The following is a 125,757-nucleotide window of genomic DNA, read 5'->3' on the forward strand; positions in this document are numbered from 1 at the left end:
CAAGAAAATATTTCAAAGACTTGGTCTTCACTTGTTTGAATAAGTTTTTTTTACTTTGCTTCTTATAACTTTCCGAAAGACAATTTTAGAGATAAAATACAACCTTAAAAAGGATTTTAGTATTTTTAAACACATATACCTTTTTACCTTTTAAATTCCTTCCTCTTCTTTCCTGACAATTTAAATCAATGTTCAAGTATTTTTTTTATAGTAAAGGATAATAAATACATTTTAATTTAATTCTTCAATTCAGCTTCTGTTTTTTCGAAGAATAATATTTGTGAAATATTTCTTCAAACTTATTATGATTAAAATAAAAAAAAAATTCTGGCAAATCTCAAAAATCTGTAGAATCAAATTTAAATCTTATTTCAAAGTCTTTTTAATTTATTTTTAAATTTTTGTTCTGGAAAATCTAGAAGAAATAATGATTCGTCTTTGTTACAAATATAGCTTGGTCCAATTTGTTATATATTCTAACAAAGTGCAGATTGGATTTTAACCTATTCAAAACACATCATCAAAATTATAAAATACATTTTAATCAGGAAAAATTACGAATGATGTTCCATAAATTCTTTTTTTTAATTTTTCAAAAAGATTCGAAATAGCTAGTTTTTCCTCTTCATTTTTTTCGGTAGAATTTTGAATTTTAAAAGGTTGAAATTGAAGATAAACTATGTTTCAAAATTTTATTTTTTTCCCCTGTTTTCTCCTCTTTTAAACAGTTCAACTAAGTGTTTTTTTCATCATTTATTCCCTACAAAAAATCTTATGTAAAGGAAAAAAATGTACGACGGAATGACAGACAGAAATACCATTTAAAAAAAAATAAAAAATAAAAACTAAAATAATATATATATATGTATATATATGTATATATATATATATATATATATATATATATATATATATATATATATATATATATATATATATATATATATATATATAGAGAGAGAGAGAGAGAGAGAGAGATTTATTTATTAAAGGTAAATTGGTCAAATTGGCTATTCCTGGCAATTTATTTAAGTGTATATCAAACTGGTTGGCTTCACGGTGGAAGAGGGGTTAGTGCGTCTGCCTCACAATACGAAGTTCCTGCAGTCCTGGGTTCAAATCCAGGCTCGGGAACTTTCTGTGTGGAGTTTGCATGTTCTCCCCGTGAATGCGTGGGTTCCCTCCGGGTACTCCAGCTTCCTCCCACCTCCAAAGACATGCACCTGGGGATAGGTTGATTGGCAACACTAAATTGGCCCTAGTGTGTGAATGTGAGTGTGAATGTTGTCTGTCTATCTGTGTTGGCCCTGCGATGAGGTGGCGACTTGTCCAGGGTGTACCCCGCCTTCCGCCCGATTGTAGCTGAGATAGGCGCCAGCGCCCCCCGCAACCCCAAAAAGGGAATAAGCGGTAGAAAATGGACGGATGGATATCAAACTGGTAGCCCTTCGCATTAATCAGTACCCAAGAAGTAGATCTTGGTTTCAAAAAGGTTGGTGACCCCTGCATTATACAGTGTAGCTCTTTTGCCATCTAGTGGTCAAAAAGAGAACGACATAACATCAGGCAGTCATTTTCTACCATCTAGTGGTCAAGCCAAAAATGACACACAATTGCCTTGACGACAAATCCAAACAACTCATTCACTAACACACACAAACACGTTTGTATTATGTGTATCTATATATGTACTGTATATATTTTGCATATTTAAATGAGGGCGTATTTAATTTCTGTGCAACAGAAAGAAAGACTACAGGATATAATGAGTTGATTTTTACCAAGGGCGTGGCCCCTGTGGGTTTTAGAGGCACCATTACACGCTGCCTTGTTTAAGACACAACATTACACACTGCATTGTGTCCTGGCAACCTGTTTTGCTTTGCAAGCACGTTGTGCCAATTCCCCCCGAGTTCAGACTTCTAGGCAGGGAAGTTTACTTAAAGCAGTGAAAAAAAGACTGGATTTTTCCACTCTCCTCCCCCACCCCGCCATGATGCACACAGAAAAGTATTTTAGTGGAGCAACACAGCTTGAAATATTTCCTCATGAATCCACAGCTCATTTGGCGTGGAAAGGTGTGGAAATGCGCGGAACATTCCGGCATACCCCGGGACAGCGATAGGTTATCAAACAAAGAGGGAGTGTCCGCTGTGTACTTTGCCTCCTTGCCACGGCTGAATGGACCTTTCAGGTGGGAATGCTCCTGGTTGCCATGGGAACGTGTGCAGTAGCAATAAAAACAAAGTCATGAGGAAGTTGGAAACCCAGTTAGGACATTTAATGGACTACACACATACGACATGATTCACTTCCTGGCCTTCTGCTTCATTTGCAACTTGTAGCACTGCTCGCAAGCTATGGAGAGTCCCACCACTAATGACACAAACTCCTCAAAGTCCACCTGGCCGTCCCCGTTTGTGTCCAAATCCTTCATGATCTTGTCCACGGCAGCGGGGTCCTTCTGGGACTGGAGCGAGGAAAGGAATTGGTGAAGATCTGGTGCGGCATTCCCTTCAAGATCCTAATTTACTTACTCGGAGGAAGTTGGACAGCTCGTTCTCCATCAGTTCCCGCAGCTCCCGCCGGTTGAGGGTCCCCTTGCCGTCCCTGGAGGCGTAACGGTGGAAGACGGTGATGAGGGACTCCATGGCGATCTCGAGTTCCGAAGGCATGGTCGCTTCAAGTGGGTTCGCACTGAGGGGGAAACTGTGGAAACAGTAAAAATGTCCACTATATTTTGATCACTATAATCGTTAATTAAATCAGGTCATTTATTCCCACTTTTCCTTACAGAGGTGCTCTAAATATAACTCATTTAGACCCTTTAGGTCACCCCAAATATTTTCACTAAATACCGAGTTTCTTCTTAAGTTAAAATGCAAAACTGTTCCAAAATTTGAGAAAAAGACAAGCTAATAAATTAATCGATGAATGATGTTATGCATTCATTTTACAAATCAATTTATCTGTTACTGTAATTATTACTATATAAAACTGAATTAATCACTAATTTTAATATAACTTTGATTAGTATTATTAAGTGATATATTACCATCACAATACATATATTTTTATAACACTATTAGTAGAAATCAATTACAATTCTATTCAACAATTATTAATTTAATTTGATTGCATTTAGTGCATTTGACTCAGTTTAAAGGTATTTTCACCATTAATATTAATTATCCTCTGTTTATTTGTTATATTATTAACAAAGCAGTAGTAATACAAATGTATTTATTTCCTATATCAAAAATATATATATATTTGCCAGAGAGGAAATTTAACTAATAATAATTTTAAGAAAATTGTTTTTTATTTTTAAAAATACTGTATTATTTTCTAAAAAGGAATTTTAACTATTAATAATTTTACTTATTTAAACAAAAATATACTTTTAGATTAAAAAAAATTGCTGAAATATTCGTAATTTTGTATAAAAAATATTATATATGATAGAAAGGTTTTTAGATTTAAAAAAAAATGCAAGAAAGGAAATTCAACTGAAAATAATTGTTATTTTTAATAAAAAATATTATATATGATAGAAAGGATAATTAACCATCTATAATTTTAGGTAAATCCTTTTTTATCTCTATATTTAAAAAAAAAAATCATATTTGCCAGAAATAATTTTTAGGTAAATTATATATATATATATATATATATTTAGATTAAAAAAAATTGCAAGAAAGGAAATTAAACTGAAAATAATTGTTATTTTTAATAAAAAATATTATATATGATAGAAAGGATAATTAACTATCAATAATTTTAGGTAAATCCTTTTTTATCTCTATATTTAAAAAAATATATCATGTTTGCCAGAAATAATTTTTAGGTAAATTATAACTAACTTAAAGGTAATTTTTAATTTATTTTAACTTTTAATAATTAAAATAATATTGCATGATGTTTGCTAAAAAGAAATTCCACTAATAATACATTCAGGTAAATTATTGTTATTATCATTATTTTTTTTATATATATATTTTTTAAGGCCGGGTTTGGCTTCGGAATGGGAATTGTTTTATTATGGTATTATTGTAAATTATTTTGTTTGGACTGATTAATTAAAAAATTTAAATATAAATACAATAGAATATTATGGCAGATTTATTATAAAGGAAATTCAATATTTGTATAATATTTTAAGTCATTACTTAGTTGTTTTGGATTTTTAAAGTTTTTTTTTTAATAAAGAGCTTCAGTCTTGCCATTCCTCATAGTCATGAGACAAGTATTGTATAACTGCCACGCGTGCTTGCCATACATTCCCGGAGCTCCTCTTATTTTTCTATCAAGTCTTTCTACTCATTTATAGTATTTTAATACTATTTTGGATGTTGTGGTTATCATTATTAAAGTTTTCCACGACAAGTAGGTGACACAGTTCAAGAAGGTGCTCGTAAAGGGTTAAGCAATGCTTTTGGGTTGTGGTTTGCTGCAAACACCCTGCCCCCAGATGACTCAGGAATGGCAAGGCAGTCTGCTGTGAGTGGCAAATAAAGCGCAAAAGAAAACACAAATTGCACTCTTTAAGTGTTTTCCACCAAGGCATACTTGACAACATGCTGCAGTATAGAACCACGCCTATTAGATTTGCAGAAGAGCTGCAGTACTCTATGTAAGAGATGTAGAAAGCTGACATCAAAATGTGTTTAAAGTAACAATAAAGTACATTCAGATAGTTCTCATCTAGGCTGCAGCAATCCAAACACAGCAGAACAAGCTACGCATTGAAAGGGAAATGATCAACTTTCTTACCGTCAGCACAGGAGGGAAATGATGATCAGGAGTTGACCCAAAGTGCAGCAGAGGTTTTATAGACCGGCACCGCCCTGCCCGAGCGGTGCAGTGTGGGTGTGTGTGGGGGTGTGTGTGTGTGTGAGTCAACAGCAGTGAACCATGACACAGACCATTAGAGCTGGCTGTTAACATGATGAAATAAACTTTACTGGACTACGGCTGGCTTCCATGGCGAAACACAACCGTGGAAGAACCAAAAGTGACTCAACATACCAGATAAAGCCACTCAGCAGAGACAATACATACTGCTGATTACATTTGATTAGTCAACTAACCTCACGTTACGCCTACTATGAATCGAAACGTGGAATTAGTAGAGCGTTGGCTTTGTTTAAAGCAATCTTGAATAGCACAGACGTTTGCATGCTGTATGTCAAAGTCATGTAAAATGTTTTTGTTGATTTGAAAAAAATGACCAGCTATTTTCTGTTGGGGTCTTGGTCAAGTGGGTGGAATTACAAAAATGAAAACATTTAATTAGACAAAAAGAGATAACTAAGGGTGATGGGGCAGAAACGCACACCATGAAATATGGACAAAATAGGTTCCTTAGAGGTCGGCAGGAGAAAGGGCCAGGGCACACTGAGCAGAGCAAGAGTCCAACAAAAGTAATCCTTTTACCTCAGGGGGAGGAGGAGATAAACACGAAATGAGGTTAGGGAATTCAGGACAAAGTAGCGAAAACATACCAGGTTTGGTGAAACAGGTGCATGCACGACATGAGTTCTGGAGACAATAACCGGCGAGGCCAAGCTGACAGTGACGAGCCTAAATACCGGTGTGCTAATTGTGAGCAGGTGTGCCTCAAGGTCCGCCCCTCGCCGAGGACGAATCACTAAAAGCACAGGTGCAGACGAAGGCCTGCCCAGTGGGCTTGTGGTTAGAGTGTCTGCCCTGAGATCGGTAGGTCGTGAGTTCAAACCCGGCCGAGTCATACCAAAGACTATAACAATGGGACCCTTAACCTCCCTGCTTGGCAGGGTTGTAATTGGGGCTTAAATCACCAAAATGATTCCCGGGCGCAGCCACCCACGGCTGCTCACTGCTCCCCTCACCTCCCCAGGTTGCTGAACAAATAGATGGGTCAAATGCAGAGGATAAATTTCGCCACACCTAATGTGTGTGTGTGTGACAATCATTGGTATTTTAGTGAATTATATTTATATAGCACTTTTCTCTAGTAACTCAAAGCGCTTATATATTGTGAAACCCAATATCTAAACTACATTTTTAAACCAGTGTGGGTGGCACTGGGAGAAGGTGGGTAAAGTGTCTTGCCCAAGGACACAACGGCAGTGACGAGGATGGCAGAAGCGGGGATCGAACCTGGAACCCTTAAGGTGCTGGCACGGCCACTGTGCCAACCGAGCTATACCGCCCCAACTTTAACTTTAAGCTTTTTGGCAAATATTTTTTGCACAATTTGTACCATTTAATGAAATAAATTATCATTTGCTTTTTGGTGTGGTTTATTACATAAAACACATAAATTAGCATCAGTATTTCTATTATATTTAAACATGCATCCATCCATTTTCTACTGATTGTCCCTTTCGGGGTCAATTTTACACATTTTAATTTGTCGATTTCACAAACGTGATTAAAAAAATTATACTGTATACTCTTCACCACATGGAAGATTTTTTTTATTAGGCATATTGCACAACATTTCTACCCTAAAGTAAGCATGTTGAAGCATAAAAATGGCTAAATTAACTAAAAATGTCAATACTGCAATAGTATTGGCCACCATTTTCTGTATTGTGGCCAGTGATTGGCTCAGCGACAGGATGCATTACTATATTGGATCAAAAGGGTGACTAAAGGGGTTTATTTCATGTCATTTCTTGTTGTTAAAAAATAATGAGAAAAGTCATAAAAATGTTTTTTATGCTCTCTCTCTCTCTAACTATACATACATACGTATACATATATACAATTATATATATACATATATAATACATATAATATCCATCCTTTTTGAGGTCGCAGGGGGTCGCTGGAGCCTATCTCAGCTGCATTCAGGTAGAAGGCAGGGTATACCCTGGACCAGGGGCGTCAATAGACCTAATACTGTACTGGGGCACACCTGGGGCACAAATAATTCATGTGAGCGTGCAAAGCGCGCAAGCAAAAACATTTTTTAAGCCCTTATTTATCATAAAAAATACATAAATAGTGCTTTAAACTATGAAATCATATCAGATTATGTTGTATGGATCTTTGATTAACCACCTGAAATTAACTAATGCATTTGACCTACTTGTACACTTTTTTACTCCAGACTAAACTGCTACTGGTAAAAGCAAAAAGGAAATATTTATTGCAGTAAGACTTCTATGGAATTACAACAAAATGAACTCAGATTTCCTTCGCCCGGACGCGGGTCACCGGGGCCCCGCTCTGGAGCCAGGCCCGGAGTTGGGGCACGATGGCGAGCGCCTGTCCCCATGGGGCCCGGCCGGGCACAGCCCGAAGAGGCAACGTGGGTCATCCCTCCAATGGGCTCACCACTCATAGGAGGGGCCATAGAGGTCGGGTGCATTGTGAGCTGGGCGGCAGCCGAAGGCAGGGCACTTGGCGGTCCGATCCTCGGCTACAGAAGCTAGCTCTTGGGACGTGGAACGTCACCTCATTGGGGGGGAAGGAGCCTGAGCTAGTCCGCGAGGTAGAGAAGTTTCGGCTGGATATAGTCGGACTCACCTCGACGCACAGCAAGGGCTCTGGAACCAATTCTCTCGAGAGGGACTGGACCCTCTTCCAGTCTGGCGTTGCCGGCAGTGAGAGGCGACGGGCTGGGGTGGCAATTCTCGTTTCCCCCCGGCTCAAAGCCTGCACGTTTGAGTTCAACCCAGTGGACGAGAGGGTAGCTTCCCTTCGCCTTCGGGTGGAGGGACGGGTCCTGACTGTTGTTTGTGCTTACGCACCAAACAGTAGTTCAGAGTACCCACCCTTTTTGGGTACACTCGAGGGAGTACTGGAAAGTGCTCCCCTGGGTGATTCCCTTGTCCTACTGGGGGACTTCAACGCTCATGTTGGCAACGACAGTGAAACCTGGAGAGGCGTGATTGGGAAGAATGGTCGCCCGGATCTAAACCCGAGTGGTGTTTTGTTATTAGACTTTTGTGTTCGTCACGGATTGTCCATAACAAACACCATGTTCAAACATAAGGGTGTCCATATGTGCACTTGGCACCAGGACACCCTAGGCCGCAATTCCATGATCGACTTTGTAGTTGTGTCATCGGATTTGCGGCCTTATGTTTTGGACACTCGGGTGAAGAGAGGGGCGGAGCTTTCTACCGATCACCACCTGGTGGTGAGTTGGCTGCGATGGTGGGGGAGGATGCCGGACAGACCTGGCAGGCCCAAACGCATTGTGAGGGTCTGCTGGGAACGTCTGGCAGAGTCTCCTGTCAGAGAGAGTTTCAATTCACACCTCCGGGAGAACTTTGAACATGTCACAAGGGAGGTGCGGGACATTGAGTCCGAGTGGACCATGTTCCGAACCTCTATTGTCGAGGCGGCTGATTGGAGCTGTGGCCGCAAGGTTGTTGGTGCCTGTCGTGGCAGTAATCCCAGAACCCGTTGGTGGACACCTGCAGTGAGGGATGCCGTCAAGCTGAAGAAGGAGTCCTATCGGGTTCTTTTGGCTCATAGGACTCCGGAGGCAGTGGACGGGTACCGACGGGCCAAGCGGTGTGCAGCTTTAGCGGTCGCGGAGGCAAAAACTCGGACATGGGAAGAGTTCGGGGAAGCCATGGAAAACGACTTCCGGACGGCTTCGAAGCGATTCTGGACCACCACACGCCGCCTCAGGAAGGGGAAGCAGTGCACTATCAACACCGTGTATGGTGCAGATGGTGTTCTGCTGACTTCGACTGCGGATGTTGTGGATCGGTGGAGGGAATACTTCGAAGACCTCCTCAATCCCACCAACACGTCTTCCTTTGAGAAAGCGGTGCCTGGGGAATCTGTGGTGGACTCTCCTATTTCTGGGGCTGAGGTCGCTGAGGTAGTTAAAAAGCTCCTCGGCGGCAAGGCCCCGGGGGTGGATGAGATCCGCCCGGAGTTCCTTAAGGCTCTGGATGCTGTGGGGCTGTCTTGGACAAGACTCTGCAGCATCGCGTGGACATCGGGGGCGGTACCTCTGGATTGGCAGACCGGGGTGGTGGTCCCTCTCTTTAAGAAGGGGGACCGGAGGGTGTGTTCCAACTATCGTGGGATCACACTCCTCAGCCTTCCCGGTAAGGTTTATTCAGGTGTACTGGAGAGGAGGCTTCGCCGGATAGTCGAACCTCGGATTCAGGAGGAACAGTGTGGTTTTCGTCCTGGTCGTGGAACTGTGGACCAGCTCTATACTCTCGGCAGGGTTTTTGAGGGTGCATGGGAGTTTGCCCAACCAGTCTACATGTGCTTTGTGGACTTGGAGAAGGCATTCAACCATGTCCCTCGGGAGGTCCTGTGGGGAGTGCTCAGAGAGTATGGGTACCGGACTGTCTTATTGTGGCAGTCCGCTCCCTGTATGATCAGTGTCAGAGCTTGGTCCGCAGTGCTGGCAGTAAGTCGGACACGTTTCCAGTGAGGGTTGGACTCCGCCAAGGCTGTCCTTTGTCACCGATTCTGTTCATAACTTTTATGGACAGAATTTCTAGGCGCAGCCAAGGTGTTGAGGGGTTCCGGTTTGGTGGCCACGGGATTAGGTCTCTGCTTTTTGCAGATGATGTAGTCCTGATGGCTTCATCTGGCCGGGATCTCCAGCTCTCACTGGATCGGTTCGCAGCCGAGTGTGAAGCGACCGGAATGAGAATCAGCACCTCCAAGTCCGAGTCCATGGTTCTCGCCCGGAAAAGGGTGGAGTGCCATGTCCGGGTTGGGGAGGAGACCCTGCCCCAAGTGGAGGAGTTCAAGTACCTAGGAGTCTTGTTCACGACTGGGGGAAGAATGGATCGTGAGATCGACTGGCGGATCGGTGCGGCGTCTTCAGTAATGCGGACGTTGTACCGATCCGTTGTGGTGAATAAGGAGCTGAGCCGAAAGGCAAAGCTCTCAATTTACCGGTCGATCTACGTTCCCATCCTCACCTATGGTCATGAGCTTTGGGTCATGACCGAAAGGATAAGATCACGGGTACAAGCGGCCGAAATGAGTTTCCTCCGCCGGGTGGCGGGGCTCTCCCTTAGAGATAGGGTGAGAAGCTCTGTCATGAGGGAGGAACTCAACGTAAAGCCGCTGCTCCTCCACATCGAGAGGAGCCAGATGATGTGGTTCGGGCATCTGGTCAGGATGCCACCCGAACGCCTCCCTAGGGATGTGTTTAGGGCACGTCCAGCTGGTAGGAGGCCACGGGGAAGATCCAGGACACGTTGGGAAGACTATGTCTCCTGGCTGGCCTGGGAACGCCTCGGGATCCCCCGGGAAGAGCTAGATGAAGTGGCTGGAGATAGGGAAGTCTGGGCTTCCCTGATTAGGCTGCTGCCCCCGCGACCCGACCTTGGATAAGCGGAAGATGATGGATGGATGGATGGATGGATTGCAGTAATCATCTGCAAATTTAACATCTACAAAAGTAAAACAAAAAATAAAGCACCCCTACATCTCTGGGTTCTTTTATATTATTTAATTTCCATTTATGGCAATGTGGCGAATCCTATTTCAGATACACAAAACTATAAAATATACACAAAACAATAAAGCCACAGTAGTAGAATAAATGAACAACTGTTGTGTGTCTGTTCAGGGAATCATTTTCTGAGAAGTAAACTGTAACGTCTCGTTTTCATTTTTGCAAAGTGGTCAATCACTCTGGACAGGCATAGAAATATTACAGTAACTGTTATACTGCTGGGTCGTGACATAAAAGTGGATTGTGTGTCATTTTCAGTGAGTCGCAGTCAGATGTGTGCATGAAAAAAAAAAAGTTTAGGGAGAAAAAAATCAAATTGTGGCAACAAAACCAGATTATTTTAGCCTTTTTTCTAGTGACTATTAGTGAGTATTTTAGCAAAAGGCAAACCGACTAACAAGTTGAAGGAGGACTCAGGACAGACATGGAAATATATTTTTTAAAAATCTAAATGGGGCAACAAAACCCGATATTTTCAGCCATCTTTCTGAAAAGAAATACAGAAATGTTACTATTTTTCTGGTAACAAAACCAGATGCTTTAGCTGTAGCCATTTTTCTGGTGACAAAACAAGATTATTTTAGTCAAAGTCACACCGATTAACAAGACAAGTCTACTGTGCTATTTTTCCGTGAAATAAACTTGAATGATTTAAAAATTTGGCTCACGACTTGATGAAATGGAAAAATGTTTTTCTTCCTGAAGATAAACCATTTGAGAAGCACTCAACTCACACATGCTTACTCCAAATCATCATTGATGCAGAACCAGCAGACAATAACCAACATTATGTTTCATGTTGATTGGAAATTCCCCCGACAGCTCGTACAGCAAATTAATATGTTTGTCTTGATACAAGGAATAACGTTAGCTAACTTAGCATCAACTTAAGACAATGATGTTGCCTAGCTAGCTAGGACTTCACTTACATCTCTCATTCCTCGCTGCTTTTTCAAGGCTGCGGGCGAATAACTTTTATAATATCCATCTAGGAGTAACAGTTTGAGTCAAATCAAAATAATGTAATCAACAAATTGTTGTTGGCTAACGTTACCTACCTCACGCAGTGATTCTCATCCTCTCTCTCTCTCTCTCAACTGAAGTCTCGATCCACACGTGAATAAATTACCATATTAAGTAGCCATGTGCTCACTGTTACGTGGAGTGAATACAGTAGCAATCAATTACCATACTAAGTAGTATGTGCGCTGTTGTCTATGTTATGTAGACTTAAAACTCTGAAGCGTTTTTTTGAAATTTTTCGTGGAATTTTTCGTGAAATTTTTACTGGGGCACTGCAGATCAACAGTGGGGCACGTGCCCCAGTGAAATATGTCTGGCGACGCCCCTGCCCTGGACAAGTCGCCACCTCATCACAGGGCCAACACAGATAGACAGACAACATTCATACTCACATTTCACACTAGGGCCATTTTTAGTGTTGTCAATCAACCTATCCCCAGGTGCATGTCTTTGGAAGTGGGAGGAAGCCGGAGTACCCGGAGGGAACCCATGCAGTCACGGGGAGAACATGCAAACTCCACACAGAAACATCCCGAGGCCGGGATCGAACACTGACTACTCAGGACCTTCGTATTGTGAGGCAGACACACTAACCCCTCACCACTAAATATATACATTATATATACATATATATTGTATATAACATATATTATATATATATATACTTTTTTCTAGATTGGGAAAGTTTTGTTATAAAAACTGAAATAACATTTTTAAATATATAATTTTTTACAAAATGTGTTATGCCTGCCCTGTAATTTTCGCACAAAACATGCCATGGCTCGATTTATTTTTGATTCCTAATATGGTTGTTAATTGTATATTTTTAATTGGAAAATTACATTTAATTGTTTTTTTAGTTGTATGTATATATATATATATATATATATATTAGGGCTGCGAATCTTTGGGTGTCTCACGATTCGATTCAGTATCGATTCTTGGGGTCGCGATTCGATTATACATCGATTTTTTTCGATTCAACCCGATTCTCGATTCAAAAACGATATTTTTCCGATTCAAAACCATTCTGTATTCATTTAATACATAGGATTTCAGCAGGATCTACCCCAGTCTGCTGACATGCTAGCAGATGAGTAGATTTAAAAAAAAAAAAAGCTTTTATAATTGTAAAGGACAATGTTTTATCAACTGATTGCAATAATGTAAATTTGTTTTAACTATTAAACGAACCAAAAATATGACTTATTTTATCTTTGTGAAAACATTGGACACAGCATCTCAAGCTTATGAGATGCGATGCAAGTGTAAGCCACTGTGACATTATTGTTCTTTTTTTAAATTTTTTATAAATGTCTGATGATAATGTAAATGGGGGATTTTTAATCACTGCTATGCTGAAATTATAACTAATAATGATACTGTTGTTGATAATATTCATTTTTGTTTCACTACTTTTGGTTTGTTCTGTGTCGTGTTTGTGTCTCCACTATTGCTCTGTTTATTGCAGTTCTGAGTGTTCCTGGGTCAGGTTTGGTTTTGGAATTGGATTGCATTGTTATGGTTTTGCTGTGTAGTGGTTTTTTTGGGTTGATTTAAAAAAAAAAAAAAAAATAGATAAAAAAAAAAAAAAGAGAATCGATTCTGAATCGCACAAAGTGAGAATTGCGATTCGTATTCGAATCAATTTTTTAAAACACCCCTTATATATATATATATATATATATATATATATATATATATATATACAAACCCCATTTCCATATGATTTGGGAAATTGTGTTAGATGTAAATATAAACAGAATACAATGATTTGCAAATCATTTTCAACCCATATTCAATTGAATATGCTACAAAGACAACATATTTGAAGTTAAAACTGACAAACATTTTTTTTTTGCAAATAATCATTAACTTTAGAATTTGATGCCAGCAACACATGACAAAGAAGTTGAGAAAGTTGGCAATAAATACTGATAAAGTTGAGGAATGCTCATCAAACACTTATTTGGAACATCCCACAGGTGTGCAGGCTAATTGGGAACAGGTGGGTGCCATGATTGGGTATAAAAGCAGCTTCCATGAAATGCTAAGTAATTCACAAACAAGGATTTGTAAGCAAATTGTCGAACAGTTTTAGAACAACATTTCTTAACGAGCTGTTGCAAGGAATTTAGGGATTTTACCATCTACGGTCTGTAAAATCATCAAAAGGTCCAGAGAATCTGGAGAAATCACTTGACGTAAGCGATGGTATTAGGAAACTTTGATCCCTCAGGCGGTACTGCATCAAAGACCGACATCAGTGTGTAAAGGATATCACCACATGGGCTCAGGAACACTTCATAAAACCACTGTCACTAAATACAGTTGGTCGCTACATCTGTAAGTGCAAGTTAAAACTCTACTATGCAAAGCGAAAGCCATTTTTTAACAACACCCAGGAACGCCGCCGGCTTCGCTGGGCCCGAACTCATCTAAGATGGACTGATGCAAAGTGGTAAAGTGTTCTGTGGTCTGACGAGTCCACATTTCAAATTATATTTGGAAACTGTGGACGTGGTGTCCTCCGGGACAAAGAGGAAAATAACCATCCGGATTGTTATAGGCGCAAAGATCAAAAGCCAGCATCTGTGATGGTATGGGGGTGTATTAGTGCCCAAGGTATGGGTAATTACACATCTGTGAAGGGACCATTAATGCTGAATGGTCCATACAGGTTTTGGAGCAACATATGTTGTCATCCAAGCAACGTTATCATGGACGCCCCTGCTTATTTCAGCAAAACAATGCCAAGCCACGTGTTACAACAGCGTGGCTTCGTAGTAAAAGAGTGTGGGTACTTTCCTGGCCCGCTGCAGTCAGACCTGTCTCCCATCGAAAATGTGTGGCGCATTATGAAGAGTAAAATACGACAGCGGAGATCCCGGACTGTTGAACGACTAAAGCTTTACATAAAACAAGAATGGGAAAGAATTCCACTTTCAAAGCTTCAATAATTAGTTTCCTCAGTTCCCAAACGTTTATTGAGTGTTGTAAAAAGAAAAGGTGATGTAACACAGTGGTGAACATGCCCTTTCCCAACTACTTTGGCACGTGTTGCAGCCATGAAATTCTAAGTTAATTATTATTTGCAAAAAAAGATCAAGTTTATGAGGTTGAACATCAAATATCTTGTCTTTGTGGTGCATTCAATTGAATGCACTATGGAAAAGGGGTTTGTATATAAATATATATATATATATATATATATATATATATATATATATATATATATATATATATATATATATATATATATATATATATATATATATATATAAAAAAGGCTTCACGGTGGAAGAGGGGCTAGTACGTCTTCATCCCAATACAAAGGTCCTGCAGTCCAGGGTTCAATACCAGGCTCGGGATCTTTCAGTGTGGACTTTGCATGTTCTCCCCGTGACTGCGTGGGTTCCCTCCGGGTACTCCGGATTCCTCCCACTTCCAAAGACATGCACCTGGGGATAGGTTGATTGGCAACACTAAATTGGCCCTAGTGTGTGAATGTGAGTGTGAATGTTGTCTGTCTATCTGTGTTGGCCCTTGTCCAGGGTGTACACCGCCTTACGCCCGATTGTAGCTGAGATAGGCACCAGCGCCCCCCCTGAAAATGGATAAATGGATATATATATATATATATATATATATATATATATATATACATATATATATATATATAAATATATAGATATATATATATCTATATACAGATATATATATATATAAATATATATATATATATATATATATATATATATATATAATATGCTACAACGCTAAAGGTATGTAATTTCCTGCAGTTGAAGGCTTGAGTTTGGCGCTTCCCAGTGGACAATATGCGGAACCACATTACAAAAATAAAATGACATATATATATATATATATATATATTTGACTCCTTACGCCGGTAGCCCAAAAAATAGATATATCCCCCCCCCCCCCCAAAAAAAACCCACAAAAAACTAAAAATAAATAAATGATAAAAATGATAAATCTCTAGTTTGTATATTTAATACAAGAGCTGCTTTACGTGATTGGTCGCCGATGAGTGAGAGTGGGGGTGCGCTGTAGGTCTGCAACTGTCGTGTGGATCATTCGCGCATTTCTATTTTAGGAGATACACGCGAATAATCCTTTATAAAAACCAAACTGGAATAATCCGAAAAAAAATGTTAAATTTTGTCGTCACCGGGGCGAGGAGGGTTTTGTGGCTCCGATAAATAATCGGCACCCCCCGATGTCAACAAGAGGTCGGCACTAAAATGGATGGCATGGATTTGAAAGCAGCCACGTCGACGATGGACGCTTTGGTTCGCATCAGCGTGAGTAAATACATCTTTTTTCCTTTTTTTTTTGTTGATATCATGTGACAAGCGGTAGTAAATGGATGGATTGGGCATTGATTAGGGTATTTGCAGGACGCCATCTTGCACTTCACCTGTTTTATTCAGCATAACAACAATTGAATGAATAGAAACGTATTTAATTACACTCGGTTGGAAGTCAACAGTCGTTTTCAGCTGCTGTAACACACACACACACACACGCACACACGCGCACACACACACACACACGGATGCCCTTATCTACAGCATGTCTTTACACAACCCCCCCAATACAAAAGTCCCATTGTAATTCGGCTGATTTAAAACCGCCCCGCTCCAAATGATTTGTACGCGTTTCGAACTGCGATGTCTGATGGCGGTGAGGGTTTTTGGAAGGAAACCTCTCCATTCTGGGCTCAAGGGATGCTCGTCGCCATGGAGACGGCAGAGCTGGATGCACGGATGCTGCGTACACGGCTGACTGCAGGGGGGCTTTAAATCCACCCCTGTGCCAAAGTGAGATTTGTATATATATTCCAATGTATTAGTTTATGTAATGGATTAATATCAATAAAATAATGAAAAAAAGCCTCACCGGCGAGCTCCTCCCCCCCGCATCCCTGCTTTTACTTCCCCGCCCCTTACTGAAGCTATTGCGTCGCCCCGCCGCTGTCATGGCGCCGAGGTTCCAGGTGAAGGTAAGGATGCGCACCGGTCGCGTTTAGCACCCGCTTTTTGTTTTATTTTATTTTCACGGCCGCGTCGCCATTAAGTGGGGATATTAAATCAAGAGAATGAACGGAGAGAAGGAGGGGATGACATTGGGAGAATGACACGGGAAAGGAAAGGAAACGAGGAACATGTCGCGGGTCATCATGTTTTTTGTGTCTACGTGTGCATGTCCAGTTTTTTTTTAAAGTCCTTGTTGATTTATGCCGTCACTGCTGATGGGCAGCCGTGGTTTCATCAGCATTTTGGCTGTAAGGTCAGGTGAGGGGCATATTTAAAAGCCCCCCCACCCCCCTCCCACAGGACAGGAAGTGCTGCCATTTTTTGAGTCCTTGCAGGGCGGCACGTCCGCAGCGAGCTGTCGGCGTGCCATTTTATGTCGCATGCTATACCAGGAGTATCCGACTCACTTTCATCGAGGGCCACATCCCTGAGAGGGCTGTTTGCAACCAGCGTAGATATATATGAATAAAAGCATAATTTCAGAAATGCTGAAAATTGGAAAATAAATGATATCAGCAAGCACGTTAGCCAGGTAGCGGCAAGCAACAAAATATGACTCCACCTATCAAATAAGCATAAAAACCTGTTAGCATACTAGTAGTTAGCATGCGTGCAATGACAGAATATTTGACTCTGAGGTGAATACGTGCAAAATTAGCATGCTAACAGTTAGCCTCCATCAAATTCATCCAAAATTTTGTAACAAGGGCCGCATAAAACAAGTCAAAATACACGGAGCCATTTTGATATTTTTTTAATAAAAAAAAAAAATGCTGAAAACTGACAAATATATTTTGTTATTTCCTTGTCCTTTAGCACGTATTAGCACTGACATGCTATACCAGGAGTATCAAACTCACTTTCATTAAAGTGCCACATCCCTAAAAGGGCCGTTTGTAACTGTGAATATATTTGAATAAAAGCATAATTTCAGTAGAAATTGCACGGGGATGCTAAAAATCTGAAAATAAATTATATGAGCTAGCCCATTATCCAGGTAGCGGCAAGCAACAAAATATGACTCCACCTATCAAATAAGCATAAAATCCTGTTAGCATGCTAGTAGTTAGCATGCGTGCAATGACAGAATATTTGACTCTGAGGTGAATACCTGCAAAATTAGCATGCTAACAGTTAACCTACATCAAATTCATCCAAAATTTTGTACCAAGGGCTGCATAAAACAAGTCAAAATAAACGGAGCCATTTTGATATTTTTTAAATAAAAAAAAAAAAATGCTGAAAACTGACATATATATTTTGTTATTTCCTCGTCCTTTAGCACGTATTAGCACTGACATGCTACACCAGTAGTATCAAACTCACTTTCATTAAAGGGCCATATCCCTGAAAGGGCCGTTTGTAACTGTGAATATATTTGAATAAAAGCATAATTTCAGTAGAAATTGCGCGGGAATGCTAAAAATCTGAAAATAAATTATATGAGCTAGCCCATTATCCAGGTAGCGGCAAGCAACAAAATATGACTCCACCTATCAAATAAGCATAAAAACCTGTTTGAATGCTAGTAGTTAGCATGCGTGCAATGACCGAATATTTGACTCTGCGGTGAATACGTGCAAAATTAGCATGCTAAAAGTTAGCAAATTTATTTCTATTTTTTTAATTTGGAAAAAAAAATGCTGAAAACTAACATATGTTTATGTAATTTCCTCATCCTTTAGCACGTATTAGCACTGACATGCTATACCAGGAGTATCAAACTCACCAACGTTGAGGGCCACATCTCTGAAAGGGCCGTTTGTAATAGTGAATATATTTGAATAAAAGTATAATTTCAGTAGAAATTGCGATGGAATGCTGAAAATCAAAAAAAAAAAAATGCTATCAGCTAGCACGTTAGCCAGGTAGCGGCAAGCAACAAAATATGACTCCATCCATCAAATGAGCATAAAAACCTGTTAGCATGCTAGTAGTTAGCATGCATGCAATGACAGAATATTTGACGCTGAGGTGAATACGTGCAAAATTAGCATGCTAACAGTTAGCCTACATCAAGCGTGTCCAAACTTTTGTACCAAGGGCCGCATTAAACAAGTCAAAGTATACCATTTTGATATTTTTCTTAATTTGAAAAAAATACGCTGAAAACTGACATATATTTTATGTCATTTCCTCATCCTTTAGCACGTTAGCACTGACATGCTATATCAGGAGTATCAAAGTCACTTTCATCGAGGGCCACATCCCTGAAAGGGCCGTTCGTAAATTGCGCTGGAATGCTAAAAATCTAAAAAAAATAAAAAAATCCTATCAGCTAGCACGTTAGCCATGTAGCGGCAAGTAACAAAAATATGATTCCACATATCAAATGAGCATAAAAACCTGTTAGCATTATAGTAGTTAGCACGTGTGCAATGACAGAATATTTTACTCTGAGGTGAATGCCTGAAAAATTAGTATGCTAACAGTTAGCATACATAAAACATATCCAAACTTTTGTACCATGGGCCGCAAAAAACAAGTCAAAGTATACCATTTTGATATTTTTCTTAATTAAAAAAATAATGCTGAAAACTGACATATATTTTATGTCATTTCCTCATCCTTTAGCACGTATTAGCACTGACATGCCATACCAGGAGTATCAAACTCACTTTCATCGAGGGCCACAACCCTGAGAGGGCCATTTGTAACTATGAATATATTTGAATAAAAGTATAATTTCAGTAGAAATTGCGTGGGAATGCTGAAAATCTAAAAATAAAAAATGCTATCAGCTATCACGTTAGCCATGTAGCGGCAAGCAACAAAATATGATTCCACATATCAAATGAGCATAAAAACCTGTTAGCATGCTAGTAGTTAGCATGCGTGAAATGACAGAATATTTGACTCTGAGGTGAATACGTGCAAAATTAGCATGCTAACATTAGCATGCAGGCAATATAGCCAAGTAACAAAATGTATGACTTTAGGTACATAAAATGAGCGACAGACACTAGCATGCTAACAGGTAGCCTACATCAAACGTGTAGAAACTTTTGTACTAAGGGCCATATAACAACATTTTGATATTGTTTTGATTTGGTAAAATAAAAAAATGCTGACATTTGACATACCGGTATATTAAAAATATCCACAATGCATTCACAACAGTTCACTTTTTCTACATTTTTTTATGTTACAGCCTCATTTTGAAATGGAATACATTCCTTTTTGTCCTCAAAATTCCACACTCAATACCCCATCATGACAATGTATAAAGAGACATCCTGAATGAAAAGGACAACACTTCTTATCCAACCAGATGGAGCTTGAGAGGTGCTGCAAATTGGAAAGGGCAAAACTGCCCAAAAATAGGTGTGCTAAGCTTGTGGCTTGTGTAATTGTTGCCAAAGGTTCATCAACAAATTATTGAGCAAAGGCTGTGTGAACGTATGTCTTTTTATTTTTAATACATTTTTAAAATAATACAAAAAAAACAAACACATTTTCACATTATCATCATGGGGTATTGTGTACAGAATTTTGAGGCAAACGTGAATTTATTCCAGTTTGGAATAAGGCAGTAACATAACAAAATGTGGAATAATTGAAACGCTGTGAATACTTTTCAAATGCTCTGGGGATAAAGACAAAATATTGGTATTACAGGTGACAAAGTGTACTATGATTAGTTGTTACCAGAGGTGGGACCAAGTCATTGTTTTGCAAGTCACAAGTAAGTCTCAAGTCTTTGCCCTCGAGTCTCGAGTCAAGTCCCAAGTCAAGACAGGCAAGTCCCGAGTCAAGTCCAAAGTCAAGACTGGAAAGTCTCAAGTCAAGTCCCAAGTCCTGCATTTTGAGTTTCGAGTCATTTCAAGTCCTATTTACCACAGACTAATACATTTGCACGGATTGTGTATGCTTTTAAAACGCTGTATGTATTTACAGTATAATAAAAAAGATTGTGCTGACATTGCACTTCATAATAGATAGATCGATAGATAGATAGTACTTTATTAATTCCGTCAGGAGAGTTCCTTCAGGAAAATTACAATTTTCAGCACAATCCCATTCAAGATCATACAAACATTACAGGGAGACAGAACAGGATCGCTGACGGGTCTGCCGGCTTCCAGCGCCCCTTACAAAAAAGATGACATACAGGTAAACAAGGGGGGTGGGGGAGAAAAAAATAAAAGATTAAAATAAAATTAAAAAATCGGTGTTAGCCTAGGCCCTGGAGTGGGGGTGCAGACTGAGGCCAACGGGGAAAAAAAAAACCCCAACAACAACTCATAGCCATAGTACACATCCCTCTTCCATGTGTGTAAGAGGGAAACATCAAACATCAAAGAACACAGAGGACATTATAGACATTAAAGCAGCAGATACAAGCAGACACTTCTACATACAGCTATGAATAAAAAGTAAAAGAAACATATCCACTGTGGTGGCCTCTGCGGTGTTCCACGCCATCGTCTGCTGGGGAGGAGGGAGCATGGACAGAGACAGAAGCAGACCCAACAAGGCAACCAAGACAGCCGACTCCACTCTCGGCCAGTGTCCAGTCCGCATGGATGAGCGAGGATACGTCCAAGGTGACCGAGGTGTCCGACACCTGCTCACCCAGTCAAGACACCGCGAAGCCTCTCCGTCCCAGTAGCTCAGTGCTAGCTCCACAGCCCTGTCCCCTCATCCGCATCTCCTCCAGTACATCCAAACAGACTCTGGTGTAGCAGAGACCCTGCAGCTGGTCTCCATGGCCAAAAGGCTCCCGGGAGGCAGATCCAGAAGTCCACAAAAAAAGCACCACAGAGGTCACGAAAGTGCCACCCCTTGTCACACAGTCCGAAAGGGTCCCGGACCAAAATGCAAAAAAAATATAATACCACATGAAAACAAGAGGGAAACACAAAAGGATGACACAAGAGCACAGAGCTCCTGCCTACAGCAACCACTACAGCAGCGCCATCTTGGAAAAAATAAAAAATAAATAAATAAAATAGCACTATTAACCAGTTATTTTAATCATTTAACCCATTTCTTTACAAAATGAACACATTTGAAAAAACAAGTGCAACTGTACTTATTTGCACAAAAGTGTTAACATTGTATTTCCATGGCATATTACATTGGAACTAGTTCCACAGCAGTTTCTATCCTGTTCTTACCTTATCTCATTGATCTCATCTCATACTGAATGTGTCATGACTCGAGTCTGACTCGAGTCCAAGTCATGTGACTCGAGTCCACACCTCTGGTTGTTACGCAGGTGTCCAAAACTTGAGTTTTGTGTATATTGTCAGGAAAAAACAACCGTAAAAATGTAAGAAAATAGAGCAAAAAGACATAATATAATAAGAAAAAGCTGAAATTTTGATACTAATACCAAATAGTGTTACAAATTGTCACTTATAACACAAATCTGACAGCGTTTTGGTATTTAATGTCTGTTTGTCACACCCCCCCCCAAAAAAAATAACATGTCCCCCACATACTTTTTGTATTAATTTTGTATATATCTTGTATTAAATGTTCAGCTTTTCCCCCCATTACATTTAGTCTATTTTCTCTTTTTTCCCTACATTTTTACTGTTATGAGCCAAAAAAACAGCACTTTGGACACACATGAGAAGTAACAAAATATTATATGTCAGGTTCAAACACTGATGACATCTATTAAACAGACAAAGAAGCAAGGAATTGAACAGAGACAGAATTAAATTTGGCTCAATTGAGGAGAAACGTCTGGGCTGTACTCTTGTTCAGTCTCCCACCACGCTCTGACGAAAGATTGTGCGCCTCCTCTTTTATTTGGACTTTCCCTGATTACACGGCAACAGCTGCTTCTAAAGGGACGGGGTCGTAAACAGCCGCTGGCTTTGGTCACAAAACAGTTCAAATGAAAGGTGCCTGGAGGAGAGTCAGGTCCTGCTTCTTGTCAAGACAAAATCTTCCTGTGGGTTACAATACAACAAAGAAACTGACACCTTCAAGTCACTTCCCATCCTACACAGTGGAGTTTTACAAGCCTTTTGATTGGTAAGATCAAAGACAACTTTTGTCAGCTTGCCGGGAACTCATCGAAACACAAAGTTTTGTGATAACTTACATACAATTATTCTGACATTATATTCTGAGGTGTATATCTGTTAAAAATTGCTAAAAAGCTAGCATGCTAACCTTAGTATGTTAGCAATTAACTCACATTTGTAGGGAGAATTTAGACTTTGAAAGGGTTTGAATTCATTGCAAAATTTGGGAAATTGTCCAATTATTAATTTCGAATGGTACGAAAAGAAGCAAGGAATTAAACAGAGACAGAATTCAATTTAGCTCAATTGAGGACAAACGTCTGGGCTGTACTCTTATTCAGTCTCCCACCACGCTCTGACGAAAGATTGTGCGCCTCCTCTTTTATTTGGACTTTCCCCGATTACACGGCAACAGCTGCTTCTAAAGGGACGGGGTCGTAAACAGCCGCTGCCTTTGGTCACAAAACAGTTCAAATGAAAGGTGCCTGGAGGAGAGTCAGGTCCTGCTTCTTGTCAAGACAAAATCTTCCTGTGGATTACAATACAGCAAATAAACTAACACCTTAATGTCGCTTCCCATCCTAGACAGTGGAGTTTTACAAGACAGCTTTTGTTATTAATTTTGAATGGGACGCAAAGGCCCTTAAAATGTGGAATTCTTAAAAAAAGGGAGCCTTTTTTGGTAACCCCATGTGTCATTAAAGAGACAAACAGTTTTTAAAGTAAAATTTTTGGGGGGAAAAATGTGACAAAAATGGCAGAATAAGAAAAATTTGGATACTTTCTGAATTCTTATATAACCACCTAAAGGTGATTGTTATTATGATTTGATTTGAAATAATAAGTCATGGTGACAATCAGATGTATCCATCCATCCATCCATTTTCTACCGCTTATTCCCTTTTGGGGTCGCGGGGGGCGCTGGCGCCTATCTCAGCTACAATCGGGCGGAAGGCGGGGTACACCCTGGTATTTATTTTTATTTTACAAATAAATGTAAGTATATGTTTGCTGCATGATCACGTCAAGTTGAAGTTAAAAGATATGGAATTCTATGCAATTCTTCTGATAAACTGGAAAGAGCGAATACATGAAGTAAAAAAGATTAATGTTATTTCCAGGCTCTCACCGGCCACATTTTCTCCATCCCAAATTCTGACCAAAACCAATTTTCTGTGTGTAAATGCAGAATTTCTGTGCATGTACATCATTAGTAATTAAGTAATTTCATTTTCAGAACTTGTCGACGGCCAATAAAAAAACTAACTGCGGGCTGAAAATGGGCCAAAGGCCGCACTTTGGATACCAATGGCTTATTATGCTTGAATGATGTAAAAATTGCAATATTGCATTAAAATAAATTACTTTCATTGAGCAATTTGTTTTAATGCACCAAACTGAATTCAAATTAGATTAAAAAAAGTATAAAAAATAAAATTCATAAGCTCTTCTTAGAAGTATACTTATTGCTATGGCCCATTTTTTGTTATTTCTTTTTTTCCCGTCAATGACTCGTTTTTACGAAATTTGCGTGTGTAAAAAGATGAAAATCTGCCTTTTTGTGTTGTGATTTGTGTGTCTGTAGTTAGATGTGTGTGTGTGTGTAAACAAGATCATCTGTCTGCATTTAGAGTTGTGTCTGTGTGTGTTAAAACAGTTATGTTAGGTTCTATGTGTTTTATGTAAAGAAAAAAAAAAATTTGTCTGTTTTGTGATTTGTGTGTGTGTTTAAAAAAAATCTGTGCGTCCATGTAGCGATGTGTGTGTCTGAGTTTAGATCTGTGCCGGTGATGTTAAAGAGACTGAATTTAGCTTAATTTGCAATATATTCTTTAAAATTCAATTAAACAATTGTCACTGAATTTGTTTCAGGCGGATCAGGTTTTATCCGTACCGCGTGATGAGTTTGCCGAGTAATAACATAAGCGGTATTTTTATTTTTTTTAACAAAAGAGACTGCTGTGCTAAATGTGTCCACTGGATGTCACAATAACAATTCTGTTAGGCAAGCAAAGCAAGAGGTACACAGCAAAGGGAGACTGTGGCTCCTTCTCCTCGACCCACATGAAACTTAAAACCTGACAATTTATGTCTTCCGCTTCGAACACATCGTTATTTGGCACTCTTACTCCCCCATAATGTCTCTGTCAAAAATGAGAAAACATAACTCTTTTGAATAGTTTTTAAGGCCGTTTCTTACGGTTTGTCGAGTTTTATAAGTGGACATGACAAAGGAGATATTTGATACCTAGAAGAGTTTACATGTTGTGTATTTTTTCTTCAATCCCAGAAAGACTGTGATTTAAAGTTTAATCCTGGCTTTGTAGATACACTGAGATGAAGTCGAAACTTACTCAGCAATAAGTTCCTAACTTTTCTTTTTATCTTTCTTCCTAAGTGATTTCCTAAGAGGAGTCCATTGAAATTCATGATGTGTTCTTAAACGGCCAAATTGTTCCCACCTGCTGTTCTTAAGTTGCTGAATGCCAAATCGTTAGCGAGTGCGTGGCTATCATAATTTGCATATAAACACACCCTTAGTTACCCCATATGCATATATAAACACCCTTAATTCCATAATTTTCATAGATAAACACCCTTAATTCCCCATATAAGGGCACAATTCCGGCGGAAAAGCCAAACATCAAACACACTGAGAAAACACAAACAGATTACAGAAGAGAAATTCGGATTATCCCGCGGGAGAAATACATAACGTCAAAAGTTTAAGAAAGGGAGGACCGCTGAGGTAGCCTAAAGCGTTCAAATAGATATTCGTCACTTCGGGCAAATAGGTCTACATGGTCGTGAAATATGCGCTTCCTCCCCAGGTCACGATCCGCGGCATCTTGCAGTAGCAGCAAAAGCATTGCCCTTGTGTGATTTGAGTCTTTTAAAGAGAGAGTATCTATCTATCTATCTATCTATCTATCTATCTATCTATCTATCTATCTATCTATCTATCTATCTATCTATCTATCTATCTATCTATCTATCTATCTATCTATCTATCTATCTATCTATCTATCCATCCATCCATCCATCCATCTATCTATCTATCTATCTATCTATGATATTAATTTAACATTAGACAATAGAAGTAAGGGATCTTGTCACACTTAAGAACACATAAGCCATCCTAAGAGTGCTCTGGAGCAGATTTTGTTCTTACCTACGAACAAATCCCAGCTAAGAAAACATTAGGTAAATGCAAAAATCTCCTTAAAAAAACTTCGTAAGTGGGCCAAAGAACAAAATTTGTTCTTAAGAACGGTTGCTGAATGGGGGCCCATTGTGTTTTTGAAGCTGCACCAATTTCCTCGGAATTTTCAACAAACTTTAAGTGTTTTTTGTCCAGAGCATGGGTGTCAAACTCTGGCCCGCGGGCCAAATTTGGCCCGCTGTGTAATTTCATTTGGCCCTTGAGGTAATATCAAATTAACATTAGAGCTGACCCGCCGCTGTAACGCATTCACCACTAATACTCATACTCGTCAACCCTCCTGATTTTCCCGGGAGACTCCCGAAATTCAGTGCCCCCCACGGATTTCTCCCGACTTCCACCCGGACAATAAAATTGGGGGCGGGCCGTAAAAGCACTGCCTTTGGTGTTCTCTACATGTCGCCACGTCCGCTTTTCCTCCATACAAACAGCGTGCTGGCCCACTCACATAATATATGCGGCTCATACAAACACGCAAGTGTATGCAAGGCATACTTGGTCAACAGCCATACAGGTCACACTGAGGGTGGCCGTATAAACAACTTTAACACTGTTACAAATATACGCCACACTGTGAACCCACAGCGAACCAGAATGACAAACACATTTTGGGAGAACATCCGCACCGTAACACAACATAAACACAACCGAACAAATACCCAGAACCCCTTGCATCACTAACTCTTCAGGGACGCTACAATATACACCCCCGCTACCACCAAACCCCGCCCCAACTCAAACCCGCCGCCGAAAAGAGGCATTCAATCTGTATTTTTATTTTAGTTGATATGCCATTGTTATTTTTTAATTATTATTATTTAAAACTCGATATCGCATGTCACTATAAAGTTATATAAGCCTTGCTTGGTCAATATTCAATGCAAAACTTGTTTGGGTCCCTATGAAAGGATTAATTTGTTCAACCTCGGCCCGCGGCTTCGTTCAGTTTTAAATTTTGGCCCACTCTGTGTTTGAGTTTGACACCCCTGGTCCTGAGGATCAGTTGTGATGTGGACGTTCTAAGAATATGCTTGTTCTATTTTTGGCCAATGTAAAACAAAGAAAACAACATGGAGTTGTCTTTATTTATAGGTTATCATGTCATGTTTTTACCGTTCCGGCCCACTTGGGAATAGATTTTCCTCCTGAGCTAAAATGACTTGGACACCTCTGGTTTAATGCATCAAACTCAATTCAAGTTTGATTAAAAAAAACTATAACTCATAAATTCTGCTTAGGACCCCGATATGTCCAGGGTGGCCCCAAGTGTTACGGCTCATTTTCCGTTATTTTATATTTGCCACCAGTGACTTGTTTTTACAGGATTTGTGTAGAGAGCACCGCCACCTGACAGAGGAATCTCTTTTCGGGTGCTTGTACCCGTGATCTTGTCCTTTCGTTCATAATCCAAAACTCATGACCATAGGTGAGAACGGGAAAGTAGCTCGAGCGGTAAATTGAGAGCTTTGCCTTCCGGCTCAGCTCCTCCTTCACCACGACTGGTCGATACAGCGTCCGCATTACTGAAGACGCCGCACCGACGCGCCTGTGCGTCCTATTCCCTGCATATCGTGTCATCTCTCGGCACTTAGGTGAAATCCTACATTGTGGGCTAAAAAAAGAAGGAGCTGCGATCGGAGGTGAATAATTCACGTCTGACATTTATGAATATTTAACGAGGAGGATGACCCGTGGCTGCTTGCCTGGGACCTATTTACAGCACCTCTCATGAAGGAATTACAGGAAACACCCAGGAAACAATAACTATGTATCTGTCCTGGCGGCTCAGTTAGGCTGACAATATTGTGAAATCCCAAAAAGAGGACAATGATACTCAAACTTGCTTTATAATTATTTTTATTTATTTAAATAAAGCTTTTTTTTCTCCTCTGTTGACAGCAGTGTTGGCGCTAGGAATTTTCAAAATGGGGTCCCATGGACCCCATCCAGTCATAAAAATGGGGTCCCACAGTAAATTTTTGTTGTCCCACTTTTTTGTAAGCCTTTTGAAAAAAAAAAAAAAAAGATAAACATATGCATTGTCCTGTTATATCTCACATTCTATATTGTGTTTTGGAAAAAGGTTGTAAAAAACGTTGCTTAGTTCATAAAAAATAATAATAAAAAAACAAACAAACACATTTTTATGCATATGTAAATGTATTCAGTTATAAACATTCATTCACTTTCTTCTTTCCTTCATGGATCTGAACTTTACCGCTGCTGTTAAATTTAATAAGTTGTAGGTGTATTTATTTCAGTATAAAAGTGTAAAAAGTGTTTAGCTTTGGTCATGAAATGATGATAATGGTGTGGGAGGGCATACATACATTTTATATTTAACGCTTACATCTCTGGGGTCTACATCAACTTCACATCTATTCCTCCTTTCAAAATGTTTTTTTTAAATTTATTTTGTTTTTTGTTTGTTTGTTTTCCGCCCTTTTTTTTATCAAACACAACTATGTTTTAAATGGCAAACACACAAAATATGCAAAATCGTCCACCCAAAATATTTTTCAAAGCGGAATATTTGATGTGACGTAATCGGAACCTTGGATAGGTCAATAATTAATAATAACATTGATTTTGATTCAATATTATGTTTTGAGCAATGACAGTTTGAAAGAAAAAAAAAACAGCTTTGTTTTATTAGTCAACATTGCAACTTTTTCTAAATTACATTTCACCTTTAAGCTTTTTTATTTCATTTTTGTTATGTTTTTTGTTTATTTTAATTGTATTTTTAGAATGTGCTGTGGGCCTTTAAAAATTTAGCTGTGGGCCGCAAATGGCCTCCGGGGCCCACTTTTAACACCCCTGCTATAGATAATAAAAAATCAAATCTAATAAATCTATCGATAAAAAGCAGAGCCTGGCGACTCATGCGCGTTTTTCATAACTCTTTCGCTCTCTCTGTCTCTGCCCCTTCCTCACGAATGCTGCTGCGTGTGCTCACCTTCACAATTTGTTTTGTTTTTAACCCCTTCTTAACTCTGAACGTACATTGAAAATACACGCAACCCTAACTCAAAATGTCAGACATTTGAGGCATTTAAGAAGCTCCGCCCAGACAGCCCGGACAGCCCTGCAAAAGAGGACTTGTCCGGGGAAAAGAGGACGCATGGTCAGTCTAGCTAAGTACAATGTGGCGAATAACAAAAGTATGAAGGAAATGTTTTTTCCAGGCTCCTCAGCACAATATGGCTGACTTGACAATAACAAAGATGCTTATGATGATGTTTTCAGGGTAGAAGTGACCATTATAACATCATTGTAGGGATGTAACGGTACGTGTATTTGTATTGAACAGTTTCGGTACGGGGGTGTACCGAACGAGTTTCTAAGCTAAATTCTTAACAAGCTGCTTTGCTTTTTCTGCCTCTGTCTCAGCACCCAGCATTGTCCAACCCACACAACCATCTGATTGGTTACAAATATATATAGCAGTATTCAGAGCAGTAAGAGCCAATCAGCAGTGCGTATTCAGAGCGCATGTAGTAAATGCTTCAGCGTCGAGCAGATAGGTGTTTAGCAGGTGAGCATAAGGCAGAGTACTCTCCCCAAATTATAATAAACACCTCCCAGTCAACTACTACTAATATCACTATGAGCCCATTGACCTCCTAGAAAATTAAACTGCAGCTCAGCTCGCTCGCAGTTCTGGCTTGAGGTGAAGGTTAGTTAGCTTTTAGCGTAATGTTAGCTCATTTTGCGGTGTGTGTGTGTGTTTTACGGACAGAAAAGCTTTGAATGGCAGGGTCCCTGCTATCCCATGTGGATAAAAATATAACATTTACATTATAAAAATAAACTACAGGCTTTCCAAATGCTGTGGTAAATTAGGCATGAGGAGTTGACTTGAAACTGTTTAATGTTGCACTTTTTATGTGTAGAAGAAAACTGTTTAATGTTGCACTTTTTATGTGTAGAAGAAAAGTTTAGTCATTTTATTTAATCTGAGCAACAATTTGAGGCAGTTTAATGTGGGCAAAATTGTTAGAGTGTTCCCAATGATAAAAGGATAAAGCCATTGTTTACAAATTTGGTAAATATATAAACGAAAACTGTATTATTTTGTTGTTTTCTTACTGTACCGAAAATGAACCAAACCGCGACCTCTAAACCAAGGTACGTACCGAACCGCCATTTTTGTGTACCGTTACACCCCTACATCATTGTTCTGTTATCTTGCCATGTTTTAGCTTTAGCGCTGACATTTTGACTCCTCCCACAGTCCAACATGAAGAGCCTGGAACAGGAGTTGCACTGCCCCGTCTGCAAGGACATCGTCAAGCAGCCCGTGGTCCTGCCTTGCCTTCACAGCGTGTGCCTCCTGTGTGCCTGCGAGGTGCTGGTGGCCAGCGGCTACCCGCCGCCGGAGCTTCCCGCCGAGCCCAACTCACCCGCCTCCACGCCCAACACGCGCTCCCCGCGGCAGCTCCGCAGGCCCACGCCAAAAGCCGAGCAGCGGCCCATCGACCGGGTACTGCGGGCAGGTAAGGTCCGCTCACTTAAAGCAGTGTTTTTCAACCAATGTGCCGTGAGATACAGTCTGGTGTGCCGTGGGAGATTATGTCATTTCACCTAATTGTGCTGAAAATTTTAATTTTCCTGAAGGAACACTCCTGACGGAATAAATAAAGTACTATCTAATCTCTAATCTAATTGGGTTACAAATATTTTTTTGCACACAATTCGTAAATATTGTGCCGTTGTTGAGTGTTTTTACTGTCTAGAGCTCGGCAGAGTAACCATGTAATACTCTTCCATATCAGTAGGTGGCAGCCGGTAGCTAATTGCTTTGTAGATGTTAGTAACAAATCAGGCCCTGATCACAATATGCAGACGACAGCGGGAAGCAGCGTGCAGGTAATAAGGTAATATTATGCTTAAACCAAAAATAAACAAAAGGTGAGTGCCCATAAGAAAAAGAAAAGCTTAGGGAAGGCTATGCAAAACAAAACTAAAACTCAACTGCTGGACAAAATGCTGGACGACAACAAAGACTTACAGTGTGTGGAGCGGAGACGGCGTCTACAAAGTACATCCGTACCTAATAGGGGTGTAACGGTACGTGTATTTGTATTGAACCGTTTCGGTACGGGGGTCTCGGTTCGGTTCGGAGGTGTACCTGTCAAGCTTTGACTTGGACGTGGATTGTTTCTCCGACGCAGAGGGAAGTTAGCACGAGCGAGGCGTGAATGTGAGTACATCTTTAAAAATTATTTCTACACTATAATACAAAACAGGGAAAACAAGGAAGCGCTCAATGGCGGATAATAATCAAGACTATGAAACACAAATAGGAAACAAAAACACTTGCTCGATGGCATGAATAATGGACATAAACAAAAAGACTTAGCACAAAGCAAGTGACTATGAACTATAAACAAAACTCACATGACAAGGAACTGTGGACGATGGCATGACGGTAGGAACAGCATGGGTAGGGTGTGTGAAGATGCCAGACTGAACACTTGGCAACTACCGGTTTAAATAATACCAATGATAATTACAAGCAGGTGTGAAAACTGAGGACAGGGGCGTGACATGACAGGTGAAAAACTAATGAGTTGTCTTGGAGACGAAAACAAACCAGGAAGTGCCAAGACAGAACTAAATGTCCAAAAAACTAAACATAACCTGACCAAACATGGCAAAAACCGAAACATAATCTTACAGGTGCGCCAGTACCGAACGAGTTTCCACACGGACATATTAGGTAGCGCACTGCACGTTGTGTAAACAATGCACACCGAGGCACAACACACGGCATGCTAGCAGCGACCGGGCTAGGACACATGTAAAAGCAAGAACTGGAAGACCCTCCTACCTCGTTAACATCTCCTGTTTGGGAACACTTTGGCTGCGTGGTGCAATACAACAATGGAGGACGAAGGTTTGCACCACCACATTCAAGCAGCCTCTCCTCGGCGAGTCAGGCAGGGCTGAAGCAATAACAGATGTTTTTATAGCAGCAGATTTAAGACCATCCATCCATCCATTTTATACCGCTTGTCCCGTCCTTGGTCGCGGGGGGTTGCTGTATTGCATTAATACTAGATTTTGACCCACTTCTATGGTGGAAGAACAATAAGCCCACATATCCTCTCACTGCCAAATTAACCAGGCTGGGGGGCGGGGGGAGAAGTTAATCTGAGGCTGAGTTGACTTGAAACTGTTTAATGTTGCACTTTTTTATATGTAGAAGAAAATATTTGTCATTTTATTTCATCTGAGCAACAACTTGAGGCAGTTTAATGTTGATTAACGTGGACCCCGACTTAAAACAGTTGAAAAACTTATTGGGGTGTTAGCATTCAGTGGTCAATTGTATGGACTATGTACTGTACTGTGCAATCTACTAACAAAAGTCTCAATCAATCAATCAATCAAAAAAGCACCATTCTGAGCCATATCTTATTTAGTTTTTATTTTATATATGTTCACCAAATAAACCCTGGCAATGGACTCTGTGTGTATATGTATGTTATGCCATTGTTTACAAAATTGGTAAATAAATAACCAAAAAATGTATACTTTGTTGTTTTCTTACTGTACCGAAAATGGACCAAACCGTGACCTTTAAACCGAGGTACGTACCGAACCAACATTTTTGTGAACCGTTACACTCCTAGTACATGACATGACAATCAACAATGTCCCCACAAAGAAGGAAAGCGTCCGCACAACTTGAATAGTCTGCATTGCGAAAACATGGCAGGTGTGGAAAACAGCGCTCAAGGAAGACATGAAACTGCAACAGGAAAATACCAACAAAACAGGAAAAAACACCAAAATAAGAGCGCAAGACGATAACTAAAAGACTACACACAGGAAAATAGCAAAAAACTCAAAATAAGTCAGGGGGTGATGTAACAGCTGGTGACAGTACACCTACTTTGAGACAAGAGCTATAGTGAAGCATGCTTGGTTATGGTTTGAATTCATATCCAACAATTGCGAGAATTACTTTTTATTGTCAATATCGGCTACTGAGTTTCGTTTTTCAATAATTTGTGCTGGTGGTGCCTCCGGATTTTTCAATGAAAAATGGCTCAAAAAAGGTTGAGAAACACTGAATTAAAGGGTGCACTTGGGTTTAGGGTTGTCCCGATACCAATATTTCGTATTGCGATACTTTGATACTTTTCTAAATAAAGGGGCCCACAAAAAAACAGCATTATTGGCTTTACTTTAACAAAAAATCTTAGGGTACATTAAGCATTTGTTTCTTATTGCAAGTTTGTCCTTAAATAAAATAGTGAACATACAAGACAACTTAGTAAGAAAGCAAACAAAGGCTCCTAATTTAGCTGCTGACATATGCAATAACATATTGTGTCATTTTCCGTTCTATTATTTTGTCAAAATGACGAGGGACAAGCTATAAAAATTAATTATTAATCCACAGTGCACTATCAACACCGTGTATGGTGCGGATGGTGTTCTGCTGACCTCGACTGCGGATGTTGTGGATAGGTGGAAGGAATACTTCGAAGACCTCCTCAATCCCACCAACACGTCTTCGTATGAAGAAGCAGTGCCTGGGGAATCTGTGGTGGACTCACCTATTTCTGGGGCTGAGGTCGCTGAGGTAGTTGAAAAGCTCCTCGGTGGCAAGGCCCCAGGGGTGGACGAGATCCGCCCGGAGTTCCTTAAGGCTCTGGATGCTGTGGGGCTGTCTTGGTTGACAAGACTTTGCAGCATCGCGTGGACATCGGGGGCGGTACCTCTGGATTGGCAGACCGGGGTGGTGGTCCCTCTCTTTAAGAAGGGGGACCGGAGGGTGTGTTCCAACTATCGTGGGATCACACTCCTCAGCCTTCCCGGTAAGGTTTATTCAGGTGTACTGGAGAGGAGGCTACGTCGGATAGTCGAACCTCGGATTCAGGAGGAACAGTGTGGTTTTCGTCCTGGTCGTGGAACTGTGGACCAGCTCTATACTCTCGGCAGGGTTCTTGAGGGTGCATGGGAGTTTGCCCAACCAGTCTACATGTGCTTTGTGGACTTGGAGAAGGCATTCGACCGTGTCCCTCGGGAAGTCCTGTGGGGAGTGCTCAGAGAGTATGGGGTATCGGACTGTCTTATTGTGGCGGTCCGTTCCCTGTACGATCAGTGCCAGAGCTTGGTCCGCATTGCCGGCAGTAAGTCGAACACATTTCCAGTGAGGGTTGGACTCCGCCAAGGCTTTCCTTTGTCACCGATTCTGTTCATAACTTTTATGGACAGAATTTCTAGGCGCAGTCAAGGCGTTGAGGGGTTCCGGTTTGGTAACCGCAGGATTAGGTCTCTGCTTTTTGCAGATGATGTGGTCCTGATGGCTTCATCTGACCGGGATCTTCAGCTCTCGCTGGATCGGTTCGCAGCCGAGTGTGAAGCGACCGGAATGAGAATCAGCACCTCCAAGTCCGAGTCCATGGTTCTCGCCCGGAAAAGGGTGGAGTGCCATCTCCGGGTTGGGGAGGAGACCCTGCCCCAAGTGGAGGAGTTCAAGTACCTAGGAGTCTTGTTCACGAGTGAGGGAAGAGTGGATCGTGAGATCGACAGGCGGATCGGTGCGGCGTCTTCAGTAATGCGGACGTTGTACCGGTCCGTTGTGGTGAAGAAGGAGCTGAGCCGGAAGGCAAAGCTCTCAATTTACCGGTCGATCTACGTTCCCATCCTCACCTATGGTCATGAGCTTTGGGTCATGACCGAAAGGATAAGATCACGGGTACAAGCGGCCGAAATGAGTTTCCTCCGCCGTGTGGCGGGGCTCTCCCTTAGAGATAGGGTGAGAAGCTCTGCCATCCGGGAGGAACTCAAAGTAAAGCCGCTGCTCCTTCACATCGAGAGGAGCCAGATGAGGTGGTTCGGGCATCTGGTCAGGATGCCACCCGAACGCCTCCCTAGGGAGGTGTTTAGGGCACGTCCAACCGGTAGGAGGCCACGGGGAAGACCCAGGACACGTTGGGAAGACTATGTCTCCCGGCTGGCCTGGGAACGCCTCGGGATCCCCCGGGAAGAGCTAGACGAAGTGGCTGGGGAGAGGGAAGTCTGGGTTTCCCTGCTTAGGCTGTTGCCCCCGCGACCCGACCTCGGATAAGCGGAAGATGATGGATGGATGGATGGATGTTAATCCACTTGTTGTCATGATCCGTGGTCCGGATCATGTTCAGTTTTATTATGTTCTGTTAGTTTTGGACTTCTTTAGTTCCTGGTTGCACTTCCTTGTTTGTTTTGTCACTATGGTTACTTATGATTTTCACCTGCCTCTGTTTTTTGGGACACACTTGTGTCCAATCAAGAGACAATACTTAAGCCTGCCCTTTTTGATCACTCGTCCTGGGTTGCTTGTTTGCGGTAAGCAACAGTTACGTATTCGTGTTTTAGACTCTGTGCTAAGCGTTAGCCTTAGCTTCCCGTGCGTTCGGCACGCTGTTCTTTCATTTGTTTCTGTCTGTTTAGTACAGTGTATTATTTATTGAATCAAATCCTACCTTTACGTTTTCATCCGGAGGGTCCTTGTTTGCATCGGAGGAACGATCCCGCATAAAGATACAACCCCCATGTGACACTTCTTCATTTACTGTAATATCTGCTAATTTTCCATTTCAACATGTTCTATCTACACTTCTGTTAAAATTTAATAATCACTTATTCTTCAGTTGTTTGATACCTTACATTAATTTTGGATGATACCACAAATGTAGGTATCGATCCAATACCAAGTAGCTACAGGATCATACAATGGTCATAATTTAAGTCCTCACGTATCCAGGAACATATTTACTGAGTTTATAAACATAATATACATTTTAAAAAAAGGAAACAAGATTTTGTGACAACACAAAATATCGACTAGATGCGCTATTGTACTTGGTATCATTACAGTGGATGTCAGGTGTAGATTCACCCGTGGCATTTGTTTACATTCAGGGGCGCTAGTTTTTGTTAGCGGTGGCACCAATGAGCTATTGCATCCTCCTTCGGCATGTAGTGATGCAATGATGATACTTGTAAGAAATGTACTTTATTTGTCGCCATGGAGACAAGGATTAGAGATTTGGAATTAGCTAAACTGCCGACTGCGGTTGGACGTTAGCCGCTAGCTAGCTAGCCATGTCTTAAAGTATCTCTTCCTGAGGGCGTTTCAGTGTTATAATTTCACCTTTATCATTAGTTTTTAAGCCAAAATGCGTCCGTTCTCCCTTTTTCTGTCTTCACACCGTGTCTGCTTGTAAGTACTCTGTGATTGTGCGCTGCCGAACATGCTTCTCTGCTTGTAAACACAGCAATGTCTGTTAGAAAAAAAAGGGAAACCGGTACTTTTCAAACAGGGTATAGTACCGTTTTTAATTCATTTGTACTGCGATACTATACTCGTACCTGTATACCGTACAACACTAAGGGAAAAATTAAAGCTGCAAGCAGTGATGGACGGGACCGAGTATATATGGAAATGGCTGAGGAGAGGAAAGTCTGGGCTTCCCAGATATAAGTTAGAACAACACACTACTTTGTATTATATTGTAGTTTTTACTTTCCATAACGTGTCTACTGACAGATATAAGTTAGAACTATACACTACTTTTTATTATAAATGTTGTAGTTTTTATCTTCCATAACATGTCTACTGACAGATATAAGTTAGAACTACTTAGTATTATAAATAATATAGTTTTTATATTCCATAACGTGTCTACTGACAGATATAATTAGAATGAAAATACATGAGTACGGCTAGTAGCTACTATTAGCAAACAGATAGACCTACCAACTAGGCGCATAAAAAGTGCAGTCAGGCACCATATGTAAGTACCCAAAATAAAGACTCGACTTACGAAGAAATTCAATCGGAACATAAACATAGGAGGATTAAAACCCGATGCTAACCGCCCATTGAAAATACCTGGGTACGGCTAGTAGCTACTATTAGCAAACAGATAGACTTACCAACTCGGCGTAATATGGTCCGCACCTATAAGTTTACAATTTGTTGTAAAATGTTGGACGGTTGTTTTTACGATATGCAGGCAAACGACAACTTTAAAACATACCGGCTTAGCTACGGCACCTGGCAGCCGTCTTGGTATAGATGATCACAGCCCCTCCCTCACGAATGTTGGTGCGTGCGCACCAGCAGCAGATGGTCTGGAAAAAAAACAAAAAAAACGTCTCCCTCACTTGTCTGCGCATGGCGGCCATCTTTGAAATGGTTTTCAGTGCAGCGGTTCTATGAAGGCTGATAAAATCAAATCAGTAGCAGTAATTAAAACTCTTTCATCAACTTTTAATCAGAAGGGTTCAATTTATCCCTGTGGTAGTTTGAAGCCGACACGACAAACACACGCTCAGAGGAGATAATGTTTGAAAAAAGGTGACTGGTTTTTACAAAACTTTTGTTTTGAAGGGGGAATTGCAAACTTCCTGTTGATTTTTCATGGGAGTTGTCAATACATGAAATGTAGGTCTAAGTGAGACCGACATAGAGGTTTTTGTTTCATGTCTCTACAACGTTCCTACTGGAAGTTACAGGCATTTTTGTCTGTGTTTTCTTCCTGGAAGCAGTTTGTCTGTGTTCTATTCCTAGGGGGCGCTAGAGCGCAATTTTGAGTTTTGGGGTTAGGTTTTTTGATTAGATCGCAATTTTTGCCAGTCCTGATGTGTGTGTCCAGATTGGTGAGTTTTGAAGCATGCAAAGGGGGTCAAATTACAGCTCAAAGAGGCAAAAATGAGTTTTTTTTTTACAAAACCTTTGTTTTGAAGGGGTAATTGCAAACTTCCTGTTGATTTTTGCTTGGAGTCGTCAATATATGAAATGTACTAAGACCTACATAGAGGTTTTTGTTTCATGTCTCTATGATGTTACTAGTGGAAGTTACAGGCCGTTTTGTCTGTGTTTTCTTCCTAGTAGCAGTTTTGTCTGTGTTTTATTCCTAGGGGGCGCTAGAGCGCAATTTTGAGCTTTGGGGTTAGGTTTTTTGATTAAATCGCAAAGTTTGCCAGTTTTGATATGTGTGTCAAATTTGGTGAGTTTTGAAGCATGTTAAGGGGGTCAAATTACAGCTCAAAGAGGCAAAAGTGAGTGTTTTTACAAAACTTTTGTTTTGAAGGGGGAATTGCAAACTTCCTGTTGATTTTTGCTGGGAGTTGTCAGTATATGAAATGTAGGTCTGAGTGAGACCTACATGGAGGTTCTTGTTTCATGTCTCGACAACATTCCAACAGGAAGTTACAGTTAATTGTGTCTGGGTTTTCTTCCTAGTAGCAGTTTTGTCTTTGTTTTATTCCTAGGGGGCGCCAGAACGCAATTTTTAGTTTTGGGGTTAGGTTTTTTTGATTCAATCGTAAAGTTCACCAGTCCTGATATGTGTGTCAGATTTGGTGAGCTTCGAAGCATGTAAAGGGGGTCAAATTACAGCTCAAAGAGGCAAAAATTAGTGTTTTTACAAAACTTTTGTTTTGAAGGGGTAATTGCAAACTTCCTGTTGATTTTTGCTTGGAGTCATCGATATATGAAATGTAAGTGTTAGTAAGACCTACATAGAGGTTTTTGTTTTATGTCTCTATGATGTTACTACTGGAAGTTACAGGCAGTTTTGTCTGTGTTTTCTTCCTAGTAGCAGTTTTGTCTGTGTTTTATTCCTAGGGGGCGCTAGAGCGCAATTTTGAGCTTTGGGGTTAGGTTTTTTGATTAAATCGCAAAGTTTGCCAGTCCTGATATGTGTGTCAAATTTGGTGAGTTTTGAAGCATGTTAAGGGGGTCAAATTACAGCTCAAAGAGGCAAAGGTGAGTGTTTTTACAAAACTTTTGTTTTGAAGCGGGAATTGCAAACTTCCTGAGGATTTTTGCTGGGAGTTGTCAGTATATGAAATGTAGGTCTGAGTGAGACCTACATGGAGGTTCTTGTTTCATGTCTCGACAACGTTCCAACAGGAAGTTACAGTTATTTTTGTCTGTGTTTTCTTCCTAGTAGCAGTTTTGTCTGTGTTTTATTCCTAGGGGGCGCTAGAGCGCAATTTTTAGTTTAGCGGTCAGGTTTTTTGATTAAATCGCAAAGTTCACCAGTCCTGATATGTGTGTCAGATTTGGTGAGCTTCGAAGCATGTTAAGGGGGTCAAATTACAGCTCAAAGAGGCAAAGGTGAGTGTTTTTACAAAACTTTTGTTTTGAAGGGGGAATTGCAACTTTCCTGTTGATTTTTGCTGGGAGTTGTCAAAATACCAAATGTAGGTCTAATTGAGACCTACATAGAGGTTTTTGTTTTATGTCTCTACGACGTTCCTACTTGAAGTTACAGGCAATTTTGTCTGTTTTCTTCCTAGGAGCAGTTGTGTCTGTGTTCTATTCCTAGGGGGCGCTAGAGCGCAATTTTGAGTTTTGGGGTTAGGTTTTTTGATTAGATCGCAATTTTCGCCAGTCCTGATGTGTGTGTCCAATTTGGTGAGTTTTGAAGCATGTAAAGGGGGTCAAATTACAGCTCAAAGAGGCAAAGGTGAGTGTTTTTACAAAACTTTTGTTTTGAAAGGGGAATTACAAACTTCCTGCTGATTTTTGCCTTGGAGTTGTCAATATATGAAATTTAGGTCTAAGTGAAACCTACATAGAGGTTTTTGTTTCATGTCTCTGTGACGTGCCTACTGGAAGTTACAGGCAGTTTTGTCTGTGTTTTCTTCCTAGGAGCAGTTTTGTCTTTGTTTTATTCTTAGGGGGCGCTAGAGCGCATTTTTTAGTTTTGGGGTTGGATTTTTGATTAAATAGCAATGTTCGCCAGTCCTGATATTTGTGTCAAATTTGGTGAGTTTTGAAGCATGTTAAGGGGGTGAAATTACAGCTCAAAGCTGCGGAATAATAATAAATAAAGAAAGAAAGAATAAAATGCTCGAAATTCAATAGTGTTCTCTGTCCCAAAGGGACATTCGGTCCCTAATTAATCCGCCGTCATTTTTGTCTGGTTTTGGAGGTCCCCACTCGCCGTCACCATCCATGCCCCGCTCTCCGGGATACCTGGGGCGCCGCCGCAAAGAGGGCCTGCCGCCCCTGATTATGATGTTCCCCTGCGTCCCCTGTGGACGGGACGTGGAGCTCGGGGAGAAAGGCCTCACTGACTGCCTGCGTAACCTCACCTTGGAGCGCATAGTAGAGAGGTAACGCACGCTCACATCGCACAACCAATGTTGTAATGGCAGTGATGGGTTGATTGTAAAGAAGAATACGGCAAGTGTAACACGCAATATTTTAAAGTGCATGCAGAGGTGAAAACAGAAAATACTATGTAAATATTACTGTAGCAAGCGATTTGTATGTCTGTTTAAATTTGTGTATAAAGAAAAAATACCATGCTGCTATTTGTGTGTCTGTGTTTAGATTTGTAGGTTTGTAAACACAACTCTGTGCGTTCTCGTTGCGATTTGTGTGTCTCTGGTTGGATTTGTTTGTGTGTAAAACAATCTGTTCAACTCTGTGTGAAACATGGACCCGCACTCGGCTGTTTAAATTTGTGTCAGTGTTAACATTTGTGTGTGTATAAACAAAACACCTGTTTGTCCGTGTTGCAATTTGTGTGTCTGTGCTTAAATTTGTATGTGTGTGTAGAGGAAATATGTGCGTTTTTGTTGCAATTTGTGTATGTGTTTAGATTTGTGAATGTGTAAACAAAACTCAGTGCGTCCGTGTTGCAATTTGTATGTCTCTGTTTGGATTTGTGAGTGTGCAAACAAAAATATGTGCGTGTCTGTTGCGATTTTTGTGCCTGTGTTTAGATTTGTGTGTGCGTAAAACAATCTGTGTGAAGCAGGCACCCTTAATAAGCAGTTGCAATTTGTGTTAGTGTTTAGATTTGTGTGTGGGTAAACAAAACCTCTGTCCGTGTTGCAATTTGCATGTTTCTGTTTGGATTTGTGTGTGTGCAAACAAAATTATGTGCTTGTCTGTTGCGATTTGTGTGCCTGTGTTTAGATTTGTATGTGTGTGTAGAGGAAATCTGTGCGGTTTTGTTGCGATTTGAGTATTTGTGTTTGGATTTTGGAATGAGTAAACAAAACTCAGTGCTTCCGTGTTGCAATTTGTCTGTTTTTATTTGGATTTGTGTGTGGGCAAACAAAACCTCTGTCCGTGTTGCAATTTGCATGTTTCTGTTTGGATTTGTGTGTGTTCAAACACAATTATGTGCTTGTCTATTGCGATTTGTGTGCCTGTGTTTGGATTTGTATGTGTGTGTAGAGGAAATCTGTGCGGTTTTGTTGCAATTTATGTATTTGTGTTTGGATTTTGGAATGAGTAAACAAAACTCAGTGCGTCCGTGTTGCAATTTGTATGTTTTTATTTGGATTTGTGTGTGTGCAAACAAAAATATGTGCGTGTCTGTTGCAATTTGTGTGCCTGTGTTTAGATTTGTATGTGTGTGAAACAATTTGTGTGAAGCAGGGACCCTTAATCGGCTGTTGCAATATGTGTCAGTATTTAGATTTGTGTGTGGGTAAACAACACCTCTGTCTGTTTGTGTTGTGATTTGTGTGTCTCTGTTTAGATTTGAAAGTTTGTAAACAAAACTCTGTGCGTTTGTGTTGTGATTTGTGTGTCTCTGGTTATATTTTTGTGTGTGTAAAACAAGTTGTGCGTCTGTGTTCAGTTCTGTGTGAAGCAGGGACCCTTAATTGGTTGTTGCAATTTGTGCCAGTGTTAAGATTTGTGTGTGTGTAAACAAAACCTCTGTCTGTTTGTGTTGTAATTTGTGTGTCTGTGTTCATATTTGTATGTATGTGTAGAGGAAATTTGTGTGATTTTGTTGCGATTTGTGTATTTGTGTTTGGATTTGGGAAGGTGTAAACAAAACTCAGTGCATCCATGTTTCAATTTGTATGTTTCTGTTTGGATTTGTGTGTGCAAACAAAACTATGTGCGTGTCTGTTGCGATTTGTGTGCCTGTGTTTGGATTTGTGTGTGCGTAAAACAATCTGTGTGAAGCAGGCACCCTTAATTAGATGTTGCAATTTGTGTCAGTGTTTAGATTTGTGTGTGGGTAAACAAAACCTCTGTCTGTGTTGCAATTTGTATGTTTCTGTTTGGATTTGCGTGTGTGCAAACAAAATTATTGCGTGTCTGTTGCGATTTGTGTGCTTGTGTTTAGATTTTTGTGTGTGTAAAACAGTCTGTTTGAAACAAAAACCCTTAATAGGCTGTTGCAATTTGTGTCAGTGTTTAGATGTGTGTGTGTGTGTGAACAAAAGCTCTGTTAGTGTTGCGATTTGTGTGTCTCTGTTTAGATTTGTGTGTGTGTAAACAAAACTTCTTTCTGTTTGTGTTGCGATTTGTGTGTCGGTGTTTAGATTTTTTTTATGTGTCGAAAGGAAATCTTTGCGTTTGTGTTGCGATTCGTGTGTCTCTGTTTAGATTTGTAAGTTTGTAAACAAAACTGTGTGTTACTGTTGCAACTCGTGTGTCTCTGTTTAGATTTGTGTGCGAGTGTAAAATAAATCTGTGCGTCTGTGTTTAACTTTGTGTGAAGCAGGGACCCTTATTTGGCAGTTGCGATTTGTGTCAGTGTTTAGATTTGTGTTTGTGTGTGTAAAAAAAACATCTCTTTGCCCGTGTTGTGTGTCTGGGTTTAGATATACATGTTTAAAAACTCCTGCGATGAGGTGGCGACTTGTCCAGGGTGTACCCCGCCTTCCGCCCGATTGTAGCTGAGATAGGCGCCAGCGCCCCCCGCAACCCCAAAAGGGAATAAGCGGTAGAAAATGGATGGATGGATGGATGTTTAAAAACTCCTGCATGACCTTATTGTGATTTGTGCGTCTGTGCTTAGGTATGTGTGTATGTAAAAAAATCTGTTCGTCTGTTTTGCAGTTTGTGTCTATGTTCAGCTTTGTGTGTTAAAAAAAAAAATCGGTGCCTCTGTTTTGTGATGTGTGCGTCTGCATTTACAGTTGTGCCAATGATGTTAAAAAGACTTTTGATTCGAACAGTGGGCGATACTGATAGTCGATACCACACTGATACTTTTTACTTGAAATGTCATTACCATTGAATAATTTGTCACTACTGTAGTGCAAAATAACGACAGAATACAATGATTTGCAAATCCTTTTCAACCTATATTCAATTGAATAGACTCCAACGACAAGATACTTAATGTTCAATCTGCAAAACGTTGTTATTTTTTGCACTCATTCGGAATTTGAAGCCTGCAACATGTTTCAAAAAAGCTGGCAGAAGTGGCAAACAAGACTGAGAAAGTTGAGGAATGCTCATCAAACACTTATTTGGAACATCCCACAGGTGAACAGGCTAATTGGGAACAGGTGCGTGCCATGATTGGGTATAAAAGCAGCTTCCATGAAATGCTCAGTCATTCACAAACAAGGATGAGGTGAGGGTCACCACTTTGTGAACAAATGCGTGAGCAAATTGTCGAATAGTTTTAGAACAACATTTCTCAACGAGCTATTGCAAGGAATTTAGGGATTTCACCATCTACGGTCTGTAATATCATCAAAAGGTTCAGGGACTCTGGAGAAATCACTGCACGTATGCGATGATATTACGGACCTTCGAGCCCTAGGCAGTACTGCATCAAAAAGCGACATCAGTGTGTAAAGGATATCACCACATGGGCTCAGGAACACTTTACAAAACCACTGTCGGTAACTACAATTTGTCACTATATCTGTAAGTACAAGTTAAAACTACTATGCAAAGCGAAAGCCATTTATCAACAACACCCAGAAACGCTGCCGTCTTTGCTGGGCCCGAGCTCATCTAAGGTGGACTGATGCAAAGTGGAAAAGTGTTCTGTGGTCTGACGAGTCCACTTTTAAAATTATTTCTGGAAACTGTGGGCATCGTGTCCTCCAGACCAAAGAGGAAAAGAACCATCTGGACTGTTTTAGGTGCAAAGTTCAATAGCCAGCATCTGTGATGGTATGGGGGTGTATTAGTGCCCAAGGCATGGGTAACTTACACATCTGTGAAGGCACCATTAATGCTGAAAGGTACATACAGGTTTTGGAGCAACATATGTTGCCATCCAAATAACGTTATCATGGACGACCCTGCTTATTTCAACAAGACAATGCTAAGCCACGTGTTACAACAGCGTGGCTTTGTAGTAAAATAGTGCAGGTACTAGACTGGCCTGCCTGAAGTCCAGACCTGTTTCCTGAAATACCACAACGTAGACCCTGGACTGTTGAACAAGTTAAGCTGTACATCAAGCAAGAAATTGAAATAAGTCCACCTGAAAATCTTAAACAAATTGGTCTCCTCAGTTCACAACCGTTTACTGAGTGTTGTTAAAAGGAAAGGCCATGTAACACAGTGGTAAAAATGCCCCTGTGCTATTCTTTTTGAAATGGTTTCTGCCATCAAATTCCAAGATAATGACTATTTGCAAAATAGTTTCCCTGTTCGAACATTAAGTATCTTGTCTTTGCAGTCTATTCAAATGAATATAAGTTGAAAAGGATCTGCAATTCATTGTATTCTGTTTTTATTTACGATTTACACAACGTGCCAACTTCGCTGGTTTTGGGTTTTGTATGATAATTGTGATAAGAACAGTCAGGTGCACCGATATTGTGGACGGATAGGTACCGACACACGGTGAGCCTGGGCATCGTGGCCGTCATGTGTCAGTTCTGCAAGCCCCCGCACGCCCTGGAGGCCACCAAGGGCTGCGCCGACTGCCGGGCCAACTTCTGTAACGAGTGCTTCAAACTCTACCACCCGTGGGGGACGCCGCGGGCGCAGCACGAGCACATCCTGCCCACGCTCAACTTTAGACCAAAGGCAAGACACCTCCTGTATGTATGGTGTGTGTGTGTGTGCACATATGACATCACAGTCTGGCTCTTTAGGTGCTGACGTGCACGGAGCACGACCAGGAGAAGCTACAGTTCTACTGTCGGACTTGTCAGCGGCTGCTCTGTCCGCTCTGCAAGCTGCGACGTGTGCACACGGGACACAAGATCCTACCTGTGGCCCAGGCATACCAAGCTCTAAAGGTACCTACCGCCCCCCAAATGACTTCAATAATGATTATTAAAGGCCTACTGCAATGAGATTTTCTTATTTAAACGGGGATAGCATGTCCATTCTATGTATCATTCTTGATAATTTCACGATCATTTCGGATTTAGTAGAGAACTTCGACGATAAAGTTCGCAACTTTTGGTCGCTAATAGAAAAGCCCTGCCTTTACCGGAAGTATGTGCATGTGACGTCACGAGTTGCAGGGCTCCACACATATTCACATTGTTTATAATGGGAGCCACCAGCAGTAAGAGCAATTCGGACCGGGAAAGCTACAATTTCCCCATTAATTTGAGCGAGGATGAAAGATTTGTGAATTAATATTGAAGAACTAGAAAAAAAAAAAAAAGCGACGGCTCCGGGCGGCGGCAGTGTGAGCATTTCAGATGTAATTAGACACATTTAGTAGGATAATTCCAAAAGATCCCTTATCTGCTTATTGTTTTAAAAGTGAGATTGTAAAGACATACCTCGAGGTCGGATGGCTGCGGTGAACACGCCAGTGTCTCAGAGAGAAGCCGAGGAGCAAAGCTCACAGCTGCCTTTTAAACAGCTGCTGCAGGACGACGAATAATCCAATGATGTCTCCGGTAAGATATATCTATCCCAATTTCCCCATCCAAAAACATGCTGGTTGATGTAGAGAAAACATGTTCGCTTGACCGCTCCGCTTCACAACAAACAAAGAAACATCGGCTGTGTCTCGGTGCTAAAGACAGCTGCAATCCACCGCTTTCCACCAACAGCAGTTTTTTATATTCTCCATTATTAAATGAAAAAATTGCTAAAGATTCAGCAACACAGATGTCCAAAATACTGTGCAATTATGTGGTTAAAGCAGACGACTTTTAGCCGCGAGTGGTGCAGCTGCTAATATTTCCTGACAGTCCGACGCGTAATAATTTCGCGACGTTTTCAACAAAAAACTCGCGGGAAATTAAAAATTGCAATTTAGTAAACTAAAAAGGCCGTATTAGCATGTGTTGCAATGTTAATATTTCATCATTGATGTATAAACTATCAGACTGCGTGGTCGGTAGTAGTGGGTTTCAGTAGGCCTTTAAAGAAACGGGTAGCTCTCTTGGACCACATTTATGAACAAGTATAACAACAACACAGCAGCAACAGAGCTAATAGTGTAGTAGCATCAAGAAAAAACAAAACGTGTTAATAGCGATTATGAGTTAAACACGCTTCATTGTCACACAACTACATTTTAAAGGGCAGATAAATCTGCTTGTGGCAATATAAGAAAATAAAAAAAAACATCACATCTGGAGGTTGCCGACAGCCACATCTGTTCTGAAGTATATTGCTCTAAATAAAAAAAATACTTTTTAAAAAAGGGTTTTTAAGCCTTTTTAAAAAGCATCCACAGTCTGTGGTGCCCTCAGGTGGTCAGGGAGACTGGGAGCGGCGGAGCAGAAATCCCGGTCTCCCATTGTTCGTAGCTTTGTCCTCTGAGGTTGGAGGAGGTTAGCCTGTCCGGAGCGGAGGTGTCGTGTGGAGGATTTTGGGGGTGAGTAGTTCTTTGAGGTAGAGAGGGGCATTTCCATGGAGGCACTCGTGGGTTAGTAGGGAGACTTTGTACTCAATCCTCAGTGGAACAGGAAGCCAGTGAAGGGATTCGAGAATTGGTGTGATGTGGTCACATGATAATAACTTTGTCCAAAGGCCTCAAATTCCCCAGTACATTTTGGCCAATCAGCCTCATTTTCGACAGTAGAATTCGTCTCTGAGCGGCGCTAAAACGCGCACATCTACTGTTCAATCAGAACTTATTTTTGTTTCTGGTGTAGACGAAGCATAAACAGCAAAGAGTAACACTATATTAACTCTTTATTGCTCAAACGGCACAACTGTCAAACTCCCTCTTAGCTCAGATCTACAAACCGCAAAACCAGTGAAGTTGGCACATTGTGTAGATGGTAAATAAAAACAGAACACAATGATTTGCAAATCCTTTTCAACCTATATTCAGTTGACTAGACTGCAAAGACAAGATACTTAATGTTCGAACTGGAAAACTATGTTATTTGTTGCAAATATTAGCTCATTTGGAATTTGATGCCTGCAACATCTTTCAAAAAAGCTGGCACAAGTGGCGAAAAAGACTGAGAAAGTTGAGGAATGCTCATCATACACTTATTTGGAAGAACCCACAGGTGAACAGGCTAATTGAGAACAGGCAGGTGCCATGTTTGGGTATAAAAGCAGCTTATTTGAAATGCTCAGTCATTCACAAACAAGGATGGAGCAAGGGTCACCACTTTGTGAACAAATGCTTGAGCAAATTGTCGAACAGTTTAAGAACAACATTTCTCAATGAGCTATTGCGAGGAATTTAGAGATTTCACTATTTACGGACCGTAATATCATCAAAAGGTTCAGAGAATTTGGAGAAATCACTGCACGCAAGCAATGATATTACGGGCCTCCGATCCTTCAGGCAGTACTCCATCAAAAAGCGACATCCGTGTGTGAAGGATATCACCACGTTGGCTCAGGAACACTTCAGAAAACCACTGTCAGTTACGACAATTTGTCGCTACTTCTGTAAGTGCTAGTTAAAACTCTACTATGCAAAGCGAAAGCCATTTATCAACAACACCCAGAAACGCTGCCGGCTTCGCTGGGCCCAAGCTCATCTAAGATGGACTGATGCAAAGTGGAAAAGTGTTTTGTGGTCTGACGAGTCCATCCATCCATTTTCTACCGCTTATTCCCTTTCGGGGTCACGGGGGGCGCTGGCGCCTATCTCAGCTACAATCGGGCAGAAGGCGGGGTACACCCTGGACAAGTCGCCACCTCATCGCAGGGCCAACACAGATAGACAGACAACATTCACACTCACATTCACACACTAGGGCCAATTTAGTGTTGCCAATCAACCTATCCCCAGGTGCATGTCTTTGGAAGTGGGAGGAAGCCGGAGTACCCGGAGGGAACCCACGCATTCACGGGGAGAACATGCAAACTCCACACAGAAAGATCCCGAGCCTGGATTTGAACCCAGGACTGCAGGACCTTCGTATTGTGAGGCAGACGCACGAACCCCTCTGCCACCGTGAAGCCCGTCTGACGAGTCCACATTTCAAATTGTTTTTGTGGACGTCGTGTCCTCCGGACCGAAGAGAAAAAGAACCATCTAGTTCAAAAGCCAGCATCTGTGATGGTATGGGGGTGTATTGGTGCCCAAGGCATGGGTAACTTACACATCTGTGAAGGCACCATTAATGCTGAAAGGTACATACAGGTTTTGGAGCAACATATGTTGCCATCCAAGCAAGGTCTTTTTCAGCAAGACAATGCCAAGCCACATTCTGCACGTATTACAACAGCGTGGCTTCCTGGTAAAAGACTGCGGGTACTAGACTGGCCTGCCTGTAGTCCAGATGTGTCTCCCATAGAAAATGACACATTATGAAGCGTAAAATACCACAACGGAGAGCCCGGATTGTTGAACAGCTTAAGCTGTAAATCATGGGAAAGAATTCCACCTGAAAAGCTTCAAAAATTGGTCTCCTCAGTTCCCAAACGTTTACTGAGTATTGTTAAAAGGAAAGGCCATGTAACACAGTGGTAAAAATGCCCTATCTTGTCTTTGCAGTCTATTTAATTGAATATAGGTTGAATAGGATTTGCAAATCATTGTATTCTGTTTTTGTTTACCATTGGGTTTTGTATTTGGATCTTAGTAAATCAGGCCTTTAGTGTCATACTTGCAAATGAGATTCAGGAATTTCATAATAAAACATGATATTACAACTGCCCAGCTGTTATCATAACCAACTAATTTTTAAAAGTTTCAATAAAACATATATACATACAGTGGGGCAAAAAAGTATTTAGTCAGCCACCGATTGTGCAAGTTCTCCCACTTAAAATGATGACAGAGGTCTGTAATTTTCATCACAGGTACACTTCAACTGTGAGAGACAGAATGTGAAAAAAAATCCAGAAATTCACATTGTAGGAATTTTAAACAATTTATTTGTAAATTATGTTGGAAAATAAGTATTTGGTCAACCATACAAAGCTCTTACTGATGGAAGGAGGTTTTGGTTCAAAATCTCACGATACATGGCCCCATTCATTCTTTCCTTAACACGGATCAATCGTCTTGTCCCCTTAGCAGAAAAACAGCCCCAAAGCATGATGTTTCCACCCCCATGCTTCACAGCAGGTATGGTGTTCTTGGGATGCAACTCAGTATTCTTCTTCCTCCAAACACAACCAGTTGAGTTTATACCAAAAAGTTATATTTTGGTTTCATCTGATCACATGACATTCTCCCAATCCTCTGCTGTATCATCCATGTATCCATTTTGGTATAAACTCAACTCGTCGTGTTTGGAGGAAGAAGAATGCTGAGTTACATCCCAAGAACACCATAACTACTGTGAAGCATGGGGGTGGAAACATCATGCTTTAGGGCTGTTTTTCTGCTACGGGGACAGGACGATTGATCCGTGTTAAGGAAAGAATGAATGGGGCCATGTATCGTGAGATTTTGTGCCAAAACCTCCTTCCATCAGTAAGATCTTTGTATGGTTGACCTAATACTTATTTTCCAACATAATTTACAAATAAATTCTTTAAAATTCCGACAATATGAATTCCTAATGGGCTTCACGGTGGCAGAGGGGTTAGTGCATCTGCCTCACAATACGAAGTTCCTGCAGTCCTGGGTTCAAATCCAGGCTTGGGATCTTTCTGTGTGGAGTTTGCATGTTCTCCCCGTGAATGCGTGGGTTCCCTCCGGGTACTCCGGCTTCCTCCCACTTCCAAAGACATGCACCTGGGGACAGGTTGATTGGCAACACTAAATTGGCCCTAGTGTGTGAATGTGAGTGTGAATGTTGTCTGTCTATCTGTGTTGGCCCTGCGATGAGGTGGCGACTTGTCCAGGGTGTACCCTGCCTTCCGCCCGATTGTAGCTGAGATAGGCGCCAGCGCCCCCCGCGACCCCGAAAGGGAATAAGCGGTAGAAAAAATGGATGGAAAATGGATGAATTCCTAATTTTTTTTTTCACATTCTGTCTCTCACAGTTGAAGTGTACCTATGGTGGAAATTACAGACCTCTGTCATCATTTTAAGTGGGAGAACTTGCACAATCGGTGGGTGACTAAATACGTTTTTGCCCCACTGTATACTAATAAAAACAATATTTATTTACACACACAAAAAGTACCAAACATTGGTACCGTTGCATATTGGTATTGATTTCAAGGTATAGGTTCAAATGTGAACAGTAACCATCCCCAAGTATTATTATTATTAGTTATATTGAAATAAAACAGAACAATATTCGGACTATTAGCTCTGTGTACAGCATGTGCATTTACTGCCATCTAGTGTTTCCTTTTAAATCTGTTCTGTACTGTTCCTGTTTATTTCGAACATGTATACAAGGTCAGCATGTTACATCCTACATTACACATTTTCATTTCTCAGTAGATGTCTGAAAAAAAGTATGAAGAAGCAAAGCTTATTTCATCCTACCCCGTTCCACTACATATTAACTTCTAATACATACACTATACTGCCAAAAGTCTTTGGCCACACATCCAAATGATCAGAATCCGGTGCCCTAATCACACCACAGGTGTATAAAATCAAGCACTTAGTCATGGAAACTGTTTCTACAAACATTTGTGAAAGAATTGGGCGCTCTCAGTGATTTCCAGCGTGGAACTGTCATAGGATGCAACCTGTGCAACAAATCCAGTCATGAAATTTGCTCGCTCCTAAATATTCCAAAGTCGACTGTCGGCTTTATTATAAGAAAATGGTAGAGTTTGAGAACAACAGCAAATCAGCCATAGTGCAAAGAGGTCGCTACAGAGCTCCAAACTTCATGTGACCTTTCAATTAGCCCACGTACAGTACGCAGAGAGCTTCATGGAATAGGTTTCCCTGGCTGATCAGCTGCATCTAAGCCATACATCACCAAGTCCAATGCAAAGCATGGGATGCAGTGGCGTAAAGCACGTTGCCACTGGACTCCAGAGCAGTGTAGACACGTTTTCTGGATTGTTGAATCCCACTTTTCCTTCTGGCTATCTGATGGACGAGTCTGGGTTTGGAGGTTGCCAGGAGAACGCTACATTTCGGACTGCATTGTGCCGAGTGTGAAATTTGGTGGAGGAGGAATTATGGTGTTGGGTTGTTCCAGCCCCTTAGTTCCAGTGAAAGGAACTTTGAATGCTCCAGGATACAACAGCATTTTGGACAATTCCAGTTTGGAGTGGACCCCTTCCTCTTCCAACATGACTGTGCACCAGTATACAAAGCAAGGTCCATGAAGACATGGATAACAGAGTCTGGTGTGGAGGAACTTGACTGGCCTGCACAGAGTCCTGACCTGAACCCCATAGAACACCTTTGGGATTATTTAGAACGGAGATTAAGAGCCAGGCCTTCTCGACCAACATATCAGTGTGTGACCTCACCAATGCGCTTTTGGAAGAATGGTGGAAATTTCCTACAAACACACTCCCCAACATTGTGGACAGCCTTCCCAGAGGAGTTGAAGCTGTAATAGCTGCAAAAGGTGGACCCACATCATATTGAACCGTGTAGGTTAGGAATGGGTTGGCACTTCAAGTTAATATGTGAGTCAAGGCAGGTGGCCAAATACTTTTGGCAATATAGTGTATATTCATTCCTTGTTCTCTATTTAAATATCAAATGCTTTCAGTGTGGTATAGAACAAGTAAAACATCAATATATATATATATATATATTTTTAAATCCTGTGATTTTTTGAGGTCACTTAAACTTAAAACTTTGATAGAAAAGTCATTAAATCGTGAGTTTATTTAATTTTATCAACAAATATAAACCTCAAAACTGTCAAACCATGGACTTTGGGGTTTGTTTTTCCGGAATGCATAGGAAAGTTGGTGCGGGCAAGGCGTGAAGGTAAGGACATATTTATTAATTACTATAAAAAAAGAAACAAAAGGCGCCAACATGCCAACCTTGAGACCTCCGATTTCGGGAGGTGGGTGGGGGGGCGTGGTCAGGGGTGGGGAGGAGGCGTGGTTAAGAGGGGGAGGAGTATAATTCACCAACTCGAGTATTTCATATATATTTCATATATAAATATATATATATATATATATATATATATATATATGAAATACTTGACTTTCAGTGAATTCTAGCTATCTATATTTATTTTATTATATATCTATATATATAAAATAAATATATTTATTTTAGTATATATATAAATAAAATAAATAGTTGAATTTTAAAAGGCACCTATTAAATACACAGTAATAAAAACACAGTTGTTCTACTAACTGTACTGTGCTTGCTGGTTACTAAAAAAAACAACAACGACACTTACCTTTCACTATTTGAGTAACCTTTGTTCTGTAATTTGCGTACTGGAGAGAGTCACTTGCCGTCAGGTGCACAACACCACGTAAATCGTTGGCCAATCAAAAAGCAACCCCATAACGCTATAGCCAACATTCACCAGGAGATGGCAACAGACAACATCGAATCACTCTATTACAGACGGCGTCGCCATGGCTGTAACTTCCTCGTTCTTCTGCTTCGTCTCCTTGTGTGTGCAGTTTTTTATCAAAATCCGTAGATGTAACGTGATTGGGCAGGCAAGCTGTTTATACAACAGGAAAGCGGACGTGAAAACAGGGTGTCCCCACTCATGTCCGCATGGAGCTAGAAGGGGCGTGGCCTCTAGTTCCGGCTGAATTTCGGGAGATTTTCGAGAGAAAATTTCTTCCGGGAGGTTTTCGGGAGAGACGCTGAATTTCGGGAGTCTCTTGGAAAATCCAGGAGGGTTGGCAAGTATGCACTAGGCGAAGTACAAAAACTTGGCTAATAAAACAAAAACTTGTACAAACGCGGAAACTATGAACATGAAACAAAACTCGATAACTGTGACATGAAAAAACAAAAAACTTACGTGGCATGGCACGAAGCATAACTATGGACAGTATCAGAAGTAAAGTCGCCAGGCTGACTTCCTGGCAACTTTTGGTTTAAATAATAGCTACATGATTAGTGAAAACAGGTGCGTGACTCCAAATGTGAAACAGGTGAAACTAATGGTTGCTGTGGTGACAAAACAAGAGTGAAAAAACAGGAACTGAGTGTCCAAAAACCAAACAGAACATGACTTAAACCAAAACATGATCACAGACATGACAAAAACATCTGAATAAATGTGGACAATTTAGACATTTTAGGTCGCAAACATCACAAAAAAACCCCCAAAAATATATATCAGGGGTCACCAACGCGGTGCACGCGGGCACCAGGTAGCCCGCAAGGACCAGATGAGTAGCCTGCTGGCCTGTTCTAATAATAGCTCAAATAGCAGCACTTACCAGTGAGCTGCCTCTATTTTTTTAATTTTATTTTTTTACTAGCAAGCTGGTCTCGCTTTGCTCGACATTTTTAATTCAAAGAGAGACGAAACTCAAATGGAATTTGAAAATCCAAGAAAATATTTGTATTAAACACTTATTTATTTAAACACTTGTTTAAATAAATTCATTTATTTTTTGACTTTGCTTCTTATAACTTTCAGAGAGACAATTTTAGAGAAAAAATACAACCTTAAAAATGATTTTAGGATTCTTAAACTCATATACCTTTTTACCTTTTAAATTCCTTCCTCTTCTTTCCTGACAATTTAAATCAATGTTCAAGTATTTTTTTTTTATTGTAAAGAATAATAAACACATTTTAATTTAATTCTTCATTTTAGCTTCTGTTTTTTCGACGAAGAATATTTGTGAATTTTTTTTTCAAACTTATGATTAAAATTCAAAAAAAAATTTCTGGCAAATCTCGAAAATCTGTAGAATCAAATGTAAATCTTATTTCAAAGCCTTTTGAATTTCTTTTAAAATTTTTGTTCTGGAAAATCTAGAAGAAATAATGATTTGTCTTTGTTAGAAATATTACTTGGTCCAATTTGTTATATATTCTAACAAAGTGCAGATTGGATTTTAACCTATTTAAAACATGTCATCAACATTCTAAAATGAATCCTAATCAGGAAAAATTACTAATGATGTACCATAAATTATTTTTTTAATTTTTTCAAAAAGATTCGAATTAGCTAGTTGTTCTCTTCATTTTTTTTCGGTTAAATTTGGACTTTTAAAGAGTCGAAATTGAAGATAAACGATGTTTAAAAATTTATTTTCATTTTTTTCGTGTTTTCTCCTCAATTAAATTTTTTTTCATCATTTATTCTCTACAAAAAACCTTCCGTAAAAAAGAAAAAAAAATGTAAGACGGAATGACAGATAGAACAACCCATTTTTATATATATATATATTTATTTATTAAAGGTAAATTGAGCAAATTGGTGTCACAACCACTGGCTCGTTAGTGGCTGTAACATTAAGGGAGACCACACCGATTTGTACATTTTAGCCAACAGATCTTTTATTTTACAACATGTATCAGTGATCAGTAATGTGAATTAACCAAGGAATGTATCAGTAAATGAGTGTTGTCCCAAAAGGGTGCAAGTGTGGTGCTAATCCCGGCCGTCGTTGCCGTGACCATACGGTCACCAAACGAATGTGCCTGTGGGACGAGAGAGAGAGAGAGCATGCTGATGGGAGGCCTTTTATAGGCCGCCCAATCAGCAGCCCTCTGAGATGTTGCACGTCTTCACAGACCAGCTCCACCTGCGGGTCGGAGGACCAAAGTGCCCCAAACACTAACCGGCAGAGCCGGGCATGACATTGGCTATTTCTGGCAATTTATTTAAGTGTGTATCAAACTGGTAGCCCTTCGCATTAATCAGTACCCAAGAAGTAGCTCTTGGTTTTAAAAAGGTTGGTGACCCCTGTCATATATAGTCTAAGAATAAAGGTGCTATTAAAAGTTGAATTTCTACAAATTTGCGAACAAACAGAAAAAGCAGTACAATCTAATAATTTATTTTTATCTAACACAATTTCCCAACTCATATGGAAACGGGGTTTGTACATAAGTATGCACAGCCTTTCACGTGAAGCTCAAACAGTTTAAGAACAATGTTTCTCAAAGTGCAATTACAATATATTTAGGGATTTCAACAACTACGGTCCATAATATCATCAAAAGGTTCAGAGAATCTGGAGAAATCACGCCACGTAAGCGGCATGGCCAGAAACCAACATTGAGTGACCGTGACCTTCGATCCCTCAGACATCACTGTATCAAAAACAGACATCAATCTCTAAAGGATATCACCGCATGGGCTCAGGAACACTTCAGAAAACCACTTTCACTAAATACAGTTTGTCGCTACATCTGTAAGTGCAAGTTAAAGCTCTACTTTGCGAAGCGAAAGTCATTTATCAACAACATCCAGAAACGCCGCCGGCTTCTCTGGGCCCGAGATCATCTAAGATGGACTGATGCAAAGTGGAAAAGTGTTCTGTGGTCTGACGAGTCCACATTTCAAATTATTTTTGGAAATATTTGACAAACAGAAAAAGCAGTACAATCTAATAATTTTATTTTATTTTTTTAACTATAAGAGTTGGCCCTGTTGGCTTCATCTGGCCGGGATCTTCAGCTCTCACTGGATCGGTTCGCAGCCGAGTGTGAAGCGTCCGGAATGAGAATCAGCACCTCCAAATCTGAGTCCATGGTTCTCTCCCGGAAAAGGGTGGAGTGCCATCTCCGGGTTGGGGAGGAGACCCTGCCCCACGTGGAGGAGTTCAAGTACCTAGGAGTCTTGTTCACGAGTGAGGGAAGAGTGGATCGGTGCGGCGTCTTCAGTAATGCAGACGTTGTACCGATCCGTTGTGGTGAAGAAGGAGCTAAGCCGGAAGGCAAAGCTCTCAATTTACCGGTCAATCTACGTTCCCATCCTCACCTATGGTCATGAGCTTTGGGTCATGACCAAAAGGATAAGATCACGGGTACAAGCGGCCGAAATGAGTTTCCTCTGCCGTGTGGCGGGGCTCTCCCTTAGAGATAGGGTGAGAAGCTTTGCCATCCGGGAGGAACTCAAAGTAAAGCCGCTGCTCCTCCACATGGAGAGGAGCCAGATGAGGTGGTTCGGGCATCTGGTCAGGATGCCACCCGAACGCCTCCCGAGGGAGGTGTTTAGGGCACGTCCAACCGCTAGGAGGCCACGGGGAAGACCCAGGACACGTTGGCAAGACTATGTCTCCCGGCTGGCCTGGGAACGCCTCGGGATCCCCCGGGAAGAGCTAGACGAAGTGGCTGGGGAGAGGGAAGTCTGGGCTTCCCTGCTTAGGCTGCTGTCCCCGCGACCAGACCTCGGATAAGCGGAAGAAGATGGATGGATGGATGGAACTATAAGAGTGTGATGTTTAATTGTAGTCGAATACAAAACATGGAAGAGCATAATTTCTTCATAGTTTTTTTTTCTGTGTTTGTGATAGGAGAAGATTACAAAAGAGATGAACTACATTCTGTCCAACCAGGACACGGTTCTGTCTCAGATTACCCAGCTGGAGAGCGCCATCACTCAGACGGAGGTGATTAACGACCCAGACCGTGAAACGCCAGCGCTAAAACGCGTTCAAGTCCAATCTGGTTTTGAAGGCACTGAGTGTTGGTGTCTAAAACACGTGCGTCCGCATTTAGGTGAACAGCGTGTCCGCCAGAGAGCAGCTGGCTCAGAGCATCAGGGACCTGACGGCGGCTCTGGCCGAGCGCCACGCCTCGCTCACCCAGGCCCTGGAGGCGGCGCGCCAGAAGCGAGGCGAGGCGCTGGGCTCTCAAGTGGCCGAGCGCCGCAGCTTGCTGGAGCACGCCGGGCTGGTGGCCTTCACGCAAGAGCTGCTGAAGGAAACAGACCAGCCCTGTTTTGTGCAGGCTGCACGCCAGACGCATAACAGGTACGCCATTAGAGCGGCCTGGAGAGGAAACTAACCATTGTTCTTTGTTTGATGTTTTTAGAATAACGAGGTCCTGTCGCCAAAACTACAACCACTCTTTTTCTGTGCTTGCATAAGGTTCAGCCAGGCTATAGAAAACCTGCAGCACTTTGTTCTGGCCGCAGATCCGTCTTTCAGGCACTTCCAGCTGGACGTCTCCAAAGAGCTCAAATTGCTCACAGAACTGAATTTTACACGAGGTAAGGACATAAAATCCACCGCAGTGCTTCTCAGTTATTTTCTGTCATGACCTCACCTGGATTGAATTACTCAATCACTTGGTGATACAGCGCATCCCGGAAAGTATTCACAGCGCTTCACTTTTTTCCACATTTTGTTATGCGACGGCCTTATCCCAAAATGGAATACATTCATGTTTGTCCTCAAAATTCTACCCACAATACCCCATAATGACAACGTGAAAAGAAAACACATGTACTAACCCCGTTTCCATATGAGTTGGGAAATTGTGTTAGATGTAAATATAAACGGAATACAATGATTTGCAAATCCTTTTCAAGCCATATTCAATTGATTGCACTACAAAGACAATATATTTGGGGCTATATAAATAAACATTGATTGATTGATATTTGATGTTCAAACTGATAAACTTTATTTTTGTCACACCTGTAAATCTGGTTTTATGTTAGATCATGTTTTGTTTTCTGGACTCTTGTTCCGTTTTTTCACTTCCTGGTTTGTTTTTGTTACCATAGCTACTCATTAGTTTCCACCTGTTTCCCCTAGTCACGCCCCGATCATCAGCCTCTCACACCTGTTTCTAGTTACCACGGCCACTATTTATGTCACTTGCTTTCTGTTTATCGTGCTGGGATTTTTGCATTCTGCCTCATGCCTTCATGCACCCTCGATTACCTTGCTATCCACGCCCCTTGTACCGGTCACAGTAAGTGTTTTTGTGTTAGTTATTCATAGTTCTGCCACAGTGCAAGTTTAAGTTTAGTTCATTGTCTTTCATGCCATCGACCAGTTGTTTTGTTTTCCTGTTTCTCAAAGTGCAATTACAATATATTTAGGGATTTCAACAACTACGGTCCATAATATCATCAAAAGTTTCAGAGAATCTGGAGAAATCACGCCACGTAAGCGGCATGGCCAGAAACGAACATTGAGTGACTGTGACCTTTGATCCCTCAGACGGCATTGTATCAAAAACCGACATCAATCTCTAAAGAATATCACCACATGGGCTCAGGAACACTTCAGAAAACCACTTTCACTAAATACAGTTCGTCGCTACATCTGTAAGTGCAAGTTAAAGCTCTACTATGCGAAGCGAAAGTCATTTATCAACAACATCCAGAAACGCTGCCGGCTTCTCTGGGCCCGAGATCATCTAAGATGGACTGATGCAAAGTGGAAAAGTGTTCTGTGGTCTGACGAGTCCACATTTCAAATTATTTTTGGAAATATTCGACATCGTGTCATCCAGACCAAAGGGGAAGCGAACCATTCAGACTTTTATCGACGCAAAGTTCAAAAGCCAGCATCTGTGATGGTATGGGGGTGCATTAGAGCCCAAGGCATGGGTAAATTACACATCTGTGAAGGCACCAATAATGCTGAAAGGTACATACATGTTTTGGAACAACATATGCTGCCATCTAAGCACCATTTTTTTCATGGACGCCCCTGCTTATTTCAACAAGACACTGCCAAGCCACATTCAGCATGTGTTACAACAGCGTGGCTTCATAAAAAAAGAGTGCGGGTACTTTCCTGGCCCGCCTGCAGTCCAGACATGTCTCCCATCGAAAATGTGTGCCACATTATGAAGCGTAAAATTTGACAGTGGAGAGTCTGGACTGTTGAACGACTGAAGCTCTACATCATGGGTGTCAAACTCTGGCCCGCGGGCCAAATTTGCCCCTCCGTGTAATTTCATCTGGCCCTTGAGGCAGTGTCAAATTAACATTGGAGCTGGCCCACCGGTATTATACAGCGGAGGTGCCGCTGTAACACCGCATTCATCGCTAATACTCATACTTCCCAACCCTCCCAATTTTCCCGGGAGACTCCCGTTTTTCCAGTGCCCCTCTCGAAAATCTCCCAGGCAACCATTCTCCCGAATTTCTCCAGATTTGCACCCAGACAACAATATTGGGGGCGTGCCTTAAAGGCACTGCCTTTAGCGTCCTATACAACCTGTCATCACGTCCGCTCTTCCTCCTTACAAACAGCGTGCCGGCCTAGTCACGTAATATATGCGGCTTTTCACACACACAAGTGAATGCAAGGCATACTTGGTCAACAGCCATACAGGTCACACTGAGGGTGGCCGTATAAGCAACTTTAACACTGTTACAAATATGCGCCACACTGTGAACCCACACCAGACAAGAATGACAAACAAATTTCTGAAGAACATCCGCACCGTAACACAACATAAACACAACAGAACAAATACCCAGAACCCCTTGCAGCACTAACTCTTCCGGGACACTACAAAATACACCACCCGCTACCAACAAAACAACATTTTTATTTTCAAATGTATTAGCCTGTGGAAAAAAGTTATGTTGATTTTTACCTCAGAAGGCTGCAAATAGAAAAGAGGCATTATTTTTTAAATTTAAATTCTCTTTAATATGCCATTGATATTTTTTCGTTTGTTTTTTGAAAGTTGATTTTGCACTACGACTTGTCCAGGGTGTACCCCGCCTTCCGCCCGACTGTAGCTGAGATAGGCGCCAGCGCCCCCCGCAACCCCAAAAGGGAATAAGCGGTAGAAAATGGATGGATGGATGGATTTTGCACTATTAAGTTATATACGCGTTGCTTGTTCCATATTCAGTGTTAAAGCAAATCAGTGTAGCAAACTGAGCTATAATTAACGTTTTATTCATGCACTTTCTCTTGCTACTTCAAGGCTTGAATGTTTGATTCATTCATTATTATTTTATTTTCAAATTTATTATTAGCCTGTTGAAAAAGTTTATTTTGATCTTTACGTCAGGGGGCTGCAAATAGAACAGAGGCATTCCATTTTTACTATAATTGTATTTGATATGCCATTGATATTTATCAATTATTATTGTTATTATTTGAAACTCGATTTTGCATGTCACTATAAAGTTATATAAGCCTTGCTTGTTCAATGTTCAATGCAAAACTTGTTTGGGTCCCTATTAAAAGGTTAGTGTTTTCAACCCTGGCCTGCGGCTTCGTTCAGTTTTAAATTTTGGCCCACTCTGTATTTGAGTTTGACACCCCTGCTCTACATAAAATAAGAACGGGAGAGAATTCCACTTTCAAAGCTTAGTTTCCTCAGTTCCCAAACGTTAATTGAGTGTTGTTAAAAGAAAATGTGATGTAACGGTGGTGAACATGCCCTTTCCCAACTACTTTGGCACATCTTGCAGCCATGAAATTCTAAGTTAATTATTATTTGCAAAAAAAATAAAATAAAAGGGACATATGCATTGTACAGTCTGATAGCTGTCGGTATGAAGGACATATACTGTATGGATATACATATTTACTTTATTCTATGTAATTCAATTAATCCTGTATTAAATTTGATAAACAAATTCACTTGTATTATAATAATAATGTATGTAAAATATTTTTTGGGCCACAGCTCCTCAGGCCCCAGTCCTTGACACCCAGCATTCCTTGGCCTACGACCAGCTCTACCTGAGTTGGCGCCTCCCGCCTTCCTCCGCACCCGCCTGGCACTTCTCTGTGGAGTATCGCCGCCGGGGGGTGGTACCCGGCAGCGCGTCCAGGGGTGGCAACAGAGGGGGGCTGGTGGCCGCCGCTCGCTGGGGCTGGCAGCGGCTGGACGAGGTGAGCGGCACGAGCGCCGTCATCGACCGGCTGGAGATGGACAGCGTGTACGTGCTGCGGGTGAGGGGCTGCAACAAGGCGGGCTACGGCGAGTACAGTGAGGAGGTGTACCTGCACACCCCTCCAGCACCAGGTACCAGAACTCAACTACGGCTTTAACCCAAAGGGACATTTGGAGCCATTACATGTTTATTTTGTGTGGAAAATCAAATAAAGTTACACATTTTCCATCTTTATTCCTTAAATTAGCCTAAAATACACTATTTAAAAGCAAATTATATACATTTTTGGCCTAAAAAAATAACTTTCAGGCATACAAATGGCTAAATGTTGCCATCATGACCAATGAGTGGCTCAGCCTCAGGCCGCATTACTAGTGTAGGGGGTAGAGATGCGCGGATAGGCAATTATATCATCCGCAACCGCATCACCAACGTTGTCATCCACCCGCCGTCCACCCGAACCAACATTTTATCAGAACCGCAACCGCCCGCCCGTTGAAATACATCAGAGGTCGGCCACCTTTACCACTCAAAGAGCTATTTAAACCCGTTTCACGGAGTAAAGAAGACAATGGGAGCCGCTAACGTTCTCGCGAATATCCAATGGTGTTCAACCTGATTACAAGAACAAGGGTGTGCTGCGAAGCCATTGCCTTTGACACCTTCAACAACATGTACGAACTGCTTGTTAGTCCAGCAACATGTTGTATGCAGCTTCCGTAATCACACGTACAAGATTGAAGGGCATACATGGGTGATACAGAGTACACTGATGGTTGTGATATAAACAATTTTAACACTCTTACTAATATGCGCCACGCTGTGAAGCCACACCAAACAATAATGACAAACACATTTCAGGAGAACATCCTCACAGTAACACAACATAAACGCAACACAACAAATACCCAGAATCCTTTGCATCCGTGACAATTCCTGGGGGTGGTGGGGTTTGCTGCTACCGGCGTGTATAAAATAGTCAGGAATTGTCATGGATGCAAAGGATTCTGGGTATTTGTTGTGTTGCGTTTATGTTGTGTTACTGGGAGGATGTTCTCCCGAAATGTGTTTGTCATTCTTGTGTAATGTGGCTTCACAGCGTGGCGCATATTACTAAGAGTGTTAAAATTGTTTATATCACAACCATTAGTGTACTCTGTGTCACCCAGTATGCCTTGCAGTCGTGTGCACGTGTAAGCAACACACAACATGTTGCTGGACTGACAGACAGATCGTACATGTTGTAGAAGGTGACAAAGGCAATGGCCTCATAGCACGCCCTAATACTTATTAACTGGGTGACGACCGGCAGTCAATTTAGAGAATGATTGCGTCTCTTAGAATGATTGCGTCTCTTATTGTCTGCTTCGTTTTGTGACACGGGTCCTAAATGGCTCTTTGAATGGTAAAGAATACCTGAACCATGTATATCAAATATTTCCAAATGGTTCAACCACCACCCGTCCGAATCTAATTAAAATCAATTTTTTCGTCATGTCACCCGCCCGACCCGCGGTTTATCCGCAGACTCCGCGGATGAGACCGCAAACCGCGCATCTCTAGTAGGGGGTCTTTAATGTTTTCCATGCCAAGGACCCCCAAACTGGAATGGGGACCCCTTATTTATACTGTAAATTATGTTTTAAATTAAACACGTTCTAAACACATTTAAACATACTAACATGCTAATTGCCCGTTGGCAACTTGGACCACTAATTGTTAGGTGGCAGTTAGGTGAATATATATATTTTTCATATTTATATTCATATTGCCATGCCACTGCCCTTTCCAAACTATACATTACAGTGTGTTGGATTCATTTGATTGATTGATTGAAACTTTTATTAGTAGATTGCACAGTTCAGTACATATTCCGTACAATTGACCACTAAATGGTGACACACAAATACGTTTTTCAACTTGTTTAAGTTAATCAAATCATGGTACAAATATATACTATCAGCGTAATACAGTCATCACACAGGTTAATCATCATAGTATGTACATTGAATTATTTACATTATTTACAATTTGGGGGGTGGGATGTGGAGCTTTGGTCGATATCAGTACTTCAGTCATCAACAATTGCCTCAACAGAGAAATGTAGTGTAGGTCTTACTTAGTAGGATATGTACAGCCAACAGAGAACATAGTGAGTTCAGATAGCATAAGAACAAATATATACATTAGAAATACATTTGATTATTTACATTTGGTTATTTACAATCCGGGCAGATCGGATGCGAATGGAGGAGGGTATTAGTAAAGGGTTGAAGTTGCCAGGAGGTGTTGTTTTAGAGCGGTTTTGAAGGAATATATAGATGCACTTACTTTTACACCTGTTAGGAGTGCATTCCACATTGATGTGGCATAGAAAGAGAATGAGTTAAGACCTTTGTTAGATCGGAATCTGGGTTTAACGTGGTTTGTGGAGCTCCCCCTGGTGTTGTGGTTATGGCGGTCGTTAAGGAAGTAGTTTGACATGTACTTCGGTATCAGGGAGGTGTAGCGGAGTTTATAGACCAGGCTCAGTGCAAGTTGTTTGACTCTGTCCTCCACCCTGAGCCAGCCCACTTTGGAGAAGTGGGTTGGAGTGAGGTGTGATCTGGGGTGGTCTAAAAGTAACCGGACTAGCTTGTTCTAGGATGTTTGGAGTCTAGATTTGAGGGTTTTGGAGGTGCTGGGGTGCCAGGAGGTGCAAGCGTAATCGATAAAGGGTTGAATGAGAGTTCCCGCTAGAGTCTTCAAGGTGCTTTTGTTGACCAGAGGGGAGATTCTGTAGAGGAATCTCGTTCTTTGGTTGACCTTTTTGATTACCTTGGTTGCCATTTTATCACATGTCATGGCAAATGCATGAAAATATCCGATTTATGTTTAATGATATCTACTTTGCGGAAATGTATTGAAATTAAGTAAGTTTATTAAGTAAAAATCAAGGGTTTACTGTTCTGGCCTTCTATTTTCTATTGTCACACTTGTCCACATGATTGGGATAATCGTTCCCATTCAAAGCAAGCAGCAAAACATTTCTGCAAAAGTGCATTGCTACTGAAATATTATGAATATGTCTCTGTGTATACGTTTTCTAAATGGCCTTCAAAGGGGTAAAATCCCCCAAATATAAATAAAGTGTGTACACGTCGCAATAGCAATTCCAGTGTAACCCACATTACACTGTTAAAAGATGACGTGTCAGCTGACTTTAAGCACCCTCTGGATTGGCTGCTGCTACTCCAATCAGGGCAGGTGCAATAAATCACCTGCACCTGTTGTAACTAGTTGCTGTAGCGAAGCACAATACCTTTTTTTATTGTAAATAATCCACTTAACATATAAAATAAGGTGGTAAGATGCAAAGACTTAAGTCAACATGACCATTATTTTCCTAGTAGTTAGATTTCCATGCGGCGCTCGCAATTGGTTGATGGTACGATACGCACCCTGAACTCCATTGTAAAAATGTGAGTTTCTACATTTGTTGTTTGTTCTATTTTAAGCACTCTCTGGATTGGCTGCCGCTACTCCAATCAGCGCAGGTGCAAGAATTCAGCTGTCCCTGTTGTGACTGGCGGCTGACTAATGCTGTCGCGAAGCACACTAACTTTTTTTATTGTAAATAATCCACTCAACATATAAAATAAGGTGGTAAGATGCAAAGACTTAAGTCAACATGACCATCATTTTCCTAGTAGTTAGAGTTCCATGCAGCGCTTGCAATTGGTTGATGGTGCGATGCGCACCCTGAACTCCATTGTAAAAATGTGACTTTCTGCATTTGTTGTTTGTTCTATTGTATTCTTTGCTTAAATCTACCATGTTCACATTTGTGTTGTGGCAGTTTTGGAGCTCACGAATTTGGCGGTATGAGGAAACACTGTGGCTTCTCCAAACACGTTTTAAATGGTGAATTGCCAACATGATAATGCTAAACAGGAAGTGCTTAAAGTTTAATGGCTTTGTAAATACACTGAGACAATGTCTGAGTTCATAGTGTTCCTCTCAGTGTTTTTAGAAACCGCACCAAATTTTTTGCCCAGAATTTTCAACTCACTTGAAGTGTTTTGCGAAGAGTTTGTAATGTGCACATTTTTAGAATAGGCTTGGTCTAATTTTGGCCAAAGTAAGACAAAGAAAACTATTTCGAAGTTTTCTTTATTTTTTAAACTATTATGCCATGATTTTATCAGTTTGGTACGCCTGGGAATAGATTTTCCTCCATGCGGCCAGTGAGCTAAAATGAGTTTGACACCCCTGATTAGCATCATATTAAAGAATCTCCTCCACACCGTTTGACACCCCTGATTAGCATCATATTAAAGAATACATTTAATAACTGCATGATACTGATGAAGCATTTCCCTGGGGTTTCACTGGCATCATACCGGGCCCCATTATTGGAGAAGGACTGACATAATGGCATGTAAAGGGTAAAAATACAATGAATAAATATACTTATTATAAACAACATAGTTAGTATTTTGCATGTTTATTACAGGCTAAAGTAGTTTTAAAAGACTAAATCAAAAAAATATGAAGATAGTCTATTTTTGCATGCGGGCATTTTTTGCCATTAAAAGTGTGAGTTCTATTCAAGGTTTGATGCAACCCACTTCACCACTGTGTTAACACCAGCCACAATGCTTGTGTTAAATCAGAAGAGGCCCGTCGGTTTACATGACGGTGGTCTGCAATGGCGAAACAGTAACTCATTCTCTTTTCTGCTTACCACCACGACATCCCCTCTCCCCCACAGGCGCCCCCATCAACACGCCTCCTTACTTCCTGTACTTCCTCATTTCTTGTCACCTTTTTATTTCCATTTCACAGCTTCTCATCCTCTTCAGCCGCTCCTTCCATGCCGCCAACCTCCACGCCGCCTACGGAACGTAAGAGGAACGCCATTCCGCTCCCCTCCCCCGCACATCTTTTTTTCCCTCTCCGGTCTTTCTCCCCCCTCTGACGAGATGCGTCGCCGCGGTGATGAGGTTTGCACCGTGTTAAGACTAAGGCTTAACGAGGCGGATTGGATTCCGATCCGTGGCTTTAAATGGCGTGATTGGTGGTGAACGACCCCAGCCCCCCACCCCCCATTTCCCTCACCCATCCCCCCCCGTTAGCCCCTCTTGCTACTGTGAATTGAAGAAAAAAAAAGCGATACCTTCAGTGTTCTCCTCCCTGCGTTGGGAGGTGTATTCCCGCTTTATGTTGCCTTCCCTTGTTATGTTCCACAATTGACGGCCGTTTCACGCTGCACCTTTTTTTTCTACAGTGCTCAACTTCTACCTAGACTCCCGCTGGGGTCTCCACGCCGACCGCCTGGTGGTAAGCAAGGAGCAACGAGCGGCCCGCAGCGTCCCCGGTCTCTCCCTGTTGCAGGCGGCCGACCACGCGCTCACTACCTGTCACATGACCGCCGACCTCTTGGTGGGAGACGTGGCCATCACGCAGGGTAGACACTACTGGGCGTGCTCAGTGGAGCCCGGGTCCTACCTAGTGAAGGTACGTCTGGACTAAATATTAGGCACCCCTGTATTAAAGCGCTATAGTACAAACCCTGTTTCCATATGAGTTGGGAAATTGTGTTAGATGTAAATATAAATGGAATACAATGATTTGCAAATCATTTTCAACCCATTTTCAGTTGAATATGCTACAAAGACAAGATATTTGATGTTCCAACTGATAAACATTTCTTTTTTTGCAAATAATCATTAACTTTAGAATTTGATGCCAGCAACACGTGACAAAGATGTTGGGAAAGGTGGCAATAAATACTGATAAAGTTGAGGAATGCTCATCAAACACTTATTTGGAACATCCCACAGGTGTGCAGGCTAATTGGGAACAGGGGGGGGCCATGATTGGGTAAAAAAACAGCTTCCCAAAAAATGTGTACCCCTTTGTCCACAACTGCGTGAGCAAATAGTCAAACAGTTAAAAAAAAAAAAACGTTTCTCAAAGTGCAATTGCAAGGAATTTAGGGATTTCAACATGTACGGTCCATAATATCATCAAAAGGTTCAGAGAATCTGGAGAAATCACTCCACGTAAGCGGCATGGCCGGAAACCAACATTGAATGATCGTGACCTTCGATCCCTCAGACGGCACTGTATCAAAAACCGACATCAATCTCCAAAAGATATCACCACATGGACTCAGGAAGACTTCAGAAAACCACTGTCACTAAATAAAGTTTGTCGCTACATCTGTAAGTGCAAGTTAAAGCTCTACTATGCAAAGCAAAAGCCATTTATCAACAACATCCAGAAACGCCGCCGGCTTCTCTGGGCCCGAGCTCATCTAAGATGGACTGATGCAAAGGGGAAAACGGTTCTGTGGTCCTATGAGTCCACATTTAAAATTATTTTTTGGAAACTATGGACATTTGTGTCCTCGGGAACAAAGAGGAAAAGAACCATCCGGATTGTTAAAGGCGCAATGTTCAAAAAGCAGCATCTGTGATGGTATGGTGGTGAATTAAAACCCAAGGCATGGGTAATTTACACATTTGGAAAGGAACCATTAATGCTGAAAGGTACATACAAGTTTTGGAGCAACATACATTGCCATTCAAGCAACGTTATCATGGACGCCCCTGCTTATTTCAGCAAGACAATGCCACACCACGTGTTACTACAGCGTGGCTTCATAGTAAAAGAGTCCGGGTACTACACTGGCCTGCCTGTAGTCCAGACCTGTCTACCACTGAAAATTTTAAAGCCTAAAATACGACAACTGAGACCCTGGACTGTTGAACAACTAAAGCTGTACATCAAGCAAGAAAAGGAAAGAATTCCACCTGAAAAGCTTTAAAAATGTGTCCCCTCAGTTCCCAAACGTTTATTGAGTGTTGTTAAAAGAAAAGGCGAGGTTCCCTGTGGTGAACATGCCCTTTCCCAACTACGTTGGCACGTGTTGCAGCCATGAAATTCTAGGATAATTATTATTTGCAACCAAAAAAAAAAGTTTATGAGTTTGAACTTCAAATATCTTGTCTTTGTAGTGCATTCAATTGAATATGGGTTGAAAAGGATTAGCAAATCATTGTATTCTGTTTATATTTACATCCAACACAATTTCCTAACACCTATGGAAACGGAGTTTGTAGTACAACTATGTATATAACGATTCTAAAGGTACTTGTATTTTACGGACCATAGGGCTCACCAGATTATAAGGCGCACTACCAATGAGCGGGTCTATTCAGGTCTATTTTCATACAAAAGGGCGTATTAAAGGGTTCACTTTTTTTTTCTTTCCTGAATGTAAAACACTTCCTTGTGGTCTACATAACATGTAATAGTGGTTCTTTGGTCAAAATGTTGCATAGATGATATTTTACAGATCATCGTTAAGCCGCTTTCTGACAGTCGCTTCAGGATGCGCCTTTTTGTGGGCGGTCTTATTTACGTGTCTCACTTTCAACAGCGTCTTTTCCCCTTCATTTTTGTTGCAAGGACGGGAGTGGAAGAAGTGTCAAAAGATGGAGCTAACTGTTTTAATGTCATTCAGACTTTACTTCAATCAATAACGGAGCAGCATCTCCTCATCCGGAAACAACAACAAGGTTCCGTGAAAAACCGTCCGACCGGAAATCTCTAGTGACAAAAGTTCATTGGGTGAATAATGTAAACTCACTACACCGGTATCTTTTAGCGCTTTCATGGCAAGTTTAATGACAGATATAAGTAAGAACTTTACACTGATTTATGTTAGAAATGGCAACAGCTGAGGATAGAGAAAGAAGATAGAGAAAAAGAAGAAGCTTATCGACTACGGGGTCGACACAGACTACAAATGCTGAAGCGCGCAAATTTTCAGGACTTATGCAGATCCCAAATACAGATCAGCAGGTACCAGAAGGTAAGGAAAGTTGCTTTTGCATAATAGTCTTACCTTATACAGTGGGGCAAACAAGTATTTAGTCAGCCACCGATTGTGCAAGTTCTCCCACTTAAAATGATGACAGAGGTACACTTCAACTGTGAGAGACAGAATGTGAAAAAAATATCCAGGAATTCACGTTGTAGGAATTTTAAAGAATTTATTCGTAAATTATGGTGGGAAATAAGTATTTGGTCAACCAAATAAAGCTCTCACTGATGGAAGGAGGTTTTTGGCTAAAAATCTCACGATACATGGCCCCATTCATTCTTTCCTTAACACGGATCAATCGTCCTGTCCCCCTTACACGACGAGTTGAGTTTATACCAAAATGGATACATGGATGATACAGCAGAGGATTGGGAGAATGTCATGTGGTCAGATGAAACCAAAATAGAACTTTTTGGTATAAACTCAACTCGTCGTGTTTGGAGGAAGAAGAATACTGAGTTGCATCCCAAGAACACCATACCTACTGTGAAGCATGGGGGTGGAAACATCATGATATGTGGCTTTTTTTTTCCCTCTAAGGGGACAGGACGATTGATCCGTGTTAAGGAAAGAATGAATGGGGCCATGTATCGTGAGATTTTTAGCCAAAAACCTCCTTCCATCAGTGAGAGCTTTATTTGGTTGACCAAATACTTATTTCCCACCATAATTTACGAATAAATTCTTTAAAATTCCTACAACGTGAATTCCTGGATATTTTTTTCACATTCTGTCTCTCACAGTTGAAGTGTACCTATGATGAAAATTACAGACCTCTGTCATCATTTTAAGTGGGAGAAATTGCACAATCGGTGGCTGACTAAATACTTTTTTGCCCCACTGTACTCACACCATAATAATACTCCTATGTTGGAGCTCAGTACAATCCATCAAGCGGTGTGGCTTCATACCTTACCGAAGTCGTACTAAAACATTTTGATAGATTTTTGAGCGCCGTGTGTAATGTTCTATATTTTCAACAGAACATATAACATTTTTGTGTTGTTTACTTGAGTCATATTGCAGTCTCCACGTATCTCTTATGTGTGACTGCCATCTACTGGTCACACTCATCATTTTACCATGTACCAAATAAAATAGCTTTGAGGTCAGTCAACACAACCAAAAATTATTCCGTACGTTAGGCGCACCGGGTTAGAAGACGCACTGTCGAGTTTTGAGAAAATAAAAAGGTTTTAAGTGCGCCTTATAGTCCGGAAAATACGGTACCTTGTTACTGTGTAACATCCATCAAAATATACACAAACTTACAACTAAGTCACTCACAGTGCAAATGCACAAACAATTAACTACAATAATTAAATGAAATAACAATAAAAAGAGAAAACTTCCTAATATGAGCTACTTTTCGTCACAATTATTTACTACATCCAGCTTTGTCTCTCCGTCATGTCACACATTACATTCGTCAAGCGGCCCGAAGCCAACCACACAATCTTCAAAATGTAATTGTACAACTCTTTTTTTTTTTTGTGATAGAGTGATTGGAGCACGTACTTGTTGGTCACAAAAAACATTCATGAAGTTTGGTTCTTTTATGAATTTATTATGGGTCTACTGAAAATGTGACCAAATCTGCTGGGTCAAAAGTGTACATACAGCAATGTTAATATTTGATTACATGTCCCTTGGCAAGTTTCACTGCAAAAAGGGGCCTTTGGTAGCCATCCACAAGCTTCTGGTTGAATTTTTGACCACTTCTCTTGACAAAATGGTTGCAGTTCAGCTAAATTTTTTGGTTTTCTGACATGGACTTGTTTCTTCAGCATTGTCCACATATTTAAGTTAGAACTTTGGGAAAAACGTTTAAAAAACGTAATTCTAGCCCAAATTAGCCATTCCTTTACCACTTCTGATGTGTGTTTGGGGTCATTGTCCTGTTGGAACACCCAACTGCGCCCAAGATGATTTTAGGTTGTCCTGAAGAATTTGGAAGTAAACGTCCTTTTTTATTGTCCCATTTAAAGCACCAGTTCCATAGGCAGCAACACAGGCACAGAGCATAATACTACCACTGCAATGTTTGATGGTTGGTGTTCCTGAGATTAAAGGCCCCACCTTTTCCCCTCCAAACATATTGCTGGATATTGTGGCCAAACAGCTACATTTTTGTTTCATCTGACATCACATGGACAAAGATAAGACTTTCTGGAGGAAAGTTCTGTGGTCGGCTGAAACAAAAATCGAGCTGTTTGGCCACAATACCCAGCAATATGTTTGGAGGAGAAAAGGTGGGTCTTTTAATCCCAGGAACACCATTCCTACCGTCAAGTATGGGGGTGGTAGTATTATGATCTGGGCCTGTTTTGCTGACAATGGAACAGGTGCTTTACAGAGAGTAAATGGGACAATGAAAAAGGAGGATTACCTACAAATTTTTCAGGACAACCTAAAATCATCAGCCCGGAGGTTGGGTCTCGGGCGCAGTTGGGTGGTCCAACAGGACAATTACTCCAAACACAAGTCAAAAGTGGTAAAGAAATGGCTAAATCAGGCTAGAATGAAGTTTTTAGAATGGCCTTTCCAAAGTCCTGTGTGGACAATGCCTCAAGAAAAAAGTCCATGTCAGGAAAATCAACACATTTAGCTAAACTGCACCAATTTTGTCAAGAGGAGTGGTCAAAAATTCAACCAGAAGCTTGTGGATTGATTGATTGATTGATACTTTTATTAGTAGATTGCACAGTTCAGTACATATTCCGTACAATTGACCACTAAATAGTAACCCCCGAATAAGTTTTTCAACTTGTTTAAGTCGGGGTCCACGTTAATCAATTCATGGTAACCATGGCTACCAAAAGTGCAGTAAAACTTGCCAAGGGACATGTAACCAAATATGCTGTATGTATACTTTTGACCCAGCAGATTTGGTCACATTTTCAGTAGACCCATAATAAATTCCTAAAAGAACCAAACTTCATGAATGTTTTTTTCATGACAAACAAGTATGAGCTCCAATCACTGTTTAACAAAAAAAATAAGAGTTGTAGAAATGAATGGAAACTCAGGACCGCCATGACATTATGTTCTTTACAAATGCATGTAAACGTTTGACCACGGCGATATTTCAGAAAAACACCCCACAGTTCTTGAAACTTTAAAGCAGGGGTCCCCAAACTATGGTCCGCGGGCCCGATACAGCCCACCAGCATCCAAATTCCGGCCCACGGGAAATCCCAAGTTAAAAAAACAAACAATTACCGTATTTCCTTGAATTGCCGCAGGGCATATAGTACTGCCGGGTCAAACTCGCTTCGCAAAAATAATTAGCACATGCTTAATATTACCGCCTGGTCAAACTCGTGATGTCACGAGTGACACTTCCCCTGTTATCATTTTCAAAATGGAAGAGGCTGATTTCAATACCGGTAATTTGAAATCGCATAAAGGGAAGAAGATTAAGAGCTATTCAGTAGGATTTAAGGTCCAAGCTTACATCACACTCAAATCCTACTGAATAGCTCTTAATCTTCTTCCCTTTATGCGATTTCAAATTACCGGTATTGAAATCAGCCTCTTCCATTTTGAAAATGATAACAGGGGAAGTGTCACTCGTGACATCACGAGTTTGACCATGCCAGGTCCAAGCTTACATCACACTCAAATTTTTGCTGCATGCCTTTGGTAAGTGTGGGAGTGAGAAGAGGTTTTAAAATAATTAGCGCATGCTTACTTTTACCCCATCCCTTTGGTAAGCGCAGGAGTGAGAAGAGGTTTAATTAGTGCCCCGGCGGCAATTCGAGGAAATACGGTATATTATTTCTAATTTGAATTTTTTTTTTAATCCATCCTTTCTAATCAATTTTACTCTCCTAGGCGCTCAGGCAAATCATATTGTCGAAAAATGCATTTTCCCATTGATGAAGTGACATCATCAGCGGCAAGTGCGCGCTCTTTCAGTCAATTAGTGCGCGAGGAATTTATATATATATATATATATATATATATATATATATATATATATATATATATATATATATATATATATATATATATATATATATATATATATATACTATAAAAACAGTACCACTTTTTATATTTTCCTTTGTTTGTTTTTTATTATAGCAACATGGTGGTTAACGTTTTGGAGACTTGTGTATGCGTGTGCATGTGAATATACAGGACTGTCTCAGAAAATTTGAATATTGCGATAAAGTCTTTTATATTTTGCAATGAAACTAAAACCATGGAAATGTCATACATTCTGGATTCATTACACAACTGAAATATTGCAAGCCTTTTATTATTTTGATATTGCTGATTATGGCATACAGCTTAAGAAAACACAAAAATCCTATCTCAAAAAATTAGAATATTTCCTCAGACCAAGTAAAAAAAAAAGATTTATAACAGCAAAACCAAATCAAACATTTGAAAATGTCAATTAATGCACTCAGTACTTGGTTAGGAATCTTTTCGCATGGATTACTGCATCAATGCAGTGTGGCATCGAGGCAATCGGCCTGTGGCATTGCTGAGGTGTTATGGATGCCCAGGATGCTTCAATAGCGGCCTTCAGCTCATTTATATTATTGGGCCTGGTGTCTTTCAGCTTCTTCTTCACAATAACCCACAAATTCTCTATAGGGTTCAGGTCAGGAGAGTTGGCAGGCCAATGGAGGACAGTAATGCCATGGTCAGTACACCAGTTACTGGTGGTTTTGGCACTTTGGGCAGGTGCCAGATCATGTTGGAAAATGAAATCATCATCTCCATAGAGCTTTACAACAGATGGAAGCACTTGGTACACAGCTGCATTAGGATAGGATAGGATAAGTCTTTATTGTCATTGCACAAGTACAACGAAACTTTGTTTTCAGCACAAACCTGTTCAAGATGAGACAAACAAACAGCGTACAGAGTTACAGAAAAAGAACGCTGATGGGTCGCCATAAGGCGCCCCGTAAAAGATGGGAAAAAGGTAAACGCTGGGGAAGGATGAGTAAAAAAATACATTCCAGACTGGGCTCCTAAGGGGGCCCAGTTCGGAGTGGGAAAAAAAAACCTCCATAGCAAAGCACATATACATATTTCAACATACATCTCGAGATATCTAGCAACAGAGGGAAGATAGTTCAAGGTCATGGTGGTAGGCCGCAGCTCTTCAAGCGCTGACCATCCATTCATCACCCCTATGGGATTTGCGTCGAGGGCGTTGGGTTGGGGAAGGGGGGGGGTGTATGTGTGGTGTATATTTTTTGTGAATGTGTGTGTGTATAAGCCCGTAGTATGTCTCTGTTCCGCGGCCTTGATGTATTGTTCCGTCTCGTCCAAAGTCAACAGGTGTATGTCCATGAGAGACAAGAAGGGAGTTTGTTGTGTCTTTGCTGCGCTGTTCTTCGGGACAGTTTCGAAGCCAGGGAAACAATCCAAGTTAGAATGATTTTGTATGCGAGTGAAAATAAAATTTGCTTTTCACTCTAAATTGTCTATGACTGGTCCTAAATAACTGCGGGGTAGACAGTCCGATTTAATCCACAGTTCTTCCTGCATCCTCCAATCATTTGTGGCAGTTTTGGGGTACTTTGAAGACTGCCAGCAACTTCCAATTTGTCGACAAACCAGAGCAACGCTTACTCCGATCAGCAGATGTCCTGTTGTCATAATTCCGAATAGGTGGATATCTTCACGTCCTCAACAGAAAAGGGTCGCCAGGCACGCGGCCCTCTTTCTTCTCCCAAGAGTCCGTCGTGTGTCCAGCAACAACCGCTTCGTCACGACAGCAGGTTCCCCCAAACCCAAGATCTTGTCAATTTTGTTGAAGCCGGTTAAATAGTTCCAATGTTTAGATTTGGAGAGCAGTGCAAAAAGAGGCAACAAGAAAGTTAAGACAAGACAAAACAAAGAAGCAAGCAGGAGAGATGAGGGAGAGGAAAGGGGAGCGTCCACCCTAGATGAGTGACTCTGGACTTGATGAAACACAGTGGACCAAAACCAGCAGCTGACATGGCTCCCCAAACCATTGCTGACTGTGGAAACACACAGGATTTCAAGCAACTTTGATTTTGCTCCTCTCCAGCCTTCCTCCAGACTACAGCGCCTTGACTTCCAAATGAAATACAAGATTTGCTTTCGTCTGAAAACAGGACCACTCTGCAACTGTCCGTCAGTCAGACGCTTCTTGCGTTGTCTTGAGTTCAGGAGTGGCTTGACCATGAGAATACGGCTATTGTAGCTGTATCTGTTGAAAAGCTCTATGGAGATGATGATTTCATTTTCCAGCATGATCTGGCACCTGCCCAACGTGCCAAAACCAGCAGTAACTGGTGTATTGACCATGGCATTACTGTCCGCGATTGGCCTACCAACTCTCCTGACCTAAACCCCATAGAGAATTTGTGGGTTATTGTGAAAAAGAAGCTGAAAGACACTAGACCCAATAATGCAAATGAGCTGAAGGCCGCTATTGAAGCATCCTGGGCATCCATAACACCTCAGCAATGCCACAGACTGATTGCCTCCATGCCACGCTGCATTTATGCAGTAATCCGTTCAAAAACATTCCTAAACAAGTACTGAGTGCATTAATTGACATTTTCAAATGTTTGATCTGGTTTTGCTGTAATAAATCTTTTTTTTTTACTTGGTCTGAGGAAATATTGTAATTTTTTGAGATAGGATTTTTGAGTTTTCTTAAGCTGTATGCCATAATCAGCAATATTAAAATAATGAAAGGCTTGCAATATTTCCGTTGATGTGTAATGAATCCAGAATGTGACATTTCCATGTTTTTAGTTTCATTACAGAAAATAAAGGACTAATCACAATATTCTAATTTTCTGAGACAGTCCTGTATATTAGAGATGCGCGGATAGGCAATTATATCATCCGTAACCGCATCACTGAAGTCGTCATCCACCCGCCATCCACCCGAACCAACATTTTATCAGAACCGCAACCGCCCGCCACCCGCCCGTTGTTATATATCCAAAGTCGGCGACCTTTACCACTAAAAGAGCTAGTTTGACCCATGTCACAAAGTAAAGAAGGTAATGGGAGCCGCCAATGTTCTCGCGAATATCCGATGGTGCTCATTCAGATAACGAGAATAAAGGCGTGCTGTGAAGCCATTGTCTTTGACACCTTCAACAACATGTACAAACCGTTTGCCAGTCCAGCAACATGTTGTATGCAGCTTCCGCAGATACACGTACAAGATTGAAGGGCATACTGGGTGGTACAGAGTACACTAATGGTTGTGATATAAACAATTTTAACACTCTTACTAATATGCGCCACGCTGTGAAGCCACACCAAACAAGAATGACAAACACATTTCGGGAGAGCATCCTTACAATAACACAACATAAACGCAACACAACAAATACCCAGAATCCTTTGCATCCATGACCATTCCTGAATATACTTTACACCCCCCGCCCCCAACCCCGCCCACCTTACCGACACACGGGGGGGGGGGGGGGGGGGGGGGGGTGTTTGCTGCTAGTGGGGTGTATAATATAGTCAGGAAATGTCATGGATGCTAAGGATTCTGGGTATTTGTTGTGTTGCGTTTATGTTGTGTTACTGTGAGGATGTTCTCCCGAAATGTGTTTGTCATTTTTGTTCGGTGTGGCTTCACAGCGTGGCGCATATTAGTAAGAGTGTTAACATTGTTTATATCACAACCATCAGTGTACTCTGCGTCACACAGTATGCCTTGCAGTCATGTGGGTGTGTCAGTGGAAGCCACACACAACATATTGCTGGACTTGCAAGTAATTTGTACATCTTGTAGAAGGCATCAAAGGAAAAGGCTTCATAGCACACCCTAATACTTATTAACTGGGTGACTGCCGGCAGACATACTTCAGAATGTTTACGTCAACTAATGTCTTCTTCGCTTTGTGACACGGGTCCAAAATGGCTCTTTGAACGGTAAAAGTTACCGATCTCTGAACCATGTATATCATATATTTCCAAATGGTTCAACCGCCACCCGCCCGAATCTAATTGTTCTAGTGTCAAAAAGTTTGGGGACCCCTACTTTAAAGAAACAACCATTCAATATCAGCCTAACCTTTATCAGCTTGAAAAAATAAAGAGCAACTTAATGGAAAGGAAGCGCTGTTGCCTTCCAACTTAACACAACAAGTCTTTGAGCCAACAAAGTAGTGAATGCTACAAGATTCTTTTTGAATTTGTTGTGCCCACTCCTAATTTGAAGAATCATGCAAAGCAGCTTCATTCACTATGAAATTATATTACTGGTTTCCAGGTTGGTGTTGGTTTGGAGTCCAAACTACAAGAGTGGTTTCATCTACCAGAGGACATGGCGAGTCCCCGGTGAGATTTAGAAGTGCTTACAGTAAATACACACAGTGTTGATAGCAATAACAGTATAAACAAATGTCCTCCAGCTACGACCCAGACAGCGGCCATGACAGCGGTGCAGAAGACGGCGTGGACTCTGCCCCGCCCTTCTGCTTCCTCACCATGGGCATGGGTAAGATCTACCTGCCCCAGCACACCAACCACCACCACCACAACAACGGCCATCGCTCCGACCCCAACGGCAACGCCCCGTCCGCCCCGGCGGGCCTCACCTACCCGCTGCCGCCCCGGCTCGGCGTGTGCCTGGACTTTGAGAAGGGCCGCGTCACCTTCTACGACGCCCACTCCCTGCGCCCCCTGTGGGAGGGCCACGTGGACTGCTCGGGCCCCGTGTGCCCCGCGTTTTGTTTCATCGGCGGCGGGGCGCTGCAGCTCCAGGAGCTGGTGGCCAACCGCAGTGCGGATCAGACGCCCGTGAGGAGGGTGACCATCCAACCGCGCCTCGTCTCCAATTTGAACAACAACTGATTTGGAATGTTAACAATTTCTAGCAACAAATATGCAATGTAATTAAGTTTCTATTTGCAAGAAGCGCCGCTTTAGTAGTGTTAGCTGTGCCCGACACTATCTTTGATGCTTGCACTTGTCGCCTGGCTGTCTTATTTATTTATTTATTTACTTATTTACAAACCCCGTTTTCATATGAGTTGGGAAATTGTGTTAGATGTAAATATAAACGGAATACAGTGATTTGCAAATAATTTTCAACCCATATTCAGTTGAATATGCTACAAAGACAACATATTTGATGTTCCAACTGACAAATGTTTTTTTTTTTTTCAAATAATCATTAACTTTAGAATTTGATGCCAGCAACACGTGACGAATAAGTTGGGAAAGGTGGCAATAAATACTGATAAAGTTGAGGAATGCTCATCAAACACTTATTTGGAACATCCCACAGGTGCGCAGGCTAATTGGGAACAGGTGGGTGCCATGATTGGGTATAAAAACAGCTTTCTAAAAAATGCTCAGTCTTTCACAAGAAAGGATGGGGTGATCTCTAATGGACATCACCACATGGGCTCAGGAACACTTCAGAAAACCACTGTCACTAAATACTGTTCGTCGCTACATCTGTAAGTGCAAGTTAAAGCTCTACTATGCATAGCGAAAGCCATTTATCAACAACATCCAGAAACGTCGCCGGCTTCTCTGGGCCCGAGATCATCTAAGATGGACTGATGCAAAGTGGAAAAGTGTTCTGTGATCTAATGAGTCCACATTTAGAATTGTTTTTGGAAATATTCGACATTGTGTCATCCGGACCAGAGGGGAAGCAAACCATCCAGACTGTTATCGATGCAAAGTTAAAAAGCAGGCATCTGTGATGGTATGGGGGTGCATTAGTGCCCAAGGCATGGGTAACTTACACATCTGTGAAGGCACCATTAATACTGAAAGCAACATACAGGTTTTGGAACAACATATGCTGCCATCTAAGCAACGTTTTTTTCATGGACGCCCCTGCTTATTTCAGCAAGACAATGCCAAGCCACATTCAGCACGTGTTACAACAGCGTGGCTTCGTAAAAAAAGAGTGCGGGTACTTTCCTGGCCCCCTAGACCTGTCTCCCTTCGAAAACGTGTGGCGCATTATGAAGCGTAAAATACGACAGCGGAGACCCCGGACTGTTGAACGACTGAAGCTCTACATAAAACAAGAATGGGAAAGAATTCCACTTTCAAAGCTTCAACAATTAGTTTCCTCAGTTCCCAAACGTTTATTGAGTGTTGTTAAAAGCAAAAGTGATGTAACACAGTGGTGAACATGCCCTTTCCCAACTACTTTGGCACGTGTTGCAGCCATGAAATACTAAATTAATTATTATTTGCAAAAAAACATAAAGTTTATGAGTTTGAACATCAAATATCTTGTCTTTGTAGTGGATTCAATTGAATATGGGTTGAAAAGGATTTGCAAATCATTGTATTCCGTTTGTATTTACATCTAACACAATTTCCCAACTCATATGGAAACGGCAATGTCCGTATCGTACCACTCTCTCCATCCCATGTCCTTAAATGTTCAATTTATGTGCTTTGTTTAAAAACGTGAGTAAAAGTGCATCTGTAACAAGCAATCCTCCAATCCTATTGTTTAAATGTGGTCTGTTAGGGGGAAGGAGAGGCAGTACACTGTAATTAGAAGCTCCAATTATACCTCTGGAACGCAGCTAATCGCTAGTTTCAATGGTTGTGTTTGTGTTTCGTGATTCTAATACATGTCCCTCCTCCGCACATGATTGTTTAAAACATTGTCCAACAGCCGGTTTCTAAAGACCCTTTATTTGTAAAAAAAAAAAAAAAAAGTTTTATTATGAAGTAAACAAACACCATTTTTGTTCTTGTGAATAGATTCAAACCATGCTAACTTTCACCTGCTGGCAGAATGTTTTTAAAAGAAAATGTATTAAAAAAAAAAATAGTAAACAGAATAGATTGCAAAAAAAAAAAGGTTTTCGTTTGTTGTTATTTCTTTTAACCACTAGAGGACAGCAAATCCAACAAAATGCTGACAAACCCATATAAATATTGATTTCCTGACTGGACTTACTTCATGGCTCTTTTATCCTCATACATGTTTATTAAATATTATATATACATTTATATAAATTTCCCCCCAAAATATCTTAAGAGATTCTGGATATATATATATTTTTTAAGAGAATAAATAAGAACAAAGTGGATGAAAAAGTTATTAAAAATGGAAGAGAGGGGCAGATATTAATGCACAGCAATATTTAAAAATAAACAATGAATATTAAATTGAATCAACAAAACAAATGAAATAAAATTAACAAAGTTATGAAACTAAAGAGTACAGGCCAAACCCAAAATAAGCTTAAAAGACCGACCAATCTAGTTTATTTGAATTTAAACAAAGTAAAACAAAATCCCATTTATTTCCAGAGAATGAAAAAGGTTGTAACAAGTTAAAAATAACCAGTTAACTCATGTCATTAATCACAAACAATAATTCTTATTAACCATGCACATTAATCACACAAAATATTTTGAGCGCACAAGCTCCAGCGGATAGTTAGGACTGTAAACAAAACTGCTACCAGATTTGGAGCAAATCAGTGACGTACGGTGAGGTTCATGGCTGGTGAGGCACTGACTTCATCACAGTCAGATTTATAAACATATCAACCCTATGGAGTATCTTATTCACTGTTTGATTGGCAGCAGTTAACGGGTTATGTTTAAAAGCTCATACCCGCATTCTTCCCTGCTTGGCACTCAGCATCAAGTGTTGGAATTGGGGGTTGAATCACCAAAAATGATTCCCGGCCGCTGCTGCTCACTGCTCCCCTCACCTCCCAGGGGGTGAACAAGGGGATGGGTCAAATGCAGAGGACAAATTTCACCACACCTAGTGTGTGTGTGACAATCATTGGTACTTTAACTTATTGTAGGAGGTACTTTAGCTAGTATAGTATAGTATAAATTAATTACACTTATTATTATAATTTTTAGCAATAATACTGCTAACATTAACAATATTAAACAATCACAAGTATGTAGAAAATAACAAACACAACAGTACACAGTGTTGTCACTATGACAGGTGTAACCACGCTCCAGCGTTAGTTTTCATTCATTGTCTTTACTGTAACATAAAAAATGCAGATGGCCTTAAAACGCCACAATACTCAGTCACCATATTTAAGTACCCAAAATAAAGACTCGACATAAAGATAAATTCAATCGGATCAGAAACATTGGAGGAAACGGGATTAAAACCCGATGCGAACCGCCCATTGAAAATACATGGGTACGGCTAGTAGCTACTATTAGCAAACAAATTCACTTACCAACTCGGCGTAATATCTCAACATCGACACACTCTTTCGTCGCAACTTGGCCCTGATGGTCGGCACCTATAAGTTTACAATTAGTTGTAAAATTTTGGACCGTTGTTTTTACGATATGCAGGCAAACGACAACTTCTAAAACATACCGGCTTCGGCCTAGCCGAGTAGTGCAAGAATGATCTCTGGGATCACTGGCGCACTCTACCACCAGGAGGCCGGAGAACAGGTGCCTCACATAGTCTTCGGAGCAGTTTTATGATTGCCCAGCACAAAAAAAATACGTTACACACATACAGTTGTTGACAAAATACACTGTACATTATATACCTCAGCTAACTAAACTATGGAAATGTATAATATAATTCATACAGCAATAAGGTCTCACTGCACAGCAGACAGCAGTTAGCCGAGTCATTGCCCAATCCACGGTGACGGGGAGGCTCAGCTGGCTGTGACTCACCGCAAGTAATTCTCAGTATTTCAACGGCTAATGTGAAAATTAAGCGATTTTGAATAAAAAATTATTTAAAACTGGTGAAGTTAAATGCAAAATAACTTACATATAAGAATATAATTTTTTTTTTTTCTTTTCACATTTTTTTCTTTCCATGATGGCAGGTGAGGCCCTTGGAGCAAATACATGACGTATATTCAAGTAAAATATTTATGTGTATGACATTCTGACAATAATAATTTGTGTCAAAATATTGGGATCTTTGTTTTTTTAGGTCTATTTACATTTTGTTGGCAAGTAAATAACGGTGATAAATGTCATTTAAAAAAATAATAATTCGAAAGTAGTTTAAATTAATAATGATCACTAATTACTCACTTTATTATTGTTATTTTTTATTAAGGGAGAATATTGAGAGTTTTTAGTGTCAATGTCGCCCCCTGTTGGCTGTCTATAACAGTCGTTATTCAACACTATATTTCCTGTCCTTTCCTGATTAACAACAACAGATAAAAAAAATAATACAATTATAATAATAATACATCACTTGTGGAATCTCACATATGCGCCAAGTAAAGCATGCTCAGCTGGTGACTGAGAGCCAGGGAATTTCTTTTTTTTTTTTTTTTTGGGGCCCATCTGCTTTGAATAAAGGTATTACAATACATGTGTAGGTGTTTAGCATTCCTTATGTAAATGTAATGTAAATGGACGGCCACAGTTTACACTCTTTAAGAGCTTCATGATGAAAAAAAACAAAAATCACATTTGTCTTTAATTAGGAGGGAGGGAAAATTGGAAAGAGTCGAGGTTTGGTATTTTTCAATGCAAAGGTGCACAGAAGTATTGGGACACGTTGCAGAGAGCACAACAGTGGCTCTGCAACATATGGAAAAATAAAAGAAACACTCCACCCACACCTCCTCGCAGACGCTCGGCTTTATCCGCACCTCCTTTCTTGCGTCCAAATCTGCAACAGATTGGGTTTAGTCTGACTGGAGGTATGCAGCCACAACAGACACATGTAGGGGTCTGCGTAATCCTCGCTCGGAGTATTAAGCACACAGCGTGGGTTATTCTTTTAAAGGAATTACCCATATGTAATCTCTGTGATCATCATTTGGTACGGTTCGGGAAGCGGTGGGAGGACTGGGAGTGGTTGTTGTGGGGGCGGGGGATGTCAAAGTGAGACATGGGGAGCGGGGTGGGAAGGATCTGGAGAAGTCAGGAATCCGCTAACCCAACTAAAGCACATGTTGGCAAAGACCTGATTTACAGCGGGGCAAAAAAGTATTTAGTCAGCCACCGATTGTGCAAGTTCTCCCACTTAAAATGATGACATAGGTCTGTAATTTTCATCATAGGTACACTTCAACTGTGAGAGACAGAATGTGGAAAAAAAATCCAGGAATTCACATTGTAGGAATTTTAAAGAATTTATTTGTAAATTATGGTGGAAAATAAGTATTTGGTCAACCATTCAAAGCTCTCATTGATCGAAGGAGGTTTTGGCTCAAAATCTCACGATACATGGCCCCATTCATTCTTTCCTTAACACGGATCAATCGTCCTGTCCCCTTAGCAGAAAAACAGCCCCAAAGCATGATGTTTCCACCCCCATGCTTCACAGTAGGTGTGGTGTTCTTGGGATGCAACTCAGTATTGTTCTTCCTCCAAACACGACAAGTTGATTTTATACCAAAAAGTTATATTTTGGTTTCATCTGACCACATAAAATTCTTCCAATCCTCTGCTGTATCATCCATGTATCCATTTTGGTATAAACTCAACTCGTCGTGTTTGGAGGAAGAAGAATAGTGAGTTGCATCCCAAGAACACCCTACCTACTGTGAAGCACGGGGGTTGAAACATCATCCTTCCATCAGTGAGAGATTTGAATGGTTGACCAAATACTTATTTTCCACCATAATTTACAAATCATCCATCCATCCATCCATCCATCATCTTCCGCTTATCCGAGGTCGGGTCGCGGGGGCAGCAGCCTAAGCAGGGAAGCCCAGACTTCCCTATCTCCAGCCACTTCGTCTAGCTCTTCCCGGGGGATCCCGAGGCGTTCCCAGGCCAGCCGGGAGACATAGTCTTTCCAACGTGTCCTGGGTCTTCCCCGTGGCCTCCTACCAGCTGGACGTGCCCTAAACACATCCCTAGGGAGGCGTTCGGGTGGCATGCTGACCAGATGCCCGAACCACCTCATCTGGCTCCTCTCGATGTGGAGGAGCAGCGGCTTTACGTTGAGCTCCTCCCGGATGGCAGAGCTTCTCACCCTATCTCTAAGGGAGAGCCCCGCCACCCGGCGGAGGAAACTCATTTCGGCCGCTTGTACCCGTGATTTTATCCTTTCGGTCATGACCCAAAGCTCATGACCATAGGTGAGGATGGGAACGTAGATCGACCGGTAAATTGAGAGCTTTGCCTTCCGGCTCAGCTCCTTCTTCACCACAACGGATCGATACAACGTCCGCATTACTGAAGACGCCGCACCGATCCGCCTGTCGATCTCACGATCCACTCTTCCCCCACTCGTGAACAAGACTCCTAGGTACTTGAACTCCTCCACTTGGGGCAGGGTCTCCTCCCCAACCCGGAGATGGCACTCCACCCTTTTCCGGGCGAGAACCATGGACTCGGACTTGGAGGTGCTGATTCTCATTCCGGTCGCTTCACACTCGGCTGCGAACCGATCCAGTGAGAGCTGAAGATCCCGGCCAGATGAAGCCATCAGGACTACATCATCTGCAAAAAGCAGAGACCTAATCCCGTGGCCACCAAACCGGAACCCCTCAACGCCTTGACTGCGCCTAGAAATTCTGTCCATAAAAGTTATGAACAGAATCGGTGACAAAGGACAGCCTTGGCGGAGTCCAACCTTCACTGGAAACGTGTCCGACTTACTGCCAGCAATGCGGACCAAGCTCTGACACTGATCATACAGGGAGCGGACTGCCACAATAAGACATTCCGATACCCCATACTCTCTGAGCACTCCCCACAGGACTTCCCGAGGGACACGGTCGAATGCCTTCTCCAAGTCCACAAAGCACATGTAGACTGGTTGGGCAAACTCCCATGCACCCTCAAGAACCCTGCCGAGAGTATAGAGCTGGTCCACAGTTCCACGACCAGGACGAAAACCACACTGTTCCTCCTGAATCCGAGGTTCGACTATCCGGCGAAGCCTCCTCTCCAGTACACCTGAATAAACCTTACCGGGAAGGCTGAGGAGTGTGATCCCACGATAGTTGGAACACACCCTCCGGTCCCCCTTCTTAAAGAGAGGGACCACCACCCCGGTCTGCCAATCCAGAGGTACCGCCCCCGATGTCCACGCGATGCTGCAGAGTCTTGTCAACCAAGACAGCCCCACAGCATCCAGAGCCTTAAGGAACTGCGGGCGGATCTCATCCACCCCCGGGGCCTTGCCGCCGAGGAGCTTTTTAACTACCTCAGCGACCTCAACCCCAGAAATAGGAGAGTCCACTACAGATTCCCCAGGCACCGCTTCCTCAAAGAAAGACGTGTTGGTGGGATTGAGGAGGTCTTCGAAGTATTCCCTCCACCGATCCACAACATCCGCAGTCGAAGTCAGCAGAACACCATCCGCACCATACACGGTGTTGATAGTGCACTGCTTCCCCTTCCTGAGGCGCCGTATGGTGGTCCAGAATCGCTTCGAAGCCGTCCGGAAGTCGTTTTCCATGGCTTCCCCGAACTCTTCCCATGTCCGAGTTTTTGCCTCCGCGACCACTAAAGCTGCACACCGCTTGGCCCGTCGGTACCCGTCCACTGCCTCCGGAGTCCTATGAGCCAAAAGAACCCGATAGGACTCCTTCTTCAGCTTGACGGCATCCCTCACTGCTGGTGTCCACCAACGGGTTCTGGGATTACCGCCACGACAGGCACCAACAACCTTGCGGCCACAGCTCCAATCAGCCGCCTCGACAATAGAGGTTCGGAACATGGTCCACTCGGACTCAATGTCCCGCACCTCCCTTGTGACATGTTCAAAGTTCTCCCGGAGGTGTGAATTGAAACTCTCTCTGACAGGAGACTCTGCCAGACGTTCCCAGCAAACCCTCACAATGCGCTTGGGCCTGCCAGGTCTGTCCGGCATCCTCCCCCACCATCGCAGCCAACTCACCACCAGGTGGTGATCGGTAGAAAGCTCCGCCCCTCTCTTCACCCGAGTGTCCAAAACATAAGGCCGCAAATCCGATGACACAACTACAAAGTCGATCATGGAACTGCGGCCTAGGGTGTCCTGGTGCCAAGTGCACATATGGACACCCTTATGTTTGAACATGGTGTTTGTTATCGACAAACTGTGACGAGCACAAAAGTCCAATAACAAAACACCACTCGGGTTTAGATCCGGGCGACCATTCTTCCCAATCACGCCTCTCCAGGTTTCACTGTCGTTGCCAACATGAGCGTTGAAGTCTCCCAGCAGGACAAGGGAATCACCCGGAGGAGCACTTTCCAGTACTCCCTCGAGTGTACCCAAAAAGGGTGGGTATTCTGAACTGCTGTTTGGTGCGTAAGCACAAACAACAGTCAGGACCCGTCCCCCCACCCGAAGGTGAAGGGAAGCTACCCTCTCGTCCACTGGGTTGAACTCAAACGTACAGGCTTTGAGCCGGGGGGCAACCAGAATTGCCACCCCAGCCCGTCGCCTCTCACTGCCGGCAACGCCAGAGTGGAAGAGGGTCCAGTCCCTCTCGAGAGAACTGGTTCCAGAGCCCTTGCTGTGCGTCGAGGTGAGTCCGACTATATCCAGCCGGAACTTCTCTACCTCGCGCACTAGCTCAGGCTCCTTCCCCCCCAGTGAGGTGACGTTCCACGTCCCAAGAGCTAGCTTCTGTAGCCGAGGATCGGACCGCCAAGTGCCCTGCCTTCGGCTGCAGCCCAGCTCACAATGCACCCGACCTCTATGGCCCCTCCTATGAGTGGTGAGCCCATTGGAGGGATGACCCACGTTGCCTCTTCGGGCTGTGCCCGGCCGGGCCCCATGGGAACAGGCCCGACCACCAGGCGCTCGCCATCGTGCCCCAACTCCGGGCCTGGCTCCAGAGCGGGGCCCCGGTGACCCACGTCCGGGCGAGGGAAATCTGGGTTCATTTCGTTGTAATTCCATAGAAGTCTTTGAGCTGCTCTTTGTCTGATCACTCACCTAGGACCTGTTTGTCTTGGGAGACCCTACCAGGGGGCATGAAAACCCCCAGACAACATAGCTCCTAGGATCATTGGGACACGCAAACTCCTCTACCACGGTAAGGTAGCAGCTCAGAGAGGAGAATTTAGAATTTACAAATCAATTATTTAAAATTCCTACAATGTGAATTCCTGGATTTTTTTTCACATTCTGTCTCTCACAGTTGAAGTGTACCTATGATGAAAATTACAGACCTATGTCATCATTTTAAGTGGGAGAACTTGCACAATCGGTGGCTGACTAAATACTTTTTTGCCCCACTATCAAATAATTATGTACCGTATTTTCGGACTATAAGTCGCAGTTTTCTTCATAGTTTGGCCAGGGGTGCAACTTATATTCAGGAGCGACTTATGTGTGAAATGATTAACACATTACCGTAAAATATCAATTCATATTATTTAGGTCATTCGCGGAAGAAACGAAGAACATTTCAGCAATCGTCACACACACGTCAGCCAATAAGAATTCAGTGGGGTAGGGTCATGGCAGAAGTGCATTGTGGGTCATGGAATGCTAACTGCTAACTGCTATATGCTACTGCCGTACCTATTAAAATGGATCATTTCATCGCTGCCTGACCAGGGTTCAGAAAATCTGCAAAGACTCCTCCCACCCCCACCAAGGATTGTTTTCACTGCTGGACTCTAGAAAGAGGTTCCGCAGCCTCCGAAGCAGAACCTCCAGATTCTGTAACACCTTCTTGCCTCAGGCCGTAAGACGCTTGAACGCATCACAACTAAATTATCCCCCCAACTCCTCCCAAAATGGATGAACACGCTGGAATAAAAAAAAGACAATACAACATACATCCATAAACGTGGACGTATGTGAAAAAATGAAATATATTTAACTGTACAGTAATCTATTTATTTATTTATTTATATATATTTATTTATTTTATATATATGTTTATATATTATTTATATATATTTATTTAATTATATATGCACCTTATTGCTTTTTTTTTTTTATCCTGCACTACCAAGAGATTATGTAACGACATTTCGTTCTTATCTGTACCGTAAAGTTCAAATTTGAATAACAATACAAAAAAGTCTATAATAGAACCATTTCAAGATGGGTTACAAAGGTGCCTAATTTGGCTGCTGACATATCCAGTAACATATCACATAATTTCTGGCTGTATTATTTTGTTAAAACTATTATTATCCTACTTGCTAATTTACTGTAATCAATGGGTTACCTTCAGTTGTAACATGGTTTTATCTACACTTCTGTTAAAATAGAATACAAAACTTCTGTTTTTTTCTGTTGTTTTGATACTTTCCATTTAGTTTTGGCTGATACTCAATTTTCATTGTTGCTTTTTATATTTATTCTTATTGTAATATTTTTCTATTTTGTTCCCATTTATACCCCCATCATTTACTTTTTAAATTCGATCTCAATTCTGTACACTGCTCCTGGAATTTTAATTTTTCTGTCTATCTATCTATCTATCTATCTATCTATCTATCTATCTATCTATCTATCTATCTATCTATCTATCTATCTATCTATTAGAATCTGGGTATTATCTTCGACCCAACTCTCTCCTTTGAGTCACACATTAAAAGCGTTACTAAAACGGCCTTCTTTCATCTCCGTAATATCGCTAAAATTCGCTCCATTTTGTCCACTAATGACACCGAGATCATTATCCATGCGTTTACGTCTCGTCTCGATTACTGTAACGTATTATTTTCGGGTCTCCCCACGTCTAGCATTAAAAGATTACAGTTGGTACAAAATGCGGCTGCTAGACTTTTGACAAGAACAAGAAAGTTTGATCACATTACGCCTGTACTGGCTCACCTGCACTGGCTTCCTGTGCACTTAAGATGTGACTTTAAGGTTTTACTACTTACGTATAAAATACTACACGGTCTAGCTCCATCCTATCTTGCCGATTGTATTGTACCACATGTCCCGGCAAAAAATCTGCGTTCAAAAGACTCCGGCTCATTAGTGATTCCCAAAGCCCAAAAAAAGTCTGCGGCCTATAGAGCGTTTTCCGTTCGGGCTCCAGTACTCTGGAATGCCCTCCCGGTAACAGTTCGAGATGCCACCTCAGTAGAAGCATTTAAGTCTCACCTTAAAACTCATTTGTATACTCTAGCCTTTAAATAGACTCCCCTTTTAGACCAGTTGATCTGCCGTTTCTTTTCTTTTTCTTCTATGTCCCACTCTCCCTTGTGGAGGGGGTCCGGTCCGATCCGGTGGCCATGTACTGCTTGCCTGTGTATCGGCTGGGGACATCTCTGCGCTGCTGATCCGCCTCCGCTTGGGATGGTTTCCTGCTGGCTCCGCTGTGAACGGGACTCTCGCTGCTGTGTTGGATCCGCTTTGGACTGGACTCTCGCGACTGTGTTGGATCCATTGTGGATTGAACTTTCACAGTATCATGTTAGACCCGCTCGACATCCATTGCTTTCCTCCTCTCCAAGGTTCTCATAGTCATCATTGTCACCGACGTCCCACTGGGTCATTATTGTCACCGATGTCCCACTGGGTGTGAGTTTTCCTTGCCCTTATGTGGGCCTACCGAGGATGTCGTGGTGGTTTGTGCAGCCCTTTGAGACACTAGTGATTTAGGGCTACATAAGTAAACATTGATTGATTGATCGATCTATCTATCTATCTATCTATCTATCTATCTATCTATCTATCTATCTATCAATCTCTCTATCTATCTATCCTACAAATTTGGGTATGAATCCCATACGAAGTACTATTGGTATTGGTCATACCAATGCTGATACTTGACATTTTCAAGATTATCAAATGACTAAATGTTTGATCACAATTATAAATGAGACACAAACACAGCATGGCAATGTAACAATACCAATTAAATATTTAAATGATTTCCTACTATTGGCTCACATTTAAAGCCTTCCAATGTGTAGGGACTTATTTCCTGAATTGACTGAATAAAGGCCTTAATTAGAGTGTTCAGGATACATTTAATATTCTGCCTAATGGAGTGGAAAGAGGAGTTTTGTCATGAAGTGGAATTTGGTGAGGTTTGTTTTCCTGTGGTGCAAAGCGACTGGATCGGACATGGCGTGAAGGTAATGACATCTTTTAATATTAACTCGAAAGTACTACAAAAACAAAGGCTATAAACAAAAGGCGCTCACAGATGAGGTACAAAACTTGGCTATGGAAACAAATACTAGCACAAAGGCAGAACTATGGACAAAAAAAACGAAAACACTTATTGTGACAAGAAAACAAGCATGAAAAAGAGCCGCATGGATCATCAGCAAGAATAACAAGGGTGTGTAGAGGGTGGTGTAGCCAGGCTGATTGCCTGGCAACTACAGGCTTAAATAAAGGGGACGTGATTAACAACAGGTGCGCGAGTCCAAATGAATCAGGTGCGTGACAGGAGGACAGGTGAAAACTAACGGGTTGTCATTGGAAACAAAGCAGGGAGTGAAAAAACAGGAACTGACAGAGTGCAAAAACCAAACAGAACATAGCCAAACTAAACATGATCACCAAGACATGACAAGTTTAGAGCATCCAGAGAGTCTATCATGTGCTTAAATTTTTTTTAAACAAATTGGTTAATTAAATATAAATTGTTGTCAATTAACCAGGTATAGGCAATATAGGTTTTGAAAGTGTGACGTAGAAACGCATTGCATTGTGGGTCTTGCTGGACTCTGAATCGCTTATTTAAATGGCAGAATGCAAGACTCTGTGCTTAAGTTTTGTTGCTTTCTTTACCAAGTTGAAAACATGCGTGCGACATCCTTAATTGCCACAATCCTGGTCATGATCGCTTTAAGGAAAAAAAATAAATTGTGAGATTTTTCTCATTTCCGGCGTTAAAGTAGGGCTGAAGGAAATTGGGTCATGAAGCTAATAAAGAGTCGGCGAAAGGCTCGGATTGCAGCCGTGAGACGATCAAACATGACTTTTAACGCCATCACCAGGTACAAGTTGGTGTGTTCACGGCATTTTCAGACTGGTAAATTTGAATCAAAGCTTGTTCCTTGTAGTTTCACACGTAGCATTTAGTAGGCTGTTAGCGTTAGCCAGGCTAGCTGTGGGCGACAAACAATGTACAATATTTTGGAAAAAAGCCTGCAGTGCTTACATTTAGTCTTGGGTTAGTCAGCACAAAAAGGAAGGAGTATTATTTTCTGAGAATTAGCGCAGTGATCAAAGTGTTTAAAAGCAATAATGGCCATATTACGTTTAGGTAAATCTGCTTATGAAATGAGGCTGGGCACCCTCACTCCATCTGGAGCACGTAAGAGATGAAAGCTGTAGATTATGAGCAATTTGAATGGAGGAGAATGAGACTTAACAGACTTTGCTTTCTGAGATTTTTCACCGGTATAGAAATGGACTCTGATGACGACATACGTACACAAGTTTGGCTTTGACAATAGGGAAGCTTATTCAAATCTCCAGTCTATAGGACGTGCTCATATGGATTAATTCGCCCAATTGTACTTATTCTTTCAGGACGTGAGCCTTCGGAATCGGGCACAGTTTTTCTCGGTGCAATTCTTTATTTTGAACACCGTTTTGTCACGGTCAGTCTGTGTCTGTTTTTCTCTGTGTGTCTTTGGGAGAGTGGGCGTGTTTTGGGCGTAGGCTTGGCTCCAGCTCTCAGCCTGGCACAGCTGATCCCAGCACCCTAATCACTCACCTGCCTGCCATCAACTCATCACCTGCAGCCTACAAATGTTTGGACTCCACTCGGCGCGATCGCCAGATCGTTCACCTTGCTACATGTGGTAACGCTTCTCGCCAGTTTGTCCTAGAATTCTAGCAACTTTGATAATCTTGCAAACCTGCTATTTTTGTGTTTTTTGGCTCCTCATCTTACTCGTGTTTTTTCCTCTGCCTTCAGTTCCCTACCAGCCGTGTGTGCCTGCCTCAGCCTGGTAGCCACAGCCTGCTAGCCTCGGCCTGCTAGCCACAGCCTGCTAGCCACAGTCTGCTAGCCTCAGTGTGCTCTCCTGGACTGCAAAGCCTCGGACTACAAACTGCCTCCTTTCCCTCAAGTTTTATTAATAATAACCCTTGAACACTAATTCAGCTTGTCTTTACTGCATTTGGGTCCATCCGTTTTACCCCCCGTGACACGTTTTAATCCAGTTTGTTGCTCTCTCTCACATTACTACAAAAATGGCTACCGGAGGTGAAGCTTTCCTATGGATCAGAGCGGTCAAGCGAACATGGATCCCGACCAAATGTCAACCAGCAGTTTTCGGTGAGAAAATTGTGGTAAAAAGTCGCCTCTTACCGGAGATCAGCTGAGCTTGTGCCGTCCATACACCTGCCGTCGACTTCCGTCAGACACTGGCGTCAACATACTCGTGGACACACCCTTCCGACTATCAGGTACTATTAAACTCACTAAAACACTAGCAACACGATAGAAAGATAAGGGATTTCCCAGAGTTATCCTAGTAAATGTGTCTAAAAACATATGAATCCGTCCCAATGCAAACGCGTTTTTTTCTGTTGTTTTTTTTTCTAGTCCTTCGCTATCAATATCCTCAAACACGAAACTTTCATCCTCGCTCAAATTAATGGGGAATTGTCGTTTTCTCGGTCCGAATAGCTCTTTTTGTTGTAGGCTCCCATTAAAAACAATGTGAGGATGTGAGGAGCCCTCAGCGGGTGACGTCATCGTCTGCGACTTCCGGTAAAGGCAAGGCTTTTCTCTTAGCGACCAAAAGTTGCGAACTTTATCGTCGATGTTGTCTACTAAATCCTTTCAGCAAAAATATGGCAATATTGGGAAATGATCAAGTAGGACACACAGAATGGACCTGCTATCCCCGTTTGAATAAGAAAATCTCATTTCAGTAGGCCTTTAAAACCCTCAAAGCTGACGGTGACCCTCTGACATCGTCATGGCGTATAAATGAAGTTTAGTAGACGGCTGGAGCGGCCATATTAACCACCCTCTCTGTCAGTCTGCTTGACCCACTGCTGAAACCTGACCCCGGTGAGGGCTCTGTGCTGTCCGCCCCTCCAGGCACCTGCCAACCTTTCACCTCTTCACTCGCATCTGGAAAGGGACGGGGACGTATTCTTTCTTTCCACACATCAAACACCCTCCTTCCGTCTTTAGGTCCTTTTTTTTTTTTAAGCGTACACAGTGCTGACGGCGGGGGCCGTGATGTATGCACAGCTGGTTTGGACACAGCCGTCCAGGAAACGTGTGCTTTACGCATCCCCTGCTGACATTCCCATATGACTGGGCTTTCACTTTTCACACACCTGGAATTTAACTGCGTATGTGGGTATCGACGGCCGACTCAGCGGGATTTTTTTTTTTTTTATTAACCACGGCGGAAAACCGCCGCAGATACGCATCACATGACCTGTCGCGTTGCAGAAGCAACGCCTGAATGGAAAGTGACGGCTCACGACCGCATCCACACGCAATGGACCTTCACCTGCTCACATCATTTGTGGCCAAGAAACTTCTGCACTGCTGGGATTTATGGCAACAATAACAGTCAGTGTGGCGATATGTCATGTTATGCTAGCTTTAGAGTAACACCCGTGCGGCTAAAAGCTACTTTTGATGGTAAATAGAAGGAATTCTGAGGATAAGGCCAGTGTGTTTCTGGTTTTAGCTTGCAGTTAAGTCAATATTTGGACATTGGGCTACCCAAGACACTTTAGCACTCTCAGTCGAACCCTTTGACATTTAGCTTAGCTTAGCATAGCCACAAGCCTGATGGTAGCCAAGATAAGCAGGACATGACATCCAAAAGAACCGCATCATATTTTTGCAAAGATTAAATCGGTGTAAAAATATTTAGCTAGCTAGCGCAAGGTGTGGGTGTCCAAACTTTTGCCATTACAGGGGAACATTATCACAATTTCAGAAGGGTTGAAACCAATAAAAATCAGTTCCCAGTGGCATATTTTATTTTTCGAAGTTTTTAAAACATTTTTTACCGATCATGAAATATCCCATAAAAAGGCTTTAAAGTGCCTGATTTTCGCGATCTGTAAATCCACCCGTCCATTTTCCTGCGACGTCACATAGTGAAGCCAATACAAACAAACATGGCGGATAGAACAGCAAGATATAGTGACATTAGCTCGTATTCAGACTCTGATTTCAGCGGCTTAAGCAATTCAACAGATTATGCATGTATTGAAACGGATGATTGGAGTGTGGAGGCAGATAGCGAAAACGAAATTGAAGAAGAAACTGAAGCTATTGAGCGAATAGCTATTGAAGCTAGTCGGCGATCGCCTTCTAACCAACGATTGTATCTTTTGACCACTGGAGCAACTTAAATCTGTCGATTGGTAAGTGTTTGTTTGGCATTAAATGTGGGTGGAGGGAAAGGCCGGATGCAAATATAGCTACAAATGTACATACAGCTAGCCTAAATAGCATGTTAGCATCGATTAGTTGGCAGTTTTTCCGTTAGCCAATATGTCTGATTAGCACATAAGTCAATAACATCAACAAAACTCACCTTTGTGATTTCGTTGACTTTATCGTTGGAAATGCATCTGCTTTGAGTGTCGCAGGATATCCACACATCTCTGTGCCATCGTTATCGTCGGTAAAATGTGCAGAACAAACGAGGGACTTTCGCATCTTTTGACACTGGTGCAACTTGAATCCATTTATTGGTATGTTTTTGTTTGGCATTAAATGTGGGTGGAGGGAAAGGCTGAATGCAAATATAGCTACAAATGAGGCATTACAATGCAATATATACAGCAAGCCTAAATATCACGTTAGCATCGATTAGCATGCCGTGCTAATCAATGCACACTCCACGTAAATCAACTTGAATCCGTCCCTGATGGTGTTGTTACACCCTCCGACAACACACCGACGAGGCATGATGTCTCAAAGGTACGGAAAACAGTCGAAAAAACGGAAAATAACAGAGCTGATTTGACTTGGTGTGTGTAATGTGTTTGAGAAAATGGTGGATTGCTTCCCATTCTGACGTCTCGGGTGAAAGGTCATAGCTCCAACAGAGAACAATTGAAAGGCGTTTAGATTGCCAAATTCACCCTTTTAGAGTTCGGAAATCGGTTAAAAAAACATATGGTCTTTTTTCTGCAACATCGACATTGACGCTCACATAGGTCTGGTGATAATGTTCCCCTTTAAGAAAATGTTTTCAATACAAAGGCTCACACCTTGTTATTTTAATTACTTGTGTTTATTAAACATGCTAAAACTAACCCAATGCGAGTCAAGAAGATAATAAGAATTTAGGTTTCAGGACTTGGACTATGACTTGGATTGTTTTACCGACGCAAAGGAAAATTGGCACGAGCGAGACGTGAATGTGAGTACATATTTATTTATTACTAACACTAACAAACTACAACAACAGGCAAACAAAAGGCGCGCACAATGGCAGTACAAAACTAGACTATGAATACAGACAAAGCACAAAGGCAGAACTAAAACAAACCAAACTCTTACGTGGCATGGACAGAATGTTTAAACAGCATGGCTTGGCATGAATCGAGTTGATGGATTTGAAAAGGCGCCAGGGTGACCACCTGGCAACTAAAGGTTTAAATAATGAACATAAGTGCAAACAGGTGTGAGACATGAAGACAGGGGCGTGACATGAAGACAAGGTGAAAACTAATGAGTTGGCATGGTAACAAAGAAAACAAGAAAGTGCAGGAACAGGAACTGAGTGTCCAAAAAATAAAACCAAACATGACAAAAACAAAACATGATCCAATGGGCATGACATTAGGTGTGTATTCTTAAGGAAAGAAACCAGCTACAGCGTAACTTTCTGTTGTAGTGGTCAACACAAATGTTTACCAGTTTTAGTAAAAGACATTTATTTTGTAAAATTATCGTACGTTTGTACTTTCCGTGCTACAGAGCACACTGATATTTAAGGCACAATTAGAAAAAAAACAAATATTTTTACATATATTAGCCACACTAGACCATAAGCCGCATATTCATACCGGTACGAAAGATTTTGTTAATGTTTATTTACATACCTCAATTGTTTCCAAACGGTGTCTGTAACACGGCAGTTAAACGGTTGATCCAACAAAACAGAAGTGATGGTCATAAACCCACTAGGTGCGGAAGCTAGCTCTCCAATAAGTTAAACTAAATACCAACACAGTAACATTTTGGTGAATTGACAAAACTGAAATAATACAAAAAGAATTCCACTGTAAGTTAATAAAACTAACAAACACATTTGTAAACGTGTTAGCATATTCGCTAATGCTGACGACGCCGGCTTGATTACATTAAGACAGCATGTACACTCCTACAAACTTCACACATGGGACAGTTTAGTAGGTCTGAGTGTCTTTAGTTGTATTGTAAAACTTACAAAAGTGGCTTGAAGTGATGAATGAAGAATCTTTTTAACTAGAAACATTATAGACAAATAGTAGACAAACAAGGATATACTTCCGGTTGACGGCATGAAACAGTAAATCCTTTTTCAACCCGCAGCATTTGTAGTGAGTGAACTTGTCCAAAAGATGGTGCCATAGCACAAACAATAACACACCTTTTCCGTGTTGTTGAAAAATATTTGTTCAATACAAAACATTATGGCCGTTTGCAAAGATAAATCCCTATATTAGCTAAACCGTTTTATAAGCCGCAGGGTGCAAAGCAGAGGAAAAAAGTAGTAGTATGTTAGATCCGCTATGGACTGGACTTTCACAATATTATGTTAGACCCACTCGAAGTCCATTGCATCTGGTCATTCACATTGACATCCCACTGGGTTGTGAGTTTTTCCTTGCCCTTATGTGGGATCTGGACTGAGGATGTTTTTGTGGCTTGTGCAGCCCCTTGAGACACTTGTGATTTAGGGCCATATACATAAACATTGATTGATTGATTGATTGAAAGTGCAGTTTTTGTCTTATTTACTATTTTTATGTTGTGGTTATCGATAAAGATATTCACCGAGCAGGACTTCCGTTTTCGGATTAAGGATGACAATGCTAATACCAACACGGCCGCTAATCGGCGCTATTTTCACCGCGACCATGATGTTGACCTTTGAACTTGAACTTTTGGCAGAACAACTTTTTGGTGCAGTTCATCTCCGACTCCTGCCTCATCAATATCACATTTCCACATCGGTGAGTCTTTGACGGGAGCAAAAGCAGGACGCAGCAGGACTCGATGGGACGTCATGCTAGCAAGATGGGTATTAGCTCTCATCTATCAGCAGCTAAGTGGAGATGCACTTCATCTTCGAGATAAATAACACATCATCCGCCTTTGAAGTAAGCAATGTGGAATGCCAACTATGTACAACGCCAACAACACACAATGCTAACAACACAGCTAAGGGCCACGGCTATCTTAGCTGCGACTGTCAAGTGTCTCCAGCAACTGAGTCTCCTAGTTCCTCCTCTGGCTGCGCGCCCAGACACGCTTCTGCTCGCGCTGGGCGCAGCACGCCCACGCAGCGACAAAGCTGCAGACAATTTCGAATCAGCACACTTGGTCCTGACGAGAGGGAGCGGCATGAAACCCAGCGGACCCAAGAAACCTTCGCCAGAACATAGCCTATCTTTCACAGTAAGCATCACATCTGGCACCCCTCCCTCGTTCCTTGCTCGCCTTCTTTGTACTCTTCCTCATTACCGTGTTTGATGTCCCTTGTGTCTTCATTGTGTCTTCCCTGTTGCCTGTGATCGAGTCTTGCTTCACGACCTCCACCCGGATCTCTGCTTGCCTCCCTCGATCCTCGACCCCTGCTTGGACACGGACATCGTTGCCTCTCTCCAACCCCCGACTGCCTGCCTCCCTGCAGACTGCCTCTTCGCCTTGCCCCTTGGATTCGGCGAAAGATTCACACAACACGCACCGCAGTTCTGCCTTGGTGTCGCCTCCTTCCCTTTTCCCAGTACACAACATCAAGGTGACCAAATTTTTGTTGGACAATTCATGGCCATCGTTTCAGCACATCAAAGATCAGTTCTAACTTAGAGGAATGACCTACAACAGAGGTTCTTAACCATAGTAGAGTTGAAGTACCAATGATTGTCTCACACACACTAGGAGTGGTGAAGTTTGTCCTCTGCATTTGACCCATCCCCTTGTTCACCCCCAGGGAAGTGAGTGGAGCAGTGAGCAGCAGCAGGGGCCACGCTCGGGAATCATTTTGGTGATTTAAGGGCCGCAAGCTCCCCCCTTAAAGGGCCACCAAAAAAATATCTTTCTCAGCTGTGGTCCGTATGGGCTCAGCGGTACTTGACTGTATCAATCAATCAATCAAAGTTTACTTATATAGCTTAATCACACATGTCTCAAAGGGCTGCACGAAACAAAAATACATCCTCGAGCAAGAAAAAACTCAACCCAATGGGAACAACGTGAAACCTTGGAAGGGATCGCAGGCTGTAATACACTTTTCCACCACTTGTGGCAGTAATGACAATGTCAAACAAACAGGAGTGTCAAGCTCGGGGCGCATGGGGATGCGCGTTTTTGTTCTCCCCAAGTATGCAAAGGACACTCCGGACGAAAACGTAAAGGTAGGATGATTTAATAAACGATACACAATGCTAAACAGACAGAAATCAACAAAAGAACAGCGTGCTGAACGCACGGGAAGCTAGGGCTAATACTTAGCACAGAGACTGGAACCAGAAATATAGACTTGACTGTAGCTTACCGCAAACAATGGACCCAGACCGACTGACGGGAAAAGGCAGGCTAGATAATGACAGAAATCACAAAACAGGTGCGCGTCAGGAGCAAGTGGCAGGTAAAAACAATGAGTAACCATGGAAACGAACAGATGGGAGCACCAACCGGAACTAAAGGAGTCCAAAACTAACAAAACATAATACAAAAAAGTCTCAAAACCTAAACATAATATGATCCGGGCAGCGGCTCATAACAAGGAGAAGTCTTGAGCAAATAGAAGTTTTTTAAAGGGGAACATTATCACCAGACCTATGTAAGCGTCAATATATACCTTGATGGTGCAGAAAAAAGACCATATATTTTTTCAACCGATTTCCGAACTCTAAATGGGTGAATTTTGGCGAATTAAATGCCTTTCTGTTTACCGCTCTTTTTTGCGATGACGTCAGAACGTGACGTCTCCGAGGTAATACAGCCGCCATTTTCATTTTCAACACATTGCAAACACCGGGTCTCAGCTCTGTTATTTTCCGTTTTTTCGACTATTTTTTGGAACCTTGGAGACATCATGCCTCGCCGGTGTGTTGTCGGAGGGTGTAACAACACTAACAGGGAGGGATTCAAGCTGCACCACTGGCCCAAAGATGCGAAGGTGTCTGCCGCCAGACCCCCATTGAATGTGGCGGAGTGTCTCCACATTTTACCGGCGATGACAGACATGACACAGAGATGTATGGATAACCTGCAGATGCATTTGCAACGATGAAGTCAACGAAATCACAAAGGTGAGTTTTGTTGATGTTGACTTATGTGCTGATCAGACATATTTGGTCATGGCATGACTGCCAGCTAATCGATGCTAACATGCTACGGTAATCGACGCTATCATGCTATTTACCGGCGGTGCTAAAGCAGACATGGCACAGAGATGTATGGATAACCTGCAGATGCATTTGCAACAATAAAGTCAACGAAATCACAAAGGTGGGTTTTGTTGATGTTGACTGCCAGCTAATCGATGCTAACATGCTATTTACCGGCGGTGCTAAAGCAGACATGGCACAGAGATGTATGGATAACCTGCAAATGCATTTACAACCATATTACATTTCCTTCCACCCTCATTTAATGCGAAAAAAACACTTACCAATAGAAGGATTTAAGTTGCTCCAGTGTCATGAGATGCAAAAGTCCTGATTGTTTGGTCCGCACATTTTACCGGTGATGCTAACGCAGCTATTCGGCCATGCTATGGCTATGAATAGCGTCAATAGCTATTCGCTCAATAGCTTCAGTTTCTTCTTCATTACTTTCATACTCCAACCATCCGTCTCAATACATGCGTAATCTGTTGAATCGCTTAAGCCGCTGAAATCCGAGTCTGAATCCGAGCTAATGTCGCTATATCTTGCTGTGCTATTCGCCATTGTTTGTTTACATTGGCAGCACTGTATGACGTCACAGGAAAATGGATAGTGGTTTCGAGAGAGCGAAAATAAGGCACTTTGAAGCTTTTTTTAGGGATATTCCGGGACCGGTAAAAATTTGAAAAAAACTTGAAAAAACACAACACTGGGAACTGATTTTTATTGTTTTTAACCCTTTTGAAATTGTGATAATGTTCCCCTTTAAGCACAAAAATGATGACTAAATGGGTGAAGCTGTATTTTCATTTGCACTAAGAGTTTGTTTAAAAAATCATTGTAATATTTATTATTAATTTAGTTGGATTTTATGTATTTCAGTGCTCTATATATATATATATCTTTATTTTCTTATCTTTTGCAGTATATTTAATTAGTATTTATTTTTGCAATCACTCCGACCGAAGCCTTGATAATGATCTTTGGTTTCATATCATCCATTCATCCATCCATTTTCTGCCGCTTATTCCCTCTGGGGTCGCTGCTACCTATCTCAGCTACAATCGGGCGGAAGGCGGGGTCCACCCTGGACAAGTTGCTACCTCATCGCAGGGCCAACACAGATAGACAGACAACATTCACACTCACATTCACACACTAGGGCCAATTTAGTGTTGCCGATCAACCTATCCCCAGGTGCATGTCTTTGGAAGTGGGAGGAACTAAAAACAATAATAATACGGTTTAGCCTGTAAACCAGGGGTGCCCACACTTTTTCTGCAGGCGAGCTACTTTTCAATTGACCAACTCGAGGGGATCTACCTCATTTATATATATCATTTATATTTATTTATTTATGAAAGAGACATTTTTGTAAACAAGTTAAATGTGTTTAATGATAATTGAAGCATGTGTAACACATATAGATGTCTTTCTTTCACGAAGACAAGAATATAAGTTGGTGTATTACCTGATTCTGATGCCTTGCATTGATTGGAATCAGACTGTAATGATGATAACGCCCACATTTTCAAATGGAGGAGAAAAAAAGTTGTCCTTTCTGTACAATACCACATGAAAGTGGTTGGTTTTTGGCATCTAATTCATCCAGCTTCCATACACTTTACAAGAAAAACAATGGCGGCAAATTCCGTTGCTTGCTTGATTGACATTCACGGCACCCGAGGGTCTTGTGAGATGACGCTGGCTGCTGCCAGTTCATTATTATGAAAAAATGACAGAGAGGAAGGCGAGAAACACTTTTTATTTCAACAAACTTTCGCGCCGTCCCTTCCGTCAAAACTCTAAAGGCCGACTGCACATTTCCTATCTTCACAATAAAAGCCCTGCTTCATGCTGCCTGCGCTAACAAAATAAGACTCTCGGAAAGCTGGCGTGCACAAGTGATGTGCACGCCAGCTTTCTGAGGGATCGCTTGTGCACGCCAGTTTTCCGAGACTCTGTATTTAGTTAGCACAGGCAGCATGAAGCAGGGCTTTTATTGTGAAGATAGGAAATGTGCAGTCGGCCTTTAGAGTTTTGACGGAAGGTACGGCGCGAGAGTCTGTTGAAATAAAAAGTGTTTCTGGCCTTCCTCTCGGTCATATTTTCATAATAATGATCTTGCAGCAGCCAGCGTCATCTCACAAGACCCTCCGGTACCGTGAATGTCATTTAAGTGACGTCTTGGTGAAGATTGATGATCACTAATTTTTAGGTCTATTTTTTTTAAAAGCCTGGCTCGAGATCGACTGACACACCCCCCGCGGTCGACTGGTAGCTCGCGATCGACGTAATGGGCACCCCTGCTGTAAACTGTAAGTAGGTTAGATATATATATTGAATATGATCAAAGTAAAGAGTAACATTGCTAATTCATTGTTAGTATTTAAGTGTGCCCCGGCCCCCTCTTTAGTATAAAAGTCGGGCCCTGAGGTCAAAAAGGTTAAGAACCCTGACCTACAAGATACAAGATGCTTCATCAGTCATTGTACTTATGTGCACATGTGAATTTAAAGTATTTCCACATTTCAGTGGCAATGCCGCTAATACAGTAATCTAGGGTGGAACACACTGAAAACTACTATATTGGGTGAAACGTGTAAAAGTGACCATATGATTATATTTAATTTTTAAAGGGCTCTAAGTATGTTAAAATGTATTCAAACAGTTGTTTTATGCTCTAACTATGAAAATATTCCATTTATTATAAATAATGATCCTACTTAGTAGACATTCCTTTACCACAGTCAGGCCTGGAACCGATTAACATCAATAAATGAGGGACGACTGTATTTCTTGAAACTATTTTTTTTTTTTTTTTTGAATGGTACGATAAAAGAGGGGTCGCTCGTTGCAAAAGGCGGTGAGTTGGACACTCATGTTGTTCCAATACAGTTGTCAGGCTTGCCACTGACAACTTTGTTTGTGTTTTAGTTTTTCCTCTATGTTTAGTATTTCCTGTCCTTAGTTCCTGTCAGCAGTCTTATTTTGGTTCAGCTTCCTGTTTGTCTCCCTGAGTGCTTTGTTTCCCCTCAGTTGTGGCTGATTGGCAGCTGGCCACACCTGGTGTCAATCAGTCCGCTCCTATTTGTACCTGCTTTGTCTTCCACTCAGTGCTGGATTATTGATTTGTCTTGTCGATGACTTCCGTATTGTCGCTCCTGTCGTGTCGTTTCATGTCGAGTCATTGCAGCATAGCGGTAAGCTATCTTTCGGTATCTGTTTGTAGCTTACTGTTTTTTGTTCCCTGCTTCCGTTTTGTTTTTCACTCTACAAATAACGACTTCTGTTTTCCTTTTTGCTACCCGCTAGCTTCCACTCTAGGCCCTTTTTTGTTTCTTGCTAGTTTCCATGCTAAAGACCCTTTTGTTTGCAAAATGATGGCAACCACACATAAGAGATACATGTAGGCTGCAACATGACTCAAGTAAACAATACAAAAATGTGATATGCTTCATTGAAAATACCCAACATTACACACAGCGCTCAAAACTCTATCAAAATATTTTAGTACAACTTTGGTAAGCTATGAAGTATTATTGTGGTGTGTATATAAGGTAAGACATTATCTGGCGTTTTATTTCGCAAAATTATGCAAAAGACATTTTTCTTACCATCTGGTACTTGTTGATCTGTATTTGAGATCTGCATAGGTCCTGTAAATTTGCACACGTCCGCCTTTGTAGTCCGTGCAGACACAGTAGTTGATAAGCTTCTTTTTTTTTCTATATTCTTGTTATGGGACATTCTTCATCCGCTGCTGCCATTTCTAATATAAAGCAGTGTAAAGTTCTTACTTATATCTGTCAGTAAACTCGGCATTAAAGCGCTAAAACATACCGGTGTAGTGAGTTTACATTATTCACCCAAGGAACTGTAGTTATCAGAGAGTTCCGGTCGGACGGTTTTTGTTGATGTTTCCGGATGAGGAGATACTTCTCCGTTATCGATTGAAGTAAAGTCTGAATGTCATTAAAACAGTTATCTCCATCTTTTGACACTTCTTCCACTCCCGTCCTTGCACGCTACACCGCTACAACAAAGATGACGGGGAGAAGACGCTGTCGAAGGTGAGCCACGTATATAAGACCGCCCACAAAACGGCGCATCCGGAAGCGACTGTGAGAAAGCAGCTTGAAGATGATCTATGCAACATTTCGACCAAAGAACCACCATTACATGTTATATAGACCACAAGGAAGTGTTTTACATTTAGAAAAAAGAATAATAATACGACTCCTTTAATGTGCGCTATAATCCGTTGCGCCGTTTGTATGAAAATAGACCTGACGAGACCCGCTCATCAGCAGTGCGCCTTATAATCCGGTGCGCCCTATGGTCCGGAAAATACGGTACTTTTAATACGCTTCTGTCTTGGAGACTTTTTATGTGTAATTAATATGCACTTACAAGTATGTTGCACTTGTTTTTATTGACAAATGTGTTTCAGACTGCAATATTGTTTAATTAAGTGCACTTATTACATATGTCTAGCTTGTGTGCTATCGTGAGCTTAGCTGTTGTGTAGCTGTTGGCTACTAGAAGCCTATATCCTACCATGTTTAGCTTTTGTAAATGATTTGACTAAAATAAAAGAAAAGACCCAACCTTGTGTGCTTATTGGAGGACATTTAGATGTTAACTGGCTTTGCACAAGTAAACACATTGCAGGACTGATTACATCAGGCATTTTTTTAGATTCAAGCCGATAATATCGGATACTTTTGAATACCACATTTTTCAATTTATTTACAAAAAGAAATACATTTCATGTAGTGTTGTCCCGATACCAAAATGCCCTTTGATACTTTTCGATACTTTTCTAAATAGAGGGGACCACAAGAAACACCATTATTGGCTTTATTTAAAAAAAAAATGTTAGGTTACATTAGACATGTTTCTTATTGCAAGTTTGTCCTTCAATAAAATAGTGAACATACAAGACAACTTGTCTTTTAGTAGTAAGTAAGCAAATATAGACTCCTAATTTAGTTGCTGAAATATGCAGTAACATATTGTGTCATTTCTCATTCTATTATTCTGTCAACATTATGAAGGACAAGCGGTAGAAAATGTATTATTAATCTACTTGTTCATTTACTGTTAATATCTGCTTATTGTCCGTTTCAACATGTTCTATCTACACTTCTGTTCAAATGTAATAATCATTTATTCTTCTGTTTGGTTGCTTTACAGTGAGTTTACAGTTTAGTTACAGGGTCATACATTGGTCATATTCAAAGTCCTCATGTGTCCAGGGTTAATTTCCTGAGTTTATAAACATAATGTACATTTTCTAAACAAAAAAAGATGTTGTGCTGCTAAAAAATATCAATATAATCATAGTAGTATCGACTACATACACTCCTGTACTTGGCATCATTACAGTGAATGTCAGGTGTAGATCCACACATGGCATTTGTTTACTATTGCCTCCTCCTACGGTTTTTAGTGATGCATGTTTAGCTATTCCTCGTCCCGTAGGAATGATACTTGTAAGAAACTTACTTTATTTGTGGCCATGGAGACAAGGATTAGTGATTTCAAAGTAGCTTCAACACTGCAGACTGCATATGGACTTTAGCCGCTAGCTAGTTAGCCAGCCATGTCTTAAAGCACATCTTCCTGAGGGCGTTTCAGTGTTATAACTTCACCTTTATCGTTTGTTTTTAAGCCAAAATGCGTCCGTTCTCCCTTTTCTGTCTACACACTGTGTCTGCTTGTAAGTACTCCGTGATTGTGCGCTGCCGAACACGCTTCTCTGCTTGTAAAACCAGCAGTGTCACGACGTAAATAGGTATAGTACTGAATATGATTCATTCGTATCGCGGTACTATACTAGTACCCGTATAACGTACAACCCTAATATCATATATTATTCTCCTTTTACCACACAATTGTGTGCCTTTTTGTGCCGGTCTTTCACATACAATACCAAGGAAATACAAACCCTGTTTCCATATGAGTTGGGATATTGTGTTAAATGTAAATATAAACGGAATACAATGATTTGCAAATCCTTTTCAACCCATATTCAATTGAATGCACTACAAAGACAAGATATTTGATGTTCAAACTCATAAACTTTATTTTTTTTTGCAAATAATAATTAACTTAGAATTCCATGGCTGCAACACGTGCCAAAGTAGTTGGGAAAGGGCATGTTCGCCACTGTGTTACATCACCTTTTCTTTTAACAACACTCTACAAACGTTTGGGAACTGAGAAAACTAATTGTTGAAGCTTTGAAAGTGGAATCCTTTCCCATTCTTGTTTTATGTAGAGCTTCAGTCGTTCAACAGTCCGGGGTCTCCGCTGTCGTATTTTACACATTTTCGATGGGGGACAGGTCTGGACTGCAGGTGGGCCAGGAAAGTACCCGCACTCTTTTTTTACGAAGCTACGCTGTTGTAACACTTGTCTTGCTGAAATAAGCAGGGGCGTCCATGATAACGTTGCTTGGATGACAACATATGTTGCTCCAAAACCTGTATGGACCTTTCAGCATTAATGTTGCCTTCACAGATGTGTAAGTTACCCATGCCTTGGGCACTAATACACCCCCGTACCCTCACAGATGCTGGCTTTTGAACTTGGCGCCTATAACAATTTGAATGGTTATTTTCCTCTTTGTTCTGGATGACACCACGTCCTCAGTTTCAAAATATAATTTGAAATGTGGACACATCACACAACAGAACACTTTTCCGCTTTGCATCAGTCCATCTTAAGTGAGCTCGGGCCCAGCGAAGCCAGGGGCCTTTCAGGATATTGTTGATAAATGGGTTTGGCTTTGCATAGTAGAGTTTTAACTTGCACTTACAGATGTAGCGACCAACTGTAGTTACTAACAGTGGTTTTATGAAGTGTTCCTGAGCCCATTTGGTGATATCCTTTACACACTGATGTCAGTTTTTGATGCGGTACCGCCTGAGGGTTCAAAAGTCCGTAATATCATCGTTTACGTGCAGTGATTTCTCCAGATTCTCTGAACTTTTTGAGGATTTTACAGACTGTATATCAGGGGTAGGGAACCTATGGCTCTAGAGCCAGATGTGGCTCTTTTAATGACTGCATCTGGCTCTCGGATAAATCTGAGCCGACATTGCATAACACGATAAGTAATGAATAATTCCACATGTAATCACAGTGTTAAAAAAAAAAGTTCAAAATATAAAACATTCTCATGCATTTTTAATCCATCCATCCGTTTTCTACCACACCAGTTCAAGAAGTTGCGTTAATGGTAAGAAGTTATTTATTTATTATTGGTTAGTGTAGGGCTTGCTCTCCTGGGGGTTTTTCAGACCACCAAGCACCGACATGAAAGCCTGTTTCAGGGTTACAATATTGTTTTATTTTTCAATAAGTCTCTCAGTTTCTTTCCAGCAATTGTCTTTTCCTCTCTTGTTCTCGCTCTCGCTCCAATGCCAACCCCGTCTCTCCTCCTGGCTGCTGCTTATAACAGAGCGACAGGTGATTAGATAACTAGGCCCAGGCGGGCCATTTACGCACCTGTCGCTGATTTCGAGGCCGATCCTGGCAACACCCCACTTCGCTGCAGGCCCGCAGGCCACGCCCCCTCCACAGTTAGCTTCAGAATAACAGTGTTATTACAAAGAATAAGAGACCTATTATACTCTAGAAATGTTGGTCTTACTTAAAATGCACGCATTTAGTTGTGTTCAGTGTTGAAAAAAATATTATATGGCTCTTACGTAAATACATTTTCAAATATTTGGATTCTTAGCTCTCTCAGCCAAAAAGGTTCCCTACCCCTGCTGTAGATGGTAAAATCCCTAAATTCCTTGCAATAACTCGTTGAGAAATGTTGTTCTAAAACTGTTTGACAATTTGCTTACAAATTGGTGACACTCACCCCATCCTTGTTTGAGAATTACTTAGCATTTCATGCAAGCTGCTTTTATACCCAATCATGGCACCCACCTGTTCCCAATTAGCCTGCACACCTGTGGGATGTTCCATATATGTGTTTGATGAGCATTCCTCAACTTTATCAGTATTTATTGCCACCTTTCCGAACTTCTTTGTCACGTGTTGCTGACATCAAATTCTAAAGTTAATGATTATTTGCACAATTTTTTTTTTTTTTTTATCAGTTTGAACATCAAATATCTTGTCTTTGTAGCATATTCAACTGAATATGGGTTAAAAATTATTTGCAAATCATTGTATTCCGTTTTAATTTACATCTAACACAATTTCCCAACTCATATGGAAATGGGGTTTGTATATTTATGTGTGTGATTATGGCGTTACATGATGATTTAAGGGATATAACTACTTTTTCTAGCCTCACAGTCCCTTTCTGGGCTCAACAATGGCATACTGCTCCATTAGCCACCAGTCCAACACATTACGATGCTTTGATTTCAACTTGAATGTAGCTTTTCTTTGCCTCAGTTGCAAGATGGCCACCTCGCGCGCCTCAAATCCCCCAAAGCAACATTTATCTGATTGATGCGCTTCCCCTTTCTACCTCGTTTCACACCAACAATGTGATCACAAGTAGGAAGTTATGTTTTATTAACTCCCGCCGAGGGAATAGTAGAAGTGTTTGAGCCTGGAAGAATAATGTTCCAGGAGGCGTTATTGAATAAAATGAATGCCATTGGAGTGGGTTGAAGGGTTAAAACCGGAGAGATGTATTTGATTGGAATGCGCACCATGGTGAATAATTCATATTCTTTTGAGAGTCGCCATGGAAAGTTCACTGCACAGACGTTGAGGCAGACTTTAAGTTGAGATGTCGGCGGTAGACAAGGACAGTTTTCATTTGGAATAGATGAAAAAATGGTTTGAACTTTACTCAGACAGAAATAATCTAACAACAAAAACATTTCATATCACAATTAAAGTCACCAAAATGATCACGGTGACAGTATTGTTCAATGTGCTATAAAGTACTTCGACACACACTGAAATCTTTTAACCAAGTCGTAATTGTCTTTTAAAAAAACAACAGACACACAGCATACTATACTTTCCTTGGCAGAAGAAACATATATATTATATTTATCTTAATAATAAATGCAACCTGGTTTATTTTTCGGTTTTATGTAGACACGTCCGTTTATGTAGACTTGACCATACGTCCTCTTTTGCAGGACTGTCCGGGCTGTCCGGGCGGGGTTTCTTAAATGCCTCAAATGTCCAGTGTTTTGTGTCAAGGTTGCGTGTATTTTCAATGTACGTACAGGGTTAAGAGGGGTTAAAAACAAACCAAAATTGTGAAGGGGTGCGTACGCAACACCATTTGTGAGGGAGGGGCAGAGACAGAGAAAGCCAAAGAGCGAGGTAGTGGATTGATTGTTAATCAAGGCATATTTGGTCAACAGCCATACAGGTTTAAAAAAATGTAACGCTGTTACAAATATGCGCCACATTGTAAACCCACACCAAACAAAAATGACAAACACATTTTGAAAGAAAATCCGCACCGTTACACAACATAAACACAACAGAACAAATACCCTTGCAGCACTAACTCTTCCGGGATGCTACAATACACACCACCCGCTACACCCTTCCCCCCACCTCAACTCCGATTACGCCACATCAAGTATTCCACTTTGAAAAATATTTTTGGTGGAAGATTTTGCATATTTTGTGTGTTTGCCATAAAAAAAAACAACAGAGTTTTGTTCGACAAAAAATGGCGGAAAACAAACAAACAAAAAACAACATAAAAAAAACTAAAACATTTTGAAATGAGGGATAGATCTGAAGTTGATGTAGACTCCAGAGATTTAAGCGTTGAATATAAAATGTATGTATGCCCTGGCACACCATTATCATCATTTCATGAGACAAGAAAAAACACTTTTTACTCTTTTATACTGAAATAAATACAGCTACAACTTATTAAATTAAAACATAGAAAAACTACCAGCAGTGGTAAAGTTTAAATCCATGAAGGAAAGAAGAAAGTGAATGCACGTTTACAACTGAAGACATTTACATATGCATACAAATTTGTCTTCTTTTTATATTCTTTCTTTTAATGAATGAAGTAACGTTTATGACAACCTTTTTCCAAAACACAGTATATAATGTAATATATAACAGGAAAATGCATATGTTTATAATTTTTTTTCAAAACACCTACAAAAAAGTGGGATCCCAAAAATTTACTGTGGGACCCCATTTTTATGACTTGATGGTGTTTTGTTTTAGTTTAATCCTGCCTTCTCCTTTTCTGCAACTGTGTTATCAGTGTTTAATTCTCGGCAAGGGGCGGAACCCGTGGCACACCTGCTCTCAATTAACCCGGCAGTATTTAGGCTCGTCACAGACAGCTTGGCCTCGCTGGTTATTGAATCCTAAACTCCTCTTGTGCATGCACCTGCTTCACCAGTCTCGGTACGTTTTCACTATTTTGTCCTGAATTCCCTAACCTCTTGTGTTTTTATTTCCTAGTCACCCTGAGGTAAAAGGATTTCTTGTGTTGTACTCTTGCCTTGCTCAGTGTGCCTTTGCCCTTTCACCTGCCGACCTTTGAGGAACCTATTTTGTCTAGATTACATGGTGTGCGTTTCTGCCCCATCGCCCTTAGTTATCCCTTTTTGTCTAATTACATTTTTTAATTTGTTGTACTCCCACCTTTTCTCCCGTCTCTGCATCCTGGGGTCACCCCCACTTGACCAAGACCTTAACAGATGGGGTCCCGACCCCATTTAAAAAAATTCCTAGCGCCAAAACTGCTGTCAACAGAGGACAAAAAATGCTTTATTTAAATAAAAATATTATTTCTAAAGCAAGTTCAAGAATCATTGGCAAATTTTCACCTAGTCCCGGCCTTGGCGTGCTGCCCGCCTTGGCACGCATATATGTCACCTTTTTTTGGGATTTCAGAATATGGTCAGCCTAGTTAATGGATCTTGGTATTTACCTTTAGAGTGTATTAGTTATGCTCTGAAAGATGTTAATGTGTCTTGTATTCATGTTAATATTTAAGTTAGCTAGCTAGCTAATAGCACTGCTGGCAGAAAGCTAACAAATAACAGCGCTGGCTCCTAGTGATTAAGGGCGCTAGTTACTAGCTAGTGAATAGCGCAACTAGCTAGAAAATCATGCTACTAGCTATCCTTCAGTGGCGCTAGCGTTCAGGGGCAATACCTTGTGTCTTCTGGAAATGAGCAGTATCACCGGTCCGTGACATTATCGAAGTGCGGTCAACAATCACGATTTTACGCTAATTTTAATTTGAAACAAAAATAAGCTATTAAGAATTTGGACTTTTATTGCACTTTATCATTAATATTGATTACGGTTGGATCCATACTACATGCATGACTATTCTACATATTTTGTAAGAATGCTACTCCTATGGACCTCATGTACAAATATTTTAATAACAGCAAATCTTCAACATTTGTAAATTAAACAATTTCCCTATAAAAACAGATGACTTATATCACAACTTTCAAAATATAGAAATATATATCCGTAATAGATACATCCATACTTAACAGCAAGAAAAATCCTTAATCCGAATTCATATTAGAATAACATACATACTTGAAGTGTTCTGAAGTCTTATTTTATACTCTGAGCTTCTCCAAATGTTTGATGGTGGGTCAGGGTATTGGGAACTTTGGTATATGCTATCTGTTAACATCCTAATGTTAGTATCCTAACATTAGCATGCTAACATTTTACTTTTTTTATAGCTAATTTTGCAGCCATAGACCTCAAGGTTGTGTAACTTGGTACTTGACCCATGATAGCTGCTAACATTATCATGCTAGCATGCTAACGTTAATGTGCTAAAAAAAATTTTTAAACAAATTTTGCGGCAGTACAACACAGACTCATAACTTGGTACTTGACATATGTTAACTGTTAGCATGCTAATATTAGCGGGCTTATAGTAACGTCCATCCATCCATCCATTTCCTACCGCTTATTCCCTTTCGGGGTCGCGGGGGGCGCTGGCGCCTATCTCAGCTAAAATCGGGCGGAAGGCGGGGTACACCCTGGACAAGTCGCCACCTCATCGCAGGGCCAACACAGATAGACAGACAACATTCACACTCACATTCACACACTAGGGCCAATTTAGTGTTGCCAATCAACCTATCCCCAGGTGCATGTCTTTGGAGGTGGGAGGAAGCCGGAGTACCCGGAGGGAACCCACGCATTCACGGGGAGAACATGCAAACTCCACACAGAAAGATCCCGAGCCTGGATTTGAACCCAGGACTGCAGGACCTTCGTATTGTGAGGCAGGTCCTGCCGTCCTGGGTTCTTATAGTAACGTAACTTTTTTTAAAAAAAATTTAGCCAAATACCCTAGAGTCATTGGTATTTCAATCAATCAATGTTTACTTATATAGCCCTAAATCACTAGTGTCTCAAAGGGCTGCACAAACCACTACAACATCCTCGGTAGGCCCACATAAGGGCAAGGAAAACTCACACCCAGTGGGACATCGGTGACAATAATGACCCAGTGGGATGTCGGTGACAATGATGACTATGAGAACCTTGGAGAGGAGGAAAGCAATGACACATGTTAACTGCTAGCATGCCAACATTAGCATGCTAACGCTCACTTTTTTCACCAGTTTTGAAGCCGTACAACACAGATTGAAATTGATTGATTGAAACTTTTATTAGTAGACTGCACAGTACAGTACATATTCCGTACAATTGACCACTAAATGGTAACACCCCAATAAGTTTTTCAACGCGTTTAAGTTGGGGGTCCACGTTAATCTTTTCATACTATATATCAGGGGTCGGCAACCTAAAATGTTGAAAGAGCCATATTGGACCAAAAATAAAAAAAACAAATATGTCTGGAGCCGCAAAAAAATAAAAGCCATATTACATACAGATAGTGTGTCATGAGATATAAATTGAATTATGAGGACTTAAATGAAACTAAATGAGCTCAAATATAGCTACAAATGAGGCATCATGATGCAATATGTACATATAGCTAGCCTAAACAGCATGTTAGCATCGATTAGCTTGCAGTCATGCAGTGACCAAATATGTCTGATTAGCACTCCACACAAGTCAATAATGTCAACAAAACTCACCTTTGTGCATTCACGCACAACGTTAAAAGTTCGGTGGACAAAATGAGACGGAAAAAGAAGTTAAATAAAACACGTCTTAGAAAGTCGGAGAAAGTTATACATGTAAGCAAACTACGGCCTAGCCTAAATAGCATGTTAGCTTCAATTAGCTTGTAGTCATGCAGTGACCAAATATGCCTGATTAGCACTCCACACAAGTCAATAAACTCAACAAAACTCACCTTTGTGTATTCACGCACAACGTTAAAAGTTTGGTGACGGAAAAAGAATCGGCATAAAACGCGTCCTAGAAAAGTCGGAGAAAGTTGTACCTGTTTGTAAACAAACCACGGTGCGTTCAAGGACCGCCAAAATTAGTAGGACAAAACGGCGCTCGCCAAATACTTGAATCAATGAAGCATTTTTAATAAAAAACAGCGTGTTTTATAACAATTAGGTTTGTGTCATGTTCGTCCTCCTACAAAAACTATATTAAAACAATTTTTTTTTTTCCTCTCATCTTTTTCCATTTTTCATACGTTTTTTAAAAAGCTCCAGAGAGCCACTAGGGTGGCGCTAAAGAGCCGATAGAGCCGCGGGTTGCCGATATATATAGAGTCATATAACTTTGTACTTGACATATGCTAGCTGTTAGCATGTTAATGTTACCATGCCAGTTAGATAATGTATTGTGTTGGTACATGTTATTGATACAATTAATAATATGTTGGTATGCTATTTATAATATTATGTTTACATGCTAGTTTGCTAATATGCATGCTAACTTTTTTAACCAATTTTTTCAGCCGTGCACCAAAAAGTCCTAACTTGGTGCTTAACAATTGTTAACTGTTAACATGCCGATTTTAGCATGGGAGCATTCCTGAAATTTTTTGTGGTAGGTCAGGGTATCGGGGCCGTGCCCGCTGACTCTGGTGAACCCAGAGGGCAAGGGGGTTGATTTGAAAGAACAATGGCTGAAAAGAGTAAACAAAAACTGTTCAAAAAGGCTGTAATGTGAATGCCAAACCCCGAGTTGGCGGTCATCACTAAAAACTAAACAATAACAAAGTGGCAATTGCAGTGTTTTACCAGTTCAAAGACACAGCAAGCGGTTCAAATGATATTCTTTCAGTTGAAACGGCATGAAACCCCCCCACCCATCCCCCTTAATAATTAAACATGCCACGCTGCTCCGTGACTAACGTCTGGTGAGCTTGTTTGAATGCAAGGCACTCGGTAATTACTTTGTAGAATCAATCAGTGGCGTATTGATGTGTGGCCGGATCATTGCTCAGATCATGCACAACAGGCAACTTTCCCAACTAATCTGGCGGAAGACACGTTTGGATGCAGCGAGACATTCTGAGGAGGGGCTGAGTGCAATTGATGTTATTTCTGCTTGCATCTTAAGTGAGCAGATTTAACTCACTGCAGTCTTTTCCCATGCATTTATTTGCAGACTGCTACAAGTATTTTTAGCGCTACCTGTCCGCCCTTGTTCGTGAACACTTAACAATGGGACTGTCTTTAAATGTAGCTCCGTATGACTGTATTCTTTACGTGACCCGAAATAAGATTTTGTTTGTGGCCCAATTTTGGTCTTTAATGTTATTTCCCATTATCAAACTCCTAGAGGCCCTCCACCCTAAACCTAACGTCACTGGCCCACATACACACATTTTTTTGTTTACATGCATTAAAAAAACTAATTGTTTTAAATTAGGAGAAACTCGATTTTTTTTAAACAGATGTGCGTCAGGACCGGCCTCGAAGACAGCGACAGGTGCGTAGATGGCCCAGGTGGGCCTTGTTATCTAATCACCTGTCGCCTTAATTAGCAGCAGGCGTGAGGAAAGTGTGGTTGGAGTCGGATGTGCTGCTGAGAGACACGGACCCTAAAAGCAAAAGACTTTGCACTATTGAAGGAAAATAAAACAGTGTTATTTCCTGAATTTATGGCAGTCTGTGGTGGTCTGAAGAACCCACTAGAGGGCGACCTCTACAACATGTAAAAAACTTATTTAGATTTTTGGCTTTTTAATAATGGGATTAGCATATCTAGATTATATTATCATAAAGAAGTTAGTGCCCACTTCAATTCTGGAGTTCTAGGCACGTGTCAGTCTTCCTGACGTGATAACCCAGGCGCACAGTAGACTGCACACTCCATAATCAGAAAGTCAACACTATTTACATGTGCCGTATTATAAAATCCTTTTTTTTTTTTCAAAACTCGACAGTGCGCCATATAACCCGGTGCGCTTAATGAAAGGTATAACTTTGGTTGAGCTTATCCACCTCAAAGCTATTTTATTTGGTAATGATACAGTGGGGCAAAAAAGTATTTAGTCAGCCACCGATTGTGCAAGTTCTCCCACTTAAAATGATGACAGAGGTCTGTAATTTTCATCATAGGTACACTTCAACTGTGAGAGACAGAATGTGAAAAAAAAATCCAGGAATTTACATTGTAGGAATTTTAATGAATTTATTTGTAAATTATGGTGGAAAATAACAATTTGGTCAACCATTCAAAGCTCCCACTGACGGAAGGAGGTTTTGGCTCAAAATCTCACGATACATGGCCCCATTCATTCTTTCCTTAACACGGATCAATCGTCCTGTCCCCTTAGCAGAAAAACACCCCCAAAGCATGATGTTTCCACCCCATGCTTCACAGTAGGTATGGTGTTCTTGGGATGCAACTCAGTATTCTTCTTCCTCCAAACACAACGATATATATATATATATATATATATATATATATATATATATATATATATATATATATATATATATATATATATATATATGTGTGTGTGTGTTAATAGCTCTACAAATCTGGTGTACAGTTTGTGTGATTGGGTCCCCTTTTTTCCAGAACACTGATATAAAAACTCACAATAATGTCTGAATTATGACAGACTACCTTAAAAAACGGAGTGGAATTTTGATTTATTTTATTGAATGAGAGACCCAGAATGTACATGTAAATAAAGAATGTGGGATTTACAATAATAACTAAGAACGATAAAACACCGAATATTAACAACAAATGAACATTGTCCTCTTGTATTTCTCAGACTACCTTCTCGATCGACATCTTTTACAATCAAACAAAACTCAAGGAAATTACAACAAACAGAGTCACATGAAAAAAAGGGTTAAAACACACCTACAATCTGATAAAATACATCTTTTTCGCTGAACTTTGTTTTAAAAATGTGCTTCTTCTACTGTCACTGACACGTGTTTCAAAGATGCCTGCTATGGAAACAAACCTCGCCCAGATTGCTTGGTGTCTCGCCTGAGCTGCTGTGACACAGATTACCGTAATAACCCGTAGATCAATCAAAAGCGCGGATTCAAAAATATGATTTGAAATCATATAACATAAAGACGTTTCAGTCAGGAACAAACCTAACATATTGTGCTTTTAGTCTTTGAAGCAAACCTAACATGTGATACTTGTGCCTTGAGAGAACTTCATGTAACAAATGTACAATGCTTTAGTCTTTGAAGGTTGTTCAAAGTCCCCGACATCTGCTTAGTCATTTGTTTAGTGTCAAAGGTTCATTCAACTGTAAAGCATACCGTCTTTGGACTAATCTATGGAATAGCCTACTCCTTCACTCTCGCTTGTATTGCATAAAAGAATGGCATCTCTCTGCGTGCTTCTCCTTACACACCTGCTGTGAATGTGAACTGTGCATTTTGAGATGCTCAAGCTTCTCAAATTAATCTAAAAAAAATACTATTTTGTTTGACTACGTGATCATAAAATTTGCAATACACAACCATTGAAATACTTTCTATTAAGGCTAAAACGGTTTGCCTTTGAAAAATAAGAGTATTTTTTTTTTCTCATCCGCATTCTTCCGTGCTGCGTTAACGTTGCCGAGCTGAGGAGCATCGTTGAGTGTGTCAGCGCACACACACTGACGGCGCACAATCAGAAACAGAGTGGAGAGGAAAACCGGCAAATAAAGGCAATTCTACTGGTCAATAAAGAGGTTGCGTGAAGCGCAATATGGAGGTATTTAGGCAACAAAACAATCGATCAAGTTGACGCTTTTAACACAGACGCGCCACGCTGCAAACAGTGCTTTTAAACTTGTCTTGCCAAAGGTGGCAAGAACACCTGTGCTTCAAACTTAGGTGAACATTTTAATAACAATAATCCAAACCTGCAAATTACATTTAAAGGTATTCTTGTTAAATAGCTCTCCTTCTGTGCACAACAGATACGGAGACGCGCGCACAGCTGCTTGGCTTGATGCCAAACATTTAGCAAAGTCCAAACCGCCCACGTGGCGCTAACTAATGGAAGCTAAGTAACTAAATTTTGTTACCAAGGTGTACAATTTTGTGTATTATCTTCAACAATGTGTGTTTTACCTGCTACCTTTCCTGTCTGTGTACTTTTACCTATAGTATAGATTTTAATATTTACGAATGCTTTTATTTGTCTTAACCTCTTAAGGCCCAAGCTGTTTGTTTACATGCTTTTTTTGTTTCTCTTTGCTATTTGGGCTTATCGGACACTAAATAATACAACTCTAACATTTGACAACCAAACAATTAAACAAGGCGACACGGTAAAGAATCTGGGTATTATCTTCGACCCAACTCTCTCCTTTGAGGCACACATTAAAAGCGTTAGTAAAACGGCCTTCTTTCATCTCCGTAATATCGCTAAAATTCGCTCCATTCTGTCCACTAAAGACGCTGAGATCATTATCCATGCGTTTGTTACGTCTCGCCTCGACTACTGTAACGTATTATTTTCAGGTCTCCCCATGACTAGCATTAAAAGATTACAGTTGGTACAAAATGCGGCTGCTAGACTTTTGACAAGAACAAGAAAGTTTGATCACATTACGCCTGTACTGGCTCACCTGCACTGGCTTCCTGTGCACTTAAGATGTGACTTTAACGTTTTACTACTTACGTATAAAATACTTCACGGTCTAGCTCCATCCTATCTTGCCGATTGTATTGTACCATATGTCCCGGCAAGAAATCTGCGTTCAAAGGACTCCGGCTTATTAGTGATTCCCAAAGCCCAAAAAAAGTCTGCGGGCTATAGAGCATTTTCCGTTCGGGCTCCAGTACTCTGGAATGCCCTCCCGGTAACAGTTCGAGATGCCACCTCAGTAGAAGCATTTAAGTCTCACCTTAAAACTCATTTGTATACTCTAGCCTTTAAATAGACTCCCTTTTTAGACCAGTTGATCTGCCGTTTCTTTTCTTTTTCTTCTATGTCCCACTCTCCCTTGTGGAAGGGGTCCGGTTTGATCCGGTGGCCATGTACTGCTTGCCTGTGTATCGGCTGGGGACATCTCTGCGCTGCTGATCCGCCTCCGCTTGGGATTGTTTCCTGCTGGCTCCGCTGTGAACGGGTCTCTCGCTGCTGTGTTGGATCCGCTTTGGACTGGACTCTCGCGACTGTGTTGGATCCATTGTGGATTGAACTTTCACAGTATCATCTTAGACCCGCTCGACATCTATTGCTTTCCTCCTCTCCAAGGTTCTCATAGTCATCATTGTCACCGACGTCCCACTGGGTGTGAGTTTTCCTTGCCCTTATGTGGGCCTACCGAGGATGTCATAGTGGTTTGTGCAGCCCTTTGAGACACTAGTGATTTAGGGCTATATAAGTAAACATTGATTGATTGATTGATATTTAGAATAAAAACTAAAAATCATCTTTTTATATGATGTACTTAGTCCATAAGTACATAATTGTGTACTTCATGTGTAGTGACATGCTGTTTTTTTGTCAGAGTTTGTTTGTGACTAACCCCAAGATGCAGAAATGGAGGCAGGCATGGAGTGAGAAAACATGATTTCGTTTAAATAATAGAACAAGTACAAACAAAAGGGTACTAACACAAAGCGTGCACAAGGCGGATAACAAACTAAGGGAGCTAGCATGGGAGCTAGAAAATAAAAGGAGCTTAACATGGAAGCTAGCAAAAACAAAAATGGTCTAGCGTGGAAGCTAGCGGGTAGCGAGCAGGAAAACAAAAGTCGTAACGTGTAGTACAAAAATTGGAAGCAGGGAACAAAGAACAGTAAGCTACAAAAATCTAACGGATATAGCTTACCGCTACGCTGCAAATACAAGACACGACAGGAGCGACAAGAGCGACATCGACAAGACTGGATTGGAAGACAAAACAGGTATAAATAGGAACAGGCTGATTGACACCAGGTGTGGCCGGGTGCCAATCAGCCGCAGCTGAGGGGAAACAAAGCACTCAGGGAGACAAACAGGAAGCTGAACCAAAATAAGAGTGCTGACAGGAATTAAGGACAGGAAATACTAAACACTCAGAGGAGAAACTAAAACACAGACAAACTGTCAGTGGCAAGCCTGACATTTTTATTTTTACACTTTTTTTTCCAAATTCCATTGTGTGTTATACTCTTCTGACACCACCAGATAGCAGTATAAAAGTGTCCATATGTCGGCATAAGACCCCAATTCAGTAGTGTACACAATTTTGGAAATAAGAGCTAAAAACTCCTGTCCACATATGTGGCCACTAAGGCCTTTAGAGGTTAAAACACATACCAAGATTGGCAACAACAATCATGAAGAATTAAAAAAAAATATTCAATTCTATTTCAACTTGATCCTTGATTATTGCAGACTAATGTAATATATACAATTGTAAATTGTTCTTTGAGTGCAACAAGAAAAGCACAATGTGTTTAATGCATTTTATTTCTTGTATTAATCTTCTAAAATTGTGCTTTGAGTGCAATAAGAAGCATATATGTAATGTATTGTACATTTTTTTATTAAAATGAATACAAACATTTTTTATTTTGAAAACTATTGAACAGTATCGAAATATGTTTTGGTCCTAAAATACTGGTATTGGGACAAGCCTAGTTCAAGACTTGAGGTAATTTGAAAAAACAACACTGCACATCATAATGTCAGCTCCAGTTTCAATGTTAAAGGTCTAAAAATTATTTGGAAACATCTGGCGGGCCGGATTGAAAATCTTAACGGGCCGTATTTTCCGCAGGTCTGGCATCAAGTGTGCTACGGGCCAGCACTAAGTGGTAATTTCCTTGTAAGTCTTCTTGACATACCTCATACATACATAGGTTTGTTCCGGTACCAATAATTTGGTACCGGTAAAATAAGGGGACCACAAAAAATTGCATTATTGGCTTTATTTGAACAAAAAAACCTTGCGGTACATTAAACATGTTTTTTATTGCAAGTTTGTCCTTAAATAAAATAGTAAACATACAAGACAACTTTTCTTTTATTAGTAAGTAAGCAAAACAAGACTTCTAATTTGACTGATGACGTATTCAGTAACATATTGTGTCATTTCTCACTCCATTTTGTCAAAATTATTCCAACATATCTAAGCGCCGTCTTTTTCATGGACGCCCCTGCTTATCTCAGCAAGACAATGCCAAGCCACATTCAGCAGGTGTTACAACAGCGTGGCTTTGTAAAAAAAGAGTGCGGGTACTTTTTTGGCTCACCTGCAGTCCAGACCTGTCTCCCATTGAAAATGTGTGGCGCATTATGAAGCGTAAAATACGACAGCGGAGACCCCGGACTGTTGAACGACTGAAGCGCTACATAAAACAAGAATGGGAAAGAATTCCACTTTCAAAGCTTCAACACTTAGTTTCCTCAGTTCCCAAACGTTTATTGAGTGTTGTTAAAAAAAAAGGTGATGTAACACAGTGGTGAACATGCCCTTTCCCAACTACTTTGGCACGTGTTGCAGCCATGAAATTCTAAGTTAATTATTGTTTGCAAAAAAAAATATAGTTTATGAGTTTGAACATCAAATATCTTGTCTCTGTAGTGCATTCAACTGAATATGGGTTTAAAATGATTTGCTAATCATTTTATTCTGTTTATATTTACATCTAACACAATTTCCCAAGTCATATGGAAACAGGGTTTGTACATACATTACTATGTATGTCCCGATACCAATATTTTGGTACTGGTAGAGGTACCAACATGTATTTTGATACTTTTCTAAATAAAGGGGACCACAAAAAATGGCATTATTGGCTTTATTTGAACGAAAAATCTTACAGCACCTTAAAAATGTCTTTTTTATTGCAAGTTTGTCCTTAAATAAAATAGTAAACGTACGAGACAACTTGTCTTTTATTAGTAAGTAAGCAAACAAAGGCTCCTAATTTGACTGATGACATACACAGTAACATATGGTGTCATTTATCATTCCATTATTTTGTCAACATTATGAAGGACAAGCGGAAGAAAATGTATTATTCTACTTGTTCATTTACTGTTAATATCTGCTTACTTTCTCTTTCAACATATTTTATCTACACTTCTGTTAAAATTTAATAATCACTTATTCTTCTGTTGTTTGGATGTTTTACATTAGTTTTGTAAGATACCACAAATCGACCTGATACCCATTAGTTACAGGATCATACATCTTATTTTAAACGAAAAAATATGTTTTGATGCTAAGAAATATCGATGTAATCATAGTAGTATTGACTAGATACGCAATTGTACTTGGTATCACTACAGTGGATGTCAGGTGTAGATCCATCCAACTAAGGCATGTCAATTTCCTTTATTTAACCAGGTCAAGACTTACTGAGATTAAAATCTATTTTTCAAGAGCGACCTGAACAACCATTTGTTTACATTGTAAAGTGCCAGCTTGCTAACGGTGACGCCGGTCAGCAGTGTGTAGTGAAGCATGTTTAGCTGTTCCTCGTCCTGCAGGGATGATACTTGTGAGAAACTTACTTTAGTTGTCGCCATGGAAACAAGGATTAGTGATTTAGAAGTAACAAAAACACGGCAGACTGTGGATGGACGTTAGCCGCTATTAAAGCGCCTCTTCCTGACAGCGTTTCACCTTTATCGTTAGTTTTTAAGCCAAAATGCGTCTGTTCTCCCTTTTCTGTATACCGAATGTGTTTGCTAGTAAGTACTCTGTGATTGTGCGCTGCTGAACATGCCCCTCTGCTTGTATTACCAGCGATGTCACGGCGTGACGATGACGCCCATAAAAACAAATAAAAATTTACTTTTTAGAGGCTGCATAGTACCAAATATAATTAAATAGTATCACTGTACTTTACTAGTCCGGTATACCGTACAACCCTAATAGTCCGCCAAAGAATAATGAGAAGAAGCACGATGGGGGATGGCGTGGCGTGGTTGGGAGAGTGGCCGTGCCAGCAACCTGAGGGTTCCTGGTTCGATGTTCTCCTTCTACCAACCTCGTCACGTCCGTTGTGTCTTTGAGCAAGACACTTCACCTTTGCTCCTGATGGGTCGTGGTTATGGCCTTGTGTGGCAGCTCCCGCCATCGGTGCACGAATGTGTGTGTGAATGGGTGAATGTGGAAATAGTGTCAAAGCGCTTTGAGTACCTTGAAGGTAGAAAAGCGCTAAGCAAGTATAACTGTTATTGTTAACTGAGGAAGGTGACGGCAACAGACACTAGAGAGTGTGTAGTTCACACTCCATTTCCTTAGTTTATATTTATATTGTTTGATTATTATTTATATGGTTAATAGTTCATACTCAATTTCCTTAGTTTATACTTATATTGTTTGATTATTATATATATGGTTGAACTAGGGCTTCACGGTGGCAGAGGGGTTAGTGCGTCTGTCTCACAATACGAAGTTCCTGCAGTCCTGGGTTCAAATCCAGGCTCAGGATCTTTCTGTGTGGAGTTTGCATGTTCTCCCCGTGAATGCGTGGGTTCCCTCCGGGTACTCCGGCTTCCTCCCACTTCCAAAAAACATGCACCTGGGGATAGGCTGATTGGCAACACTAAATTGGCCCTAGTGTGTGAATGTGAGTGTGAATGTTGTCTGTCTATCTGTGTTGGCCCTGCGATGAGGTGGCGACTTGTCCAGGGTGTACCCCGCCTTCCGCCCGATTGTAGCTGAGATAGGCGCCAGCACCCCCCGCGACCCCAAAAGGGAATACGCGGTAGAAAATGGATGGATGGAGTGTGAACTAGATCCAAGAGTGTGTATGGTGTAAGACTATGTGTAGTATTTAACTGGAGGGTTTTACCGTAAATGTTGGTGAGAGCGAAAGAACACGGAAGTCCGTGGGGCAGATAGGTGATCCAGGGCGAGCGAGAGGCGTTGAGAAGAACGTGTCCAAGCGGGAGGTCGAGATCCAAGGGGCAATCCGAGAAGCAGGGGAAACGACGGCGAGGAATGACGACACACACAGCAACGTCAAACACGGGAACGGAGGTTGTACGTGACAGAAGACTATACTCCGGCGAGCGATGGCAGGTTGTCCAGGCTTAAGAAGGCAGCTCCTTCATTACATGCAGGTGTGCTGGTTGCCGGTGAATGATTACAGCTGGTGGATGCTGCAGGGCGGAGATGTGCGCGCCCGTGGGCGTGTTCTGAGGTGGGCTCACTGGAGGCCGTGGGCAGGGGTCTGAGCCGTAACAATAACCCATTTACCATTTACCATGGATTAGTGTTGCCAACTTAGCAACTGTGTTCCCATATTAAGGAACAAGCGACGGACCTAACGATTTTTTGGGGGTCAATTAGAGACTTTTGCAGACTCAAGGCACTTAGGGCTCTTCTCCAAGAGCATCGGGTGCTGCCATCTAACAGAGCTACCATACTATTCTGTCTTTTTTGTGAAAAAAATAATAAAATAAATCTTTATGTCAACTTATGCAAATTAAATGATGAGCTCGTCCTCCACCACAAATAGATTGCAGTCCTGTGGGGAAACACCGCTCATTGTGTCAGTTCAATCCAATCTAGGCGTGTAGCCCTCGAACGCCGCGTTGACCCACATCGATACATCCGTAATCGATGCCTAACCGACGAGGAAAATTGTGCAGTGGGGTTAGGAATGTCCCGGGGGGAATTTATGGAACCAATTAGTTCCACTGTCAATAATGCTAATGCAAAAGGGCATTGAGGACAGATAAGGAGGCCGAGGCGATGGGACGTCATCAAGCTTTGTTAGTGGCTTTTTACACTGACAACAAGCATCGGATCACACACACATTGTCGTCTGTGCATGTGCACTGCACGCGCCCTGAGGATAATACAGAACGGCGTCCCGTAAAGGTCAGCAAACAAAGCAGGAGCGGGACAAACATGGTGGTGTGATGGCGTGATGGGATCCATTAGGACAGCGCTGAGAGCTGAAGGGGGTCGGGAGGAGTCGCATTCATGCACGCCGCGTCCCACGAGCAGCCTAAACAGGTGTGCGTCCTTAAAGAGGTCGAAGGGGACAAGTGCATGTGCCCTGGTCACACTTGACCACACTCTGACCTTTGCACCCATCCCCGAGCGGCCCGAGAAGCCATTACCTCCCACAACTGTCGTCCAATCGAACGGAAAACGTCGTCGCCCACAATTACGCTTGTCAAAAGCGTTCAAGAGGCCCCCCCGCTTGGAACCGGGGACCCCTGATGAACTTTATCACCACGCCCCGATGCGTCTATTTTTGATTCGCAGTCACCTCAGCTGTCTTGTAAAGTCCTTGCACAAAGTTTCTCCTTAAAGTCCATCCATCCATCCATTTTCTACCGCTTATTCCCTTTCGGGGTTGCGGGGGGCGCTGGCGCCTATCTCAGCTACAATCGGGCGGAAGGCAGGGTACACCCTGGACAAGTCGCCACCTCATCGCAGGGCCAACACAGATAGACAGACAACATTCACACTCACATTCACACACTAGGGCCAATTTAGTGTTGCCAATCAACTTATCCCCAGGTGCATGTCTTTGGAGGTGGGAGGAAGCCGGAGTACCCGGAGGGAACCCACGCATTCACGGGGAGAACATGCAAACTCCACACAGAAAGATCCCGAGCCTGGATTTGAACCCAGGACTGCAGGACCTTCGTATTGTGAGGCAGACGCACTAACCCCTCTGCCACCGTGAAGCCAATCATGTGAAAGCAGGAAGTGCGGCATTAGTCTCACGAGATACAAAGTCTATTTGTACATTTACTTGAAATTACTACCAACAATTGTGTAATTTAGTAAAAAAGCATGCAATTACAATGTCTGGCAATTCCACAAAGCAGCAAATGAAATAGAGTGAAGTGAAGTGAATTATATTTATATAGCGCTTTTTCTCTAGTGACTCAAAGCGCTTTACATAGTGAAACCCAATATCTAAGTTACATTCAATCCAGTGTGGGTGGCACTGGGAGCAGGTGGGTAAAGTGTCTTGCCCAAGGACACAACGGCAGTGACTAGGATGGCGGAAGCGGGAAACGAACCTGCAACCCTCAAGTTGCTGGCACGGCCGCTCTACCAACCGAGCTAAACCGCCCCACAAATAAGTAAATGTGATTCATTATTTTTAAATAAATTAAATTGCATGACATTTAAATGGTATTCATTAACAGTAGAATAATGTAAATTAAAACAATTGAGTGTTAAGTGTCTTACATCAAATACAGTGGGGCAAAAAAGTATTTAGTCACCCACCGATTGTGCAAGTTCTCCCACTTAAAATGATGACAGAGGTCTGTAATTTTCATCATATGTACACTTCAACTGTGAGAGACAGAATGTGAAAAAAAAATCCAGGAATTCACATTGTAGGAATTTTAAAGAATTTATTTGTAAACTATGGTGGGAAATAAGTATTTGGTCAACCATTCAAAGCTCTCACTGACGGAAGGAGGTTTTGGCTCAAAATCTCACGATACATGGCCCCATTCATTCTTTCCTTAACACGGATCAAACGTCCTGTCCCCTTAGCAGAAAAACAGCCCCAAAGCATGATGTTTCCACCCCCATGCTTCACAGTAGGTGTGGTGTTCTTGGGATGCAACTCAGTATTCTTCTTCCTCCAAACACGACGAGTTGAGTTTATACCAAAATGGATACATGGATGATACAGCAGAGGATTGGGAGAATGTCATGTGGTCAGTTGAAACCAAAATAGAACTTTTTGGTATAAACTCAACTTGTCGTGTTTGGAGGAAGAAGAATACTGAGTTGCTTCCCAAGAACACCACACCTACTGTGAAGCATGGGGGTGGAAACATCATGCTTTGGGGCTGTTTTTCTGTTAAGGGGACAAGATAATTGATCCGTGTTAAGGAAAGAATGAATGGGGCCATGTATCGTGAGATTTTGAGCCAAAACCTCCTTCCATCAGTGAGAGCTTTGAATGGTTGACCACCATAATTTACAAATAAATTCTTTAAAATTCTTACAATGTGAATTCCTGGATTTTTTTCCCCACATTCTGTCTCCCACAGTTGAAGTGTACCTATGATGAAAATTACAGACCTCTGTCATCATTTTAAGTGGGAGAACTTGCGCAATCGGTGGCTGACTAAATACTTTTTTGCCCCACTGTACATCATTTTGTATTATTAGATTTAGCATTTTATTGCATGTCATTTCAATTTAATTTTCTTCAAGGTGTGAAGTTACAATTAAAGATTAAGACAATCTAAATTACCTTAATTTTATGGTAGGAACTTAAAATATTGTAAATTTTAAAATAAGGGAAAACATTTTAAATTAGTTATGAATCAGTAGGTCTATTTTTTTTAAGTCCCCAAATTAATTAGTGGTAGTCCCTTTTTTTGTTACTCAGTATTAAGTTTATTTTTTTTAAATTATGATTTAATTTAATTACATGCAATTTAACACACCACAATTTAATGTAATGTAATTTATGACAGTAAGTTATAAACTTAAAATTATGCGAAAAATGGAAGGGTTAGTTAATGGGTCCTAAATAAAATATAAATAACATCCTCAAACTATTCAAATTGTTGTCTTTATTACTCAGTATTTACTATATTATTTGTATTTATTTAATGGGTCTTCATTTATATTAAATGGAAAAAAATGTAATGTACCATAATTTAATGTAGTTAATTAATGGCAGTAAGTTATAAACTTAAAATTATGAGAAAAATGAAAGGGTTAGTTAGTGGGTCCTATATAACATTTAAATAATATCCTCAAACTATT

At 41.2% G+C, this 125,757-nt stretch overlaps 2 protein-coding genes across 4 annotated transcripts; one reads left to right on the forward strand and one right to left on the reverse strand.

Moving 5' to 3' along the window:
- Positions 1-2,255: 2,255 nt before the first annotated feature.
- LOC133551099 (protein S100-A1-like) lies at positions 2,256-4,934 on the reverse strand. Its single transcript, XM_061897431.1, has 3 exons — positions 4,774-4,934; positions 2,538-2,709; positions 2,256-2,470 (listed from the first exon to the last, which is right to left on the reverse strand). Exons 2-3 carry the CDS (start codon positions 2,673-2,675, stop codon positions 2,309-2,311), a joined length of 300 nt encoding a protein of 99 aa, XP_061753415.1. The 5' UTR covers positions 2,676-2,709; positions 4,774-4,934; the 3' UTR covers positions 2,256-2,308.
- A 10,591-nt stretch (positions 4,935-15,525) lies between these two features.
- On the forward strand, positions 15,526-78,886 carry trim46b (tripartite motif containing 46b). 3 transcript variants are annotated; one of them, XM_061897432.1, is made up of 12 exons: positions 15,533-15,789; positions 29,969-30,230; positions 39,684-39,867; positions 44,311-44,509; positions 44,578-44,724; positions 56,159-56,254; positions 56,364-56,617; positions 56,735-56,856; positions 60,261-60,602; positions 65,741-65,970; positions 76,590-76,657; positions 76,732-78,886. In XM_061897432.1, the coding sequence occupies exons 1-12, from the start codon at positions 15,730-15,732 to the stop codon at positions 77,171-77,173; spliced, it is 2,406 nt and encodes an 801-aa protein (XP_061753416.1). In that variant the 5' UTR covers positions 15,533-15,729; the 3' UTR covers positions 77,174-78,886. The 3 variants fall into 3 exon arrangements, with proteins under 3 accessions (XP_061753418.1, XP_061753416.1, XP_061753417.1); XM_061897433.1 differs by lacking the exon at positions 15,533-15,789 and adding an exon at positions 16,433-16,490; XM_061897434.1 differs by lacking the exons at positions 76,590-76,657; positions 76,732-78,886 and adding an exon at positions 65,299-65,357 and having other exon boundaries at positions 15,526-15,789; positions 65,741-65,904.
- Positions 78,887-125,757: the final 46,871 nt, after the last annotated feature.

The sequence above is a fragment of the Nerophis ophidion genome, linkage group LG04, assembly GCF_033978795.1.
Source record: "Nerophis ophidion isolate RoL-2023_Sa linkage group LG04, RoL_Noph_v1.0, whole genome shotgun sequence".
Lineage (NCBI taxonomy): Eukaryota > Metazoa > Chordata > Actinopteri > Syngnathiformes > Syngnathidae > Nerophis > Nerophis ophidion.

What these genes read in the sequence shown, in the direction of transcription:
- LOC133551099 (XM_061897431.1), bottom strand. Translation starts at nt 2,675, where the DNA reads ATGCCTTCGGAACTCGAGATCGCCATGGAGTCCCTCATCACCGTCTTC. An exon ending in AGCTGTCCAACTTCCTCCGA is followed by an intron (nt 2,471 to 2,537) that starts GTAAGTAAATTA and finishes TCCTCGCTCCAG; the next exon opens with TCCCAGAAGGACCCCGCTGC.
- trim46b (XM_061897432.1), top strand. Translation starts at nt 15,730, where the DNA reads ATGGATGGCATGGATTTGAAAGCAGCCACGTCGACGATGGACGCTTTG. An exon ending in GCGCCATCACTCAGACGGAG is followed by an intron (nt 56,255 to 56,363) that starts GTGATTAACGAC and finishes GTCCGCATTTAG; the next exon opens with GTGAACAGCGTGTCCGCCAG. An exon ending in AGAACTGAATTTTACACGAG is followed by an intron (nt 56,857 to 60,260) that starts GTAAGGACATAA and finishes TTTGGGCCACAG; the next exon opens with CTCCTCAGGCCCCAGTCCTT.